General features: G+C 44.2%; 1 protein-coding gene and 1 pseudogene across 1 annotated transcript; both read right to left on the bottom strand.

Moving 5' to 3' along the window:
• Positions 1-41,781: 41,781 nt before the first annotated feature.
• SEC63 (SEC63 homolog, protein translocation regulator) lies at positions 41,782-129,087 on the bottom strand. Its single transcript, NM_001171321.1, is given in 21 exon segments — positions 41,782-41,925; positions 46,867-46,971; positions 54,175-54,273; positions 59,907-60,008; positions 61,681-61,839; positions 64,247-64,420; positions 64,602-64,661; positions 66,838-66,920; positions 70,347-70,494; positions 72,362-72,516; positions 73,202-73,294; positions 75,724-75,856; positions 75,938-76,032; positions 78,186-78,294; positions 79,627-79,677; positions 80,726-80,784; positions 81,332-81,393; positions 86,579-86,691; positions 89,376-89,490; positions 94,930-95,029; positions 128,964-129,087. Coding segments are annotated over 21 exon segments (2,283 nt in total).
• A 5,638-nt stretch (positions 129,088-134,725) lies between these two features.
• Positions 134,726-135,927, bottom strand: LOC127493163 (large ribosomal subunit protein eL29-like; annotated as a pseudogene).
• Between the last annotated feature and the right edge of the window lie 8,252 nt (positions 135,928-144,179).

The raw sequence follows: 144,179 nt of genomic DNA, 5'->3' as shown, positions 1-144,179 counted from the left end.
ACACCGCGCTCAGTCCCTCCCCAACCCTCCAACCCTCGCGCAGTGGGCGGAGCTTCAGCAGGAGCAGAGCATGAAGCGGCATCATGAGGACACACAGAATTTCATTACACGAAGAAGGCAGGGCAAAGAATTCCAGGGCACAGGAAGAGAACGTGAAAAACCACAGACGCCGGCGCCAGCCTTGTAGCACAGCGTCTAAGCTGCCACCTGATTCCCCAGCATCCCATATGAGCTCCCGCTGGAGCCCCACTTCTGATCCAGCTCCCTGCCAATGTGCCCGGGAGAGCAGCAGTTGATGGCCTAAGTCCTTGGGACCTGGCCTCAGCCTGGTCCAGCCCCGGCTGTTGAGACCATTGGAGGAGAGAGCCAGTGGATGTAATCTCTCCTCTCTCTCTCTCTCTCTCTCTCTCTCTCTCTCTCTAACTCTGCCTTTAAAATAAATAAATCTTTAAGAACAAAAACCACATAGGATTTGAGAATATATGAGGAGGCCAGTGCTGTGGTGTAGTGGGTAAAGCTGCCTGCAATGCCGGCATCCCACATGGCCACCAATTCAAGTCCCAGCTGCTCCATTTCCAATCCAGCTCTCTGCTATGGCCTGGGAAAGCAGTAGAGGATGGCCCAAGTCCTTGGGCCCCTGCACCCACATGGGAGACCCAGAAGGAGCTCCTGGCTCCTGGTGCCTGGTTTCGGATCAGCACAGCTCTAGGCATTGCAGCCATCTGGAGAGTGAACCAGCAGATGGAAGACCTCTCTCTCTCTCTCTCTCTCTCTGTGCCTCTGCCCCTCTGTAACTCTGCCTTCAAATAAATGAATAAATCTGTAATGAGAGAGAGAGAGAGAGAACGAGGAAGGGCAAAAGGCTCATGCAGCCTTTTCATTTCTGTGTCTGTATTTGCCCTGTAATATGGGTAATGCATTAGTACAGTTGGAGGTGTAAGTCTATGAATACTACTCAATAATTATTCCTAATTAAACAATTTCAGAAGCTATGGATGTATGTTGAGGTGATATCACAGGGAACATGGTTAAAACATTTAGTAACCATTAATGTAAAGAATGGCATGTAGGGGTCAGTGCCATGGCATAGAGGGTAAAGCCACCGTCTGCAGCACTGGCATCCAATATGGGTGACAATTCAAGTCCAGACTACTCCACTTCCCATCCAGCTCCCTGCTAATGCACCTGGGAAAGCAGCAGAAGATAGCCCATGTGCTTGGGCCCCTGCACCCACGTGGGAGACCCGGAAGAAGCTCCTGGATCCTGGCTTCGGATCAGCCCAGCTCCAGCCATTGTGGCCATTGGGGAGTGAACCAGTGGCTGGAAGACCACTCTCTCATACACACACACACTCTCAGTCTCTACCTCTCTGTCTCTCTCTCTCTGTCTCTCTCTCTCTCTCTCTGTGTCTCTCTCTCTCTCTGTCTCTACCTCTCTCTGTAACTGCATCTTTCAAATAAATAAAAAATAAATCTTAAAAAAAAAAAAAAAAAACAGAAGAGGCTGAGGTACTTGGGATGCAAGTGCAGAGGCAAGGCCGCATGAGGGTGTGGTGGCCACCTGCCGGCCGGGCAGAGGGCCCTCAGGAGCATCCGACCCTGCCAACATCTGCCATCATGGACTCCTGGCCTCCAGAAATGGGGGAGAAGGAATTTCTGTTGTGTCAGGCACTCAGTATCTGCCGGTTTCCCATGGTAGCCCCAGCAGGCTCGCGCCAGCCACATGCATACCTCTGCTCCATGAACCCAGGAAACAGACCACTGCCAGCTTTATCCTCTGCATGTGTAACCAAAATCAACACCACTGTAGGTTTGAGAACCTGTTTGCTCTCTTTATTGAACTCTGTATTTCTCGCATTACTTATGATTCAACCTCCCCCACTCCTGTCTTGTCTTCCCCGGGACAGAAGCTGCCTTCCCTGACAGTGACGGCTGAGTGAGGGCAATAGCAGGTGACACTGGTTTACAGCACTTCGTGCAAGCTGAGGGTGGCCCTGGACAGCACAATCAAAAGCAATCAGCCTAGAGGCTGCTGCTGGGGCATAATAGGCTAAGCTTCCGCCTGCGGCACTGGCATCCCATATGGGCACCGGTTCAAGTCCCAGCTGCTCCTCTTCTGATCCAGCTCTCTGCTATGGCCTGGGAAAGCAGTAGAGGGTGGCCCAAGTCCTTGAACCCTTGCACCTGCATGGGAGACCCTCAAGAAGCTCCTGGCTCCTGGCTTCAGATCAGATCAGCTCTGGCCATTGTGGCCATTTGGGGAGTGAACCAGCAGATGGAAGACCTCTCTCTGTGTCTCTCCCTCTTGCTATCTGCAACTCTGCCTCTCAAATAAACAAGTAAATCTTAAAAAAAAAAAAAAAAAAAAAAAAAAAAAAAAAAAAAAAAAAAGGCAATCAGCCTAAAGAGAAAGCCGTGTCTCCTTCAGTCCCACCCGGGTGCCCAGCACTGAGCTTCTCAGCTGCAATACACTTTGTATCAAAGAAGCCAAGGAGGTAAAACTGCTGACCGACAGACTTGGTCCTGCTTTTGGGAGCTGTTTGGACACAAATTCACAGTAGGTGGGTGAAGTTAATCATGCCAGACAAGTGGACCCCGGAACAGGACAATGACCGTGTCCAGCTTCCTTCATGGCCAGGAGAGATGGACCTGCCCTAGCTCCCATGATGTCACGTCTTACCCATCACGTCTGAGCTACTGAGCAATCTCTCCTGTTGAGCCAGACTTGATATTACATAGTGAGAAGGGGATTCCAGCACCACTGACTCCCCGGGAAGTCATCCTCTCACTAGGGCGGGAGTGGGCAAGCTTCTTCCCGCCAACGGCCATTTAGCTATAACATCATTTGTGGCTCATACAAAATTATCAACTTAGCAATCAGCCTCCTATAGACAGATTTATTGAATTTTTGAGTCCTGCCTGTGATTGCCTTTGGCGGGACCAGATCAGGTGATTTGGCGAGCCTTATACCAGCCATGGCCTGGACACTCCCCACCCCTGCACTAGGGGATGGAGCTTGCTGTGACACACAACACTCTGTGCAGGAGCCACAGAGAGCCTGCCCTACAGGCACTATGCAGCACTGTGCGCTGTGAATGCTGGGAAAGTCCCAGTCCTGAGACAGCAGCCGTAAATCTCAAACATCCCCAGGGTCATTAAGGGACAGTCTCTAAAAGCCACACTGCACACAGAGCAGAAGCTTTCCAGAGGACTGCAGTCCCTGTGGATGAACTGGGCCATTCAGCTCAGCTTGGGGTTTCAGCTCCAAACCCTAGTGATCAGAGACAGGGGCAGCACTTAGCACACTTCAGATCCCTAGCGTACACCTTCTGCAACAGCTGCCATTCTGAACGTCTCCCCTGTGGTTAAGTGTATGGTTCGCCTTGACTGGCCCACAGGGTGCAGATATTTGGTCAAACACTGTTTTGGGTGTGTCTGGGAGGATGTTGGTAGGTGAGACAGATCTTTGCATTTATAGATCCAGTAAACTAGATCACCCTCTCTACATTGGGTGGACATTATCCACTCCGTGGAAGGCCTAAGAACAAAAAGGCTTGCCCTTCTGCGAATAGGAGGGAACCCCTCCAGCTCCGGTGCCTTGCAGCTGAGATGTTGACTTTATTTCTTCCTGACTTCCACTTGAACTCAAACATCAGCTCTTTTGGGTCTCGAGCTTGTTGACCTTGGGGCTTGGAATGGCACTCCAGGGTCTCCCAGGTCTCCAGGTTGTGGATCCAGGGGTTTCTTGGCTTCCACAATCACAAGGGCCGGCGTGTGGTACTAGTTTTCTTCTCACACGAACATGGACGTTCACGGAAAATGGAGTTGAAAAATTGGTTTATTTTGGTGCAAGACTAGTTTAAAGTCCATGCATACAAGGAGTCCTCAAAGAGTTCATGGGTGATGCATGGGTCTCCAGGGCCTGGCCATGCAGCTGTGGCCACCTCAGCCCTTTTTCCTCGTACCTTGGAGCTCCAAAGGTGACAGTTCCAGGGACCCAGGTAGAGCTTGCAGGCACCTTATGTCAGTCCTGGAATGTCACCTCCGTCAGCTCCATGAGCGGAGCAAGTCACCGAGGATAGCCCAGAGTCAAGTGGAGGGGGATTAGACCTCACAGCTAAGTGGAAGGAGCGTCAGATAATTTGGGACCACCTTTATACCTCCATCCCACCTTTACATTCTGAACAAAGAGAAAGTCCTCAGACATGGGACTTGTGCACCATGGATAGAAGTACACCACAGGGGCTGGCACTGTGGCACAGCAGCCCTGGCCTGAAGCGTCGGCATGCCATATGGGCGCCAGTTCTAGTCCCTGCTGCTCCTCTTCTGATCCAGCTCTCTGCTATGGCCTGGGAAAGCAGTAGAAGATGGCCCAAGTCCTTGGGCCCCTGCACCCACGTGGGAGACCCAGAAGAAGCTCCTTGCTCCTGGCTTAGGATTGGCGCAGCTCCGGCCATTGCAGCCACTTGGGGAGTGAACCAGCAGATGGAAGACCTTTCTCTCTGTCTCTCCCTCTCACTGTCTGTAACTCTCTCTCTCAAATAAATAAATAAAATCTAAAAAAATAAAAAGAAGTACGCCACGTATCCACAATGAACACAGGAGCAAAGGCATAGATTCCGAAGTCCGAGACACCTGACCTTGAACCCCCGCTATACTACTCAGGCTGGGTGGCCTTGGGCCAGTTGTTTGAACTCATTGAATCTCTAGATTTTGGTCTGTGACATGACACACCGACGGTGCCAGGGCTAACGTGTGTATGCCTGGTACAATGCCTGCACCATCGTGGTCTCTCAGTAACTATTAATATTTTAAGCCAACCCACAGAATAGGAAGGAACTTAAAGAAGCTCATGGAAAATGCACATTAAGAAAATAACATGCATAGATTTCAGAAATGTTTACACCAAAATAAACTTATCTTTTTGTCACTCCCCCTCTTCGTGGAGGAACGACACTAGACCCTGCGCTGTTCTTTTGTCTGCTCGGCCCTTCCCGGGTTTGCTGCTGGTCCTTCCTGGGTTGGCTGCCGACCCCTCCACCTCCGTGGAGGGGCGGTGCCCCCTGCCACTTTCCCCACATCCACAGGGGAGCGGCACACCGCCGGCCAGCTCTCTCGGGGGCTGCTCAGATGTTATCCGGATGTTCCCCTTAGATGTTCCTGGTGCATGTTGTCTCTCTCCTCCTTTATAGTCCTCTTCCACCAATCCCAACTCTGCTACCCACACGCCAAGTACGCTGCTCTCTTCCAATCAGGAGCAGGATCAGCTCCTGCAGGTCATCACTCAAGTTGGCGAGAGGCAGCTGCGTAGAAGTTGTTTACTCCCTTCTCAGCGCCATATTGTGGGAGAGCAGATGCATAGAATAAGTCTTAATTCCAGTAACTTAGTCTAGTCCGAGTTGCTCCCCACATCTTTTAATTCCACTTTTCCACAAAGTTTTTGAAGTACCCTTATAATAGGAATTTCATAGAGGTATTTAAAAATATTTCCTTCGAGAGGCAGAGAGGGGAAGAGAAAGTGACAGAGATTTCCCCATCTACTGATTCAGCCCTCAAATGCCTAAAATAGCCGGGACTGGGCCAGACTAAGGTTGAGAGCCGGGAATTCAATCCAGGCAGGAACCCAGATCCTTGAGCCATCACCACTCCTCCAGAGTCTGCACGGACAAGGAGCTGGAGGCAGGAACCAGAGCCGGGTGTCGCACCCAGGTGCTTCGAGGTGGGACATGATGGCTTAACAACTAAGCTAAATCTGTTCCTACAAAGATCTCTTTTTTTTTTTTTTTTGACAGGCAGAGTGGACAGTGAGAGAGAGAGACAGAGAGAGAAAGGTCTTCCTTTTTGCCGTTGGTTCACCCTCCAATGGCCGCCGCTGCAGCCGGCGCACCGCGCTGATCCTGGCAGGAGCCAGGAGCCAGGTGCTTTTCCTGGTCTCCCATGGGGTGCAGGGCCCAAGCACCTGGGCCATCCTCCACTGCACTCCCTGGCCATAGCAGAGAGCTGGCCTGGAAGAGGGGCAACCGGGACAGAATCCGGCGCCCCAACCGGGACTCGAACCCGGTGTGCCGGCGCCGCAAGGTGGAGGATTAGCCTATTGAGCCACGGCGCCGGCTCCAAAGATCTCTTTTTCAAGACTGATTTATTTGAAAGGCAGAGTGAGAGAGAGAGAGAGAAATGGTTCACTCCCCAAATGCCCACAACAGCCAGACCTGTTGTCTCCCACACGGGTGGCAGGGAGCCAGCACTTGAGCCATCATCTGTAGCATTCCCAGGTACCTTAGTGGGAAGGTGGATAAGAAGCAGGGTAGTTGGGACTTGAAACACACTCCATCATGGGATCTGGGTGTCCCAAGCCATGGTTCAACCTGCTGAGCACAATGTTGGCCCCTACAAGGGTATTTTTTCCCAAGATTTATTTATTTATTTGAAAGTCAGAGTTACAGAGAGATAAAAATCTTCCATCTGCTGGTTCACTCCCCGGATGGTTGCAACAACCAGGGCTGGGTCAGGCTGAGGCCGGAGCCAGGAGCTTCACCTGGGTCTCCCATGTGGGTGTCAGTGCCCCCCCCCCAAGTACTTGGGCTGTCTTCCACTGCTTTTCTCAGGCCATTAGCAGGGAGCCGGATCAGAAGAAGAGCAGCAAGGACATGAACTGGCACCCTTTCGGGAAGCTGGCGTAGCAGGCAGCAGCTTTATCAGCAATGCCAGCCCCTACAAAGCTATTTTTAATGCAGCATTTATTATAAAAACCAGGCACAATGTGAAGGAGACCTGGACAAGATAGAGAGGGTCTTTTTACTTGGTGTAAGCTGTATTTCTTCCTCCCTCCTTCCCTCCCTTCTTTCTTTCTTTCTTTCTCTCTCTCTCTTTCTCTCTCTCTCTTTCTCTCTTTCTTTCTCTCTCTCTCTTTCTTTCTTTCTCTCTCTTTCTCTTTCTTTCTCTCTCTCTTTCTTTCTTCTCTCTCTCTTTTTCTTTCTTTCTTTCTCTTTCTTTCTCTCTTTCTCTTTCTCTCTTTCTTTCTCTCTCCCTCCCTCCCTTCCTTCCTTCCTTCAGAAAATTCACTAGCAAGCATCTACCCAGAATATCAAGAATGCTCTAAAATCCCTCGCAAGGTCTTCAAGGAGGCTCTGTGTAGTAATCACTGATGCAAAACAGCGCCATCGTTTTTTCCAAGCCCTAAGTAAGCGAGTGTCTGGGGGAGGCGGGCGAGAGGCAAGGAATGGCGGGTCCCGCAGGCGCTCAGCGGCGGGGAGAGCAGCCTCTGCAGGGGGTGTTTGGGACACGTGCGGTGGCGGTTTCCTCTGGCACACTGTTGGGCAGAGTGAGCTGCTGGCACTCAGGATGCTGGAGGTCCTGCAACAGCTTGGGGAGGGAGGTGCGGGGATCCCCACACAGTGAAGCGCCACCTTGCGGTAGAGGAAGTCCTGGCTTTTCTGAGCCAGGAAATAACGGCACTTCATGTATAAACACCGAATTTCCCGCCCACGCTCCAACCTACACACTTTCTCCCGGAACGCAATCAGCGGAGAAATCGAGGGCAGCATATGGCTCTCCTTCGTTCAGAATTCCAAGAGCATCTATCGTGTGACCCGTTTTAGGTTGTCGGGGCGGGGCGTGGGGCCCGCACGGAGCTTCTGGGAGCAGGTGTCGGGGCCCGATCACCCACTCTGCCACCTGCGTGCGCTGCCAGTCCTTATGAATTCCTTTGCCTTCATTCCTCTTTCTGTCTCGGTTACAACATTTTGTGAACTTGGCTTAAATGACAGGTGGCAGTGGGTTATGGTATCTGAGAAGTTCAGGATTATAAACAGGAAACTGAAAATTACTTGTAATAAAAATGAGGGCTGAGAAGGCACTGCTTTAAAAAGAAGTTTGCCGTGGATCAAAAACGCCTTCCCAAGTGGCAACACAGGGCAGTCATGTCCTTTCGGGAACCTGCTGGGCCTGGAACAGCCCAGCCGGGACGAGCAGGAGCAGCCAGCTGTGGACAATGAAAGAGCTCTTTGTCCTGCTTCATTCTCAAACTGGAGAAGAAAACACTTGGCAGACTTCCTACGGCCACGTGGCCCGCGGCAAGTTAGCTAATGCAAACCTCAGTTTGCCCATCTGGGGGATGGAGATAAAAACAATCCCCCCCACATTCATTTCCTGTATGGATCACACAAGATAAATCAGACTGAGCGTGTTTAGTCTGCATCCCTGAGTCTATGTCCAGCAGTGGACATCCCTTCCCCCAGGAGGGGAGGAGCTCCAGCCGGCTCAGGGACGCCACGATACTGGCCCTGGGTCACTCTGGTAGTCATCAGTGGCTTTCCATGCAGCTCCGTTTAGATGCGTTCTGTCAGCTCTGAGAACCAAAGCAAGCCCTTGGAAGAGGAAGCAGTTACCGGAGAAGGAAATTAGGGGGAGTTCTGGGGGTGGGGGGCAGATGCGGGAATGCATTGCTTACAGCTAGAGCTTGCTCTCCGTGGCAAGGCAAAGGCCGGAGCTCTCTGGGGAGGCTCTGAGCCCTGCCCTGGGAGGGGGACCTTCGCACCAAGCCAGGGGGCAAGTCTGGGATCTACTTAGAGGCCTCTTCTTCAGTTCTTTCTTCAAATGTCAGAGGGTTATTCAACCCTCAAGTTCATTAATTTGCTCGTTTTAACCTTCAGCTTCCAGAGGCGTGAGCCGGCTGGAAAATGGTCAGGGACTGAGTGGATTCCTGTTCCCAGTGTCCATTCTCCTCACTAAGGCCCAAGCTTGTATTCTTGGAGGTGAGAAAGGAGATTCCTAGAAACCAGCGGTCGGTGCGCACAGGGAGGTCGCGGGCAATCTGCAGTGGGTGGCCCAGGTCTCCCCCCGTCACAGGCCGCAGTGGCAACGGCATACACCAATCTGGCTTCAATTAACCAGTGACCACAAGTTTCTCACAACTGAAAAATACAGAAATCTATTCTTAGAGTGCAGCTCTTTACTGGCCAATAACCCCATGCCTTAGCATTTTTGAGTTGTTCTCTTTGGAATAAACAGCATGTCTCATAGCTAATTGTCTGATAAAGTCACCTAATTTCCCATCAGTGATGGCACCACACCCAGAGAACTGTGAAGGAAAGAGATCAGAGATCAACCTCTGTGTTTTTTGTTTTGTTTTGTTTTGTTTTTGAAGGCCACAGAGGATGATTCTTGTCCTGCACTAGCTCAGAAATGGTTAGGCCCAAAGGTATTGTTTGTGATATGTGACCGCCAAATCCTCTCTCCAAAACCATAAGCCTCGCAGGCGCTGTGGTGTATTGGGCAGAGCGGCATCCCATATGGCAGCCGGTTCTAGTCCTGGCTGCTCCTCTTCCAATCCAGCTCTCTGCTATGGCCTGGGAAAGCAGTAGAAGATGGCACAAGTCCTTGGGCCCTGGCACCCGCATAGGAGACCCAGAAGAAGCTCTTGGTTCCTGGCTTCAGATTGGCACAGCTCCTGCCGTTGTGGCCAATTGGGGAGTGAACCAGCGGATGGAAGACCTCTCTCCTGCTCCCTCTGTCTACTTCTCCTTCTCTCTGTGTAACTCTGATTTTCAAATAAATAAATAAATCTTAAAAAAAAAAAAAAAAAAAAAAAAAAAAAAACAGGATCAAAAGCTGAGGCCAGCCTCAGGCTGACCTGCAGGGCATCCAAGGCCTCAGCCTTGGCCTCCCTTGAGTGTTGCCTGGGCCTGGTGAGAGTGCTCAGAGGCTGGCTTAGGAATCCAGGCAGCAAAATATACTCCTGAGTGTCCAATTCTGGTCTGCTCATCAGAGCGATGATGTCCCAGGGAGACCTGTGGACAAGAGAGCAAGGGAAAAGAGGAAACCAAGTGTCTCAGCTGAGAGCCAGCTCTTACAAACCCCTTCCAGAGTGGCACCCGGGGATGTGAGAGGGGAGCAGCAGCCGAGGCCTCCTGGGAAGGGAAAGGCGAGGCTCCATCCTCTGGGCTGTGTCCAGAGCTCCTCCGTTCTGGTCCATGTTCCCCGGGCTGGGCTTGGGTTACTCTTGCCTTTCCCCAGCCCAGTGTCGGTCCCCGAGTTCAGCATCCACGTTCATGCAATGCTGCATATTTCCTTAGGTTACCTCCAAGCGGTGCTGCTCAAAGAACCAGGGCTTTTGCTGAATAACCATCAGCAGAGGGAAAGGGGAGAAAAGGGCAAAGGCTTTTGCATCCAAATATTCAGCTCCCAAAAGTTGAGTCACTCTGATGGGGCGCAGTGGACAGCAGCGCCAGCTCTCCAGCCCTGGCACTGACACCGTTGTCCCTGGCACCATCGTTTCCTCCTGACGGCCGGCTCCACTCCTCCTCTCTGCCCGTGTGCCTAGTGGAGACAAACCGCCACCCCACCGCCCGCCCTCCAGAGCCTGAGGCAGCCTGGGAGCCAGGAAGGACTCACCATTTCTGAAAATCTGCAATGGTGGGCCCACCCAAGTGCCATCGATCCAACCCATAAATGCACCTGCCAGAAGCAGAAACGCACATCTGCCTCCCCACGAGCAACAGGGTAAGCAGCACGGGTCCAAGCGGCTGCGAGAATAAAAAGGACCTTGTGCGGCTTCACATCATCGGACTCTCTGCAAAACACAGCCTGCACCACGGGTGCAGCCGCAGGAACCCCAGCGAGGCCCGCAGTGAGGCCCTCGCGGTGCGCTCCCATGACCACAGACGGAGAACTGTCATGCTGTCCTAAACAGTTGCCTGTGCAGTGATCATCAGAGAGGCAAGAGGCATTTATGCCCTCGGGGTAGCAAACGGTCCCTGGAGATGGCGAAGGTTGATTGACTCCAAATGCATCAGAGCTGCCGGCTGCTGCTCCTCACCACGGCATCCCCTACCCCTGGCCAAAAGGCAGAGACCTCCACCCCTGGCCAAAAGGCAGAACTGCCGCTTCACCCGGCAGGGTGCCTTGTCCCCTGGGTTCCTCCCTGGCCAAGGCTCCTGGCTGAGAGAAGCAGGACTCCAGCAATGCTAACATCTGAAGAACCAGGGGTCTGGCTTCTGAACAGGGGATGGCACCCGTGACCAGGACCACGGGTCACCTTCCAGCTGCTCTGACCAAATAGCGGTGTCCCTGGTGAGGCTGCCCCTTAGTGTCATCCGCCAGTGACCAGCAGTAAGACTGGAAAGAGTGTGTGTGTGTGTGTGTGTGTGTGTGTGAGAGAGAGAGAGAGAGAGAGGGAGAGGACGACAGATTCAAATGCAATCCGACTATTCTGAGCCAATCTTTGGATCTCCGAAGTTTTCACCACAACCTGGGTGATCCTACTTGTCTTTGAACCACATGAGGAAATATCACAATAGATTTTTGAATTAAAATCCAGCAGGTTTTTGCCAAAAGACTGATTGTTCACGATTGGCTGTATGCCGGAGAACTCACTACTAGGCTGTGGACCGCCGGGACTGAAGGAATTGCTAATTCCAGAGAAGAGCTAATTATCGCCTATTGATAAAGGGGTAATCTTTAAAGCTTGTGATGTGGCTTTCGTGACTCGTTAATTAAAATTTAAAGTCATTTACTAGACACCCTGGCGGCTTCAGGCGCATTAAATCTGTACCAAGCTGGTTGACTTTTCTCCCAGGGGCTATTTTCAGTCCCCTCATTTCTCCTCTTTTGAAGGCAGTAAAAGCAGGAAAAAATAAATATGCAAATCCCAAACTAACCTTCTGGGACATCACAGGATTAAGAAATAAGATGTCCAAGGAGGTGCATTTTTTCAAAGCTCTGGCTTAGAAATGCCAAGTTTGATAACTAAAGAGAGATGTGTGCTTACACAAGGGAACTGCTCTCATAAGCCCCATCCCCGACCGGTGAGGGCGGGTTTCACTGACAAACAGATCAGAAGGTCTCCCTCCCTCCCCTTCCCCTGCTCTTCCACTCCACCACCAAAGCCTGGGAGTCAAGGGAAGAATGCAAGGGAGGTCCTCAGAATGCTAAAACCCCCAGCCCAGAAGGCAATGTCCCCCAGGGCAACCCTCAGGACAAGTGCATGGAGTGAGCACACACACACACACACATACACATCACCACCACCACCCCTCACCCCCCTCCCAGCGTTGGGGGGGTGGGGTGGTACTGAGCCCTCCAGGGCACTGACCTAGGGTGAAATCCATCTTTGGGAGTCTAACATGCTCTCAGGTATGAGTCATAGGGATGAGTGTGTGTGTGTGTGTGTGTGTGTAACAGAAAGAGAGAACTTGTCCTCCAGCCACACAAAACTATAAACCTGACACTCCTTCAGCTCCCCAAATCCCTCTGTGATTTCAGGGAACCACACTTACCACTTCTCAAACTTGTTGAAGTATTCAAGACTGAAAATCGAGATGAAAAAGACATCAAAAGCACCACATTATGAGAGGTTCAAGGCAATCTGTGATGCTTCCCGTGGTTTAGAGTTTAAAATTTAAAAAAAAAAAAAGTTCTATCTTTGGACTTCGGGCGTTGATTGAATGCCAACTCTTGTTTACTATTAGGCTTTGGCTTGTGTCACTCGGCACCTGATCTGCTCGGTGTACCTGCTGCTGGAGGCAGCCCGAGACCTCCGGCCCTGGCCCCAGGAACCAGAAAGTGAGCGTGCTTCTGCTGGTTTCCCTTTCCTCAAAACACACCACGCAAAGCTGCTGACCCTGTTTCTCAGGAGTTTTCTTGTCTTTCTATCACCCTTCATTAGCATTTATGGGTTTACTTTTTTTTTGCAACAAATACAAGTCATTGTGATGGCACAGGGAAGAAAATTAAACATGCTTTAAACATACAGGATCTGGTTAGGGGATGGATTTACACTTTTCTTATAATTCCACAAATCAAGGAGACAGTTAAGTATACCAAAATATTCTCGAACTCTTCTGCAGGCACAATTGAAAGAGCTACAGAAAATGCATTCATATTTTAAAAGATATCTGTCACAGATGTTCAAAAGTAAAGCCTTGGAAGCCACCCAATGACTTCCCCACACCTTCTTTGAGTTCTGATAACATTCAGCCAGCGCCAGGGCTCCGGTTGCCACCCTGTTTTCCAGGCTGGTTCCACCAACCAACACAGAAAGAGCCCCACACAAATATTGCCCCCTAGACAGCTTAGCATTCCCTGAATTTCCTAGGGTTATTTTTGCATTTTCACTCCAGATAGTCTATTTTGTTTAAAAGTCTTCGGTGGGGGGGAGGGGAAACATGTCACACACCCTTCAAAATCGGACCCTTGGGTTCGAAGGAAAGAAACCACAGAGTCGACACACAAAGCCTCGGCTCCAGGCACCACACCAAAGCCGCCTTCCTATTGTCTGCCCCTCCCAGGAGCCATCGGAGAACCTGCAGATGCCAGCGCAAGACACCTGTCACCCAGCGTCGCGTCACCATCGCACATACTGGGAAGAACTTCCACCTAAGCACATCAACTACCAGCCAGGAGCAGCCTGCACCTCACCCCCATGCACGGGTCCCATCCCTCCAACCTCCTTCAGCGACCCGGAGAGAGCCCTTTCCGCCAGCAGGGGAACACGGGCAAGGTGGCCCGGAGGGAGCGCACTGTGCATTTGAACTTTGGAAAATTTCTCCTGACACCCGGTGGTCACCTGTTTCATTTCCCTCAAAACTAAAACCAGCAACTCGCCATTATTGCTATTCTCATCTATGCCTGCTGAATTAGGGAAAATCCATCTCCAAAACACACTCCCCCTGAGATTTTCAAAATAATATTAAATTAAAAAAACACTTCTACCTACCTCCCGATTTTAACCAAATGCTAAGTAAATTTTTTATCCAAAACATACTGAAATTTTTTGCACAAAGCAAAGCAAAATTATTTGTGGAGAAAACAAAACCGAACAGCTATTTGAGTTTCTAACTGGGAAAAAAAATGCAGAGCCAAAAAGTAGTGACTGGGCATATATCCCAAATTTATAAACTCTGGAGTTTGATGCTACATGTTCCCTTCTGAGATCCAGTTAAGAAGTTTATGGCTGCATTTTTTGCACAGGAAGAATTCAAAGTTTACCTGCTGGGCTCAGTGTTTTAGCAGAGACACTTAGTTAGGCATGCAACCCTGCAAAACGGAAACAGGTAGCTGCCCACCACGCTGCCGGTTACGTGAGAGGGAGCCTCGTCAGCAGCACGCCCTCCAGCTGAGCCTCTGCCTTACCTACAGCGTGTTCACCCGAGCCCTGATCTGCTTGTCTACGAGGCCAGGAGTGTTGAGTCAGAAGACAGATGACTTTCAGCACATGCAAACCGAATATTGCAAAAGCGATCTTCCGCCTGTGTGTGAGTAGCTCGCAGTCAGTCTCCAGCAGCCTTGCTCTCTGCCTGCAAACATCTCATTAGACCAACGCATTCAGCACAGGCAGAAAACTCCATTTACCATAGCCACAGCAATGAATTTCCATGACGCTGACAGCTTCAACCACATCATGTCCGGAAAAGCAGCCAACCACTGGCTTTTAAAGAACACACATATTTTACATGCAGAAAGCGGTGCGCGCATGTGTGTGTGTGTGTGTGTGTGTGTGAGATTTCCTTCCTCTTAACATCCAAACTAAGAGTGATGTGCACAACAGCTTTTTGTCAACACGAGCTACAAGGTAGTAACACTTCTGCTTCTTTGGTACTTACGGCCTTGTCATAACCTGAGTCATGTCACAGTTGTCAGAAGGGGTGTTTCCCACATTTCAGTTTTCATTGCCCCTTCTCTGTTGCCATAGAAACCAGACTGTGACATCATCCTTTTTTTTTTAAAGCCTTCTGGCTTTTTTTTTTTTTTTTTTTTTGGACAGGCAGAATTAGAGAGAGAGAGAGACAGAGAGAAAGGTCTTCCTTCCATTGGTTCACCCCCCAGATGGCTGCCATGGCTGGCGCGTTGTGCCGATCCGAAGCCAGGAGCCAGATGCGTCCTCCTGGTCTCCCATGTGGGTGCAGGGCCCAAACACTTGGGCCATCTTCCACTGTCCTTCCGGGCCACAGCAGAGAGCTGTACTGGAAGAGGAGCAACTGGGACAGAACTGGCGCCCCAACCAGGACTAGAACCCAGGGTGCCGGCGCCGCAGGCGGAGGATTAGCCTACTGAGCCGCGGCACCAGCCAACATCATCTCTTTGTCCCAGTCCTGCAGCAGTGTGGGCCAACACTGGGCTTCTAAGATACTGGTGAGCTGGCAGAGTGAAGGTTTTGACTTCGGACAATTTACACAGTCAGAAATATTCCAAAGCAGCCTGTTTGGGAGAGCCGGGTGTGGGCCAGAGGAGTGTGCCCACCGGAGGGCACGCCCCACGGTTGTGCATATGAACTCTGCAGCTGCCTGCGGCACATGTGGACGGTGCGTTAAACACTGGGCCCCGCCTCTGGGTCTGCATGTGCACGTGTGAGTGCCTCATTTTCTCTACACTCCTGCACAGGTGGAGGGTCCACATGGGGTGGTGTGGTCCTCACACAGGAACTGGGCGACTACTCACTCTCTACGCCCCACTGCCTCCTCCTCTCTGTTTGTAAAGTGGAGCGAGGATCCCCGTTGCCCGTTTCATTCACTCTGGGGTGTTGGAGTGGCTCCAAGTATTTCCTACAGGTGAAGCATCCAATCTACAGACTGCGAGGGAGCCGTAACAGAGCCAGCCAGAATGAAACATCAGGGAGGACTCACCAAGGCGTGGGCCACAGCTCGCCCAGTTACGGAGAGTAGAGAACCACGCAGTTATAACTGCACCGTCTTCTGGATACTTGTACAGAAGCACAGCAGAAAGAAATAAGACATCTCTCTCCTTGAATGATGAAGGTAGGAAAAATTTGATTTTCTAAGTCAACGCGTTGTACTTCTTGAGCAAGAAGTAATTCACTCTTTTGCTCACTTAATCTTTGAATTTAGTTGTTTCATTTTATGTGAGGGCAAGCAGGTTTGGTGGTTTTTCATTTTAGTCGTTTCGTAGAAGTTGACTTCATTAAAGAGTGGGGGGAGGAAGGAGGAGGGGGAGGAAGAGGAGGAAAAGATGAAGATTTCAGTTTGGCCAGCATCTCTGTCCCAGCCACGCACACACAGCTCCACGCTGCAGCAGCTGCAAAGCACCTGGAACGGGCTGAGACACAGATACGTCTTCACTGTGGAACATTTCTTCAGGGGCCGACATGGTGGCGCAGTAGGTTAAGCCACGCCTTGTGATGCCAGCATCCCATGTTAGAGCACTGGTTCGAATCTTGGCTGCTCCGCTTCCAATCCAGCTCCCTGCTGATGCACCTGGGAGAGCAGCAGAGGATGGCCTGAGTGCTTGGGCCCCGGCCCCCCATGTGAGAGACCCAGATGGAGTTCCAGGCTCCTGGCTTCAAGGAATCTCGCCCACTTCTGGCCATTTCAGGCATTATAGGTATGAACCGGCAGATGGAAGATTTCTCTCTCTCTCTCTCTCTCTCTCTCTCTCGCTCTCTCTCTCTCTTTCTCTGTGTTGTATATGTGTATCCTCTTCTTTCTGTTACTCTTCCTTTCAAGTAAATAAATAACAAATCTTTTAAAAAAAACTTTTCTCAGATAAATAAAATTAATCTTTATTCAATAATCAAAAATACTCCTAAAATCCTGTACAAGAAGAAAAAAGCATGGTGGAATCTACCCAAAGGAAAGGCCTGTCCGCGAAGACTTGATTCTTATCCTCAGGGCCCGTGCTTCCTTGCCTCCTCCAAGATGCACTGTTTTTTTTTTTTTTAATTTAATATTTTATTCCCATTTTATTTTAAAGAAAAAAAAGATAGACACACACACACACACACACAGATCTTCATCTGCCGGTTCACTCCCCAAATGCCCACAACAGCCAGGGCTCGGCCAGGTAGAAGCCAGGAGCTAGGAATGCCACTGGGGTCTCCCACCAGTAGCAGCAGGAACTCCACCACTCAAGCGTTCACCTGCTGCCTCCCAGGGCACACTATAGCAGGAAGCCAGAACTGGGAGCAGAGGTGGGACTCAAGGCCAGGCACTCTGATCTGGGCTACGGGCATCCGCAGCAGCATCGGAACTGCTACGTCCAATGCCAGGCCCCCAAGAGGGGCTGTTGTGTGTCTTGTCCTTAAGTCCGGTGTGGCTGGTCAGGCCTTGTCATCTCTCAGGCCACATTGGCAAGGATACCAACCGTTGAAATTAGCTAGAGCTGGCTTGCTTTAACAATGCACATAGACGTAACTGACTGGGCTTTCTTTATGCAACCAGGACTGTAGACCTTAAGACATTACATCAATGTTTTTAAAAAACCTATATGTTTTTAATTCCAAGAGAAGTGTAAGCCAAACAAGTAGGAGAAAAGAAATTTGGCGGGATGCTGGTATCAGCTAAGAAGGCTGCCGCGAGGGAAGAGGCCCTTTTCCCAGCAATGTCCCTGGGGCTGGGATACTCCAGTCCTGCAATCGGGATGCTTGGGCTGAGCCGCGTTGTTCATTTTCATTTCTCTCTGGGATCACAAGCAGCAAGTGCCACTCTTCCCACGCACCTGCTGTCTAGCAAGAGGAGCAGGTTAACGTCCTCAAATGCAAAGCCCCTTACAGAGGTCTCCTGCCAGCTGCTGGGGAAGCAGACACATCTCACATGGCCCTGGTCCCCGAAAGCTGTGTCCTCCAGCACATGCATCGAGTGGAGGGGACTCCGTCTTGAACTGGGAGGTCATTGGCACTGCAAGACCCTCATTCAAATGAGAAGAGCTGCTGTTTGCTGAAGAATTGCTGTGGAAGAAGCACCCTCCATACAGCAACCCATTTATAGCAACCCTATGGAGTATACATTAAACCATTCCCATTCTACAGACAGACAGACTGAGACTTAGGGATGTGAAGGAACTGATCCAAGGTCACACAGCTCACAGTGGTAAATGCAGGATGGACCTGAAGTCTGGCCCTAGAGACACCTGCGTCAATCATTCCAACACGTGGCTCCCTGGCACTGCCCCTTGTTCCAACTCCGCCATTAATCCAATGGCACTGATCAAATCGCTGCCTCTCTGGAAGAGAAGGGATAGGTAGGGACGGTGCCATGGCTCACTTGGTTAATCCTCTACCTGCGGTGCTGGCATCCTATATGGGCGCTGGGTTCTAGTCCTGGTTGCTCCTCTTCCAGTCCAGCTCTCTGCTGTGGCCCGGGAGTGCAGTGGAGGATGGCCCAAGTGCTTGGGCCCTGCACCTGCATGGGAGACCAAGAGGAGGCACCTGGCTCCTGGCTTCGGATTGGCGCAGCGCCGTCCATAGCAGCCTCTTGGGGAATGAACCAATGGAAAGAAGACCTTTCTCTATCTCTCTCTCTTTCACACTGTCTATAACTCTACCTGTCAAATAAAAAAAAAGAGAGAGAGAGAGAGAGAGAGAAAGGATAGGCACAGGGGACAGGTCATCTTTATGGCACGCTACAGTCCTACATGGCACCAAACAGACCACTGCTCTGGGTTGTAGGACTGCTCAGTGTGGTCACGGTGACTAGGAAGCAGCAAGCGCCCCTCGCCTTCCACAGGCTGGGACTTGGTAAAGCAGCATTCTGGGCTGTTGAGCTGGGGCATAGGCAGGGAGCCAAGAGCATGGCAAAAGAACTGAAAGTAAAGCCAAGATTCTGTCCCGACAAAGGGGCGAGACCAGCCGCCCATGCTCAGGCAGCCCCACAACTCCGCCCCCACATCAGTCCATGTGTGCCTCAGGTGCGCCTGAAAGTTTGAGAATCTTCGGGACTATGGAAGGCACTAGGGTGATAATTACCAAACGAGAAGGTGGGGTGGCAAATGGCTAACCTGATGAGCCCGTCAGCATAGGGTGGAATTCAAATCTAGTTCCTCCGTCTGTCACTTCAGCCCAAAGCTGATTCACACAGGTGTCTTCCTAAAGTAATAGAGAAACTGTTCTTTGCAGTGAAGAAAAATGAGACCCAACCTACTTATTCAATAAGGAGAGATTACGTAAATAAACATCATGTGAGGGCAGCGCTGTGGCATAGTGGGCTAAGCCTATGCCTGGGGCGACCGCATCCCATATCAGTGCTGGTTCAAATCCCGGCTGCTCCTCTCTTCCAATCCAGTTCTCTGTGATGGCCTGGGAAAGCAGTAGAAAATGGCCCAAGTGCTAGGGCCCCTGTACCCACATGGGAGACCTGGAAGAAGCTCCTGGCTCCTGGCTTCAGATCTACCCCAACTCTGGCCATTGCAGCCGTTTGGGAAAGTGAACCAGTGGATGGAAGACCTCTCTCTGTCTCTACCTCTCTCTCTCTCTCTCTGTAACTCTACCTCTTAAATAAATAAACAAATATTTTTTGACAGGCAGAGTTAGACAGTGAGAGAGAGAGACAGACAGAGACAGAGAGAAAGGTCTTCCCTCCATTGGTTCACCCCCCAAATGGCTGCCATGGCCGGCACGCTGTGCCGATGCGAAGCCTGGAGCCAGGTGCTTCCTCCTGGTCTCCCATGCGGGTGCAGGGCCCAAGCACTTGGGCCATCCTCCACTGTCCTCCCAGGCCACAGCAGAGAGCTGGACTGGAAGAGGAGCAACCAGGACAGAATCTGGCACCCCAACCGGGACTAGAACCCGGAGTGCCAATGCCACAGGTGGAGAATTAGCCTAGTGAGCCACGGAACTGGCCCAAATAAATATTTTTTAAAAATAAATAAATACATCATGTGTCCACACCAAAGAATATACAATGCCAGGACCAGAAAGGATGTCATAGAAGAACATGAAATAACATGAAAAAAATCTCACTATGTGGTTGCTAAAAAATTGTGGGTTACAAAGCAATACATGGGATAGAATCTTAAGTTGAAAAAAAATAATGATTTGCAGAATACAGAAGGTTGTTAATAGTAATGGTTCCTTAATGATAAGATTATAAGTGATTTTCATCTTTTTTCTTTTTTATATTTTCTACAAAGGAATGCTCACTTTTTTGTGACAATAAAAAGTTGCATGGAATAATCTATTGGGTTAGTAATGGAGTTTTTCCTTGTCATATCAGCAAACATATTTGCTTATAATCCTCATAAATCTTCAAACTCAAATTCAATCATTGTGTCAAGTCCTGGCTGCCCCACTTCTGATCTAGCTCCTTGCTAATGCACCTGATAAAGCAGTGGAGGATAGGCCAAGTGCTTAGGCCCCTGCACCCATGTGGGAGACCTGGAGGAAGCACCTGGCTCCCAGCTTCAGTCTGGCTCAGCCCTGGCCTTTGCAGCCATTTGGAGAGTGAACCAGCAGATAAAAGATCTCTCTGTGCCTCTCCCTCTCTCTCTGCAACCCTGCCTTTCTTTCTTTTTTAAGATTCATTTGTTTATTATTTGAAAGGCAGAGTTATAGAAAGGCACAGAGAGAGAAAGAGAGAGAGGTCTTCCATCTGCTGGTTCACTCCCCAAATGACCACAATAGCCAGAGCTGTGCCTATCCAAAACCAGGAGCCAGGAGCTTCTTGCGGGTCTCCCACATGGGTGCAGGGGCCCAAGGACTTGACATCTTCTACTGCTTTCCCAGACCATAGCAGGGAGCTGGATCAGAAGGGGAGCAGCCGGGACTTGAACCGTCACCCATAGAGGGTATCAGCACTGCAGGTGGCGGCTTTACCCCCTATGCCACAGTGCCAGCACCAGACTTTCAAATAAATAAAATAAATCTTTAAAAAATAAAATTAAAAATTAAACATAACTATTGTAATAACAATGGTCATAGGTTACACGGCCACTGCGTTATCTTGTGCTCCGTATTTGAAGCCCACTGTCAACTCACTGCTCAGCCCGCTGTCCTCCACTCAGGACCACAGCATCACAAGTATCTCCAGGTCCTACGCAGGGTGCTCAGCACTGCTACTGAAAACTCGGGGCAGACTCCTAGTCCCCCCACCCAAGAGATCTTTCTTGGTGGGGTCCTCTCAGAGCTGACAATATTCCATCCCAGTTTTAGCGAAGCCGCCGACCAAGCACACGGGAGTTGGTGATGGATTGAGTCCCAGCCAAGGCAAAGACGGATCACCCACATTCTCCTGGGCCCAGAACGTGGCTCCTCTCAGGCCGGGTCTTACTTCTTTGCTGCTCCAAGCCTGTGGCCCTGGCTGATACCTCGAGATTGTCTTGGTGGACACTGTGGTCTCAAGGTGTGGCAGTCTCCATGGAAGCACAGGCCAGAGTTGTCCACCCAAGGGCGGTGCCTGGGTTTAGGGTCAGTACGATGAGGGCGTGTGGCCGATGGCCAGGAGAAGGGAAAGGGACGTCAGGAACTGTGCCAGGGTCTGCATCAGGCTCTGTCCCCCATCCCCACCCCAGTCCCCGCCTCTCGCAGGAAGAGCAGGGTCTGCAGCCCAGAAAGGCCCCCTGTGGCGGGGAGACCCTCTGCCCCTACCAACGAGGGCTGGCCAGATCTCCCATGAAGCCAGTCCCTCCGAGGTTCTGGGAGCTTCGAGACCCGAGTCTAGCAGTCAAGCAAGCCCTGGGCTTTGGAGGAAAGAACCATTTCTGAAGCACCACTGGACGGCTCCTCTCCCCGGGGAGGTTGTGGGTTACATGGTGTCCACGGAGAAAACGTGATGGCGGAGGCCTACCTCCCTGGTGCCACACAACGTGGCCTGCTTTGGAGACCTTAGGACCCACGCAGAGTCCTTAGGAATATCAGAGGGACTTGCCACTTACAAGGGATTGAGTCCTTGTCCCAATTTTTTTAAGTAAGAGAAATACCGGTCCCACGGGTGTGTCCCACAGGACACTGGGCAGGAAATGGTTACCAAGACGGAAGCTCCTGGTCCAGGGTCGTGTCCAGGTGATGCCCAACAATTCCTCATCCACCTGCACCCCAACCAGAAAGCAAATCTCCCTTCAAAATAGCAAAGTACGGATGTTCTCATAAAAACGAGCAAATGTGAAAGCATGAAACCCCTCAGAAGGGAAGTTGCTGTCGCAGCAGGTGTAGCTAAAAGCCAAGTTTAAAATGATTGGTGGCTTCTTTGAAAATATGTGAAGAAAGCTGATGGCTTGGGGACAGGGGAACTGTCACAAAGTTGTACATCAGCTTTCCTGAAATAAAACAGAGAAGCTGGATTTTTCAAGAACTCTCGGTGTTTTATAAGGGGGATTTACGATAGATGACAAATGAAACATACATACATACATGCATGCATGCATACATGGTTGACTGATAGATAGTAGGTAGATAGAGTAAAAAACCCAAGTAGAAATAAATTCGTTCCTGGCTCAGATTCTAGAAACAAACAGGACAGCTAGCCACACTTGAATTTCAGGTAAGCAAGAAATATATGGGATATACTAAAAAATAATGTACTGTTTATCTGAAATTCGAATTAAGCCCTGCATCCTTTTGTGTGTGTGCTAAACGTGCCAAGCCATCAACAGCTCGGCCGGGACGCTGGATCCGGTGGCCAAACAAGGATGAAATTCGTGTTGTAGACCCCTGGTGCAGCCAGAGGCCCCCGGGAAGCCACACGTGTGCCCTGGCGAGGAGTTCAGGGCCTGGAGACAGCGTGGGGCGTCCCTGGGGGCACCTGAGGAGAAGCAGCTCGGTCCTGGGGTGGCCCCGGGGTACACTGCTGGGACTTGGGGTCAGGGACACGCGGATGCCCCAGGCTACCCTGAACTGCGGGGCGGTTGAGAGGGAAGGAGGAGACCGGTATCTTCACCGACAAAGTAATTACACAGCTGTGAGTGCCCCCATAGCCCCTACCCTGTCACCCTGCTCTGGTTCAGTGTGCCCAGGTGAGAGCCCAGCTACTCCTGGGAGCATCTTTGCCAGCTGGCTTCCGCAGGTATCAAGTCGCCGGATGCTTGGCTGGCCCTACCATTTGGCCACCGTGTGTATTGGGGAAAATCCCATCTTTCTAAATGTGAGATTTGTAAGAAAACTGCACGTCAACATCTTCCTCATTCAACAGTAATAATGGAACGTTCCAGGTCTTCGGGCTTGGCTTGCACTGATTCCCACGATGAGTGCATCCACTTTCCCCATCCCACAGTGCAGTGGGAACCTTCTCTCGCCCAGGCAACAACCCAGAGGAAGGTGCTTTGAGTGACAGCCAAGGGCAAGAGGTTCCTGATGTGTCCCACCCTCTCCCTCCCCACCCTAAGCAGAGACTGTGACAGCCAGCGCTTCTATGCCTGACAGTTGATTTTAGGGGTCAGTTTGGCTGAATAATGCTGGTTAAATACAGCACCCAGGGTTTTGGTGGTAATTTGAAGAGATGAACAGGGTTTTAACCAATAGACTTGGAGCAAAGCAGGTTCCCTCGGTGATGGGAGTGGAGCTCGTCTAATCTGTTGCAGGCCTTTAAAAATGGACCTTCTTGGGGCCGGTGCTGTGGTACAGCAGGTTAAAGCCCCAGCCTGCAGTGCCGGCACCCCATATGAGCACCGGTTTGAGTTCCGGCTGCTCCACTTCCGATTCAACTCTCTGCTATGGCCTGGGAAAGCAGTAGAAAATGGCCCAAGTCCGTGGGCCCCTGCACCCATGTGGGAGACCTGGAAGAAGCTCCTGGCTCCTGGCTTTGGATTGTCACAGCTCTGGCCATTGCAGTCATCTGAGGAGTGAACCAGCGGATGGAAGACCTCTCTCTCTGTCTCTACCTCTCTCTACCTCTCTCTGTAACTCTGTCTTTCAAATAAATAAATAAATAAACTTCCCCAAGTCAGAGGGGATTCTTCCCCTAGATCACCTCCTTTTCTTTACAGAAATTTATTTACTTACTTGAAAGGCAGAGTGACAGAGAGAGGGAAAGACAGAGATCTTCTGTGTGTTGGTTCACTCCCCAAATGGCTGCAATAGCCAGGTGTGGCCCAGCCTGGAATCAGGAGCCCAGAACTCGCCATCCAGGTTGCCCCTGTGAGTAGCAGGGTCCCGAGCACTTGGGCCATCCTCTGCTGCTTTCCCAGGTGCATTAGCAGGGAGCTGGGGAGTAGCCAGTACTGCCGGGACTCAAACCAGTGCTCTGACCTGGGATACTCGCATGGCAAGCAGGGGCTTAACCCACTGAGCGCCAAAGCCTGCCCCAATGCACCTTCTGACTGCATACCGCAGCCCTGGCTCTCTGGTTTGCTGGCCTTCATAATCGGTGAGTCAGTGCCTTAAAATAAACTGGCTTCTCAATAGCTAGATCTCTATAGAGATCCATATATCCACCCATCCGTCTAGAGGGATTCACACACACACACACACACACACACACACACACACACACACACTTGATCATGGATACACATCTACACGGCTGATTTTGTGTGCTTGCGGCCTGGCATGCGGTTCAGCCCAGCTCCACTCCCTCTCACCACCTCCCGAACATGACTCCAGCAACCCTGTGTCGTGTTTTCTCTTGGTCTTGTCTGTTTTTGCCCCTGCAGTAGGCGATTTCCTTTTGCATAAAACATACTGCTGTTTCTCTCATCTTAAAAACCTACATCGATCCCGCCCCTCTTGCAGCTGGTACTCTCGAGTTTTTTTTATCTGTTTGCAATAAAATTCCTCTGAAGAGTCATCTGTCTCCAAGTTCTCGCTGCCACTCTGTTCACCTTTCTACTGTGAGACGTAGCGTGCGTAGAGAAAAAAGGGAGAAGACAGGAGCAGGCAGCTGGGATTTCTCTAGAACAAACAGCCTTGCAGCCAGCAGTCAGGTCAGGAACACGTGGGCATGAGCTCAGACGCCCTCCCCTCCCGATTCCCAGCCCGTCTGCTCCCGGGGGTCTGCACTGGACTCACTTCCTGGGTTTGTTTTGTTTGAACTTCTTAGGCGCGAAGCCCCCCAGCACTGTCCTTTAGTTTTACTTGATATTTGAATGTCAAATAATGAAATAAAACAATACGTCTTTTTCTGTGGTTGGCTTCTTTCGCCCAATACAGTCATGTGTCACTTGACAATGATTTTCCTTTAGTGGAAAGAGCATGTTCTAAAATAACATTTAGAAATATAGTGAAGGGAACCAGCATTGTGGTATAGTGAGTAAAGCCACCACCCACAGTGCCGGCATCACATATGGGCGCTGGTTCGAGTCCTGGCTGCTCCACTTCTGATCCAGCTCTCTGCTATGGCTTGGGAAAGCAATAGAAGGTGACCCAAGTCCTTGATCCCTGTACCCACATGGGAGATCCAGAGGAACTCCTGGCTCCTGGCTTTGAATGGGTGTAGCTCCAGCCATTGCATTCAACTGGGGAGTGAACCAGCAGATGGAAGACCTCTCTCTCTTTGTCTCTCTGCCTCTGCCTCTCTGTAACACTGCCTTTCAAATAAATAAATCTTTTTTAAAAAGTACAGTGAATACACCAGTAGCGTAGTTGTCTATCATCTAGCAGTTGCATCGTCCACAGTGGCATGTGGACTAACAGCACACTGGGTCAGCTCACACCAGCATCACCAAGCACACATGAGAAATGCATTGTGCTGGGACCATACGACAGCTACCACCATGAGGTCCCAAGGCGATAAGGATGCTGCAGCCTGTGGTAGCCCTGTGGGGCCACTGGGGCATGTGTAGCTGTGGTTTATCGAAACGCCATGGACCATATTGTGTCGGTGAAATCCACCCATGTTAACTGCATTTCCCTTATTTTTGTTACTCTCTAGGAATCCCATTGTATTATTTATCTAGTGCTGTGTAACAAGCGACCCTAAAACTGAGTGGCTGACAACATTTATTACATCACCCTTGTTCCAAGAGTGAGGGGGCTGAGGATGGCTTAGCCGGGTGTTCTGGTTTGGGGCCTCTCAGCAGTTGTAGGCACATGGTTGCCTGAGCCTGTAAACCTCCTAAGACTTAACCAGGCCTTAGGGCTCCATCTCCAGGGGTCAGTGTTGTGGCTCAGTAGGATAAGCCACTTCTTGGGTGCCCATTCCCGTATTGGGATCCAGCTCCCTGCTAACGCAGCCCAGGAAGACAGCAGATGATGGCTCAAGTGCTTGGGTGCCTGTCACTCACGTGGGAGACCTGGACGGACATCCTAGCTCCTGGCTCCAGCCTGACCCAAACTTGGCTGTTGCAAGGCATTTGGGGAGTGAACCAGAGGATGGAAGATTCCCCTACCCACCCACCCACGCCTGCTGTCCCCATTGCTCTTTCAAGTAAATGAAAACAATTTTTTTTTTTTTTTAAAGAAAGAGACCCACCTCCAAACTCACTCCCATGGTTGCTCATAGTAGACTTCAATGCTTCCACATGTCCTTTCTGTAGAGTGGCTCAGGACACAGATCACCCAGAGCAAATAAGCCAAGAGACCCAGCCTGGGAGAGAGGGTGCACCCAAGATGGATGCTGCAGTGTCACTTCTAGCCTAACTCAGATGTGGCAAGCCACCACGCCATGCCCATGGCACCGATCCCACAGAGCAACCATGGCCCGTGTGGGCGGGGACCACACAAGGATGGAAGCGCCAGGGGACAGGGACCAGGGGCCACTGCCTTGGAGGCTACCACCACCTCTGTTCTACACACAGAGACATGTGTCTAGCTGTTCTCCTATTGAGGCTGTTTCTAGTTTGGAACTGTCAGGAACAGAGCTCCTGGGAACCCCCTTCTGCGTCTCTCCTGGTGCTGTGTACACACGGTTCTGTGAGGTGAGGACACACTAGAGCGTCCCCGCCTGTGCCTGTCTCAGCCTTCCTACCCTATAGCAAGCTGCTTTACCAAGCGCTCGACACAGTCACACTCCCCAGGTGCACACAGAGCCCCAGTTCCTCCAGCACGACCTGATCTGCTGAGTTCTTTAACTGCAGCGATTCTGGTGGGGCGTGTAGCGGTATCTCACCCTGGTTTTGACGTACATCTCCCTGGTGGGTACAGAGTTTGAACGGTAGTTCGTGTCTGTGTTGGCCACTGGGATATCCTGTTTGGTGAGGGGCTGTAGATGTGGAGAGAAGACCCTTGGATCTTCCTCAAGGAAGGGCTTGCTGCCTAGCTGTGGGGGCTGCGGGCCTCCTGGGTCCAAGGTCACGTGCTTCCCCGGGGGGCGTCCAGGCACACGGGGACTGGAGGTGCAGCTGTTTCAGCCTGACCCGGGCCAGGCGAACCAGCAGCTTCCACAGCTGAGCTCTGGCCACGGCTCGAGCAGACCTGGGGTGCCATCCAGCTCCTTCCTCTGCCTGCGCGGCTGCCTCCCCCTGTTGCTCGCTCTCCGCATTGTGCACCCAGACTGCCTTCCTAGGTTTGCTTCCCAAGCGCCCCGGCCCAGACAGAAGTGCCTTTTTCAAGTCTGCTGCACATTTTCCTCTTGAATGTTCTGCAGTTTTTTTTTTTTTCTTACCAATTTGTAGCTTTTTTGTTCAGTATGGACATGAGTTCTTTGTCAATTCCGTGGGTGGTAAATGTTTTCTCCCGCTCTGTGACTTGCCTTTGAAAAGTCTTTGTTATGTCTTTGAACAACAGAAGGTCTTCATTTCCATATAATTCAATTTATCGATTTTTTTTTTCCTTTTTTAGAAATATTCTTTGTGTCCTGTGTAAGAAATCTTTTCCTACCCTAAGGTCAGGAATATATTCCCCTATATTATAAAATAAAAGCTTTATTGTTTTGCCTTTTCAAATTTAGATTTATAGGCCACCTGGAATTAATTGTTTTTAAGGCACAGCATGGAGGCCAAATACCTTCCCCCCCCCCAAATGGCTGTTTTCTTGTCCCATATTTTGGGAATGCCTGCCTTTCCCCCCAGGGCTGCAGTGTCAACTTGTCACATACATCAAGTGGGTCCTCCCGCACATCGGGCCTGCCTCTGGACCCTGCTTCTGCATCATTGGCCTCTCTGCTTTTGTCCCAGGCCACAGTCTAACTCTCATTCTCTTTTTTCCCAAGGTTTTTTGTTTGTTTGTTTTTGTTTTATTGTGGAAAAGTAACCATAACCTAAAATTTGGCATCTTTGCCATTTTTAATGGTGGTACTGACCACGGTCATAACGCCGTGCAGCCGTCACCCGGTTTCCAGAACACTCTTTTCATCTTGCAGAGCTGAGACGCCCATCAAGCAGTGACACCAACCCCCTCCTCGCAGCCCTGGCCACCATCAATCTGCTTTCCATCTCTAGGAGTTTGACTTCTCTAAGCACTTTATATAGGTGGAATCACAAAATATTAGTCTTTTTTAATCAGCTTATTTCACTTGGCATAATGTTCTCAGGGTTCATCTATACCACCATCCTTTTCTTTTTTAAAAAAGAAAAAAACGATTTATTTACTTATTTTGAGAGTTACAGAGAGAGAGGAGCAGAAACAGAGGGAGAGATCTTTCATCTGCGGGTTCATTTCCCTAGATGGCTGCAACAGTCAGCGCTGGGCCAAGCCGAAGCCAGGAGCAAGGAGCTTCATCTGGGTCTCCCACATGGGTGCAGGGGCCCAAACACTTGGGTGACCTTCCACTGTTTTTCCTAGGCCATTAGCAGGGAGCTGGATGGGAAGTGGAGCAGCCAGGGCACGAACCAGTGGCCAATATGGGATGCCGGCACTGCATGTGGCAGCTTTGCCTGCTACACCACAACGTCAGGTCCCCATTTCTTTCCTTTTGAAGGCTGCATTAGTCTGTTTCTGTTACTATAACACAATACCCAAAGCTAGGTACTCTATGAAGAAAAGAGAGTTATTTAGTTCACAGTTGGGGAGTTGAAAGTCAGAACAACATGGCACGGGCTCTGGTAAGGGTGCCCTGGCTGCATCACATGACGGTGAAAAGCATCATGGTGGGAGCAGGAAGGGAGAGCCCATGTGTGAGATGGGAAGGCAGACCGAGAAGAGGGGCCGGGTGTGCTCCTTCTCTGAGAGACTTCTCTGAAGAACTAACGCAGAGACCCAAGAGCAAGAGCGCTACCTCCATCCCTCCTGAGAGCAGCGGCTCCAACTGCCCTCCCGCCAGGCCCCACCTCTTAAAGGTCCTACCCTCTCTAGCCGGCGCCGCAAGGTGGAGGATTAGCCTAGTGAGCCGCGGCGCCGGCACACCGGGTTCTAGTCCCGGTCGGGGCGCCGGATTCTGTCCCGGTTGCCCCTCTTCCAGGCCAGCTCTCTACTGTGGCCAGGGAGTGCAGTGGAGGATGGCCCAAGTGCTTGGGCCCTGCACCCTAGGGAGACCAGGAGAAGCACCTGGCTCCTGGCTTCAGATCAGCACGGCGGCCATTGGAGGGTGAACCAACGGCAAAGGAAGACCTTTCTCTCTGTCTCTCTCACTCACTGTCCACTCTGCCTGTCAAAAATAAATAAATAAATAAAGGTCCTACCGTCTCTTAACATCACCACATTAGAGACCCAGCTTGAAGCACATGATCCCTTGGGTGATAAACCGCATCCAAACCACTTAGCAAAGGCTGAATACTGTTCTATATATTGCATTCATCCATCAGTGGCCACCTGGGTTGCTTCTACATTACAGCTGTTGTGAATAATGGTGCTAAAAATACGGGCATACAAGTTTCTCTCTGAGACCCAACTTTCAGTTTTTTCAACGACACACCCAGTAGGAGAAATTCCTGGATCATATGGTAACTTTATTATGAGGAACACCCTATAGTGTTTCTTTAGCACCTGTATCATTTTGTGTTCCCACCAACAACAGCACACAAGAGTTCCAATTACTCTATATTTTTGTCAATACCTGTTATTTTGTTTTTTATAACAATCATCCTATTGGGTATGGTATGATATCTTATTGTAGCTTTAATTTGAATTTCTATAGTTATTAGTGATATTGAGATATTTTCATATGCCTGTTGGCCTTTTGTCTATCTTTGGGACAATGTATATCAAGTCCTTTGTGCATTCTTTAATAATTTTTTTTAGAATTCTGTATATATTCTGGATATCAATTCCTTATCAGATACATTATTTGCAAATATTTTCTCCCATTCTATGGGTTGCCTTAAAATTTAACAGTTTTTTTTTTTAACAGGCAGAGTTAGTGAGAGAGAGAGAGAGAAAGGTCTTCCTTCTGTTGGTTCACCCCCAAAATGGCCGCTATGGCCAATGCGCTGCGCAGATCCGAAGCCAGGAGCCAGGTGCTTCCTTATCAGTTTTTAATATTTTGCCACATTCACTTTTTATGTGGTTGTTAGTGTCTTTTGATGAACCCAGTGCTGTAATTTTTATGAAGTCCAACTTACCCATTGTTTTCTTTTGTTGCCTATGCTGTTAGTGTTGTTTCCAATAAATAACTGCCAACTGTGTTTTTTTCTAAGAGTTTTGTAGTTTTCAGTACCACATTTAGATCTTTGATGCATTTGAGCTCATTTTTGCATAAGGTGTTAAGCAAGGGCCCCCTCCCCTTCATTCTTTTGCATGTGAGTATTCGGCTTTCCCTGCACCTTGCATTGAAAGGCTACTTTCTCCACTGAATGGTTGCAAAGATCATTGGACCTTAACAAAGATCATTGGACCACACATGCGAGGGGTTATTTCTGGGCTCTCTACTCAGTTCCATTGGTCTATATGTCTGTCTTTATGCCAGCCCCTCACCGTTTTTAATTACTGTTGCTTTGTAGTATTCTGAAACCAGGGAGTGTGGGTTCTCCAGCTTTTTTTTTTTTAGATTATTTTGCTTATTAGGGTTCCTTTGAAATTTCATATGAATTTTAAGATGGGTTTTTCTAGTCCTGCAAAAATAATTTTTGGAATTTTGATAGGGATTGGAAGGAAGCTATAGGTAGCATTGGGTAGTATTGACATGTTAATAATTTTAAACAGGGGAGCCAGTGCTGTGGCATAGTGGATAAAAGCTGCCACCTGCAGTGCCAGCATCCCATATGGGTGCCGGTTCGATACCCAGCTGCTCCACTTCCAATCCAGCTCTCTGCTGTGGCCTGGGAAAGCAGAAGAAGATGGCCCAAGTCCTTGGGCTCCTGCACCCACATGGGAGACCTGGAAGCAGCTCTTGGCTCCTGGCTTCAGATTGGTGCAGCTCCAGCCGTTGAGGTCATCTGGGGAGTGACCCAGCAGATGGAAGACCTCTCTCTCTCTCTCTCTCTCTCTCTCTCCTTCTCTCTGTGTAACTCTGACTTTCAAATAAATAAATATTTTTAAAAATAATAATTTTAAACAAGGGATATATTTCCATTTATTTGTGTCTCCATCAATTTCTTTCAGTAACATTTTATATTATTTATTGTACACATCATTCATTTCCTTGGTCAAATTGACTCCTAAGTATTTTATTGTTTTTGATGCTATTGTAAATGGAATTGTTTTGTCACTTTCTTCTTAGATTGTTCACCATTAGTGTATAGAACTGCAACTGATTTTTGTGGATTAACTTCGTATCCTGCTACTTTACGGAAATCATTTATTACCCCTAGTAGGTTTTCTTTTGTGGAATCTTTAGGAATTTCTGAGGTAAGCTCATACTGTCTGCAAACAGTGGTAATCTCCTTCTTCCTTCCCAGCCTGGATGCTCTTCATTTCCTTTTTTTTTTTTTCCTAATTGCTCTGGCCAGAACCTCCAGAACCTTATGGAACAGAGGAGGTGACGGCGAGCATCACTGACTGCCCCCAATCTTATAGGAAAAGCTTTCAGTCTTCAGCTGCTGAGTACTGCGTGCACGGTGGGTTTTTCACATGGTCTCTGCTAGTCCCTCCCCCCTTTAAAAAAAAAAAGATTTATTTATTTATTTGAAAGACAGAGTTACAGAGAGGCAGAGAGAGAGAGAGAGAGAGAGGTCTTCCATCCACTGGTTCACTCCCCAAATGACCACAATGGCCGGAGCTGCGCCAACCCAAAGCCAGGAGCCAGGAGCTTCTTCCAAGTCTCTCAAGTGGGTGCAGGGGTTCAAAGACTTGGACCATCTTCTGCTGCTTTCCCAGGCCATAGCAGAGAGCTGGATGGGAAGTGGAGTAGCTAGAACTCAAACCAGCGCCCATTTGGGATGCTGGCACTGTGAGTGGCAGCTTTATCCACTATGCCACAGTGCTGGCCTGCTTCTTGTTTTTAATAGAGAAATATACAGTAACATAACATTATCCATCTTCATTCCACTACGCAATAGAATTCCAGAACTTCCTATCCAGCTGAAACCTAGTCACGTTTTCCAATCTCTCTTGCTCCACTTTCTTCTCCAGCCTCTTGTAACCACAATTATATATTTTTAAAGAATTCACTTATTTTGTTTGAAAAGTAGAGTTACAGAGAGAGAGGGAAAAAGAGAGAGTGCGCTTCCATCCGCTGGTTTACTCTCCAAATGGCCGCAATGGCCAGAGCTGGGCTAGGCTGAAACCAGAAGCCAGAAGCTTCATCCAGGTCTCCCATGTGGGTGGAGGGGCCCACACATTTGGACCACCTTCCGCTGCTTTCCCAGGCCATTAGCAGGGAGCTGGATGGGAAGCAGAGCAGCTGAGAGTCAAACTGGCACCCACATGGGATGCCAGCATTACAGGAGCCGGTTTAACCCAGTACGCCACAATGCCGGCCCCTGTATTTTTTTTTTTTAAGATTTATTTTATTTATTTTAAAGACAGAGTTACAGAGAGAGGTAGAGATATAGAGATAGGTCTTCCACTTGCCGGTTCACTCCCCAGATGGCTCCAATGGCCGGAGCTGTGACAATCCAAAGCCAGGAGCCAGGAGCTTCCTCTGGGTCTCCTACATGGGTGCAGGGGCCCAAGGACTTGAGCCACCTTCTACTGCTATCCCAGGCCACAGCAGAGAGCTGGAATGGAAGAGGAACAACTGAGACTAGAACCGCACCCATATGGGATGCCGGCGCTTTAGGCCAGGGCGTTAACCCGCTGCACCACAGTGCTGGCCCGGCCTCTGTATTTTTAAACTCTAAGAGATCACCTCCTGTTTTAATTTTTAAAATTCTACATATGAGTGAGGTTGTGTGATACTTGTCTTTCTGTGACTGGTCTATCTCACTTAACATGACCCCAGTTCCTCCCACGGTGTTGCACATGACATTGAATGGCATTCTATGGTATGTGTGTACTACACTGTCTTTATCCACTCATCAATTGATGGCTGAGATTGTCTCCATATCCTGTCCGCTATGAAACAGTGAACAGTGCTGAAAGTAACCTGGGAGTGCAGAGGTCTCTTCAACAGGTTGATTTCCTTTCCCAGATGTGTATCCAGGAGTGGGGTTTCCGGATCACATGGCAATCCTAGTTCAGTTTTTAAGAAACACCCATACTGTTTTCCACAATGGCTGTACTAATGTGCATGCCCACCAAGAGGGTGCACAACCTTGTCACCATGTGTCACCTTCTGCATTTTCGACAACAGCCAATCTTACTGGAGGGAGGTAGCACCTCATTGTGATTATGACCCTCATTTCCCTGACAACTGGTGACTTGGAGCATCTTTTCACGTACTGCCTGGCCATCTGTATGTCTTCAAGAAATGTCTGTTCAGATCAATCGCCCATTTAAAAATTTTTTTTGCTATTGAGTTCTTATTTATTCTAGATTTTAACCCCTTGACAGATGCACAGCTTGCAAATATTTTCTCCCCTTCTGTAGGGTGTCTCTCCGCTCCGCTGATGTTTCCTTCGCTGTGCAGCTCTTTGGTTGGATGAAATCCCCTTTGTCTATTCTTGCTTTTGTTTTCTGTGCCCTTGGGGCCTGATTCAGAAAACCCTTGTCCATTCCAGTGTTCTAAAATGTTTTTGTTATGGTGTCTTCCTAATAATCTCATGGTTATAGGTCTTTTGTAATTGGTGAGAGACAGGGGTCTGGTTTCATTCTTGTACATGTGTATATCCAATTTTCCAAGCACCATTTTTTTTTAAAAAGATTTAGTTATTTACTTGAAAGTCAGAGAGTTACACAGAGAGAGAAGGAGAGGCAGAGAGAGAGATAGAGAGAGATCTTCCATCTGCTGGTTTACTCCCCAGAGCCGCAAGGGGCAGAGCTGCGCTTATCTGAAGCCAGGAGCCAGGAGCCTCCTCCGGGTCTCCCACGCAAGTGCAGGGGCCCAAGGACTTGGGCCATCCTCTATTGCTTTCTTCCCAGGCCACAGCAGAGGGCTGGATTGGAAGTGGAGCAGCCAGGTCTTGAACCAGTGCCCATATGAGATGCCGGCACTGCAGGTGGCGGCTTTACCCACTACACCAGCGCCGGCCCCCCAAGCACCGTTTATTAAAAAGACTGTCCTCCCTCCAGTGCATGCTCTTAGCACCCTTGTCAAGGCTCAGTTGGTTGTGGACATGCGGGTTTACTACTCGGCTTGCAAGAACCTGAGTGACTTCCTGCTTCACCACGCTCCTTACATAAGAAAAAAAAAATCAAAACAAAACCACAACAGCTGGAGGACTCCTTCTACGACACAAGCCAGATCTTTCACTCGTCTGCTCAAAACCCTGCAGTGCTTGGCCGACGCCATGGCTCACTAGGCTAATCCTCTGCCTGCGGCACTGGCACTCCGGGTTCTAGTCCCAGTTGGGGAGCCAGATTCTGTCCTGGTTGCCCCTCTTCCAGGCCAGCTCTCTGCTGTGGCCCAGGAAGGCAGTGGAAGATGGCCCAAGTGCTTGGGCCCTGCACCCCATGGGAGACCAGGAGAAGCACCTGGCTCCTGGCTTTGGGTTGGCTCAGTGCGCCGGCTGTAGTGGCCATTTGGGGAGTGAACCAATGGAAAGGAAGACCTTTCTCTCTGTCTCTCTCTCACTTTCTAACTCTGCCTGTCAAAAAAACAAACAAACAAAAATAAACAACAACAACAAAAAAACCTACAGTGCCTCTCACCTTACTCCCACTGGAAGTCAAACTCCTTCCAACAACCTGCAAGACCCTGCCCGTGGGACTGCCATTCTCTCTCTCAGCTCCTGTCCCATTGCTGCCCTCTCACTTGTCTCGCCTCAGTCGCTGGCTTCTGGAACATTCGTCCCTCAAACATCCATGCGGTTAACTTCACTCCTTCAAGTCCTGGCTCAGATGTCAGCTTCCGCATCAGTTCTGTCCTGGCCACTAAACGCAGGGCCTGCCCCTCTTCCTTCTTCTAGTCCCTCTCCACCATGTCCACCATGCACTCAGCCCCTTCAGCTGCGACACTTCAATGGCTTCTGCATCCCACCTGGTGCTCTCTCCTCCCCCACTCCCAGACTGCTTGGCAAGGCTCTTTACCTGTGTTTTCTCCTGGTTCGTTCTTTCCATCCGAGCACTTAGAATGGCAGACAATAGTCACAGCTGGTTTCGTCCCCTGCCCCTGCCTAGATGCCCAGGCGCCTGGACCGTGGCCATGTGCAGAGCTGTGCACCGCAGCTTCCTGTAGGAACTCTGCTACAGAAAGACATTCACGGGTGGGGCACTTGGGAGAGCCCCGTTCCAGGCCCGGCTCCGGCACTACCAGCGCGTCTCCCGGTCCGTGTCACTGCTGTCTCTGGGCTTGCATTTGCTGGCTGGTGGAATGCTGACATCTCATCCGTCCCGTCTGTAGGACTTGTGGGAAGGCCAAATGAGATGATGTCTTTGAGGATGCCTTGCAGAGTCTGGAGGGGCAAACGCAAGCCAGTATCACCGTGCTGTGGCGTGCAGCCTTCTCTGCTGTTCCCAGGACAGGATGTCAGGTTTGGGGACCCTGTATTCAGGCTGTGCACTGCACAAAGGATGAGTGCGAGAGCAGGCCTCCCAGGTACCCCACACTGATGCTGCCTTCCCCCGCCGAGAACGCACCCCATGGAGGTACCTCCAAGACTAAAATCCCCGGGATTCTGTTTCCAGGCCTACGTTCCAGCTAGAATGGGGTCTGGGGGCAGAGACTTGGTTCCATCAGGTTCTAAGTCCCCTAAATGAATGCAAACAAAACTGTAGCTCTCACACTGAGTGGAAGATGGCTTTTTTTTTTTAAATTTTTTTCTCACCCTAAAAATTGTTCAACACCTTGAAACATTCAAACTTTGACTCAAAACTCTGATTCCGTATTAGCAAGTCCAGGGAGACAGCCCGGCATTGGGTCAGCAGGCCTGAAGGAGGTGGGGGTCTCAACCCTCCAGCCGCATCCCCCTTCGAATTAACCCTTGTCGTTTCCATGACAATAGACCCAGGCGGGGTTTTGTGCGCAGGAGTGGGTGGCTGGGACCCCTGAGCTGGCGGGGCAGACACCAGGGACTCCTGGCTCCTCTCAACTGAGGCGCCCCTCCTGCTACCCGGCCCCTCCCCATCATTTTGGAAGAGGAACAGCATTGCTTCTGGAGCAATCTGGGAAGTGACATAGAAGACAGCCAGTGCCTGGAGTCCCAAGAAGGTGGCAGATTCCAGGAAGATGAAACAAAACAAACCAACCAACCAACGGGAGAGAACTTGGGTGCAATTATAAGGCTAGGAGCCCAATTTAGGGAACACAGATGCAGATGAGGAATACAAATGACCGATTTCAAAGATGAGAACTTTTCTCTCACAGAGCTGCGGCCACAAACGCCCATCAGCCAATGGGATGGCCCTCCCCGCACACCAGCCAGCTTGCTCAAAGACTTCTCATGGTTCAATCTCCCCTCACAGGAAGGCAGGGTACCAGGGAGTCTGCTCAGTCATTTCAGCCAATGAAAGTCGAAGGACTCCCCAGGCATGGGGACATTCCGACACGACTGGAAACTATTATACAAGGAACCAGCCTCCCTAGAAGGCAAATATTCCACTTACCCTGAAGGGAAGGGCACAGGTGTTGTTTGGGGAAGGGTGCAGGAGGTCAGAATTGAAATGGATGCTGGCTCCAAGAGGCTTCGTGCCATTTTGTTAGACAATGCCTTTTCCAGGATCTCAATGGGCTGGGTTTAACTTGGAAATCCTGGTTTTTTTGTTTGTTTGTTTGTTTTTGGTGCTTATGTAATATAAAACTATGAGTCCTTTTTTTTTTTTTTTTTTAAAACAAAAATTATGGGGGCTGATGCTGTGGCACAGCGAGTTAAAGCCCTGGCCAGCAGTGCCAGCATCCCATATGGGTGCCAGTTTGAACCCTGGCTGTTCCACTTCCAATCCAGTTCCCTGCTAATGTGCCTGGGAAAGCAGTGGAAGATGGCCCAAGCATTTGGGCCCTTGTACCCACATGGGAGACCCAGAGGAAGCTCCTGGCTCCTGGCTTCAGACCAGCTCAACTCTGGCCATTATGGCCATTTGGGGAGTGAACCAGTGGATGGAAGACCTCTCCTTGTCTCTACCTCTCTCTGTAACTCTTTCAAATAAATAAATAAATCTTTTTAAAAAATTATTTACAAGGCAGAGACAGAGAGAATTCTCTGACCTTCTAGTTCACTCTTCAAATGCCCACAACAGTGGCGGGGTGGGAGCACAAAGCAGGAGCCAGGAATTCAATCCAGGTCCCACTGGACGGCAGGAACCCAAATACCCAAGCCATCGCCACTGTCTCCCAGGGACTGGGACAGTAGGAAGTTGGGGTCAGGAGCAGGAGCAGGTCCTTGAGCCCAGGCTCTCTCCTGGGAGACGCAGGCATCCTAACTAGTGTCTTCACCTCAGGCCCAAACCTCCACCCCCGCAAAGCCACCTCTGATGACTTTGGTGCCATTTGCAAGCACACATTCTTCTCAAGGACGAGGTCCTCATTTTCACTAAATACAACTCATTCCCTTAGAAGCATTATGGGCCTCTTTGGAAGAGGCCCTGTGTGTATTGAAGCCTGACTTTCCACAAGTCTTGCCCTTCTCTGCACCCCCGCACCCAGAGGTCCACCTGCTTCTGGCCCAGACTGCAAGGATGCTTGTATGGCAAACCGCCTTGGGGACAGGGCAGCCCCTCCCAGGAAGAGCACGAGCTGTTGGCCCCTCGGATAACACAGATCGCACAGGCTGGCCTGCACACCCTTCCACAGATTCAGTTTCAACCATGCTCTGAGCCTGATGGAACTCGAGGGACAGGAGGAGCAGGCGAGGACACGCTGTGCCGCTGACCTGACACCGTGCAGGTGTTAACACGCATGTGCAGCGAAAATCTCACACCCCTCCATGCTGCCACCAACCACCAAGCAAGAACTTTAAATTGTATAGAGGAAAAAAACAGTCTGTGTCCTACCCAGCCACCCGCCTGTCCAGTACACAATCTAGAATTCTGGCACCGTGAATCAGCCCTGGAGCCTGCTGCACAGGGGCTTAGTGCTTCCAGCCAGAAAACCTACACGTGAATTGATGTATTAAAGAGTGTAGGTAAGGCAAGACATAGCTTAAGAGGATATGCAAAGGTGCAGATGGAAACAAATTGCGAGGCATTGCTTTAACCCTGGTTCTCAGTTCCACAGAAAGCCCTGTTACAGAAAACTATAGCCCTATCGCCCTCTACTGGAACCAAGCTGGAAACGACAGGGAACTAGTCCAGCTGTTTACACATCTGTCCAACTGAACATCCTCGTGCTGCCACACCCACCTCCTTAATTTGCAGGGACCAGGAACAGAGCCTCTGCCTCCCTCAGTACTTCTGCCCCACTTCCGTTCCACAGGCCACCTCTGCTTGGACCCCTCCCCCACCAAGCCTCCTGGGCTCCAGGTCACAATGCGGCTGCCTACTCCTCAGCCCCAGGGCATCACCCCTGGTCACTACCACAAAGCAGTGAGGTCCACCTTTTGATCACGCACCCGAATCAGAAAAAAATATATCTAATGCACCAATAAATGTATTATTTATTTATAAATTACAGAAGTGTACAATTGTACAATATATTATGTACATTATAAAACACACAAAAATAGAAATTTAAAAGGATGAAGATTAAATACAAATAATCACTTTTAACATTTCTCAATGGACCGGTCATCTGTATACTTCTGGGATGTACACACCCCCACTTGAAACCACAGCCCTAAAGCATAACAATGATTGATGTTATTTGGGTTCTTAGCTCAGGTTACAGAAAAATGTACAAGATTACATTTGTTTTTCATTTTTAGGTTTTGCAAAATAGCCCTAGCTTTAGGTTTAGATGTGTGAAGAGGCTTGGTGCTAACTTCTTGAGACACAGCTGGACTGACCATCCCAGAGCTGGTAAAATGTCCCAGTACAGCTCACTGTTCTACTTTAAGGCAGACTAAATAGGGGATTTCATGGAGCTGAGTCAGAGGGAGGGAGAATGCTTTAAACAAGCCTTTAAAAACAAAGGATGGGAATTAGTGTATTTTTAAAAAGTCAAAACTTAAATAGCTAGCCCCTAACCTTTCCTCTACCTACAGTGGAAAGACATTTAAAAAAAATAAAGGCATTCCAAACAATGGCTACTAGCCAAGGCAAACGGATAAACACGGACTGCCACACGTGCCTGGCTCAATCCCAGAGTTCTGAACTCAAACTTTTTGATTTTTACAGCCCCAGTATCCCACCCCAAGTCAGGCGCACAGCAGTTAATGGGCAACCTCTCAGAAAGGACGGAAGGTGCTGAGTCACAATGACCCAGGAACTGTCACTGAAGAACAGTCCAGAATATGGCTTTGATCGGCTGAAGCAAGTACTGAGGGAATGTTGTAGTCAGGAGCAGTGGGCTCCCAGCGCCTCCTTCCACTCCAGTGCTGGCCTTGGGCCCTCCTGCAGGGGCCAGTGAGGCTGGCCGGCTCCGCCTTCCCCACCCCCAGGGCAAGGGGTGAACCGGGCACAAGCTATGGCTCTGCAGAGTCTGTAGACAGCTTAGTCAGTGTGCTCAATTCTTTAAAATAGTCACAAAACTCTAAGACAAAATGGAAAAGGGCTAACAAGCATCTGCTTAACTTTTAAGATTGAGATAGGCACACGGAAAACACCACAGGGCCCTAGATGGCTTTTCAAGGCTCCTTGGAGAAGGCTCTATCTTCATAGGTACTTTCTCAATTTTAAGAGGTAAAAATTTAGTTTAAATAACTTTCATGAAAGAACCCACCTCACTTCACATACTGTGTGTCTTTCTATCCACATGCCCACCTATTGTGCTGACAAAACAGTCACCATTTTGTCAGAGCAATGAAACTTGACTTGGTAAGTTTCCACCAGGTTAAATGCAGAGCAAGGCAAGTTATGGATGAGGACGTGGAGTGCATCGGGCTGCTGGGGAGATCCCGCAGCGCAAAGCCCAGCCTGACTCCCACCCAAGGCAGTCGGGAGAGCAGCGCCACGTGGTGGGGAAAGGGAGCCGACTGGTGGCCCTCACCACTGCCTTCAGCACCCTGCAGTTACTAGTTATGAAACTGTCCTCTCCAGAGTCTTAAAACCAGGAAGAACTTTGCGGAGCCTCGTTAAGGCAAAAGAGCCACTAGAAAAGAAACCTCCTGTAGAAAGTATCTTCAAGGGAACCAGAAAAAGCGCTCACTCTGTTGTTCTATCTGCTCCCCTTCCTGGGGGAGGCCACACGGCGCTTCCCCTGGCTCTCCTCTCCCTGCACACACAGGCTCACTCCCTGTCACCACGCCTGGAGGACCAGCAGCTGCTTCAAGACACTGGAGCCTCACTGTAAAACCTGATTTGAAAAGTGACCGTCTCAAATGATTTTACAGTCCTGCCAGTCCATGAAGGGTCTCTCCCAACTGGTGATCAAAGTTCCAAAGGAAACACATCCTTGACCATCAAATTTAGACCCAAAAGAGCCATTTGTGGGTTGTTGTTGTTGTTGTTGTTGTTTTGGTAATTTTCAAATTTTATTTCCAAAGACTGCAGTAACAGAATACCAGTGGTGACTGTGCATGGCAAGTAGCAAGCTCTGATGTAAACGAGGTAAACAAGAGACATGCTAATACGCTGACAGGGCTTTGGCCTGTGGAGGCTTCAGAGCAGAGGATGCTTACAATCTGGCCCGTGTCGTACTCCGGGCTTGGGCTCCCTCCAGGTCTGGTGGTGAAAACACTCATTGTGCCTGGGCGATACGCCATGTACACACTATGCTGCGTGTACTGCAGGAGGGGAACGCCTCATTCGTAGGTTTTCCTACAGCATACAGAAACAGTAGTTGCTTCAGCAGCAATGTGCAATATTACTCAATTTTTAGTTGAAAAACAGAAGAACGGATTACTGTAGTTATGTCCTTTCTCTGAGAATAAAGACACACACCATTACAAACATAAAACGAGTCAAACTTCTATTTTATTGACAGGAGTCCAAAATGAATACAAAAAATGCCTCCTTTGCATGTTATATTTTTTCCCTTAAAAGGCTTCTGATAGGTAGATTAAAAGCCAAGAATGTAGTTCAGCTTTTATAGTAAACCTTTTACATAAGCCACCAACATCAGAGAACATATGGTCCCACAGCACTTTCAGACTGACAGCGTATCAAAATAATTAGATCCTGCACTGATCTGCGAAGACAGAGATTTTAAAATGTTTTTAAACCATTTTCATCATCTGTCTGTTAACTCTGGCAATTAAGAAAAGGAAAAACCCTCAATGTAGCCCTCTGTAGTATGTGGAATGTGAGAGAATGCCAACTTGCAACCCAGATAGGTGAAAATAAAAGATTTAAAGCTATGTATGGAGCTGTTATAAACAGTCTTATCACCTGTAGAATGTCAATAAAGGAACAGAGCTTATCAAGAGATTAAAAACTCGAGATGTTACTTAAAACATACTTGTGTTGTTTATCACGCTTTGTTTACTAAAACTAAAGCTGAACAAATGAAAGTTGCTCATTTATAGATTGTTTTTCATGTACCTTTACTTTTACTGGGACCATAAACCGATCAGATAATACACAGCCCACACTTCTGGACAGTCACAATAACCGAGGATTTATTATCATTTGCAGATGTAGTAAATGCACCATCCCAGATTTGAAAGGCTTTAATAAACCTTCAGCTTTTCTCAGATTGTACCAAGGCATCACCAACTGCCTAGTTATTTTATGCACCCATCTCCAGTAAAGAAAATAACGCTCCCTCGACGTCAGTTCTGCACTGCTTCTGGTTTATTATACACTTTCAAAACAGCAAAAACTTTGCAAGTATATGCGAATGCTGTGGTCCATTCATAGCACTGCTTAGTCATCATCTTCCTCTTCTTCCTCTTCTTCCTCAAAGCTATCTTCAAAGCCCTCGCTGTCCTCCTGGTCTTCATCTCCCTCTATTGCTGTATCCCACTGCGGATGATTTTCTGGCACAGGCTTAGCCTCATGAACTTCCAACTATAAAGAATTAAATGCACATGTCAGAAATTTGTGGAAGAATAAGAGAAGAAATTCTGGTTAAAAAAAGCTTTTCTTTGATTATAGCAATCACAAATAAATAGATTTCCAGGGATATAAATAAATTTAACACATTTGTTTAGAATAGATATTTCATCCCTAAATTTACTAACATGTAAATATACTTCAATTTCTAACACTGGAAAAAAAATTTCTAACACAGTTTGGTATTTTAATTTTATACAAATTATACTATTTTCGAAACTATTTCTGTGGCACAAAAGATTAATAATTGCAATTTCGGGGTAAGAATGCTAAGCAATATCTTAATAGAAGTTTTCTGCTAAAGAAGAAAAACTCATGTGATTTTCACACATTTGCAGCCTTCAGATTAGTAAGTAAAATTCTGTAGCCAGGGCTGGTTTGGCATAGCAGGTAAAGTCACCACCTGGGACAACAGCATCTCATACGGGTGTCAGTTTGTGTCCAGATTGCTATGTTGTTGTTGTTGTTGTCAGGCAGAGTTAGACAGTGAGAGAGAGAGACAGAGAGACAGAGACAGAGTTATAGACAGTGACAGAGAGAGACAGAGAGAAAGGTCTTCCTTCCATTGGTTCACTCCCCTAATGGCTGCTACGGCCAGAGCTGCACTGATCCAAAGCCAGGAGCTGGGTACTTCCTCCTGGTCTCCCATGCTGGTGCAGGGACCCAAGCACTTGGGCCATCCTCCACTGCCCTCCTGGGCCACAGCAGAGTGCTGGACTGGAAGAGGAGCAACCAGGACTAGTACCCGGCGCCCCAGCTGGGACTAGAACCCGGGGTGCCAGCGCTGCAGGTAGAGGATTAGCCAAGTGAGCCACGGCGTCGGCCCTGCTATGTTTCTGATCCAGCTTCCTGCTAACGGCCTGGGAAAAGCAGCAGAGGATGACCCAAGTGTTGGGGCCACTGCCACCCAAGTGGGAGTCCTGGATAAAGGTCCTGGCTTCTGGGTTCAGCCAAGCCCAGCCCTAGCCATTGTAGCCATCTGGGGAGTGAAACAGTGGATGGAAGATCTCTGTCTCCCCCTTTCTCTAACTCTTTCAAAATAAATAAATAAATCTTCGTTGTGGTACAATGGGTTTAGCCACTGCCTGCAATGCTGAAATACCATATAGAAGCACTGGTTTGAGTCCTGGCTGCTAACTTCTGATCCAGCTCCCTGTTAATGTACCTGAGAAAGCAGAGCAGATGGCCCACGTGCTTGGGCCCCTGTACCCATATAGGAATCCCAGATGAAACTCCTGGCTTCAGCTAGGCCCAGCTCCAGCTACTGCAGCCATTTGGGGAGTAAACTCGCAGATGGCAGATCTCTCTTGGGGCTAGGCACTGTGGCATTGTGGGTAAAGCCGCTGCCTAGAGTGCTGGCAGCCAATATGGGCACCTGCTTGAATCCCAGCTGCTCCACTTCTGATCCAGCTCTCTGCTATGGCCTGGGAAAGCAGAAAATGGCCCAAGTGCTTGGGCCCCTGCACTCACGTGGGAGACCAAGAAGAAGCTTCTGGCTCCTGGCTCTGGACCAGCCCAGCTCCAGACCAGCCCAGCTCTGGCTGTTGTGGCCAACTAGGGAGTGAATCAGCAGATGGAAGACCCAACACCGCAACACCCCCCCACCTTTCTTTCTGCCTCTGTCTGTGCCTTTCAAATAAATAAATAAATCTTAAAAAACAAAACAAAAAACTCTCCTCCTGCCTCTCTGCCTTTGAAATAAATATATCTTTTTAAAAAAATTAGTTTCAGAAACTAATAATTACAACAGAATCTGTGGTAAAATACCTATGATTTTGGGGCTGGCTTGTGGTGTGGCAGGGCTAAGCTGCTACCTGTGACACTGGCATGCCATGTGAGCACCAGTTCAATTCCCAACTGCTCTGCTTCAGATCCAGCCAGCTCCCTGCTAATGCACCTGAGAAAGCAGAGTAAGATGGCCCAGCTATGTGGGTTCCTGACACCCATGCAAGAGACCTAGATGGAGTTTCTGGCTGGCTCCGAGCTTCAGCTTGGCCCAGCCATAGCCACTGTAGCCATTTGGGTAGTGAACCAGTGGATAGAAGATCCATCTTTCTCTCTCTGCCTTTCAAATAAATGAATAAATATATATTTTATTAAAAAAAAAAAACAAAGCAAAACAAAAAAACAGAACTTATCTGCTGAGGTGCTGTAGTTATAGCATATTACAGCACATTTAAAATGTAATGATAAAGTAATCTAATTTATTATATGAAGGGAGTTGTCAAAAGATTCACAGAAAAAAATGTGTACTAGGGGGCCGGCATCGTGGCACAGTGGATTAAGCCACCACCTGAGATACCAGCAGTCCACATGGGCACCGGGGCTCAAGTCCCAGCTGCCTCACTTCCAATACAGCTCCCTGCCAAGGCAGCTGGGAAAGCAGTGGAACATGGTTCAAGTTCTTGGGCCGCTGCTGCCCATGTGGAAGAGAAGGATGGCAGATCTTTCTTTGTCTCCCTCTAACTCTGCCTTTCAAACAAATAAATCTTGAAAAAAATAAAAAGAAAATGCATATTTCATAAATTTATACTGATTTTTAAAAAAAGGTTTGAACACAATCTAGTTTGAGGAACCAAGAAGGAAAAGACACCATTTGTCTAGCAGCCCTACCAAAACAACATGAATTCTACTAAAACTGAAGCAAAAGTAAATGTAAAATGTATGGTCAAGTTTGGGTAGGAGAATGGTGAAATCACTGATGCTTTACAAAGTTTATGGGGACAATACCCCAAATAAAGGAGCAGTTTACAAGTGAGTAACTGGTTTTAAGAAGGGACTAGGGGACGGTGCAGTGGGCACAGTATGTTAATCCTCTGCCTGCGGCACTGGCATCACGTTAATCCTCTGCCTGTGGCACCGGCATCCCATATGGACGCTAGTTCCAGTACCGGCTGCTCCACTTCCAATCCAACTCTCTGCTATGACCTGGGAAAGCAATAGAAGATGGCCCAGGTCCTTAAGCCCCTGCACCCACATGGGAGACCGGGAAGAAGCACCTGGCTCCTGGCTTTGGATCAGTGCAGCTCCGGCTGTTGCAGCCATTTGGGGAGTGAACCAATGGAAGGAAGACCTTTTCGTCTCTCCCCCTCACTGTCTGTAACTCTAGCTCTCAAATAAAATCTTTAAAAAAAAAAAAAAAGGAATGTTGAAGATGAGGCCCACAGCAGCAGACCATCCACATCAATTTGCAAGGAAAAAATTAATCTTGTTTGTGCCCCAACTGAACATGAAAAGTACAATTAACAGCACAAGCAAATGGCCAACACCATAGATGTGTCAAGTGGTTCCACTTATACAATTCTGACAAAAAAATTAAAGTACAGCAAACTTTCTGTTCTATGGAGGTCAAAACTGTGACACATAGATCAGCCACAAGTAAGGGCAGTGAAAATCAAGATCCTGAAATATTTCTTCAAAGAATTTATCAAGAGATGAAGCCTGCCTTTACAACTACAACGCTGAAAAGAAAGAACAATCAAAGCAACGGTTACCAAGAAGTGAAAGTGGTCCAGTTAACGCAAGTCCAGGTCAAGTCAAGGACAGAGGTCATGGCAATAGTTTTTTGGACTACTCAAGACATTTTGCTTGTTGACTTTCCAGGGGGCCAAAGAATAACAAATCATGAGTGTTTTGAGAAACATTCAGGCCGGCGCCGCAGCTCAATAGGCTAATCCTCCACCTAGCGGCGCCGGCACACGGGGTTCTAGTCCCGGTCGGAGTGCCGGATTCTTTCCCGGTTGCCCCTCTTCCAGGCCAGCTCTCTGCTGTGGCCAGGGAGTGCAGTGGAGGATGGCCCAAGTGCTTGGGCCCTGCACCCCATGGGAGACCATGAGAGGCACCTGGCTCCTGGCTTTGGATCAGCGCGGTGCGCCGGCTGCAGTGCGCCAGCCGCGGCGGCCATTTGAGGGTGAACCAACGGCAAAAGGAAGACCTTTCTCTCTGTCTCTCTCTCTCACTATCCACTCTGCCTGTCCAAAAAAAAAAAAAAAAAAAAAAAAAAAAAAAAGAAAAGAAAAGAAAGAAAGAAAAAAAAAAAGAAAAGAAACATTCAGCAGAAAAGCATCCAGTCACCAGAGTTCTTCTCCACCATGACAATGCTCCTGGCTCATTTCTCTCATCCAAAGGACAATTTTTGATGGAAATCAATCATTAGGCAGAAACCTTATAGTACTGATTTGGCTATTTATGACTTCTTTTTGTTTCCTAATTAAAAAAAAACATCTTCAGGGGTTGGTATTCTGTTGCAGAATATTGCTGCCACCTGCAAAGCCAGCATCTCATATAGGAACTGGCTCAAGCTACAGCTGCTCTACTTCTGATCCAGCGTCATGCTAACGCACCTGGAAAGCAGCAGATGGTCCACTCATATGGGATACCCAGAAAAAGCTCCTGTCTCCCAGCTTTGGCCTGGCCTGTACCAGCCATTGCAGCCATGTGGGGAGCGAGTGAACCAGAAGATGGAAGATATCTCTCTCTAACTCTGCCTTTCAAATAAATAAATCGTTAAAAAAAGAAATCTTTAAAAGGCACCCATTTTTCTTCAGTTAATAATGTAAGAAAGCTGATAATGTTATGGTTAAGACATCAGGACCCTCAGTTCTGTAGGGATGGACTAAATGGCAGACACCAACGCTTAACAAAAGTGTCTTGAACTTAACGGTGCTTATGTTGAGGAAATAAAATTCCTGTTTTTAATTTTTATTATTTAATTCCACTTTCCATAAACCTTTGAAGTCCCTCCCAACTCCTTCTTTATAATCAAGCAACAACTTAAGTTTATTATTGAAAGAGTACAAGATGACCCATCCCATTACTCTATTTCCAAACCTCAAATGCTTCCCTAGTATATTAAACACTTAAACAAACAATTTATCAAAGAATCACTACTCTTACCTTCAATGGTTTAATCTGATCCAAACCCATATAGGAATCTGATCTCAGAAACACTGTATATTGATAATTTCCAGGCTTGCCAGGTGCAGGAAACTTCAGTTCTACCTAAAAGATAAAAATCAGTGCTTAAAAATCTGTATTTGGAAGAGGAAACAAAAGTTCACTCTTAAAATTCTTAGATTACTGACACTAAATATTTCCTACTATTTAGTAGCCAAAGCTTACTCAGATAATACAGGAAGCCCTAACAAATGTTACCAAAGTCCTACCACCACCACCACCACCACCACCACCACCACCAAAAAAAAAAAAAGGCGAAATACTGACATTAATAACAGACTTCAATAGGAGGTAGAATATTCTTAGGAAATTTCCTTATTTCTATGATAAATGGTTATGCCTTAAAAGGTCAAGAAAGTTTGTTTACTATCAAATCATAAACTCCAAATTCAAAGAGTAAAAATCTCTTAAAAGTTTTTTGATTTTGGCCGGCGCCGTGGCTCAATAGGCTAATCCTCCACCTTGCGGCGCCGGCACACCGGGTTCTAGTCCCGGTCAGGGCGCCGGATTCTGTCCCGGTTGCCCCTCTTCCAGGCCAGCTCTCTGCTATGGCCAGGGAGTGCAGTGGAGGATGGCCCAAGTGCTTGGGCCCTGCACCCCATGGGAGACCAGGAAAAGCACCTGGCTCCTGGCTCCTGCCATCGGATCAGTGCGGTGCGCCGGCTGCAGCGGCGGCCATTGGAGGGTGAACCAACGGCAAAAGGAAGACCTTTCTCTCTCTGTCTCTCTATCTCACTGTCCACTCTGCCTGTCAAAAAAAAAAAAAAAAAAAAAAAGTTTTTTGATTTTGAACCAGAATTGAGCTATAGTGAGTTTAAGCCACCATCTCTAACACCAGCATCCTATATTGGATTCCTGGTTCCAATTCAGCCACGTGGCTTCTAATCCAGTTTCCTGCTATTGCACCTCGGAAAGCAGCAGATGATGGCCCAAGCACTTGGGCCCCTGCCACCCGCATGAGAGACCAAGATGGAATTCCAGGCTCCTGTCTTTGGCCTAGCCCAGACATGGCCATTGCAACCATTTGGGGACTGAACCAGTAAACAGATCTTTCTTTCTCTCTCTCTCTTTCTCTCTTCCTTTCCCCTCCCCCTCCCTCTGCCAATCGGCCTGTTAAGTAAATCAATCCATCTTTGGGGGGAAAAAATATAAATAAATCTGGGGGAAAAAAAGTTTTGACTCTACTTGGATGAAGAAAGACTACATTTTTAAAAATGACACTTGGATCCTCTGGTGATCTGCCTCTCATCTTCAAATGACAAATTTCTGTAGCTCAGATTATACATTAAAATTATCCCATAAAAATAGAAAAAGTCATGAGAACTTTTTCTAAAGATTTATTTATTTATTTGAAAGTCAGAGCTACACAGAGAGAAGGAGAAGCAGAGAGAGAGAGAGAGAGAGAGAGAGAGAGAGAGAGGTCTTCCATCGGTTGGTTCACTCCCCAAATAGCCACAATGGCCAGAGCTGTGCTGATCTGAAGCCAGGAGCATCTTATCAGTCTCCCACGCAGGTACAGGGGCCCAAGGCCTTGTGCCACCTTCTACTGCTTTCCCAGGCCACAGCAAGAGAGCTAGATCGAAGGTGGAGCAGCCAGAACTCAAACTGGTGCCCATATGGGATGCCGGCGCTGCAGGCAGTGGCTCTACCTGCTATGCCACAGCGCTGGACCCAGAGAAATCTTTTTCTTAAAAAAATTAATTTCAGCTTGACCTTTCTAATTATAACACAAATGTAAAATGTATAAAAAGAAGTTTTCAGCTGGTGCCACAGCTCACTTGGCTAATCCTCCACCTGTGGTGCCAGCACCCCGGGTTCTAGTCCTGGTTACTCCTCTTCCAGTCCAGCTCTCTACTGTGGCCTGGGAAGGCAGTGGAGGATGGCCCAAGTGCTTGGGTCCCTGCACCCGCATGGGAGACCAAGAGGAAGCACCTGGCTCCTGATCGGCGCAGCGCGCCAGCCGAGTGGCCATTTGGGGGGGTGAACCAACGGAAAAAGGAAGACCTTTCTCTCTAACTCTGTCCAAAAAAAAAAAAAAAAAAAAAAGTTTTCCTGCAGTGGGCATCTGTAGCTTTCAACACCAGCCTATTCCAGAGTGCTTGGAACCACACCCCACCTCCACTTCCAACCTAACTTCCAGTTAACTTGCTGGGAGGCAGAAGATGATGGTCCAAATACTGAGGTTCCTGCCACCTATGTGGGAGAGCCAAATAGAGTTCTGGACTCCTGGCTTTAGCCTGCCTCAGCCCTGGCTATTGTAGGAATTTGGGGAGTGAACCAGTGGATAAAAGATCTCTCTCTCATTCTCTGTCAGTCGGCTTTCAAGTAAGAAGTAAGTAAATAAATATTTAAAAAATGCTTTTTCTGGGGCAGGCGCTGTGTGGCATAGCAGGTTAACACCCTGGCCTAAAGCGCCGGCATCCCACATGGGAGCCAGTTCTAGTCCTCGCTGCTCCTCTTCCGATCCAGCTCTCTGCTATGGCCTGGAAAAGCAGTAGAAGATGGCCCAAGTCCTTGGGCCCCTGCACCCATTTGGGAGACCCAGAGGAAGCTCCTGGCTCTTGGCTTCAGTTCGGCGCAGCTCCAGCCTTTACGGCCAATTGGGGAGTGAACCAACAGATGAAAAACCTCTTGCTCTCTGCCTCTCCTTCTCTCTCTGTGTAACTCTGACTTTCAAATAAATTAAATTTAAAAAAAAAAAAAAATCCTAGGAAACCTTTATTAACGTCATTTTATGTGTATAAACATGTGAGCTCCTGGCTCCTGGCTTCAGATCAGTACAGCTCTGGCTGTTGCGGCCAACTGGGGAGTGAACCATCAGATGGAAGACCTCTCTCTCTCTCTCTGCCTCTCCTTTCTCTGTGTAACTCTGACTTTCAAATAAATAAATAAATATTAAAAAAAAAAATGCTTTTTCTAAACTACATACAGGCGCTGGCACTGTGACACAGCAAGTTAAAACCCCAGCTTGCAGTGCCAGCATCCCACATGGGCGCTGGTTCGTGTCTCGGCTTTCCTCTTCTGATCCAGCTCTCTGCTGTGGCCTGGGAAAGCAGTTAGAAGATGGCCCAAGTGTTTGGGCCCCTGCACCCACGTGGGATACCAGGCCTCTGGGTCAGATTAGCTCAGCTCTGGCTGTTGCAGTCATTTGGGGAGTGAACCAGCAGATGGAAGAACCTCTCTGGCTTTACTTCTCTCTGTAACTCTTTCAAATAAATAAAACTTAAAAAAAAAAACACACACACACAAAGACATTAAAAAAATAAACCACATACAACAAATGTTAGGGTACTTCAAAAACGTTCATGGAAAAATGGAACCAAAAGCTAACTGGTATAATAGATTTTGAAATTTATACATAATTCTTTCCTAATATGCATCTTACATGAACTTTTTGAAGACTTCATAAGAAAATGAAAACATATTATGAATGTTTATATTTCTATTTGATAAATAAATACATAATAGTAAAAACAGAAACTGAGGGGAAATATTTACAACATACCACAAACTGATCATCTTTGGATGCGTATTTTTTTAAATTAAAATATGTTTCTTTTTTCCCTATTATTATAAATTGTACATATTTATGAGATACAGTATGATACTTTAATACATGCATTAAATGTATGATGATAAAATCAGGTTAGCATTTCCATCTCCTTAAGTATTTTTTGTAATATGTTATCGTATCAAAAAATGTATGAGCCAATTACCTAACATTTAAAAACTAAATCTGCAAAACAATAAAAAAGACCAACAAAAATAAACAATGGTTACATACATTCTCCCACCCACACCACATAAGAATTAAGACTCAAACACACAAAGCCTATTCAGTTTTGCTCCAACAGGAAACAGAAAACAAAACTACACTGAATATAATGGGCAGAGTAAATACTGATCTAGACAAGAATCATCAAAGTGTGTCAAAATGAGTGTATTAAAGACTGCTGGAGAACAGCATGTTCACACAGGACCCAAACATCATCCCATGGATTAGAGGCAGAAACACCTTTACAATAGAAAAAAAAGCCTTAACTAAATGACTAACTGTGGTATCACCAATGTGGGGCAAACTGACACTGTCTAAGAAATGCATCACCAATGTAGTATGCTTGCCAACATGAATTCAACAATGAGTAAGCAAGAAGACAAATTTATATTTTACAAAATATCACTAGTCTCTTAAAACTGTCAGTATCATGAAAGGAAAAAAGAGGAGCAGGTGTAAGGCCTAGTAGTTAAGATGCTGGTTGGGATGCTTGCACTCCCCATCAGAGTGCCTGGGCTCAAGTCTGGGATCCTCTTCAGATTCCAGCTTCCTGGTAATGTGCACCCTGGGAGGTGGCAGGTGATGGCTGCCATCACCTGCCACCACTTGTGTTCCTGCTACCCACATGGGAGATCCAAATTGAATTGTTGGCTCCTGGCTTTGGCCTGATCCAGGCCTGGCTGTTTCAGGTATCTGGGAAGTAAACCAGCAGATGGGAGCTTTCTTTCTGTCTCTCTACCTCTCAACTAAATAAAATTTGAAAAATAAAAGATCAAGTAGGCCAAGCATATGGCATAGTGATTAACTCTCTGTGTAGAACACCCACATCCCACAGCAGAGTGCCTGGTCTGAATCCTGGCTCCTCCAATTCCACTTCAGCTTCCTGCTCATGCACCCTAGAAGACACCAAGTAATGGCCCAAGTACTTGGGTCTCTGTCACCCATATGGGAGACCTAGATTGAGTTCAGGTCTCCTGGCTGCAGCCTGGCCAACTCCTGGCCGTTGTAGGCATTTGGAGATTAAACCAGTGGATGGGAGCTGTCTCTCCTTCTCTATTTCTCTTTTAAATAAAGTAAAAATAAGTACGATAGTTAAAAGATCTGATTCCTTCATTAAAAAAAAAAGAAAGGACAAGAAGTGTTCTAAAGTGGCATGACAACCAAATAAAAAGTGCTATCCACAATGGATTCTGAATTAAAAATCAAAACACTGTAATAAACATTCGTGGAGGCCGGTGCTGCGGCTCAGTAGGCTAATCCTCCACCTTGCGGCGCCTGCACACCAGGTTCTAGTCCCGGTCGGGGCACCGGATTCTGTCCCGGTTGCCCCTCTTCCAGGCCAGCTCTCTGTTGTGGCCAGGGAGTGCAGTAGAGGATGGCCCAAGTGCTTGGGCCCTGCACCCCATGGGAGACCAGAATAAGCACCTGGCTCCGGCCTTCGGATAGGCGCAGTGCGCCGGCCACAGTGCACCGGCCGCAGCATGCCGGCCACAGCGGCCATTGGAGGGTGAACCATCGGCAAAGGGAGACTTTTCTCTCTGTCTCTCTCTCTCACTGTCCACTCTGCCTGTCAAAAAATAAAAATAAAAATAAAATAATAAAATAAACATTCGTGGAATATCTGAGGAAATTTGAATACTGAACAATAATACCATATCAGTGTTAAATTTCCTGAGGACAACAATGGTACTGTGCTTATGAAGAAAAAGGTCTTTGCTCTTTGGAGATACATGTCCAGATTATGCACGTGAAAGAAAAGGTAAGATGGAAGACAGAATGTGTGCTATTGTTTGATTACACTGAGATAGAATCACGTATATTTACTTGCAATTTATATACAATATCACATGAAGGATACATAAAAATCTGACAACAACATTGGCAATCTCCACAAAGAGGAAAGGTGACTAGGACCCAGGGATGTAAGATGTCTCACTGTATGTAATTCTACACGCTCTAAAATTTTTAGGTGAATGCATTGTTTTTAAAACAGGTAAGGGGCCGGTGCTGTGGCGTAGTGGGTTAAGCCGCATCCTATAATGCTGGCATCCCCTATGTGTGCTGGTTTGAGCTCAGCTGCTCCACTTCCAATCCAGCTCTCTGCTACGGCCTGGGAAAGCAGTGGAAGACAGCCCAAGTCCTTGGGCCCCTGCACCTGCATGGGAGACTGGGAAGATGCTCCTGGCTCCTGGCTTCGGATTGGTGCAGCTCTGGCCATTGTGGCCATTTGAGGACTGAACCAGCGAATGAAAGATCTCTCTCTCTCTCTGCCTCTCCTTCTCTCTCTGTGTAACTCTGACTTTCAAATAAATAAATAAATAAATCTTAAAAAAAAAAAAAAAAAAAAACAGGCAAAATGTAAATAAAAAAATTGCTCTGTTGAAGAAATATCTGAAGTTGGCTCTAACTTTAGGTGTTAAATAAAAAACACTAAGCTACTTCACATGTTATCAATGGGTTATACAAGTTAAAAAAAAATTTTTTTAACCAAAAATCAGTCTCATACAAATATCACGAAAGTCAAGAGCCTCACCCTGCATCAGTGAAGATCCTGGGAGGCAGTGACAATGGCCCAAATGACTGGGTTCCTGCCACCCACGTGGCGGACCTGGACTGAGTTCCTACCGCTGAGTTTCAGTACTTGCCAAGGGCCATTTTGGACATTTGGGGAGTAAACCAGTGGATGAGAGTACTCTCTCTGCTTCTCAAAAAAATAAAATAAAATTTTTTTTAGAAAAAGAAAAAAAGCCTTGCTCTTGTCCACCAATCCAGGCAGACGGAACTGTCTTCCTAGAAGAAGTAGCACATAGGGGCCAGCACTGTGGTGCAGTGGATTAAGCCACCACCAATAATGCCGGTATCCCATGAGCACAGGATCAAGTCTCAGTTGCTCTACTTCCAATCCAGCTCCCTGCTAATGTGCCTGGAAAAGCAGAAGATAGCCAGAGTGCTTGGGCTCCTGATACCCACATGGGAGATTAGGATGGAGTTCCAGGCTTATTTTCAACCTAGCCCAGCCCTGGCCATTGCAGTCATCTGGGGAGTAACAGAAGTAGATGGAAGAGGTGTCTGTCTCTCACCCTTTTTCCCTTTCTATAACTCTGCCTTTCAAATAAGTAAATAAATCTTAATAAATCTTAAAAAATCTTAAAAGAGAGAGAAGGTAGCACATTAAAAAAGATGAAGAAAACATAATGCATTTCCCAGGGATAAAATATGTTCATCACAATGCTACTTTAGTGATATCATAACAGTGAACAATGACTCACAAATAAAAAATTCCACTCTACAATATCAATTTCTAGTTTTTTTTATTTTTAAGACAAAAGTCTAATACTTCGCATTAATCCAAAGAGGACAAAAATCCCAAGTCTTTATAAAATATAATGAAATTCTGGAGGAGGAAGAAAGGCAGCATGATGGTGAGATATTGCACATTGCTGAAAACTGAAATTTTGTTGTTGGATAATTACCTCTTCTGTATCTTTCAGTGTACACACATGATATGGCATAGATATTAATGTCTGTTCCTTCCTGTCTGCAATATAAAGCCACCACCATTCTTGTTTTTCCTAGAAAGAATAAAACAGAAGAATATGAACAATCAGAAAGAACTGGAGAGAATCAGTAAGGGTTTATCTTCTTTCAGAGATATTATCTTCTTGTTTTGTTCATTTTGTTCATTGTTACATCCCTAGCACTGACACAGTGCCTGGTACAAAACAGATGTTCAATAAACATTTACTGAATGAACAAACTGTTATTAACCATTTGTAAATCTATTGTCCATTCCCCAAAATAATTCTGCCCACAATTTTGGGGGTTTCAATAACCCTACCTAAAGCCCACTGATGTGCCTCCATCTTAAAAACCTTCATTTACCTTAAATGAGAAAAATATTCTAGTGGGTAGACTTTTGGCCTACCAATTAATATGCCATCTAGGAAGCTCACGTCCCATATCTGAGTGCAAGGGTTCAATACCTAGCTCCACTCCTAATTTCCTACTAATGCAGATTCTGGAAGTAAGCAGTGATAACTAAACAAACTGGGTCCCTGCCACCCATGGGGAAACCTGGACTGAGGTGCTAGCTCCTGACTTTTGCCCTAGCTGTGGAAGTCTTTTGGGGAGTGAACTGGTGGATGGGAATGGTCACACTTGTGTGCATAAGCACACACTTGCTCTCTCTAAAATATTAAGTATCATGTAACAAATAATGTTATTGATCTTACTTAGTAATAAATAAGCAAAGCCACAAAGTAGGAGTAGAAGGGATTTGGGTAGCCAAGTCAATAATCAATACATTAAAACACTCTTATGACTCTAACAGAATATCTCATATTCTATGAGTCTTAAAAATTTTCTATTCATTTATTTTCATTTTTATTTGAAAGGCTCTAAGAGACCTTTTATTATACCTTTCATTGTACATTATTTTTAAAAAAAATCTTATTTAAAATATTTTATTTATTTACTTGAGAGGCAGAGTTACAGAGAGAGGCAGACACAGAGAGAAATCTTCCGTCTTCTGGTTCACTCCCCAAATGGTTGCAACAGCAAGAACTGGGATGGTCTGAAGCCAGGAGCCAGGAGCTTCTTCCAGGTCTCCTACAAGAGTGAAGGGGCCCACACACTTTTATCATCTACTGCTGCTTTCCCAGGCCATCAGCAGGGAGCTGATGGAGCAGCCAGGACTCGAACTAGCACCTATATGGGATGCCAGAGCCACAGGCAGATGCTTAACCTACTACACTACAGCGATGGCCCTGAATGTACATTTTAGTAAGTTTGGCATTTCTGGTTGAACTCCAAAAAGATTAAAAGGCTGGGTAAAGAAACTGCTACCAGAATGCACAATAACAGCAGGGATAAATGACAGAACAAGAGACAAAAAACCATTTTAAAAAAATCTTTGAGGAGCTGGCACTGTGGCATAGTGGGTAAAGCCACAGTCTGAAGTGCTGGCATCCCATATGGGTGCTGGTTCATGTTCCGGCTGCTCCACTTCCTATCCAGCTCTCCACTATGGCCTGGGAAAGCAGTGGAAGATGGCCCAAGTCCCTGGGCCCCTGCACCCGTGTGGGAGACCTGGAAGAAGCTCCTGGCTCCTGGCTTCAGATCGGCACAGCTCCGGCAGTTGCAGCATCTGGGGAGCGAACCAGCAGATGGAAGAAGACCTCTCTCTCTCTCTGCCTCTCCTTCTCTCTGTGTGTGTAACTCTGACTTTCAAATAAATACGTAAATCTTAAAGAAAAAAATATCTGAGAAGACCAAGCTGTCAGGAAGCATCAAATCTCAGCAATCAATGTTATATTAAAGCACATACCAATAATGGTTCAGTCATCTGCTCAGTATCATCTATTTATGAACTGCAGAAGGAAGATTTTCTTTTGAAAATGGAAAAATGTTTTGGAGCTAAAAGTGAACTGTATATGGGGCTAGATGCAGCAGGTTAAGCCTCCATGTGTGATATCAGCATCCCTTATGGAGTCCCAGCTGCTCCACTTCTGATGCAGCTCCCTGCTAGTGTACCTGGGAAGGCAGAGGAAGATGGCCCAAGCAGCTGGACTCACGCTACCAAACATGGGAAACCTGGATGGAATTTCAGGCTCCCACCTTCAGCCTGAGCTAGCCTTGGCTATTATGTACATTTGGGGAGTGAATCAACAGATAAAAGATCTCTGTCACTCTTTCAAACAAATAAATAAATCTTAAAAATAAAGAAATAAACTCTTATGATGTCCCAAATATTCATTTAACCAAATAGCATGAGACTATTCTGAACTCTGAATTATCTAAAACAGTTTAAAAAAGCTTCATAGAAACAGTTTCATTGGGAAAATGTCTTACAATTTTTAAACAAAAATCACAGCACTTTCTATTTCAATGAGATTTAAAATTCAGTTATCTTTTGAATACCACACTAAGTATACATTAAGTATCTAGAAAGCTTTTGATACAAAGCACTGTAACATGAATAAGCCTAATAAATAAATTATAAGTACATGATGCTGTGTGTAGCACTGAACAAGAAATTTGAATTTTGTTTAATCCAAAGGTTAGGACTACCACGACAGAGGTATTTGTATACATGTTTGTCTATGTATGTTTTGCATATACAAAATATACAATGGACTCAAATTAGAGTATTAATTAACCTGAGTTTTGTGGGCCAGAGTTTCTGTTGCAACTAACCTGCTACTGTAGCATTAAGAGTAAGTGACTATGTTTGTTTTGTTTTCTCTTCTTAAATATTTATTTTATTTGGGAGCTGGTGTTGAAGGTTAAGCTTTGGCCTGCAATGTTGGCCACGCAGACACTGGGGTTTGAGACCCAGCTGGCTCCACTTCTGATCCAGCCCCCTGCTAATGTTCCTGGGAAAACAACAGAAGATGGCTTAAGTGCTTGGGCCCCTGCACCCCTATGGGAGACCTGGAAGAAGCTCCTAGCTTCAGCCTGACCTAGTCCCAGCCATTGCAGTCATTTGGGGAGTGAATCAGTGAATGGAAGATCAATTGATCTCTCTGTAATTCTAGCTTTCAAATAAATAAAAAATAAATCTTAAAAAAAATTTATTTATGTGAAAGGAAGAGTGATGAGAGAGAGAGACAGGAGAGAAAAAAGAGACAGAGATTGAGATAGTGAGACAGATAGAGAGAGAGAGAGAGAGATGGAGAGAGATCTTCTATCCACTGATTCATTCCCCAACTGCCAGGGCTGGGCCAGGCCGAAGCCAGTAGCCTGGAATTCCATCTAGGTCTCCTATATGGGTGGCAGGTCTTCCCAGGCATATCTGCAGGAAGCTGGAATGGAATCAGAGAAGTCTCAGACTTGAACCAGCACTCTTATATGTATGGAGGGCTAGCATTGCAAGTGGCAGCTTAACCCACTGAGCCACACAGCTGATCCCATGGCTATGTTCTTACGAAACTTTACTGATAATAAAGCTTCATTCACAGAAATTGGTAGAGTGCCAGATTTGACCAGCAGGATGTATTTTGCCAGTAGCTGTTTTAAAGCTGTTCAGACCTGGGTTCTTTCACCTCTCTAGCACTTTCCTTGTCTGTAAATGATGGGTGCCTGCCTCGGGTATGTTGTGAAGATGAACTGAGATAATGTGAGTTATTAATACATGTTAGAATGCCCGGCACATTAAGCACAATAAATGATAGTTATGATTATTACTGAAATGAAGTATAACAATAAATCTCTTTTAATTGATTCTGACATTTGTCAGAAATATCATTATCACAACATGTATAAAGTATAAGCACAGGGATATGCTCAAGAATGCGCAGTTCCTCTTTACCTCCCCACTTACAGAATGCTTTTCCTTCCATTCTCCAGGCAGCTTGATTATAATGATACTCACTCAAGAACATTTACAAGGAGCTAGTGAGTATCCATCAATGGTACATCAGTGCCTAGACTCTGATGCACACGCTAAAAATGAAAATAGCTGTTCCATGAGCTATCTGCACTTTAAATAGTTTTTTTTGGTATGTGAAATTTCCAGTAATTCTTAACATAGTAAACATAATAGTTCTGATAATATGTAAGTTAATTATCAATTCTAAGTAGGTTCATTAGATAAGTACCAAAATCTAAGACAGAAAGATGTTAAAAAGATGCTTTGTGTTATGTGACAAACGACACTTTGAAATGTTTATTATGCACACGTAGAATGAATTAGAAAAAAGGCATTTTCACTAATCAAATGGTCTAAGGGAATGAATGAATGTTCCATTTACTAATTAAGCATGGTCTAAAATGCAACACCATCACATGGGTACAAATTATTCAGCTTAAGCATCCCAGGGCACTTTCAAAGCCAATCAATGAGTAGGATTTATCTGCTGGATTTGGGATTGTGTGGTGTTGGCAGACTTCATCCGCAATGGGCAGAATGCCCCTAACAGATGGGCTCAAGCTCAGGACAAGACAGAAGATCAGCCTGTGCATGAGATGGAACCCTGGGCAGACTTCTCTCCAGGTCAAAACAAAAGTCTGTGCAAAGTCTATCTCAGCGCCAGGAGAGCCAAATTATGTAGGAATTTGCCTTAAACGGCCTGCTGCAGCTCTGGATTCACACTCTTGAGCAGAAAGCAGATCTATACATGCACTCTCTGGCCCGACATGACTGGGGAGCAGAGGGTTCAGGGGCAAACTGGGAGGCAGCCTGTGGAAGAGTTCCCGTGCTGGGGGTAATCAGTTCTTGATCTCTGCTCCACACACAGGATCCCCTCAAAATCAAAATGTCAAGAGAATCCCAAAGTACTCTGAAAGACAACACAGGCTACCAAGATCAAGAGTTGAGCAGGCCACAACCATGACGTAAACAAGGACAAAGGAGCAAGCAGCACTATAATTGCTATAATTGGGGCTCAGTCATGCTCAGCTCTTCCTGTACTTTATTCAGGGCCAAGAACACAGCTGGTCACATAGCCATGGGCTCTCCCATTCCACAGTATTAGACTGGCTCTAATACTGTGGCTCAGAGCAAGTCCAGTGGCTCTAGGTGGCCTGTGTAGTACCCTTAAAGAGAGTAATTAAAGTTTTTTTTTTTAATCACAGAAAAGATAAGCATAGGGAACCAAATAAATAATTTAAAATTTATTAACAATTTCTCTTTTAAACAACGCATTCACCAAATGTTACTCACACTGTAATTTACTCTTTAGAAATGCAGCCTATCTAGAAGAGACACATTTAGCACATTCTGAGCTCATACATCCCACAGGGGTGAAAGTCATATGAGAAAAGTCTGAGAAGAAAGTGAATGAATGGCCGGCGCCGTGGCTCCATAGGCTAATCCTCCGCCTTGCGGCGCCGGCGCACCGGGTTCTAGTCCCGGTCGGGGCGCTGGATTCTGTCCCGGTTGCCCCTCTTCCAGGCCAGCTCTCTGCTGTGGCCAGGGAGTGCAGTGGAGGATGGCCCAAGTGCTTTGGCCCTGCACCCGCATGGGAGACCAGGAAAAAGCACCTGGCTCCTGCCTTCGGATCAGCGCGATGCGCCGGCCGCAGTGGCCATTGGAGGGTGAACCAATGGCAAAAGAAAGACCTTTCTCTCTGTCTCTCTCTCTTTCACTGTCCACTCTGCCTGTCAAAAAAAAAAAAAAAAAAAAAAAGAAAAGAAAAAAGAAAAAAAGAAAGAAAGAAAGAAGGAAAGTGAATGAAGGAAAACAGTAGGCCTGTGTTCAACTCACCTCAGGAAAGTAAAGACTGTACACAGGATGGGTTATCTTTGATTTAGTTTCCAGGAGAGCTCTCTCTTTTCGCTGTATACTTTGTTGTAGTTCTTGCCACTCCTAGTAAAGGACAAATTAAAGTATGTGAAATGTTTTTGATCTTTTTGAAGTGTTTATAGCTGTACTCCTGACAATGCTAATTAACTACTTAGAACAAGTGCATTTTCACAAATCTGATCATCCCTCCACTCAAACTTCCAGCACCTCTTTCTATACATAAATGAAATCAGCCCCTTTGGCTCATGCCACACCACAGCTACTCCAGTCTCCCGTTATTGCTTTCCTTCTTGCAGCTTCACTCTAGTCATTTCAACCACCTCCAGTTTCTGAACTTCCCAAATGATCTCCCTCCTCCTAGACCCCACTTGGGTTTTTGTTCTTCCCTTTCTCTGTCTAGCAAATTCCTACTCAGTATTGTTCTAGAACCAGCTACCGGCTGAAGTAGGGGTGCCTGAGAAGAGCCCAGAGTCTTCCTGTACCTCAGGCTGAAATACGGGTGCCTGAGGAGAGCCCACAGTGTCCCTTCGCCTCGGGCTGAGCTGCTGCTGCCCTACTTCATGCTGCCACTGCACTAGGCTCTGCCCCCTCCACTCGTTTACATATCAGTCAGGGGCAGAAACTGTTTCCTATCTGGCTGCATTCCTTGTCATCTAAGACAGTACTTTGTGATGTGATAATGAGTAGTTATTTATTGATTAAAGGAATATATTTTGGTTATGTGAAGAAATGAGTGTCAAAACCCCTAAGAATCACTTCTATTAACCCTAATATACTAAGAAAGGATATGTCAACTCTTTCCCAAAGTGAGGCTAGGGAACAATGACAGATCTTAATTTCCTAGCAATCAATTTAATTCTCAAAAAATGAAAACAATAAAGGCCCAGCAATTGGTAACAACAGTTACTCCTATTTGTTTCTCACCATTCCCAAGGCTGGGAGGGTTCCTTTGTTACATTTTGACCCTTTAATCTTCTTTCTGCCCTCTCCTTCTGCCCCAGAGGGCTATTCCCTTCTTCTCTCCCAACCCACATGGGCTGTTTTTAGATCAGTGGCCCAGTCAAAAAGAACACCACCACCAAGTGGAGGACATCATCATAGCTCACACTTCATCTACAGTGAGCCTCCAGGGACCCTTGTTTGCCCACCGAACATTTTCTTCTCTATGGTCAGCCCATAGATCATATGCCACTTAATGCCATGAGATCTTTTCCTATACTCTAGATTCCTAACCATCTTAATCAATACCTTTCATGTCTTTTCAACCCCACAAAATCAGGTGTCACTCTATAATGCTAGCTTTCCCTTATCTAACCTTTCACTATCAGGGCCCACAGGAATGTTTCTTTACTTGAAACTCACAAAAGCCTCTGTCACCTGTTTCACAGTCCACTGTCCCTTACTCATACGTCCACAGACATCTACAATGCTGAAAACTCCCTTTAGAGATCAAACTGACTTCACCTCAAAGCAAAGTCATACTTCATCCAGCAATGTAAGATTTAAGAAAATTAGGATTTCCTATTTTTCTTAGAAATAATTTTTACTCATAAGCTCTGTTTATGAATAAAAAATTCTTACAAAAACTCCTTACAAAGTAATGAAATTATGAAATATATGGGTATTACATAAGACAAGTAAACAGATACGTAAGCAAGCAAATAAATGAGGAATAAGAAACCCAAAGCAGTTGTCAGAGGTATAATTTCAATCACTTTAAACCTCTAAGTCGTACCGCTTCATCATCTTTGTTTTGTTTTTCATCTTGTTCTCTGTCAGAGTCTCTGTCACTCCCATCATCTTTTTCGCTCTGGGAATCTCTATTGGTTTCCTCTTCTTCAGAATCACTGCCTTTGTCTGATACTTCTTCTTCATCTTCTTTTACCACAGCTTCCTAAAAGCAAAAAGCAAGCACTAAAAGTTCTAAATACCGCAATGAGTATATATTATTGTGAATCCTGAATCTAACTTACTTTGACATAACCAGCCCAAGATTATAATTTCATTATTCATGTAAAATTTTTAAAAATTATAAATATTCTTATTTATAAAAAATGTGAGCGCTAGATTGCAGACTTTAACATTTGGCTTATCTATCAGTAGTTGTACTCATTCGGTATAGTATGTAAAATAAAAATATTCCATTTATATTTGCAAGGTATACTACTACCACAATGGTGAAGATGACTCAGCTTTAAAAAAAAATCAACAATTATACAAAATACTTTGAGAAAAATGAGCAGTTTACAGCAAAGTACTGCTTTGGGAGTTGAGATCACTTTCTATAAACTGACAGGGTTGTAATGCAGAAAGGAAACTCAATATCCCAGGCAAAATACCCACTAGTTCATTTCAAGAAGAAAAAAGACAGCAAATTAAAGAAAGAAGTAAACAGTATAGAAGAGAAAGCAGATATACAAGAGAACCCCCTCCCAACAAAGCCCAAAATTGGTTCTTAGAAAAGATTAGTAAAATTGATAAACCTCTAGGCAGCAAAGCTGGAGAGAGAAAAAAAAGACAGAATACAAACTACCAACATAATTAATAAAAGAGACGTAACTAGATTTGACAGACTTTAAAAATAACTTTGGGGTAGGTGTTTGTCACAGATGTTAAGTTGCCACCTGGGACATATGCATCCCATGTTAGTGTCTAGGTTCAAGTCCCAGCTCTCCTTTTGATTCCAACTTCCTGCTAATGCATAACCAGTGAGGCAGCAGGTGATGGCCCAAGTATTTGGCTCCCTGCCACCTATGCAAAGACCTAGCCTGAGTTCCTAGTTCCTGGCTTTGGCCTGGCCCAGCCCTGGCTGTTGTGGGCATTTAGAGAATGAAATGGCAGATGGAGCATCTGTGTGTGTATGTGTGTATGTGTGTGTGCTTTTCACATAAATAAAAATTGTAAAAATAAAAAATAATTTCATGTCAATACATTTAATAACTTAGAGGAAACAAATTCCTTGAAAAACAAAACTAAAAAAAACCTAAGACCTATAAAAGAAAACAGCAGAATATATGTTAAAGAAACATATTCTATAACTAAACCACATCTATTACCAGATGGCTTCCCTAGAAAATTCTTCCAAAGAAGAAACTAACAAATCCAAGCTTACATAAAACTTTCCCAGGTAAAAGAGAATATTTCCTAATTTGTTTAATGAGGTTAATAAAAATCAAATAAAAACCTGACAAGGATATTACAAAAAGGGAGCAATAAAACAGTATTATCGCATAAATGCACACAAAAGAATCAAAACAAAATACCACCAAATCCAAATAAATATGAAAAAGGATCCCATGTTATAGAGATCTGTTTAAAAAATGCAAGAATGGCATAAATTTTTTTAATCCATCAATATAGTTCACCACATTAACAAAAGGAGAAAATCAAAAATTCAGTATCTGAAGTTGGGAAATAGAAAGGAATAAATATTTCCTTAAGCTGATTTTAAAATACTACAAAAATCCTCTATCGTTGTACTTTTTGGTGAAATATTGTTTACTTTCTTTCTGAGATCAAAATGAAGACAAAGGGTCCATCATTATTACTTTTTTTAAAAAAAGATTTACTTACTTGTTTGAAAAGTCAGAGCTACAGAGAAAGGTAGAGACAGAGAGACAGAGAGAGAGAGAGAGAGAGAGAGACCTTCCATCTGCTGGTTCACTCATTTCCTAGATGGTCACAAGGGCCAGGGTTGGGCCAGGAGCTTCATGCAGGTATCCCACGGTGGTGGCAGGGGCCCAAATAGTTAGACCATCTTTCGCTGCTTTCCAAAACCATTGGCAGAGAGCTGGATCGGCAGTGGAGCAGCCAGGACTTGAACTAGCATCTGTATGGGATGCCAGTATGGCATATACAGGTAGGTGGGAGGCTTTACAGGCTTCACAACAAAACCTACCCCAAAGCCTCGATATTAACATGTCAATTCTCCCCAAAATGAACTACATCAATGTTATACCAATCTGAATTCCAGCAGCTTTTTAAAGTAGAAATTGTCAAACTTATTTTAAGTATTTAGCTGGAAATCCAAAGGACAAGTTAAGACAAATTTGAATTAGTAAAATAAGAGGTAGAAGACTTATACTGGGGTCAGTGCTGTTGTGTAAACAATAAAGCATGGGTCTCTGCCACTCACAAGGGAAGCCTGGATTGAGTCATGTGCTCTCAGCTTTGACCTGGCCCACTCCTGGTAGTGAAGGCATTTGGGGAATGAACCCGCACATAGATGGGAGCTGGTTCTAGTCCTGTCTCTTCCTGCATTTCCAAATAAATAAATGAATTAACAAAGTTAATAAACTTACACTTCCAACAACTCCATTTGCCTGCTTTTGTTTCTGTTGTTTTGTCTGTGGTAATGGCACAGGCGTAGGTTTTTTTTTTAAAGGCTTCTTTTTTTTTGATTTAGCAGTTTTCTTAGGTCCTTTACTCTTCTGTTGCCATCCTCCTTTTGTTCTGTTCTTATTAATATCACCCTGCTGTAAATCACAACACACAACACACTCAGTGACTTGCAGCAACAGGTTCACCTGGAACTCACAATAAATTTTAGATGGAAAGGACTGAATTACTCTCCAACAGTTACAGAAGTCAATCAGAGAAGCAAATAAAAGCTTTCTTTCACTAGGAAAGAGAAGCGCAGAAAGCTCAAGTTTTTACCGCATCTTCTGCTGGCTGTTCCTCTGCAGCGCAGATTGACTGTTCCTTTTCAAATACTTCCTAGGGATAGCAAGACAAAACGTAAAATCTGTAAACCGACATTTAACATAAACAAACAACCTTTAAAATACATAATCAGTAAGTTTCATTCAACTGGCTACAGTGGGGGATGGAGGGGCTAAGCAGTTACTAACTGAGAAATGTGTACATTTGTACATAGCTATCTTCTGATCTTCAGTATATTTTGAAAAGCATAGTCTGCTTCAGAAATAAAGTGACTCAAGATATGTAAATTTATTATAAAGCTAAAAATATTTCATAGTTTAAAATTTTACTATAATTCTAACAGGAGTCAAATTTGAGTGTTTTAATGTCATGAGAATTTAAAGACATCAAATTATTTTCTCACATTCAAACCTCATTATAGTGACACTGCTCTCAGTTCTGTGACTAAGAAATGGATCACCAATAAAATCCACATATTCCAGAATATATTTATCTGCTGCATCATCAGTTTAGAATCAGTACAGAAGTTATAAATTTAAGATTTAAATCTCATAAAGAACCCAGTAACAAGCTATACTAGAAGATGACAAAGATGTAGGCTGTGTTTTATAAACCCCCTATAGTTATTAAAGCTAACCTTATGATCTATACAAGTGTACTGCAAAAAAGTTCATGGGAAATGGAATTAAAAGAAAAGTTTAAAGGTAGGTGTTTGGTACAATGCTTGGCATGCCTGCATCCCTTATTGGAGTGCGTTGTTGGAGTCCCCAGCTCTGCAACTGATCCAGCGTCCCACTAATGTGTACCCAGGGAGCCAGCAGGTGATGATGGCTCAAGTACTTGGAATATTGCTACCTATGTTGGAGACCCAAGCTGAATTCCAGGCTCTGGACTTCAGCCTGGCCCAGGCTGGGAAGATCTCTTGCTCTATGTCTGTCTGTCTCTCTCTCTCTCTGTATATGTTATTTATATATATATAAAACATAAAGCTTTCCAAATAAATTGAGGCCAGTATTGTGGCACAACAGGTTAGGTTGCTGCTTGGGACACCAGCCTTCCATATTGGAGTGCTGGTTCTAGTCCCTGCTTCCCATCCAGCTTCCTGCTAATGTACATAGGAAGCAGCAAATGCTGACTCTAGTACCTAAGACATTCATTGTTACTCAAATGGGAGACACAGAGGAAGTTGCTGGCTCCTGGCTTCAGTTTGGCCCAACCACAGATGCTGTAACCATTTGGGGAGTGAACCAGTATATCAAAAATCTGTCACTCTGTCTTTCAAATAAATAAATTTTAAAGAAGGGGAGAGGAGGAAAAAATTTTTAAAGCAATGTACCTGATTACCCAACCTGAAGGACAGGTTATACATGAATGGGAATATAAATACTCAATTATTTTCCTTATTCCAAGGCAATTTTGCTTTTTCCACTAAGTTACAATTTTACTGGCTGACTTGGAAGGTAATATATATGTATGTAATAGAAATAAAAACAAGATGCATAACATGTAACAAAAAAATTAGAGAAGCATTAATGTCAAAATGTCCAGATAAAAAATATGAACATGCAGACAGCCATGAAAGGACATACATAACAGTGTGAGTTATGGTCACCTGGTACTGGCAAGGGGTTTAATCAAGGGATCCATAATAAAAACACCACTGAATTCTGCAGGCATACATGCACTAGCAGACACGCAGGGATGGGCTGTAAAACTAATCGTCTCAAAGCCGTAGGTAAATTTAATTTCTTTGCATACTTTTCTGCATTGCTTGATTTTTACCAGACAGCAAGAATTTTTCACACCAGAAAAAGTTATTTTCATTGTAATTTTTAAATGTTTTAAATTTTATGAAAGTAAATCCTCTAAGGAATTGATTGAAAATGAGTAGCTGATAAAATTCTTAATGATCAGTAATGAGCCTCTGTGTAGTACAACTTAACAACCAATATCCACATTACTTTGTTATTAATATAACGTTTTATTGATAATTAATCTACCACATGAAGAATTAATCTATTTTCTAGGCTTTTTTGCTGCATATGAAAACTATGCCTTACAAAAATTAATTTAGAATTCAAATAACAGCTAACAGAACTTGCAAAATTAAATTTAAAAAATTAAAACTGCTACTACAAGTCTCAACCTTGAGAAGTTACTTAAAATGAGAAAAATATAAAAATCTTGATCTCTTACTCTTGAACCATAAAAATACAAACAGATTACTTACTGCCATTGTTTGCCTTGTCAACTTAACCAACACGGTAACTAAGGATCCTACTGTGATATTGTTGCTATCTTCATCATCCAATACTGTAAGATGGAAAGAAAATAAAAGAGAACAAATTAAAGTTGTATGTCAACACAAACAGCAAAATTTTACTTACCCAAATCAATGTGGTACTACCATATTTTGAATATATTATATTTTAAACTTATTAAAGAATAATTTAGACTACTCTGTATGTGACTCCAATAAATACCTACAAACTGACTCATTTAATCCTTACAATAAGCTCTCCAAAGTAATACTATTATTTCCACTTCAAAGAAGAAAATGAAGTTCAGAAACTGGCATTGATGTCTTGAATCCAGGTCTTTGAAATCACAATATAATATGAGGACTACCAGAACACAGTTCTCTTATAGTGATATAAAAACAGGGCTCACTCTATTAAATTGAACAAAGCTTATACTCACAAAATTTTATCTGTATGAGCAACCCCTGAATAACATAATGAATTAAAGCTAGTGTCCTAAACCTATTAATGATCTGTTCCTGATTCTATCCTCTTGCTAACACATAACCTGGGAGGCAGCAGGTGGTGGCTCAAGTATCTGGGTCCATGCTACCCGCACAGGAGACCTAGACTGAGTTCCTGGTTACCAGCTTCAGCCTGGCTCAGCCTTAGCCATTCTAGCCATCTGTGGAGTGAAACAACAGATTGGAGCTCTCTCTTCTCTCTCTCAAACAAATAAAACTAACAATAATAAAAAGTTACTTTAAAAATATTTTTCCAAGGAGCTAGTGTTGTGGAGTGGTAGGTTAGGCCATTGTTTACAACACTAGTATCCCACATCAGAATGCTGGTTCTGGTCCTGGCGGTTCCACTTCCAATGCAGCTTTCTGCTAATAAGCCTGGGAAGGCAGCAGAAGATGGTCCAGGTACTTGGGCTCCTGCCACCCATGTAGGAGACCTGGATGGAGTTCCTGGCTCCTCACTTCAGCCTGACCCAGACCTGGCTGTTGTGGCCATCTGGAGAGTGAACTAGTGGCCAGAAGATGGATAATCTCTCCATCTCTCTCTCCTCCACAACCCCCACCCTGTCACTCTGCCTTTCAGATAAATGAATATTTAAAATAAACTTATTTTCTACAATAAATATTACTAAATAAAATTTTGCAATTATTTAATTTTTAAAACTATATTTGTCTCATATTGACCAAATCTAAAAAAATAAAAATAAAAATAACATAATTTTTCAAACATATCTTCCATTTCCACTGAATTAACTCACTTTTTCTACAGCTTTTATCTTGAAGTGATTTCCTCACTACTTATTTTTGCTTACAGTTCTGGGAATTTAGATTTGGTACACTCCATCCTAGTCTTTTCTGACATACCAACAGTTGGGAAGCAAAGGGTCCCAACAATCTTTAACTGCGAACTCCTCACTGGCTCTGAATATGATCACTGAGTGTCAAAAGGGTACAGTATTCTTCTCCACTCTGGAAGTCTCCATTACCAAAAATCAAATCCAGGACACACATTCATCTACACTTTTCATTTTATAAAGAGGTATGTGCATGAGCAAAACATGGGAAGTGACTACTATATCAATGTCTACTGCCATTTGATAGTTTAAAATGAAGAAAAAGATTACAGGAGATTCTATACAGCCTCCAGCAACGTGGGGGAAGGAAACCCACCATCTTCAGTATTGTATTACCTATGTCCCTTTTTCTTGCTTCCACTCTTCTTTCATTAACTATAAGTTACAATAAATATACAAAGTCATAAACTCTCTATATAAGATGCTATGGAGGGGAATTTGTGGCCATGTTTCCTGGTGAGAATGAATATTTTCATTTCTTATATGAAAATATCTTCTAACAGTATTTTCTAAGTATGTACTTTCAAAAATTTTTGATTATATCAAAGAGTACCTCTAAGTCCCAAACCAGATTTTTATTTGAATAGTTCCTGGTTAAGTAAGTGCAGTCCTAAATATACCTTTTATATTACAGTTTTTAAAGCCTGAAAACTCCAGGACCCAAAAGGAAACCTCAACATCCCACCAAAGCAGTCCAAATTTTAACAGGGATCTGATACTCTAGCCAAAGCAAAGCCAGACTGAATAGTCTGCCTTTATTTCCCAATATTTGGGAGCCATTTACTTCTTCCCAATTCCTTTTAAAATGCAAAGTCAATAAGGCAGAGATTGTGTTATCACTGTTTCCCAAGCACCAGGAAGAACACACAGCATTCAACATTTGTTGCATCAATACATGGCACAACACCTGTGTCACTCACTTAACACTTTAACAATGTTTTTAACAATGTTAAAGCTCAGAACAGTATCAGAATGAAGGAATGGAGCAGGTGATGACTAACACTGTCATTACTCTACAATATTATTTTCCAGCTATCATAACTCATGCGGTGGGGTGACTTTGTGGTATAGTAGTTTAAGCATCCGCCTGTGGCGCAGGCATCTCATATGGGCACTGGTTCAAGTCCCGGCTGCTCCACTTCTGATCCAGCTCCCTGCTGATGCCTTGGGAAAGCAGCAGAAGATGGTCCAAGTGCTTGGGCCCCTGTACCCACATGGGAGACCCAGAAGAAGCTCCCTGGCTCCTGGCTTCGGATACACTTAGCTCTGGCCACTGTAGCCATTTGGAATGAACCAGCATATGGAAAACTCTCTCTCTCCCTCTCTCTGTAACTCTGCCTCTCAAGTAAATAAATAAATCTTAAAAAAAAAAAAAAGAAAAAACTCACAGGGGAATTATATAGTTAAAAAAAAAAAAAAGAATCTATTTTCCTCTCAAAACAGACACAGAGGTAAGATGAGAAAAACACTTGAAATATGGCATAAAACAAGGTAATTTCCAAGGCTTAATTAACATAAACGAGTTGGGTTTGGGTTTTTAAAAATTAATTTTAGGGGGCCAGCACTTTGGTGTAGCGGGTAAGCCACTGCCTGCAGTGCCAGCATCATATGGGTGCCGGTTGGAGTCCCAGCTGCTCCACTTCCTATCCAGCTCTCTGCTATGGCCTGCGAAAGCAGGAGAAGATGGCCCAATTCTTCGGGCCCCTGTTCCACATGGGAGACCAGGAAGAAGTTCCTGGCTCCTGGCTTTGGATTGGCCATCTCTCTCTCTTCCTCTCTCTCTGCTTCTTCTCTGTATAACGCTTTCAAATAAATAAATAAATATTAAAAAAATTTTAGAACATGAAACTTTTTTTATATTAACAATGTGTTTCAGATATCTCTCACTGTCTTATTATACCTGAAAATCTCTTTCATCTTTGGAAAAGTTAAGAAATTCCTGAAAGCTGAAATACAAAATAGAGAGCTCTCAGTCTTAGTCTTATTATGAAGACAATAAAATCAGGATTCTTAGGTAAACAACTGTTAAGTCTAATTACAAGTTATATTTTTATTCAATAAAATGTCTCAGGAACCTTAAGTCAAATCAATGAGAGCCAATGTTCAACACAGAAACCGACTTACCCTGCGATTTTATGTCCATGGTCACATATGGAAAACTCCCAAGGACAGCCATAACTTCTTCATATTTTTCATCTTCAAGGAAGTGTAATAGACTGTGACGATCTGATTCTTTTAAACTCACCAAATCCTGGATGGTTTTAATTTTGTACTGAATAAAAAAAAGAAAATAAATTCCTAATTCATAAAATTTTCATAAAAAGGAAATTATTAGCATGTTGACTTAAGATCCAGCAGCTTTCAGAAAAAAATGTTAAGATATATGCATTTCAAAGCAGGAAATAAAACAAATGGCAAATTCATGGCTTTTCTTTCATGGAGATTTAAATAAGAATTTTTTATTACGCAGTTAACAGTTAACACAGGCTTATGCTTTTTAATCTGAAAAAAAAAAAAAAAAAAAAAAGAAAAAGAAAAAGAAAAAAGAAAGTTAGAGGCCACCAATATAGAATCTTCATCCAAGCAAGAAGTAACACCAACTGGTTAAGCCATTGCTTGAGATGCCAGAATTCCATATTATAGTGCTGAGTTTTGAGTCCTGGCTGCTCAGCTTCTGATCCAGCTTCCTGATAATGCACCTGGGAAGTCAGCAGAAGATTTCTGGGTGGTTCTTACCATTCATGTGGGAGACCCACTGGAGTACCTGGCTTCTAGCTTAAGCCTGGCCCAGCCCTGGCTATTTCAGACATTTGGAAAGTGAACCAGGGGACACTGGTTTGAGTCCTGGCTGCTCCACTTCCGATCCAGCTCTCTGCTATGGCCTGGGAAGGCAGTAGAAGATGGGCCAAGCCCTCGGGCCCCTGTGCCCACGCAGGAGACCCAGAAGAAGCTCCTGGCTCCTGGCTTCAGATCAATGCAGCCAATTGGGGAATGAATCAGCAGGTTGAGGATCTCTCTCTCTCTCTCTCTCCTCTCTAGCTCAGACTTTGAAATAAATAAATCTTAAAAAAAAAAAAAAAGTGAACCAGTGGGCAGATTTCTCTCCCTCTGTATCTCTCCCTCTCTCTATACAGCTTTGCCTTTAAAATATATAAATCTTAAAAAAAAAAAAAGGGGCTGAAAAGTATACAAAACATTTTTAACTGTTACATTATTTTTGGTAATACAACGCTATTTCAAAAAGTTTATGGAAAATGGAATTAGAAGTATGAGTCTATTTTGATGTAAAAACAATTTTGAAACCCATATATAGTTTTTTATAATATATATTTTCCACCTATTAGGAAAAAAACCTTTTTTACCAAAATAAACTCACTTTTAATTTCATTTTCCATGAACTTTCTGAATACTGTGAGGAGTTAGATGGGCAGGTCCCTGTGTTAGGCCAGGTCCCTGTGGAACGAAAAAAGGGAGAGTCTCTTTCAGAGTGGACAAGATGCTTCTGCCAAAAGCTACCTTTAGCAAGATGAAAGTACTGATCCCACCCCTCTGAGTTTCTAGTTTTATCATGAGAATAGAAAGGTGAGGTTACCTGTCTCTCAGCCTTTTGATGGCTTTTTTGTTTTATCACTATCAGGCTAGACAGGATTACAATTCCGGCCCTCTGGAGGGTTTTGTGCCTTCCCTCTGATAGCTGTTATTCCCCTCCCCCAATTGCATTTAAAAGACCCCAGTTTGGCAAGTTTCCTCTTGGAGCCTCCTTCCTTTGTGGTAGGTGATTTCTGACTTAAATAAATTTTGCCTTGCTCACTGTCTTGTCCACATGAAATTGAGACAAGAATGGAGGTTGCCTTCGTAGCCATTTCCCTGTTAACAGTATCTTCATATAAGATAATAAAGTGCTAACTGCTAAAACACACTGACCCACCCAAAACAGTAAAAGTATTTACAATAGTGAAATATTCTAAAATAAGCTACCTAATCAAGAAAATATTAGCAGAACCACAAGAGAAAGTTTTAGAATACTTAAGACATTCTAAATCTAAGAAATTCATGGTAACCATTTTAAATAATTTTTTATTCATGTTACCTTGAAGAAACATGACAAACTGCTAAAAACAAAAGTGGCAGCGAACTACCTTTTTATGATTGGAAACCCGTCTCAGATTGTCTTCTTCAATGTGAGGGAGCTGCAGAAGAGGAGACTTAAACTGCTGCAGGCCTTGAACAGCCATCTGGGAAAGCTTCATGCAGTTTTCTAGGGATGCCAAAGTTGGAGCGCGAAACTCCCTTTCTTAGAAAGAACAGGAAAAAACAAGCAGGGCTGGATTTTTCACTTGTTCAGGAATATACAATCCATCACAAACACAAAATTCACACTAACAGCCTTCATACCTCAAATTTTAAGATCATAATGTTGATTTTTCTTTCAAAGTTAATGAAGAAAATATTTAAAAATCACAAACTTGGTCAAATACACATTATTCAGCAACAACCACTGACTTAATGAAAACGTCTTTGCATTACCCCCCACAGCGGTAAATTATCAGACGCTCATTATTCAGAACACACAGAAAGCATGCGAGCAACGGACATCACCACAGCTGCCTCCTTCTTAAGGGCCTCCCTTTCCATCGCTTTCTACAAATCCCAATTCTCTTCCTTTCTCACACACACACACACACACACACACACACACACAAAATCATGTTGGGGGAATCACTACATCAGTTAAATAATTATTATTTCAAGCCCATTGTTAAAATACAGAATGACCTAACTACAAAAATATTCAGAGAAAGGCAAAAGAAGATTTTAAATCTCTGCAAGTCAAACAATGAAACAATAAAAATCGTGAAAGCTGATTGAACTGGTAGAGAGAATTACCGTAAGTACTCATAAAACATAAAACTATAAAGAGTAATCTGCATATGCTTACAAGAAAGAGAGAAACACAATGAATTACAGTTCCTCCTCACCTTCCCGGCTGCGCGCCATTATTATGAGCTGGCAGATAACATTAACCATTTCTTGAAGTAGAGCGGGGCATTTTTTTAGCATAAATTGCTGATCTGTAAAATAATCAAAAACCTGAAACAAATCATTCTAATTTTATAGTAAAGCATCTTTATCACCTGCAGCCCAAGACTAATACTAAATTGAAGCTGTACCACAAATATTTCACATGACCTCCAAGTTTTACAGGTTGAAAGGAAGTTTCTCCTCAGTATCACTATGTCAAAAACAAGTCAGAAAACCTGGGCTCTTACCAGTCAAAGTACTTTTTCATATTACAGAGTTTAGCTTAATGAATCAATGTTTTTGTTTTTAAAAGGCTCAATAGGCTAATCCTCCGCCTTGTGGCGCCGGCACACCGGGTTCTAGTCCTGGTCGGGGCACCAGATTCTGTCCCGGTTGCCCCTCTTCCAGGCCAGCTCTCTGCTGTGGCCAGGGAGTGCAGTGGAGGATGGCCCAAGTGCTTGGGCCCTGCACCCCATGGGAGACCAGGAGAAGCACATGGCTCCTGGCTTCAGATCAGCGCGATGCGCCAGCCGTGGCAGCCATTGGAGGGTGAACCAACAGCAAAAGGAAGACCTTTCTCTCTGTCTCTCTCTCTCTCACTGTCCACTCTGCCTGTAAAAAAAAAAAAAAAAAAAAAAAGAAAGAAAGAAAGAAAGAAAGAAAGAAAGAAAGAAAGAAAGAAAGAAAGAAAGAAAAAAAAAAGTCTTTAAGTTGGGGCCAGCACTGTGGTGTAGCAGGTAAAGTTGCCATGCAGTGCTGGCATCCCATATGGGCACCAGTTCAAGTCCCAGCTGCTCCACTTCCCATCCAGCTAAGGCCTAGGAAAGCAGTGGAAGATGGGATGGCCCAAGTCCTTGGACCCCTGCACTCATGTGGGAGACCTGGAAGAAGCTCCTGGCTTCAGATTTTTACTTTGTAAAAATTAAGATGACTACATATCTGTACAGAACATTAGCAACAGAATTACTAATTAAATGAATACTTCAACTCCAAAGTTCCCAGACAGTACTCCTACATTCTATCATAAGCATCTATTCTATCACCTATTACTGGGTATCATTTTCCAGAGGCACTTGACCGCATTATTAGCTTAAAGAGAAGGGAAGTGGGAAGATCTCATTGACAAAGAACATTTATTTCCTAATAACTTTCTTTGAAAATTTCAATTGAAATAACATAGATGGGGGCCTGCATCATGGCTCACTTGGCTAATCCTCTGCCTGTGGCGCCGGCACCCCATATGGGTGCCAGGTTCTAGTCCCGGCTGTTCCTCTTCCAGTCCAGTTCTCTGCTGTGGCCCAGGAGGGCAGTGGAGGATGGCCCAAGTGCTTGGGTGCCTGCACCCACATGGGAGACCAGGAGGAAGACCTGGCTCCTAGCTTCGGATCGGCGCAGACGCCGGCCGTAGCGGCCATTTGCGGAGTGAACCAATGGAAGGAAGACCTTTCTCTCTCTCTCTCTCTCTCTCTCTCTCTCTCTCTAACTCTGTCAAATAGAAAAAAAAAAAGAGAGAGAGAGAGAGAAAAAAAAGAAAAGACAAAGTGGAAATAAAAAAAAAAAGAAATAATACAGATGAACAGGTGACAATCAATTTAATGGCATCCATGGAAATAACATTGTCCCAATCTACTACTTTTCATTTACATAGAATAGACAGCTTCAAGTGTTTATGAAACTTTAAATAAAGATCAAACAGATACTATTAGTAACCACTGTTGGAAAGAAGGGGTGGGTAGGGAAGGAGGTGGATGTCAGTGGAAATATTTGCTGCAAAACTTTTTGTCTCTCCAAAATGCTTACAATGTCCCTTTAAAAAAGTCATAAAAAAAAAAGTCATTAGGAACTTTTTCTATAATCCACAATTATCCAAATATTTTTCATAAAGAGCATTCTCTCTGTGAAGTATTAGACTTTTGACATTTGCCAAAACCTCTGACTTATTTAGTCCTTCAAACTCTATGTACAGTAATTATATAGCATATAGATATCTTTTAAAAAGGTCCTTGAGCAATTTTTGAGTAAAAAAGAACAGTGAGAAAAACACTGCACTATTAGGTCTAACGAAATCTGTTCTTCGGTACAATCAAAACCTTGTAGATAAGCCGGCGCCGTGGCTCAATAGGCTAATCCTCCACCTTACAGCGCCGGCACACCGGGTTCTAGTCCCGGTCGGGGCGCCGGATTCTGTCCCGGTTGCCCCTCTTCCAGGCCAGCTCTCTGCTATGGCCAGGGAGTGCAGTGGAGGATGGCCCAGGTGCTTGGGCCCTGCACCCCATGGGAGACCAGGAAAAGCACCTGGCTCCTGGCTCCTGCCATCGGATCAGCGCGGTGCGCCGGCTGCAGCGGCGGCCATTGGAGGGTGAACCAACGGCAAAGGAAGACCTTTCTCTCTCTGTCTCTCTCTCACTGTCCACTCTGCCTGTCCAAAAAAAAAAAAAAAAAAAAAAAAAAACCTTGTAGATATTAAAATTACAAGTACCTTCTTCAAGGGTCTCAGGAATTTTCATTCTAGCAAGATGAGACAGTAAAAGAACTCTGGCCTTCAGGCTATATGGGCAGGTAAGTGGAGGCTCATTTTTCTTCAAATTAATGCTGCCAATTTCTCTGATTAGCTAGAACAAATAAAACAATTATTCAAAAATACATTCTTTAAAGCATTCATTCTGGTGCTTAATTGAAGAGATGATCCTAACCTGTGGTATTAGAATATTATCCGTTGGTCTGCTTGTGGCATCTTTATTATACTGAGGATCAAATTCAGAAGCTCCAGCCAAAACCATGATAAGGCCTAAGGAAATGAAAGAAATTTTTGAAAGTAAATAAATCTGCTTCTCTATTAATTTTCCTCTCAGGAATACTTCATTAATGTTAAAGTGGGACACTTTTCAAATTGTGCACAATGTTAAAAACCATCTGAACTCCACTACTGAAAAGTGATAACTTTTCCCACTAAAAAAAATCTCACTTTTTTAAATGTGCACATCATCTATCCCAAGTGACGTTTATATCAAATTAAGAGAACCAAAGCAATTGATGCATTAAAATCACTAAAAATAGTATCTATTTCTAAACCTCAAGCATGTGTTCCATAGCAATGTTCTACAGAGTATTAGCATTCCATGTGATGTTAACTGTTAGGTTAAAAAAAAAAAAAAAAAAAAGAAGGGGCCCTGTGGCTAAATATGCTTGGAAATAATGGGCTAAAAAGAGTGAAAGGTTTCTTTATTGCATGACTTCTCAGAGCTGAGTAAACTAAACTAAACTAAACTATGCTGTGATTTCCAGAAATTGTACTATAGAAGCCTGAAGGGTTTTGTGGAAATACACACGACTGAAATACACAATTCATAGCCTCAAATACTAGCATTACTTTTGTTAACCATTCTATGGCTCTTCAAGAACTGGCACTGTAGTCATCAATCTCATATTACAGCAGAAAATATATGTAATGGACTCACGAAAGGCAAGACAATAGATGCTGGAATTTGGTCACTTTCTAGCTAAATGATCTCTCTGCCCTTCACTTTCTTCAATGTGCCTGACATACGGCAAGCACAGTGGGAGCTATTACTGTTACTACCCTCAAATTTCAGGAAAATGCTCAAGACAGCTGAATTACCTAAGGATGTAAAGGAATTCACTAGCTTAATGTTTTTCAAAAAGAACTGTGTAAGGCTACAATACACTCTCAGAAATGAAACAGAAATCAAGATTGAGGCAAAAAAAAGATATTAAACATGAAGCATTTTTATAAGGGAGTAAGATTCTGTATTAGTATTTCAATCTTATGTAACAAAGAATAAAATGTATAAAGGAGAGAAATACTTAGAAATAGTTATCTGTTCACACACATTCATAACAATCCTAAGGAGTCATTTTCTCACTACCAAGAAACTCAGTAAAATTGGAAAATCCGAAAAGGTCAGTTTCAATTTTGGAGGAAAGAAAACAAAAACAAAAAAACAGGGACTCTCCCATAGCAGGCAATTAAAAACTTATGTCTTTTTACTTTTAAGGAAGGAGAGAGGGGTATCTGTGATGCTGCAGAAGTCATTCTGAAAGGCAACATTATATGCAAAGATAAATGCTACAAAGTTTGCTTTATGGAATCAAGGAAAAAGATTTAGGGAATTTTTTTTTCATAAAAAGCTTTATAAATAAGACTCTGGGAGTGAAATATTCTGTCAGTTTTCTTTCAATATACCCAAGACCTCAGTTTATTTTTATTGTCTTAACAGTATATTGTATGCAATGGTTTCAAGATCAGAAACTAGTACACCAAGTTCCATCCTGACTCAGTCACTTAGATATCCCTTCAGCACGTTACTTCAGTTTGTCAATTATAAAATGAGCTTTAAAACAGCACATAAAGAGGGCAGGCATTTGGCACAGCAATTAAAAACCTACCTGGGACATGGCATTCCTTATCAGGGTACCTGGGGTCACGCCTAGCTCTGCTTTGGATTCCAGCTTCCTACTAATGTACACTTTGGGAGGCAGCACGCTCAAGTACTTGCTCCTTGCCACCCACACAGGAGACCCAGACTGAATTCCAAGATCCTGGCTTTAGCCTGGCTTAATCCTGGCTGTTGAGGTCTTTGGGGAGTGAACTAGCGGAAGTTCCCTCTCTCTCTTTTTCCCTCCATCTGTTGCTCTGCCTTTCAAATAAATGAATCTTTAAACACACACACACACACACAAAATTTGTATACATAAAATTTTTGATGATATACATAACTGAGTAAATGGGAATAATATAAATAAAAATCAAGAAATGTGATAAATGGTCAGAGCTCTTTGCTTCAGCTTTAGTTACATGAACTGATTGTCTATAAAACTGTAAAATGAAATTCTTCCAGTAGAGTTTAGGAATATATCTCAACTCCACATAAATGACTCAGAAAGTAGTGTGACTAATAGTATAGCTATTTGTTTACTTACGTTTCATATCCATATTTCGGGTTTTATAAACAAAGTATGTATAAATCTGTGTTGTACGTATTAGAATCTGGTCCCCACTATAGCGTATTGAGCGATACCACCAAGAGCCCTAAAACACAAATAAAATTAAACAAGAAATAATGCATGAAAACAACACTGATAGTTTGATGCAAAATATAATAACAGTCAACTTTTCCAAATATTCACAAACCAATAAAAATACTGAGCTTTAGAACAAAACCCTGTTATAGCTTTCAAATTATTTGTTTAGCAAATACTTATAATGCCTGAAGCCAAAATACTATCCTAAGTCACTGCATTTATATGATTAAAGCATATAAGTTTTATGTAAAAACTGAGGATGAAATAGGAATAAAACCACCCACTGCTACAAGCAACAAATTTATTCCTGACACAAAAAAAGTCTTAAACAAATACTGTATAAATATAGGAACAATTTTAGAGTTGACATGATATTTTCATTCACAAGGTTTCAAATAAATGGATTCTCACACAATTCTATGAAGAATGCATGACAGGTTAATTATTAGCCTACAAACGGGACTCAGACAAATTGCAGACTTAGAAAGAACACAATTCACTAAGTAATAAAAGATACAATTCATAAACTTGATGGGATCTCCATATTATGATACTAGGAAGCTATTGTTTAAAATGAAGCTGTTCTGTATGCTGTACCCTCTATTTATTAAGCAGCAAAAAACACACAGAACAACACATCGAGTAAATTAACATCAAAGCATACAAAACCATTTGTGTACAAAAATTAGTAGAAAATATCTAAGAGAAAACACCAAATCTAGCAATGATTATCTCTGATAAAAATGGAACTGAAGAGATGAAGAAGTAAGACTTTCATTCAAGACTTCAAATATATCTGTATTATTTCAGTTCTATGTTTTTGCATTGGGAAGGAATATACATTTAAAGATTCAAGTGATGTCACCTTTAGAAGATCCTATAGTTGCCTAGAAAATTCTTAAATTCAAGGATCAACAGATTGGGGCTGACACTGTGGCGTAGTAGGTTAAGCTGCCATCTGCAGTGCCAGCATCCCATACGGGCACCAGTATCCCATATGGGTGCCAATTAAAGTTTCAATTGCTTCACTTTCAATCCAGCTCCCTGCTAATGAGCCTGGGAAAACAGCAGAAGACGGCACAAGTCCCTGGGCCACTGCACCCATGTGGCAGACCCAAATGAAGTTCCTGGCTCCTGGCTTCGGCCTGGCCCAGCCCTGGCCACTGTGCCCATTTGGGAAGTGAACCAGGAGATGGAAGATCTCTCTCTCTCTGTCTCTCCCTCTTTCTCTGTAATTCTAGCTTTCAAATCAAATAAACAAATCCTTTTTTTTTTTTTTTTTTTTACAAAAAAGGGTCAATGGATTATATTCTAATACAGATTAAAATTTTACACTTACCACAACAACTGGAAGGATAACCATAAACGCCAATCCATATACAAGTAAAACCTAGAATTGAAGCAGAAAAAAGGATGGCCTTCATCAGGTAGATTGTAACAATACTCATGAATACTTATTTCAAGGTTTATAATGGGAAAAGCACTATCAAAAGCACCCTTCGTGTATTATTTCAATCAACCCTTATTATCAGTCTATAATAAAGGCTTCCTTTTGTGAACAGGGTACCTGTTATACATACAGATTGCATAGCCTGTCTGAAGTCACACTGCTCGTAGATAAGTAGTACAGTTCAGATCTACAGCCTATGCTCTTATCCACTATAATAAATTACCACTTAATTTGCTATTTACTGACACAATATAGATAACAACAGCAGAACAATTTTATAAGTTATTTTACCTTCCAGTAAGGTATTTATATATTCAGACTGTGTCAAGTTATTGGCACCTTGGAAATTAATGAGATAAGAAGCCCTTGGCTAAACTGGTTCCTCTGCCCAACTAAGCCACTAAATAATAGTGATCTGTTTGCTAGTAATTTCTATCAATTTTTTTCCCTAGTGTTTAATCTTAAATCTGGCAGTTAACTATTTTTCCCTTCTTTATTGTTCTCACAAAGTAATCCTAAGCATGATAAACACACTTAAATGATAAACACAGCAACTATGTACCTCTCTCTTTCTCTCCTCTGTGTGTAACTGTGACTTTCAAGTAAAAAATAAATCTTTAAAAAAAATTACATTTAAAACACACTCTCCCAAACCAGTAGCCTGATAATGGTAACCAATTCTTTTCTCCATTATGTAAAAACCATCTTCATAATACATAGTTAAAATAAAAACAGTACATCAGTATTTTCTTTGAAATAGCTCTCTTTATAGCAACACAAAAAACAGCACAATAATTTTTGAAATCTATAATTTTTCATAATATTCCTCTTCCAAATCTAGAAGACCCACACCCCCATGCATGGTTTTCAAATTTTTGAAGCAAAATAAACTTACCATTTAATTCTATTTTCCCATGAGTTTTCTGAAATGCTCTTCTATAACAGTACATCAAATACATCATAACATGCCTTATTTAAATGTACTCACCAAAATTGAATTTTTCTGGTCAACTATCCAAGCTGGCAGGGCAATTCCAAAGCTTGTGGCTGAAATAGGAAAAATATCAATTTCTAAGGTCTCTACTTCCACTTATATATTTATTCGTATCTCAAAAACTCTCCTTCCTCCCCAAGAAAACAATAAAAAAAAAAACTTTTAAGAAATATTACATTAAGTGGGTCCCTATAACAAAATAGTTGAGATATGTGCTATTAAAATTTTTAAGGGAAAAAAACCCTTAAGTAGACTAAGTCCTTCGCTCTTTTTCATGTTTTGAGTTTATATTACATACTATTAATATATGATAAAGTGAAGTCAGCAAAGAAAAATGTTTTCTCATTTAATTTTTATCTACTAACCTGAAATGACTAATAATAGTGATTATTCCCTCCAAATCAAAGTTTTATCTTTAAGATTAATCGTAAGAATGAAAAATAAAATTAGAGAGACATCAATTAATATATTTGTTTAACTCCTTGTAGCTATACCTTTCCTATTAAGAAGTTAAAATAATCAAAATATCCCTTTTAATGCACTTAATATTTTCATAATGTATACCATTTGCCAATATTTTAAAATCATCATTTACCACACCTTGCGGCCCATCTGGATTTCCAAATTCTTCCCAATTTTTCCGGGACTCTTCATCTGTTAAACTAGCATTAAAAGAACAGTCACAAAATTAGCCACATCTGAAAAATTAAGTATATATATGACAAACTCCATTAACCAACAAATTCATTTCTTAGAAGACATTAATCCATGGAATCAATACAATTCTCTCTAAAATCAGAAAAAAGAAGGGAAAGGACACATCACGATGCATCATCTAACTACAGAGCCCTGACACAAATTCCTGCTGGGCCCACAAGTACTAAAATTTCTTTCACGCGTATGGGAAACCTGTTGTGAGCATGTGAGAAGCCAGTGGATGGAAGGTTGGGAGAAATCAATTTCGCTTTCTCTGCCTCTCCCTCTCTTTGCCACTTCGCCTTTCAAATAAATAAATACATGTTAAGAAGGAAAAAATTATTGATTCCTTCAAAAACTCCACAAAGTAGTGAAAAGGCAGACCCACAAAAAAACTGACCAAAATTATTTGCATAGTAAGGAAGGCTTTCTTATAGATCATCAATGAAAGATTCTGCTCAAATCTTACTTTAACCATATTTCTACTTCCAGGAACTTAAAAAGCAAGTTTCTATTCTATAAAGTTCCAAGTTCAGAAAGGGGATGCAGAATTACCTTCATAAAATAGCAAAAAATACTCTTACTAGTTTTCAATGATTTGAAAATATTTTTAGGGGCCTATGGCACTGGCATCCCATATGGGCACCAGTTCAAGTCTGTCTGCTCTACTTCTGACCCAGTTCCCTGCTAATGTGCCTGGGTAGGCAATGGAAGATGGCCCAATTCCTTGAGCTCCTGCACCCATGAAGGAGACCCAGAAGAAGCTCCTGGCTCCTGACTTCAGACCAGCCCAGCCTTGGGCATTGTGGCCATTTGGGGAGTGAACCAGTGGATGTTCTCTCTGTCTCTTCCTCTCTCTCTCTCTGTAGCTCTTTCAAATAAATAAATAGATCTTAAAAAAAATATTTTTAAACTTATACATTTGGTCATTTGTGAAAACTACCTTGATGACATCTTTAATACTCAATAAATTGCAACTACTATGTAACTTAATTCCAACTACTATTCAACTTAAGGCCACAGTAAAATACAGAAGCCAATGAAAAGCATTACTAGAGAATTTGCAAGTTAAAAAGTGCTAAGGGAGCCGGTGCTGTGGCATAGCAGGTAAAGAGACCACCCCTGTAGTGCCAGCATTCCATGTGGGCGCTGGTTGGATCCCTGGATGCTCCACTTCCGATCCAGCTCCCTGCTACAGCCTGGGAAAGCAGAAGAAGACAGCCCAGGTGCTTGGGCCCCTACACCCACGTGGCAGATCCAAAAGAAGCTCCTGGTTTTTGATTGGATCAGCTCTGGCCATTGCAGCCATTTGAGGAGTGAGCCAGCAGATGGAAGACCTCTCTCTGCCTCTCTGTAACTCTGCCCTTTCCAAAAAAAAAAAAAAAAAAAAGGAATTTTATTTTTAAAAAAATGCTAAGATTCCTGCTGATGTCGGTATGTTTCTCAAAATATTTTGCCCTGGTTTCCCTGTACAATTTGTCCACTCAACCTAGACCTTTAATGTTTCTCTGAATATTCTGTCTTCTAATGAGATTCTTCCCCAAAAACAGAATCTCTGTCCCTGTCTGCCTTTCTGATAACTGCACAACAAACTGTTCTGTTCTCTACACAGTATCTCTAGATTTTGCAAAACACAGCTCACAACACAAAGTACTGCTGATTTTGCAAACTGTATATACATACATACATTTGATTGCAATCACATTAACTCATTCATTAATCTGACTTTTATAATTGTTATGTGACAGGTATTATGTTGAAGAATCAAATTAAAGAAAGTAGCAACCCTTTTACAAGTAGTTTAAGAAAGCAAATGACTTTTTGTTACTTACTAATGGTTTGGTATGGTATCATTCCTAAGAGTTAAAATACTAAAAAATAATATAATTGCAGTATAGTTCACATATAGCAAGGTTAAACATGATCAGTGGTATTAACAGTATTAATATAATTTCTAAAATTTAAGCGGATATGGTTTCCCAAAAATTATTATATCCCTTAATGTAGAGAAACAGAGAGTAGAGAATGGAGAAATGGGAGGCAAGGCATCATAAATCCTATTGGGAATCTAATTCGATACAGCTAAAGTGTAGCCTAGTAGTTAAGACTCTGGTAATGAAGCCAGCATCCCGTATCAGAGTATCTGGGTTCAACTCCTCCCTCCAGCTTTCTGCTAATGCAGACCATGTGAGGCAGTAGTGATGGCTCAAGTAATTGGACTCCCACCACCCATATGACAGATCTGGATTAAGTTCCTGATTTTGGACCATGCCCAACACTGGAAGGTTTAGGCATTTGCAAAAGCAATCAACAGACTGGAGAAGATGGAAAAGGTTGCTTCTCTCTTGGTCCCCTGCCTGTCTCTCAAATAAACAAATAAATAGAACAGGATGAAATATATGCTCCTTTTGGCCTGGAGAAAAAATATACACATTATAACATACATAAGTTTTGTACTAAATTTCAGAGACCCCAGATTTTAAGGTCTGATCTAGAGAATGCTTTCACTGAACTGTGAATAATACCAAGTTAGCTATGTGATGTTAAGTTACATACTCCTGATGGAAGCACATGAAAACACATGCTTTTTAAAAATTAAAATTCTTTGGCCTGGTGTTGTGGCATAGGGAGCAAAGCTGCCACCTGCAGCGCCAGTATCCAATATGGGAACAGGTTCGTGTCCTGACTGCTCTGCTTCCCTGCTAATGGTCTAAGAAAAGCAGCAGAGGATGATGGCCCAAGTGGTTGGGCCTCTGCACCCTTGTGGGAAACCTGGATGAAGCTCCTAGCTCCTGGTTTTGGCCTGGCACAGCCTGGCCATTGAGGCCATTCTCTTTGTCTGTAACTCTGCCTTTCAAGTAAAATAAAAAAATCTTTTGAAAACAATTAAAATTCTTTAAGCTAGCACCTATTCTTTCCACTTGCTATAAAACAGTTTAAAGACAGGTTTTATACCTGAAAGCCAAACTTAAACTGTATCCGGAAAAATGAACCAGAGAATTAGATGTTCTGACTCCTCTAATTTAGTTATACTCATGCAAGTTACAAGATCTCTAAGATAATTTTACTTCTTTATTGTTCTGATATTGTGTATTTAACACATTTTATAAACAAAATAGTCTATAGCCTTATCATGTAACTGAGTGAAAAATGAAAGCCTTAAAAATGTATTCTTCTTCCACACCTTTTAGAATAGTGACTATACATCATAAACAGTTAAGTACCTGTAACCTGAGAACAAAATAATGAACCTGTTATAATACCTGAATACTAAGGGGGTCAAAAAACTTGCACCAAAAACATTAGAGTTGCTAATTAAATAATCTTGGCTATCTCACACTTTCTAGAAATCCAATTTTCCTTAAATGACTTGAAGAAAATACAAGGATAAATGGGGAAGAGGTTGGCATCATGGCACAATGGGTTAACCAACCACTTGGGACACTAGCATCCCATATTGGAATGCTGGTTTGAATCCCAGCTACTCTGATCCAGCTCCCTGCTAGCAAGCCTAGGAAGCAGGCTCAGATGGAGTTCCTGACACCTGGCTTTAGCCTGGCCCAGCCCTGGCTGTTACTGCATTTGGGGAATCAACAAATGGATAGAAGATATCTCTATCTATCTCCTTCCACCCCCCCACCCTCCAGCCCCGTTACCCTTTCAAATAAATAAATAAATAAATCTTGTAAAAACATTAAAAAAGAAAAAAAGGAGAAAGGGACACCAACTGAAAGACAGCATACGGACATCTGCTATGCGGAAAATGTACACACTTCAGAAGTTCCTGGGTAGCTCTGCTTTATTAAAGTGAATGGTAGGGGCCAAAGTTGTGGCTCTGTAGATGCCAGCAACTCATACGGGTGCCAGTTTGAGTCCCGGATGCACCACTTCCAATCTAGCTCCCTGCTAATGTACCTGAGAAAGCAGCGGAAGATGGCCCAAGGGCTTGGTCCCCTGTCATCATGTGGAAGACCTGGATGAAGCTCCTGGCTCCTGGTTTCAGCTTGGCCCAGCCCTGGCTGTTGCAGCCATTTAGGAAGTAAATCAGCTAATGGGAAGATCTCTCTCTGTCCCTCCTTGTCTCTCTATAACTCTATCTTTCAAATAATAAATCTTCTAAAAAAAAGTGAACGATAATTTATGACAACTACAAAGCCACAAAGAGAGACATGGTGCACAGGGACATAGTCTATACTAATCACAAAAATAAGATAATACTTCCAAAACTTCTGTTAGCCACATGCCACTTTCACAGTTTACTATTAAATCTACTTGTCTTCTACTACTTACTTGTGTTTTTTAAATTAGCTCATAAAATTATATATCAAGTCCTCAAAAATTTTACCCCTAATGCAACGCAAGAGATGAGTAAGGATATCTCTATCCTGAGTCCTGTAGAATCCAGCTAATCTTTTAGATCTATTATAATATTAGCATCCAATAAGTAACTACTTCTAGTTTTATATACTTATATACTCTATTCTTCCCCACACAGTGTGCACATAATGCATTTATGAACACTACATGGATCTTGACAATAACAATACACCTCTCTAGGCAACCAAGGATTTGCAAGTTCTAGAAAGATGATTAAAGAAAAATTCTCTAGGCAATAAAAAGGAGACTGTAAAACTCTGGATCACAAGTACAGTAATTAACACATAGGAACCAGGAATAATTTGTTATAACAAAATTCTAAAATGAAAAAGACTCCAGAACTGAAGCACTTAAAAGTAAAAAGTGAACTTGTGTTTAGTTTAAATGAGAGAAGCTGTATTGCTAAAACAAGAGAAACAGATCTAATTATAAATAGGAACAAAAAAGTCTTCAAATGAGAATAAGGAATGAGTATATCCAATTCTAATCAGGATACTTGGGAAACAATTCTATTAACTCATCATTTACTCTCTGATTTAACCAAGTCCACATGGCAAATGCACTATCTTGACTCTCAACTTTGTTACTTAAAATTAAGGTTTAATTGAATTACTAGATTAGGACTACTGAAGAGTCCCATTTAAAAAGGACTAAGCACACAAGGTCAGCGTTTAATAAATGTATGTGACACCTATTTTACTTACTATTTTATTAAAACAGAAAAAGCTATATTTATCTCTCTTAAAAATGTATAACATGTCATATGGTACTTACGCCGCATAAGCTTTTGCTATCCTCATGAACATAACCTCGTCACCTCCTTTATCTGGATGATATTTAAGTGATAATAAACGGTACTGTTTCTTAATTTCTGCTACTGTTGCTCCCTAAAAGGAAAAGCTTTGTGTTCGTCAAAGTAATCACAGAACTGTAAAGAAGTAAGCTATCCTATTTTAAACTGAAAACACAAACTACTCAATTAATAATCTGAGAAACAATTAAGATTTATCCCACGTATTTTCTCATACATTTTAAAATAAGAATTACACTTACTTTGTCCAGCTTTTATTTTATTGAGCATTTACTGAGTGAAGTGCAGTATACTAGGCACTGATGATTTGAGATTGAAACAATATAATGACACATATAAAGAAAATAAAGAAATACTGATATCTAAATGTCAAAACATGATCACAGCATATAAGACTGGCTCAAAGACACTTTAGATCAAAGGTTAACTTCCTTTATAATCTGAGAAACACCTGGCGGCTTTATCTGCCTGTCAATATATTATCAATATAAAGTACATATTTAATAACCTGGCCTGTGTCTTAATTAACATCAGTTTCTACTAGTAATTAGTTTGTTGCCCCCAAACCTTCCAATCCTGGGAAGTCTCTCTTGATGACCATGGGCATCACACAAGATAAATCAGATGTCATGCAAACCTTTTTTCTGCATGGAAGAAAACTAGATAAATATACTCCTTCAAGGATTCTACTGAACAAGAGACTAAGTAAAAAAATGTGGTTTAGGGGAAAAGTTGAAAACAGTAGTAGATTTAGCTTGGCTACTAAGAAGCTATGGGACTCTACGCAAGATACAAATTTTTCAAGCTTCATTTTTTTCTATCAAAAAAGGCTAGATGGGCTGACGTTGTGTCACAGATAGCTGGGCTGCCACTCGGGACGCCTGTACTCCATGCAAGTCAGGTTCAAGTTCTGGCAGCTCCGCTTCCAATCTCTGCTACTGTGCCCGAGGAAGTGGCAGATGATGGCACAAGTACCTCAGTCCCTGCTACTATGTGGCAGACCAGATGGAGTTCTTGGCTCCTAGTTCCAGAACAGCCCAGCCCAAAATGTTGCAGCTATTTGGTGAGTGAACTAGCAGATGGAGGATCTCTCTCTCACTCTGTCTTTCAAATATATAAACAAATATTTTTTAAAATGTTATCAAAGCATTTTTTTAAAAAAACAAGGCTAGGCCAGCGCCGTGGCTCACTAGGCTAACCCTCCGCCTTGCGGCGCCTGCACACCGGATTCTAGTCCCAGTCGGGGCGCCGGATTCTGTCCCGGTTGCCCCTCTTCCAGGCCAGCTCTCTGCTGTGGCCAGGGAGTGCAGTGGAGGATGGCTCAAGCGCTTGGGCCCTGCACCCCAGGGGAGACCAGGATAAGTACCTGGCTCCTGCCATCGGCAGCGTGGTGCGCCAGCCACGGCGGCCACTGGAGGGTGAACCAATGGCAAAAGGAAGACCTTTCTCTCTGTCTCTCTCTCTCACTGTCCACTCTGCCTGTCAAAAAATAAATAAAATAAAATAAAATAAAACAAGGTTAGATGATCTGCCATTAATTTTAGTTCTAACAGACTCCTGACAGACCCAAAAAATTATTTTCTATTAGGACTCATCAATCAAGGTCAATCAAGAGATCACTTAAGGGGCCATTCAAGGTTAATCTGATCTTCTGTGAGAATGGTAATACTTTCTTTTTCTTTAAAAAAAGAAAGATTTATTGGGGCCAATGCTGTAGTGCAGCGGGGTTAACGCCCTGGCCTGAAGTGCTGGCATCCCATATGGGCGCCAGATCGAGACCCGGCTGCTCCTCTTCCGATCCAGCTCTCTGCTATGGCCTGGGAAAGCAGTGGAAGATGGCCTAAGTCCTTGGGCCCCCGTACCCATGTGGGAGACCCGGAAAAAGCTCCTGGCTCCTAGCTTTGGATCGGCACAGCTCCAGCTATTGCGGCCAATTGGGGAGTGAACCATTGGATGAAGACCTCTCTCTCTCTCTCTCTCTCTCTCTCTTTCTCTTTCTCTCTGTGTAACTCTGACTTTCAAGTAAATACATAAATCTTTAAACAAAAAAAAAAAAATTTATTTATTTGAAAGGCAGAGTTACAGAGAGGCAGAGGCAGAGAGAGAGAGGTCTTGCATCCACTGGTTCACTACCCAGATGGCCAAAACAGCCAGAGCTGCACCAATCTGAAGCCAGGAGGCAGGAGCTTCTTCCAGGTCTCCCACATGGGTACAGGGGCCCAAGGACCTGGGCCATCTTCTACTGCTTTCCCAGGCCATAGCAGATCTGGATCAGAAGTGGAACAGCTGGGACTCGAACCGGTGCCCATATGGGATGCTGACACTGCAGGCAGTGACTTTACCTGCTACGCCACAGTGCCAGCCCAAACAGTTTCTTATAGGACACTGTAACACAGACATAACTGCCTAAGTGTCAATTAACAAGGTCATAAATTTTTACCATTTAACTAATATAAATAGACCTCCTACTTTGATTTTATTTTACATTAAAGCCAATCTTACAGGTGACTTTTAAAAATATGCTCATTACCTTCTCATCTCACCTTCAAATATTCTTAGATTTTACCAACTGCAAACCAGTCCTGAATGTAGCAATCAATAGCAATAGCTTAAATATATAAATATATGCACATTAAAGTGGTAATAAATTAGATGTATCATTTTAAAAAAACAAATTTAGCAAACCAAATTAGACATTACTCAATTTCTTGTAGGATATGGACTATAGATTTTTAACAAGCATTATTGAGAAATACTTACAGGATCCAAATTTAATACTTCATAAGGATTGTATTCTTGATATTCTCGGTCTGTTTTGGAAACTTTGTATGTAAGGAATAAGAACAATGCCCATCCTGCAAGCAGAACTATTTTCCTGTTTAGGAGAAAGAGAAGTGAAATGTAAATAAGCTCATCCGAACGGCTTTCCTTTAAGAGTCACAGGCATTAAGGCATTTTAAGGCATAAGACAATCTAAAGCAATTCCATATCACCATGCTACTAACTAAAATTCTGTAATCACTCAGTTGTAAACTCCTGTTACAGCAAAGACAGTGTCTTTCTCACCTGATTCCCTAGAATATAGTATACTGCTTTGTTTGTAGTAGATTTTCTCAGTTACTACTTGTAGAATTTTAAGTACAGAGGTTAATTCAATTTAATGACTTACTGGATTCATTATAACAAAACACATAAATACTAAGTATTATATATTTAATGTAAAAAAAAAGAATTGCTCTTATCCTAGTAATTATACTCTTAGACAAAAGTAGAAAAATAATTTCTATGAGGGAAAGAGGGAGGAATGGAAGTATGGTTATCTTTTTAGAATTATCTGCGGGGCAATGCTGGCATCCCATATGGGCACTGGTTTGTGTCCCAGCTGCGCCACTTCTGATTCAGCTCCCAGATAATGGCCTGGGAAAAATAGCGGTGAATGGCCTAAGTATTTGGGCCCATGCCACCTACATGGAAGACAAAGAAGAAGCTCCTGGCTTCAGTCTGGCCCAGTCCCGGCCCAATCCAGCCATCTGGAGAGTGAACCAGTGGAGGGAAGATCTCTATCTCGTTCTCTCTCTCTCTCTCTCTCTCTCTGTAACTCCTTCAAATAAACACATAAATCTTAAAAAAAAAAAAAAAAAAAAAACTATGAAATCTGTTCTCTTTATATTAGTAAAAATTATTTTAAAAATTTATCAATTGTATAAACATGAATAAACAGTCTTGGTTACAAAACTTCGGAAAACAACCTAAACATTCATTTATAGAGAACTAAACTATTTATTGGAGACTAATTAAATAAGCCATAACAGAGACATTTTGCAGCCAATACAGATATAATTTTCTGTCTTTTAAATAAATCCTAAATAAATAAAAAAGCTCACAAAAAACAGAATTTCATTTGATTTGATGCAAAAAATTAGAAATCCATACATATAATGACTCTCCAAAAAATTCACACAGAACATGCATTATGAAAAAGTATCCAGGGGCTGGTGCTGTGGCGCAGCAGGTTAATGCCCTGGCCTGAAGCAGTGGCATCCCATATAGGTGCCAGTTCTAGGCCCAGCTGCTCTACTTCCCATCTAGCTCTCTGCTGTGGCCTGGGAAAGCAGTGGAAGACGGCTCAAGTCCTTGGGCCCCTGCACCCACGTGGGAGAAGCAGAAGAAGCTCCTGGCTCCTGGCTTCGATTGGCACAGCTAAAGCTGTTGCGGCCAATTAGAGAGTGAACCATCAGATAGAAGACATCTCTCTTTCTCTCTCTCCTCTAACTCTGACTTTTAAATAAATAAATAAATAAATCTTTAAAAAAAATAAAAACTATCCACAAGGGCTGGTGTTGTAGCACACAGTAGGTTAAGCCACCATCTGCAATGCTGGCATTCCATGTAATCACCAGTTCAAAACCTGGCTGATACACTTCTGAACCAGCTCCCTGCAAATGTGCCTGGGAAAGCAGTGGAAGATGGCCCAAATGCTTGGGCCCCTGCCACCCAAGTGGGAGACCTGGATAGAGTTATGGCCACTTCAGGAGTGAACCAGGAGATCGGAGATTGTACTTTCGATCCAGCTCTCTGCTCGTGTGCCTGGGAAGGTGGCTGAGAGCAGCCCAGGTACTTGGGCCCCTGCACCCATGTGGCAGACCCGAAGGAGGCTCCTGGCTGCTGGCTTCTGCCTGGCCCAGCGCTTGTCATTACAGCCATTTGAGGAGTGAACCAGTGGATGGAGGATTTTTTTTCTCTCTCTCTCCTCCTTTTTCTGTATCTCTGCCTTTCAAATAAATTAATAAATCTTTAAAAAAGAAAAGACAAGTAAAAACTATGCACAGATCTCAAAAATTTTTTGTACCAAAATAAACTTTAATTTAAAATAATAAATTTGTAACTCAAAGTTTACTATAACCCCCAACATGATGAAGATGACTTAAAAATACACTCCATTCCCACACAAATTAGTAACTCCACAATTTGTTGTCAATTTCCCCCAAAGGCTAACAAAGTTCACAGAACTCAAAAAAGTAACTAAAAACCACAAAAGCAATATTTTAGATCAAATGGAAAGAGTACAAACCATGCAGGATATTCTAGACTCTACGTTATATGCTACAGGCATCTGGCTCTTTGAGCCAAGAAATGAGGACAGGGAAAGATCATGAGAGAACTCCCCCACCCCACAGTTGATGAAAACTACCATAGCTACTAAACCATGCTCAAGTCTCCTGAAAGCCAAAGCAAAGGTGAAAAGACATAAATTACATCATGCTGTGTCCAATAAAGCATATTTCGTTCCTAAAAAAAAATTCTCCTGAACGTAGTTTTAGGAACTAACATATGAAGTCTTACATCTTGTTTCTATAAGCATAATTTAAGCATAATGTTCTATAAGTACTTTGGAGGCAACTTCCAGAATTAAATACTTTAGTTTCAGAGATGCTATCAGAAGAGAAACATTACACAATGACGTGCTTAATTTTGAAATAATGCTTCAGGAATGAGTAGCAAAAATGTTTTAATGATTTCTAGCCTTATCTAAATTGTTACCAGTATCTACTCAATTCTCCTTTTCTTAAGTATCCCTTAATTCGCACTTTGATTTAAATAAAGCAATCAATTAATCACTGAAAAGAGCTTGAGTTTTTTTTCCCTTCAAAGTTGAGGTTCAGATACCCACAAAATGCTGAATAAAATCGGAACAAAGATTTGGAGGCCAAAAGAATTTGCCTGGCTGCTCCATGAAAGTTTAATTTAAAACAAGAACCAACATTTATGAACAGCCAAAAGTTTCATATCAATGAAGAATCAACACCAAAGCTAAACATTTCCCTCTTCTTACAAAGGAACTAGCTAAAGTTAAACCTTACAAACAAACAAACAAAAAAACACAGAAAACATATTTAAGACACTAAAGTAACACAGCTATAATTAAAACTATCATCATTATTTAAACCAAGATTTAAAAATAATCAGTTCTGGGCCGGCGCCGCGGCTCACTAGGCTAATCCTCCACCTTGCGGCGCCGGCATACCGGGTTCTAGTCTGGGTTGCCCCTCTTCCAGGCCAGCTCTCTGCTGTGGCCAGGGAGTGCAGTGGAGGATGGCCCAAGTACTTGGGCTCTGCACCCCATGGGAGACCAGGAGAAGTACCTGGCTCCTGCCATCGGATCAGCGCGGTGCGCTGGCCACAGCGCGCCGGCCGCGGCGGCCATTGGAGGGTGAACCAACGGCAAAGGAAGACCTTTCTCTCTGTCTCTCTCTCTCACTGTCCATTCTGCCTGTCAAAAAATAAAAAAAATAAAAATAAAAATAAAAAATCAGTTCTACCTGCTCTTAAAAAAAAAAAAGATTTATTTATTTACTTATTTAAAAGTCAGAGTTACACAGAGAGATAAGAAGAGGCAGAAAGAGAGAGAGAGAAGGGTCTTCCATCCACTGGTTCACTCCCCAATTGGCAACAACAGACGGAGTTGTGCTGATCCGAAGCCAGGAGCCAGGAGCTTCTTCTGGGTCTCCCACATGAGTGCCAGGGCACAAGGACTTGGGCCATCTTCTACTGCTTTCACAGGCCATAGCAGATCGCTGGATTGGAAGCGCAGCAGCTGGGACTCAATTAGTGCCCACATGGGATGCCAAAGCTGCAGGTGACAGCTTTACCAGGTATACCACAGTGCCAGTCCCAGTTTTACCAATTTCTTCTGTTAGGTCTTCCCACTTACTGGATGGACAGATGTAGGCAATAAAGCCCTCCGTGGAGCTGACATTGTGGTGCAACAGGTTAAATCACCACTTGAGATGCCAGCATCCAGTATCAGAGTGCTGGTTCAAGTCCTGGCTGTTCTGCTTCCAATCCAACTTCCTACTAATGCACCTGGGAAAGCAGTGGATAACGGAACAGTTTACTTTGGACTCTGCTACCCACGTAAGAGACAAGGATGGAATTCCAGGCTCATGGTTTCAGCCTGGCCCACACTGGGCTGTAATGACCATATGGGGAATGAACAGTGGACAGAAAATCTATCTTCCTCATTCTTTGTCACTCTGCCTTTTAAATAATTAAATCTTTTAAAAAATAAAATATAGGGGCCGGCACTGTGGCATAGCAGGTAAAGCTGCCACCTGCAGTGCTGGCATTCCATATGGGCGCCAGTTCGAGTCCCAGCTGCTCTACTTCTGATCCAACTCTCTTCTGTGGCCTGGGAAAACTGTAGAAGATGGTCCAAGTCCTTGGGTCCCTGCACCCGCATAGGAGCCATGGAAGAAGCTCCTGGCTCCTGGCTTCGGATCAGCACAGCTCCATCCATTGCAGCCAACTGGGGAGTGAACCAGCAGATGGAAAACCTCTCTCTTCTGCCTCCCCTTCTCTCTCTGTGTAACTCTGACTCTCAAGTAAATAAATAAATCTATTAAAAAATATATATAAAGAAAAGAAAAGCTCTCCAATAACAGAAACTCTTTTACCTCTTATTCATTTAATATCCCTACTACCGCTATTGAAGACTTCAAGGAAAGGTCCAAAGCCTAAGCTCCAAACCAACACATCCCACAACCTGATCGAACAGAAGATGCCAGTAGGCTGTGTAAGCAGACAGATTTGCCAAAGTAAAGATGACCAGGGCCCTTGCTCCACTATCTTCAGCTGTGTGAGCTTGGTCACATTACCTCTTCTTCCTCCCTATCCTCAGTTTGAGGAAAATGTAAGAACATTTACCTTGAATTTCACATGTAATCAAATAATATAACATATGAGGAAACTTCAAAAAAATCATGGAAAATGGAATTAAAAGATAAATTTTTGTCCCAAAAATTTTGAAATCCAGTCATAGAAGGTTTTTTATAGTATGCATTGTCTATGACCTTTTTGAAGACCCTGTCAATGCACAGATTTCAAAATTTTTGGAACCAAAACAAACTTACCACTGAATTCTGTTTTTCCGTGACTTTTTTGAAGCATTCCAGTACAAAGCACCTGGCATATGGTATGTGCCCAACAATCTTTGTCACCAGGAAATGCAAACTGACCATGACATCTCCTAGCTTTTGAAATCTTTTAAAGATGCTGTAGTCTTTAAGGTAAAATTCGAGTCATTTCTCTCTCTGTCCTCCTCTCCCTAGTCAGAAGCACACTCTCCCTTGTCCTTTGGATTTCTAAACCATTCTGTCCAGACAGCTGCGATACTTACTAATTATACCTTACCGAGACCACAGGCTACAGCTTCTTTACACAGTGTCTGATTACATTATACACCACTGTTTAGTGTGATTCCCAGCAAAGAGTATATAAGCACTATGTATTTTTTTAAATTGAAACCATTACTTACTTTACTGTAGGGATAATATTCGGCTGAGGTTTTAATAACCGTAAACGATACCACATACATCTTCCATACACTTTTCTGATATTCTTTAATCGAATTTGCTCTGTCAAGAAAGAAAAATAAGATGGGTTAAAACATTTTCCACATGAAGGTAAAACCAGAGTTAATACCATCCTAACCTTTATTACCATACTAATATTTTACTGGAACATGAAAGTACTGCTTATTCAAATAACCTTTTAAAAATTCACAAGATTCTGCCATTTAGAACAGTCATTTTGAAATACTTTATTCAACTACCAGACAACCATTTTTCATGTGAGAATTAATTAACTTCTTATTGAAAACATAGAAACTGTCCTGAAACCAAAATGTTTATAGTCACAAAATAATTTTTGAGAAGTTCACTACTCCAGTCTTTTCTCTTACAGAAGGAAAAGTATAAAGTAGTCAAAATTGGTTTATCAAAGAAGCTAATTAGAAATTACATTCTTCAAACATGAAAATAATTGCCTAACAAAAGATCCTCAAATCAAAAATCTAATTTAATCTTCTTAACGTATACAACCAACATAATTTGGAGTTTTTTTTTGTTTGGTTTTTTGGTTTTTTTTTTTTTTTTGGACAGGCAGAGTAGACAGTGAGAGAGACAGAGAGAAAGGTCTTCCTTTTGCTGTTGGTTCACCCTCCGATGGCCGCCATGGCCGGCGCACTGCGGCCGGCGCACCGGGCTGATCCGAAGCCAGGAGCCAGGTGCTTCTCCTGGTCTCCCATGGGGTGCAGGGCCCAAGTACTTGGGCCAGCCTCCACTGCACTCCCTGGCCACAGCAGAGAGCTGGCCTGGAAGAGGGGCAACCGGGACAGAATCTGGCGCCCTGACCGGGACTGGAACCTGGTGTGCTGGCGCCTCAAGGTGGAGGATTAGCCTAGTGAGCCGCGGCGCTGGCCATAATTTGGAGATTTAACATAAAAATCAACTTTCAGTAAAAACAATAGCAAAGAGTAAAACTCAAAATCACAAATTCTAAGATGAGCACTGTGGTGCAGTGGTTAAGTAACCACTCGGGCTGGCACCGCGGCTCACTAGGCTAATCCTCCACCTGCGGCACCAGTACTCAGGGTTCTAGTCCTGGTTGGGGCGCCGGATTCTGTTCTGGTTGCTCCTCTTCCAGTCCAGCTCTCTGCTGTGGCCCGGGAGTGCAGTGGAGGATGGCCCAAGTGCTTGGGTCCCTTCACCCACATGGGAGACCAGCAGGAAGCACCTGGCTCCTGGCTTCGGATCGGCGCAGCGGGCACCACAACGCACCAGCCATAGCAGCCACTTGGTGGGTGAACCAATGGAAAAAGGAAGACCTTTCTCTCTGTCTCTCTCTCTCTCACTGTCTAACTCTGCCTGTCAAAAAAAAAAAAAAAAGTAACTACCCACATTCGTTTATCGGACTGCCTGGTTTCAAGTGACAGCTTCTCTTCTGCTTCTGCTTCAGCTTCCTGCTAACACATACCACAGGAGGTAGCCTGAAACAGCTCAAATACTTAGGCCCCCACTCAACCATCAGGAGAGACTCAGATGGAGTTCCAGAATCCTGGCTTTAACCTGCCCAGCCCTAGCTGTTACAGGCATTTGGGAAGTGAATCAACAGATTGAAGATCTCTCTGTCATTCTCTAAATGAAATAAAATTTTTTTAAAAAATCATAAATTCTCATTATTCTATGTTAAACTGTTATCCAGAACCATAAAGTTAAGGCAAATTTATATACAGTTGTGACAAAAACTATTATTTTAGTCAACAAGAAAAAAAATCTGTGAATCAATTAGACATTGAATCAAACCTAAATACCATGTATTGTTTTTGCTAAAGTTATCACAATCACTTGGTTTGAATTATTCTCCCAAGTTTAAAAAATTTGTCAAAAAAATAAAAATCTACTTCTCACAAGATAGTGTAAAAAGGAAAGATGTCCTTGCTCACTGCAAGCCAAATCCAAATCCGAGAGCTCTGAAGTCCCAATCACAGAATAAGTCAGTTCCACATGTCACCCACCCTCCAATGGCCTAAGACATTGCAGCTCAAATATCCTCAGAAGAGCACCCTCTCCAGAAACAAGCTTGATAATGATGCTATCATCAAGATCTCCCTGACAAAAGAGCTAGTTGAAAAGACAATGACACACTTATGTTTATTATGGATGTCTAGATTAAATAGGAGCCAAATTACCACCTCTAATCGGTGTCTTTTAGTATAGAAATACAGATGCAGCTCTATATACACACATATATATTCCAGATCTTGGTTTCTAAATGGTATCTGCCAATAACAGGAACCAGGAATCCCAATCTATTCCCCTAAAATCTTAACTGCAAAGAAGAAAAGAATGACTTTATAGTAAGCAAGCATGACAGGTTGAATAATGGTCCACCCAAGAGGCCCACAGTCTAACACCTAGAACCTATTATTTTAAATGGCAAGGGGACTAAATGTGACTAAATGAAGGATCCTGAAATAAGGAAATTATCCTAATGCGACTAATATAATCATAGCGGTGCTTAGGCAGAAAGGTCAAGGGTCAAAGACAAAGGATATAATGAAACAGATATTGAGGAGATGCTCTGTTTGAAGATGAGAGACATACCACAAGCCAAGGAATACAGGCAATCTTTGGAAGCAGAAAAAAGGAAGCAGATTCTACTGAAAAGCCTCCAGAAGGAACTATCCCCACCAACACTGTGGCTTCCACCCTGTAAAACTGATCTTGAACTTTTGGTTTCCAAAACTGAAAGATTTATTTATTTGAAAGGCAGAGTTAAAGAGAGGCAGAGACAGAGGGATAGAGGGAGAAAGGGAGAGCGAGAGAGAGATATCTTCCATCCACTGGAACTCCCCAAATGGCTGCAATGGCTGGAGCTGAACTGATCAGAAGCCAGAAGCTTCTTCTGAGACTCACACACAGGTGCAGGAGACTAAGGACTTGGGCCTTCTTCTACTGCTTTCCCAGGCCATAACAGAAAGCTGGATCGGAAGTCGAACAGCCAGAACTCGAAATGGCACCCATATGGGATACCGGCACTGCAGGCGGCAGCTTTAGCCTCTATGCTACAGTGCTGGCCCCTGAATTTTTTTTTTTTAAGATTTATTTATTTATTTATTTGGAAGGCAGAACTACAGAGAAGCAGAGGCAGTGAGAGAGAGAGAGAGATTCCATCCTCTGGTTCACTTCCATGATGGCCACAACGGCCAGGAGCTTCTTCAGGTTTCTCACATGAGTGCAGGGGCCCAAGGACTTGGGACATCTTCTACTGCTTTCTCAGGCCATAGCAGAGAGCTGGATCAGAAGTGAAGCAGCCGGGACTCAAACTGGCACCCATATGGGATGCCAGCTCTGCAAGTGGCAGCTTTACCTGCTATGCCATAGCACTGGCCCCAAATCTGTTGTTTTAAGTCACTAAATTTGTAGTATTTGTTGTAACAACAAAATGAAACTAATACTAACTAATCTGACAGTTACCACCTTAATCATGTGTTCAAGGAACATCACCAAAGAACAAACTGAAATCATAGTAGAATGCAAAGAGAACACCACACACTCAGTTTTATGATACTAATGCCTAAGAAACAAAATCTGAATCTAATGACAACCTAAATTACAGTTCATTCTACTAAATAATTGGCCTGTAACATTTAAAGTCAAGAAAGACTGAAAAACTATTTTAGATTGAAGGAAAGTAAAGAAACATGCCAACTAAATATGATACGTGATTCAGAACTGATCTTTTGTTATAAAGGACATCATTGAGACAAGAGACAAAGCCAGAATGGGGTCTAACAATGAGATCACAGAAATATTAAATTTTCTAACTTTCATAAGGTTATATTATGAATACTTTTCCAAATACCACTTGCAATTTAATCTGTATTTCACTTAATTAAACCTTTACAGCCTACCATTTTCAAGAATAAAATCAAAGTTTGATAAGGTTTTATGTGAATAATGGTGATGTCTCCTTATGTACCAGACAGCTTGATCTATTTAAAGAAATGTTCTTGTAACATCCTTGGCCAAGAGAAGTATATGTGCTTTTCAGCACCCACAGTCTTACACAGTATGTACCTGCACCGTGTATGCCACACTCTTAACCTAAAAATGAAATCTTAACCTTTTAGCAGAATATTTAAGTCACTCACTAAGTATCACAGGGTATGTTTTGCATATTAACACAGTGGCATTTATACGTCCAATACAACTAAATATTCATTGCACATGGCATGCATTCCAAATCTCTGTACCCTGACCTCAAGTCAAAGTAACTATCACAAATCCTTCCAGATAAATTTTTAATAAGACTTTTAGTATAGCAGTAAGTTCATTTATAAAATTTTTTTGGTTTATAGAATTACTGGTTTCATGGCTACTAAAAATCGTTTGGAATATCATTAACTGACAATGTAGTTTTTAAAGAAATGTTCCAGGGGCCAGCATTGTGGTATAGTGGGTAAAGCTAACACCTGCAGTGCCAGCACCCCATATGGGTGCCAGTTTGAGTCCCAGCTGCTTCACTTCTCATCCAGCTCCCTGCTAATGCACCTGACAAAGCAGTGGAACATGGCCCAAGTACTTGGGGTCCTGCACCCACATGGGAGATCCCCCAGACACTCCTGGCTTCAGCCTGGCCAAGCCCTGGCTGTTGCAGCCATTTGGGGAGTGATGGAAGATCTCTGTCTCTTCTCTTTGTAACTCTTGCTTTCAAATAAATAAATCTTTAACAAAAAAAAAAAAAAAAAAAAAAAAAAGAAGAAGAAGAAAGAAAAGAAAAAAGAAAGAAAGAAAAGAAACAAAACGGAAAGAAAAGAAAAGAAAAGAAAAGAAAAGAAAAGAAAAGAAAAGAAAAGAAAAGAAAAGAAAAGAAAGCAGGGAGGGAGAGAGGGAAGGAGGGAAGAGGGCAGGTGCTGTGACACATCAAGTTAACACCCTGGCGAAGCGCCCGCATCCCATATGGGTACCAGTTTGAGTCTTGGCTGCTCCTCTTCCGATCCAACTCTCTGCTATGGCCTGGGAAAGCAGTAGAAGATGGCCCAAGTCCTTGGCCCCTGCACCCACATGGGAGACCCGGAAGAAGCTCCTGGCTCCTGGCTTCGGATCAGCACAGCTCCAGAGTTGCAGCCAATTGGAGAGTGAACCATCAGATAGAAGACCCCCCCCCCCGTCCTCTTCTCTCTGTGTAACTCTGACTTTCAAATAAATAAATAAAACTTTTAAAAAAATTTTATAAAGAAAGAAAAGTATACAGAAAACAGAGAATTCCAAGGTCATAAATCAGTTTTGTAATTTAAAAACAAACAGCACAGTGGATCCTGACTGTTGTCAAGATCTGGCCGTTATAAAGTTGTTGGGACAGTCCAGGTTTGGCATGAGGTTATTAAGATTGTGCTTCACAAGCTATATGGTGCCTTTGCTGAAACAGTTACATGGTCCTTTGCAAGGACAATCTGCCAGTCTGTAGTATAACTGAATGAACTCTTAGCAACATATCCAGAGAACCCATAAGAGCTGGAAGAATGTCAGCCAAATCTGACATCTTCGTACTTGCTTGTCTGTTTACCAGAAGAGAAAAATCATGTATCTTCTTGTAGACTTCCAATTTTTCATCAAAAGTTTGAAACCCACTGAGGATGTCATGTCATTTCTGACCAAAAAAAAAACCTGACATTTTAAAATAAAATAGTTCCATTGCTCTTAAATGTTTCACACAAAATTTTAAAAGCCATCACAATTTCAAACCCACCATCATCCATTAACAAAAATTCAGAAATAAGCCTGTAATTCTGCCTCTCCCATATAATTTTATTCTGATGGAATATATTTCTATCCTGGTACAACATCTCTTTTACTACTAAAACATATTCATTAAATTTATTATTTTGGGGGCAGACATTCAACCTAGCAGTTAAGACATGGGTTAAGACGTCCATGGCTGGCTGGCACCGCGGCTCACTAGGCTAATCCTCCGCCTGCGGCGCCAGCACCCCAGGTTCCAGTCCCAGTTGGGGTGCCGGATTCTGTCCCAGTTGCTCCTCTTCCAGTCCAGCTCTCTGCTGTGGCCCAGGAAGGCAGCGGAGGATGGCCCAAGTGCTTGGGTCCCTGCACCCACATGGGAGACCAGGAGAAAGTACCTGGCTCCTGGCTTCAGATCGGCGCAGCGTGCCAGCCATAGAGGCCAGAACGAACGGAAGGAAGACCTTTCTCTCTGTCTCTCTCTGTCTAATTCTGCCTGTCAAAAAAAAAAAAAAAAAAAAATGTCCATGGCTTACATCTGAATATCTGAATCACACCTGGCTTTGGCTCCTGAGTCCAGCTTCCTGCCAATTACTTAGGTTGAGTTCCTGGCTTTCAGCTTTGCCTAGGCCCAGACCCAGCCCACTGCAAGCATCTGAAGACTTAACAAGTAAATGAGAACTCTGATTCATTCTCTCTCTCTCTCTCTCTCACACACACACACACACACACACACACACTCATAAATAAAAATTGAAAACATATTTTGATTCCCTATGACTATAAAATATTCTCCACATACTTATTAATTTATTTAAAAGAATGTATGTGACAGAGAGAGGTCCATCTACTGGTTCATTCTCCAAATGGCCACAACAGCCAGGGCTGAGCCAGGCTGAAGTCAGGAGCCAGAAGCCTGAGCCGCCTATGTGGGTGGCATAGACTGACAAAGTCATCATCTGCTGTTCCCCAGGCACATTAGCAAGGAGCTGGATCAGAAGCAGAGTGGCTGGGACTCTAACTGGTACTCAAATATGAGATAGAGGTGTCCCAAGCAGCACTTGACCCTTTGTACCACAACACTTGCCCCTCCCCTCCCATACTTTGTTTCAAAATTAGTCACACAATCATACACTGAAAGAACATTACAATGAACAATATTCTTCACTCGAATTCACCAATTACTAACAGGTTGTCACTCGGCTTTCTCTCAATTTCCTTTTTCCCCTTTCCTCTCATTTTCATCTGAACTATTTTACACTAAGCTGCAGACATCAATATGATTTACTTCTAAATGTTCTGGGCACGTATCACCCAAGAATATCAGTAACCAAGTCTATCATACTCAACTTTAGCACCCATAAATTCTTTTACACTGATAATATATTTTCTGGGTGGTATCAAAACAACATAAATATAAACAAATTATTAAAATAAATTTAAACTATGTGTATGTTTTCACTTTTAAGACATTTGCAAATACTCCACATATCCAAAAGAGATCAAAAACTAAATATGGGGCCATCGCTGTGGCATAGTGGGTAAAACCACCACCTGCAATGCCGGAACCCCATATGGGTGCCAGTTCAAGACTCAGCTGCTCCACTTCCAATCCAGCTCTCTGCTATGGCCTGGGAAAGCAGTAGGAGATGGCCCAAGTCCTTGGGCCCCTGCACCCACGTGGGAGACCCGGAGTAAGCCCCTGCACCTGTGTGGGAGACCCAGAGGAAGCTCCTGGCTCCAGAAAGGCTCAGCTCCAGTCATTGTGGCCATCTGGGGAGTGAGCCAGAGGATGGAAGACCTTCTCTCTCTGCTTCTGCCACTCTATAACTCTACCTTTCAAATAAATAAATATTTTATTAAAAAACTTTAAATACTCAAACTTACTTTTTAATATCTTTATTTTCATTTTACTTAAAAGGCAGAGAGAGAGATACAGAGAGAGATCTTCCACCCACTGGTTCACTCCCCAAATGCTTACAACAGCCAGGGCTGGACCAGGCCAAAGCCAAGAGCCTACTATGTTCTGGGATGTACATTACCAAGGGGTGGGACTGAAGTAGCTATGATCAGGACTTGAACCAGGGAACCCAATATGGGATGAAGGCATCCACACCAAACACATACCCCAAAATATACATTTTTAATTAAAAGGACAGAGGTAAGACTGGTGTTGTAGTGCATCAGGTTAAGCTATAGCTTGGGACACCAGCATCCCATACTGGAGTGGTAGTTCAAGTCTCATCTGCTTCGCTGCTGATACATCTCTCTGCTAATATGCCTAGGAAGACAGTACAAAATGGCCCAAGTACTTGGGCCCGTCACCTATGCAGGAGACCACGACTGAATTCTTGGCTCCTGGCTTCAGCATGGCCCACACCTGGTTACTGCAGCCAGGGAGTGAAGCAGATGGAACATCCTCTCTTTCTCTTTCTCTTTCTCTCTCTCTCTCTCTCTCTCTCTCTCTCTAACTCAGCCTTTCAAATAAAGAATCTTAAATAATAATAATAATAATAACAAAAAATACAGAGGTGGGTGCTTAGCATATTGGTTAGAGCCACTTGGCACGTTGTGAGCTCCACCTCCGCTCCCCATTCCAGTTTCCTACTGATGTGCACCCTTGGAGGCAGCAGGTGATGAGTCAAAGCTGGGGTACTAAAAACCACAAGGGAGACCCAGACTGAGTTCCTGGTTCCTGTTTTGACTTGGCCCAGCTGTGGCTGTTGTAGGCATGTGTCGAAGACAGGAGATAAATTTTAAGATATTTTTAATGAAATAAAAAGTACACTTTTGTGAATATGGAACAACACTTGGTAAAACAGCTTTTTCTTACTTCAAGTATATCTTGTCAAAAAAAAAATGAAGGTGAGATTAACTATTCAACTCACAAAAAATATATACTGCAGAAATCCAATTGGCAAAGGAGTGCTCACTGTTCAATCAATCAACGAAATCAAAATATCATGAAAAGTCTGACTTCATTTTTCACTAACAATAAATACATCAATATAGATTTTGTTTTTTTTAAGGATTACAAAAACCAATGAGAAATTTCAGAACATGCCTGTATAAAGGTTACTAAAACTAATAAAGCCAAATAACAGATACATAATTTATTTCACTGTAAACTATTTTTTAAGACTTACTTTATTTGAAAGGCAAAGTGACAGAGAGATGAAGAGGCAGAGACAGAAAAAGATCTTCCATTCGATGGTTCACTCCCAAATGGCTGCTGAAGCCAGGAGTCTAGAACTCCATTCAGATCCCCAACGTGGGTGGCAAGGACCCAAGTACTTCGATCATCTTCTTTCCACTTTCTTCTCAGGCACATTAGTAGGAAACTGTATCAGAGGAGACTTGAACCATTGTGAAGGGACTTGAACCACTGTTCCAATATGGGATGCTGGCATGGCAAGCAATAGCTTAACTCACCATGCCACAACACTGGCCCCTCAATATAAACTATTAAAAGAAAATGATGTACAACTTCTATTCCCAAAATGTAAAGATTCTTAAATCCCTAAGGACCTAAGAAAATAGTAACAAAAATCAGAAAATCATATGCAATAGTCCCAAAAGTCTAAAAGATATACATGAACTTTCTAGCTACACAAAGTTCCTCTGAATCTAGTCAAGATGCCAGGTACTTTACAAACAGCATGGAATGAGGTAGGCATTGTGGCATAGCTGGTAAAGACACCATCTGTGACACTGGCATCTCTTAAAGGTGCCAGTTTGTGTCCTGACTATACCACTTTGATCCAACTCCCTGTTAATGGCCTGGGAAAAGCAATGGAGAATGGCCCAGTGCTTAGGCCCCTGCTACTCATGTGGGAAGACCTGGAAGAAGCTCCCTGGCAAATTGTGGCCATCTAGAAAGTGAACCATCAGATGGAAGATCTCTCTTTCTCTTTTTCTCCCATTCTCCAACTCTGCCTTTCAAATAAATAAATAAACCTTAAAAAATAAAAAAGTCATGGAAATTACATATTGTGAAAAAAACTATGCATGGATTTAAAAAAAAAATTTTAAGATTTATTTATTTATTTGAAGTCAATTAGAGAGAGAGGAGAGATAGAGAGAGAGATCTTCCATCCACTGGTTCACTCCCCAAATGGCCTCAATGGCCGGGGCTGGGCTAAGCCAAAGCCAGGAGCCAGAGCTTCATCCGGGTCTCCCAAGTGTAGACAGGGGTCCTAGCACTTGGGCCATCTTCCATTGTTTTCCCAGGCACATTAGCAGAGAGCTGGATTGGAAGAGCAACTGTCAGGACTTGAATTGGTGACCATAGAGATGCCGGTACTGGCAGATGGTAGCTTAACCCACTGCACCACAGTGCTGGCCTTTCAAAAAAATTTTGTGCCAAATAAACTTATCTTTCAATTTTATTTTTCATAAACTCTTTCAAGTACATGCATATTATATTCCTATGGTAAAACTGGCTCACTTATTTGGACAATTTTTGTAGCTTTATTAATGTTTTTAAAAACAAGAAAAACACTAATAGTAGTTTGTTTCCTAGAATGTTTCAAAATACGAAAGGCGTATGATAATTTCAAAGTACAATCTTGAGAACTGCCACTCTAGAATACCAAAAATAAAAGTGACACAGTCATCCTAATCACAAAGGAGTAGCAGAAATTAAAGGTTCTGTTACATCATCAACATGAATCTGACACTTAGCCAATTAAGAACCAGTTGGACTTGGAAGAGACAGAGGCTTCACACACACATTGTTCAGCATTCCCACCACACAGCACACAGTCGGATTATCTAAATTGGAAGATTTAAGGAAATTTGCATTCATCTGCCACCTATACTCTGTGCATACTCTAGCAAAAGAGTATGTCTCAAAAGACAACTGAAAAGTTTCTTGAACTTAAAAAAAAAAAAAAAATTAGAGCAGAACTATCCCACAACCAAAGTTCACAGCCCTCGAGAATGCCTAGGCAGTATAAGTGCCAACAAAAACAAACCAAGTGGTTTAAACACATCAAGGGCTATTCAGTCTTCCAAAGCTGGTACTTGACTGGACAGAAGCACAAAATTACATTGTATGCTTACCTACCACAATGTTTTTCCGTTTATGGTACTAAAACAAGTACTATACAGCAGAATTTTTCAACCTGGCCCCCACTGATAGTTTGGAATACCTGTATTACATAGTTTGTTGTGGAGGGCTGCTCTGTACATTACAGGAAGTAGAGGAGCAAGATGGTCTCTATCCACTAGGTGCCAAAAACCACCTTCTCAGTGGAGACAATGAAATACACTGCTGGGACCGGCGCTGTGGCACAGTAGGTTAATCCTCCACCTGTGGCGCTGGCATCCCATTTGGGCACTGGTTCTAGTCCCGGCTGCTCATCTTCCAATCCAGCTCTCTGCTGTAGCCTGGGAAGGCAGATGGCCCAAGTCCTTGGGCCCCTGCACCTGCATGGGAAACCAGGAAGAAACACCTGGCTCCTAGCTTCGAATCGGCACAGTTCCGGCCGTTGTGGCCATCTGCGGAGTGAACCAATGGAAGGAAGACCTTTCTCTCTATCTCTCCCTCTCATTGTCTGTAACTCTACCTCTCAAATAAATAAATAAAAAATCTTTAAAAAAAAAAAAAAAAACCAGCAAAAGCAAACGAGCAGATGGAAAACCTTTCTCTGTCTCCTCTCTGTGTGTAACTCTGCCTCTCAACTAAATAAATAAAATCTTTAAAAAGAAAAAAAAAAGAAAATAGCTCTGTGATGACAAAGATACTGAGGTCAAATACATGAGGAATTTGAAAATAACTGTTTCCTGAAATGTAAGGGATTAAAATTGTACTTTTAAAGTACAGTTGTAGGGAGCCAGCACTGTAGCACAGTGAGTTAAAGCAGTGCAGGCATCCCATATGGGTGCCGGTTTGAGTCCTGGCAGCTCCATTTCCAATCCAGCTCCCTGCTAATGCACCTGGGAAAGCAGAAGATGGCCCAAGTCCTTGGATGGAGTTCCAGGCTCCTGGCCTAGGACTGGTCCAGCCACACTCACAACAGCCATTTGGGGAGTTAATCAGCAGATGGAAGACCTCTCTCTTTCTCTCTCTCTGCCTCTCCTTCTCGCTCTGTGTAACTCTAACTTTCAAATAAATAAATAAATCTTTAAAAAAAAAAAAAAAAAGATAGCTGCGGGCACCTTCAGTCAAGGTCTTCAAGAATTTCCATAGTGTTGATAGCTGGTGCTTCCTTCTATTTCAGCAGTTAGCTAAGTGATAGTTTGTCATAGAGCAGAACAGGATATACAAAACCCAGCATAAGCATAGTATGTTATAATGTACCAGTGTCTAAACTGAGAAATGATAACATGAGGCTGAAGCTTGTGTGAAGATGGCATTAGCTGGGGCGGATATTTGACACAGCAGTTAAGATACCACTTAGTATGCCTGTATTCCGTAACAAAGAGCCTGCCTATGAGTACCAGCTCCATTCCCAATTCCAGCTTCCTGGTGATGGAGTTGGGTACCTGCCATCCAAGTGGGAGATCCAGACTGAGTTTCCAGCTCCCAGATTCAGCACTAGCTTAGGCCCCAGTGGGGACACTGCAGGCATTTGGAGAACAAATCAGTAGATGGAGGTTTGCCAGGAAAAAAAAAAAAAAAAAAAATCTCTTTCTGTCTTCCAAATAAATTTTTTAAAATTTTTTAAAGATGACATTAGCTGAAATTTTCAAAGTCCTAAACATCTGTCTTTTCAGAAACTCACTGTAAATATCACTCAGTGAAGGGCTAGCCTTGTGATGAAGCAGGTAAAGCTACCTGCTGCTATACCAGCAATCCCACACGGGTGCAGATTTGTGTCCCAATTGTTCCACTTCTGATCCAGCTCCCAGCTAATGGCCTGAGAAAAGCAGGGGAGGATGGCCCAAGTGTTTGGGTTCCTGCCACCCAGGTGGAGACCCAGATGAAGTTCTTGGCTCCAGGTTTCAGCCTAGCCCAGAGCAGCCAATTGCAGCAATCTGGAAGAGTGACTTAGCAAATGAAAGCTCTCTTTCTCCCTCTTTCTGTCTCTCCTTATCTATCTATTTATCTATCTTCATATATATATATATATATATATATATCCCTCTATATATATCCCTATACATATATATAACTGTGACTAAATATTATATCATATTACACCTACCATCCTATAATTAGACATATAAATTATTACTAACTTTTTATTGTTAAAAAACAAAAAAGAGTATCTTTGGTTCTGTATTTAGAACACTATATCCCTTATAACTCAGTACCAGAGGTGGAATTTCTAGGTTTAAGAATTCCAACATTTTTAGTGCTCCTTTCTTATATTTTTAAAAAGATTTTATTTATTTATCTGAGAGGCAGAGTTACAGACAGTGAGAGGGAGAGACAGAGAGAAGTCTTCCATCTGCTGGTTCACACCCTAGATGGCCGCAATGGTCAGAGCTACGCAGATCAGAAGCCAGGAGCCAGGAGCTTCTTCTGGGTCTCCTATGCAGGTGCAGGGGCACAAGGACTTGGGCCCTCTTCTACTGCTTTCCCAGGACATAGCAGAGAGCTGGATAAGAGGAGGAGTAGCCGGGATTAGAACCAGCACCCATATGAGATGCCTGCACTGCAGGCAACAGCTTTACCCACAGCGCTGACCCCAGCGCTCCTTTCTTATTCCTCATCACTGTGTCAGTCATCCCTCAGTAACCAGTACTAAAATCTGTAGAAGCTCAAGTCCTCTATATAAAATGATACAATATTTACATATAACCTAAAAACACCTGCATGCAAACTTTATTTAAAAAAAAGATTTATGGGGCCAGCACTGTGGCATAGCAGGTAAAGCCATCGTCATACGGTCGCCGATTCTAGTCCCAGTTGCTCCACTTCTGATCCAGCTCTCTGCTATGGCCTAGGAAAGCAGTGGAGGATGGCCCAAGTGCCTGGGCCCCGGCACCTGTGTGGGAGAACCGGAAGAAGCTCCTGGCTCCTGGCTTTGGACCAGCGCAGCTCCAGCTGTTGTGGTCAGGGGGGAGTGAACCAGTGGACGGAAGACCCGTCCCCTCACCTCTCTGTAACTCTTCCTTTCAAATAAATAAATAAATCTTTAAAATATATTTATTTATTTATTTATTTGGAAGGCAGAGTTACAGAGAAAGAGAGGGAGAGACAGAGAGAGAAAGAGATCTTCTACCCATTTGGGATGCCTGCATTGCAGACAGTGGCTTAACCTGCTACACCACAATACAGAGCCTCTGCTACACCACAATACTGACCCTCTCACGTATACTTTAAACCATCCTTAGATTACTTATAATACCTGATACAATGTAAATGCTATATAAATAGTTGTTATACTGTGTTGTTTAGGGAATAATGACAATCAAAAAGTCTGTACACAATTTCTGTTTATCTATTTTCAGCCTGCAGTTGGCTGACTCTAGATGCAGTCACAGAGGGCTAACTGCACATGCTCTGCAGTTTGTACATACGACACCACCATTCTTCAGCAGGAATATTAAAGTCAATTTTGACTCCTCTGCACTCAGGCTATTAAGGGGAAAATTGTATCTCAACCATAAACAACTGCCCCGCCTGGAATATCATAGTCACTATTTGTAAATATTTGTAGAGAATGATAGACTCCTTTATTTAACATATATTTGGTACCTACTATGTATCAGACTTTTCTGGAACTGAGAGCACAGCAGAAAACAAAAGAAAAACCCCTACTCTCATAGACCATAAAGTATTCCAGTAGATAATAAATTAAATGAGTAAATTGCATAAAAATTTCACATTTTTAACATGATGTTTAAGGACGGCATCACTGAGAGACTGTATTTGGACAAAGACAATGGAGATGAAGGAGGAGGTAATTTGGCTATCTGGAGGAAAACCACTCCAGGCAAAGGTGAGACAGGATAGAAACAGCACTTAATTCACAAAATCAGAATTCTGCCAACCCAACCATGTATCCATTTGCCCAACTGCATCCATGGGCTGCCTCACCCAACACCCAGCCAATTGGGAATAAGAAGCTCCTAAGCCTTAAAAGTAAGGCCACCTCTGCCCTGACAGAGATCTTCCCTACTTGCACACACGCCCAGGAGAGTCCAATGTAACTGACATGTGACCTTCCTGGGGCGGCAATAGTGAGCGACACTGCCATTTTGGTCATGTCATGTGCAAGAGGTACAACAGGACCTGCACAAACCACTGGGCAAATGGCAAACTGTGCCCAGGGGGTAAGTCAAAAACATAGAGGATGCTGCCTCAACCTCCCCAACCCAATAAAAACCCTGCCCAGCTCTCTTTGAAGAGCGAGTGTGTCAAAGAACCTTGGGTGGATAACAACAGGAGAAACAACACTGAGGGTCTGAGGGAAGGCATGTACCTCTATTACCTCTACTTAGTTAACTCCAGCAGAGGCTGCTGTGGCTGGAGTAGGAAAAACAGAGACTGGTTTAAAAAAAAAAAAAAAAAAAAAAAAGGAGATCAAAGATAAACACCCTAAAGATCTGAGCTTCTATTTGGATTGAGATAGAGAGTCTCAAGGGATTCTAAGAGCTGGTTCCTGTCTAAAAAGGATCACTCTAGTAGCATTTCAAGAAAAGAAACAATGAGCAAGGGTAACAAGAAGACTAGTTAGGAAACATGACTTCAGTCAATAAACCAGATAGTAACTGGTATTGGAGTGATGAGAAACAGACCAGATGTAGCATGCTTTTCTAGGATTTATTAGTTTATGTACAAGGCAGAGTGACTGGGAGGGAGATAGAGATCTTCCATCTGCTGATTCACTCCCCGGATGACTACACAGCCAGCACTGGGCCAGACTGAGGCCAACAGCCAAGAACCCCATCCTGGTCTCCCGTGTAGGTGAGAGACCAAGTACCTGGGCCATCGTCCACTATCAGGCACATTAGCAGGAAGCTGGATCACACAGAAGTTGAGTGCCTGATATGGAATGCCTTGGATATGGGATGCCAGTGTCATAAGTAGTGACTTAACCCACTGTGCAAATACCAGCTGCTGAATATAGTATTTTAAAGGTAAAGTCAACAGGACATGCTAACAGTCTGTAAGAAAAGTATGAGTCAAGAAAAATTCCAAGGGGCTGGCACTGTGGTGCAGCGGGTTAAAGCCTTGGCCTGAAGCGCTGGCCTTCCATGTGGGTGCCAGTTCTAGTCCTGGCTGCTCCTCCTTGGATCCAGCTCTCTGCTATGACCTGAAAAAGCAGTAGAAGATGGCACAAGTCCTTGGGCTCCTGCACCCACGTGGGAGACCCAGAAGAAGCTCCTGGCTCCTGCCTTCGGATCGGCACAGCTCTGACCGTTGTGGCCATTTGGGGAGGGAACCAGTGGATGGAAGACCTCACTCTCTGTCTCTACCTCTCTTTGTAACTCTTTCAAATAAAATAAAATAAATCTTCAAAAGAAAAAAAAAAAAAAAAGAAAAAAGAAAGGAAAACTCCAAGGCTTTTTGCCTGAAAAGCCAAACAGAGTTGTTACTAAGCTGTACTCTTTTGGTCAGGATTAGGGGGTGAAAGGAAAGAAATGTCAATTTTGTGCCTATCAAGATTAAGACCAGATATCCAAATGCAAATGTGGATTAGGCACCAATACACAAGCCATAGTTCAAGGAAGGAGGTCTAGACTGGAAATAGAAATTTCGAAGTCCTCAACATATAAGTGGTCTTCAAAAAGTTCCAAGAAAATGCACATTATGAAAAAATCACATCAATTTCGAATATTCTTGCACTAAAATAAACATCTTTGAATTCCATTTTTCCAATCTTTTAAGTACCCTCAGAGACAACAGCTAAAAGCTTTTAGACTGGAATGATCACCAAAGCAGTTAAGTGTAGATGGAAGTCAAGAATTCAATCTTGAAGAATTCTAATATTATGAGGCCCTCACTACTATGCTCAGTAAGTTACCCCATATTCTATCTATACATCTATGGCAAGCTGATTTCAGACAAAAATACAAAGCCACTACATGGGGAAAGAACATTCTTCAGTAGTGCTGGTTTGCAAACCGAAAACAATGAATTTGGACCCCTCCCTCATTGTATCTTATACAAAAATTAGCTCAAAGTAGATCAAATACCTAAATATAATAGTTAAAATCATAAATCTCTTAGAACACACCATGAAGGTAAATTTCCATTTACTTAGAGTTGGCAACAGATTCAGAGATATGACACCAAAAGCATAAGCAACCAAAGAAAGATAAATTGAATTTCAGCAGTATCAAATACTTTTGGCTTTTAGTTCAAAGGACATTATCAAGAAAGTAAAAAGGCAATTCATAGAATGGGAGAAAATATTTGCAAATCATATATCTAGTAAGGGATTCGTAGCAAGAATACATAAAGAATTCCTATAAGTCAGCAAGAAAAAGATAAACCACCCAATCAAAAAACGGGCAAATGGAGTAGATGTTTGCTCTAGAAGTTAAGATGCCAATTAAGACATCTCAGCCATAGTAGAATGCCTGAATTCAATTCTCAGCTCTGGTTCCTGATTCCAACTTCCTGGAAGACAGATCACAGCTCAAGAAGTTGGTTTCCTACCACCCACCTGGGAGACCTGAATTGAGTTCCTGGTTCCTAGATTTAGCCTGGCCCACTTCTGGCCACTATGGGCATTTTGGGAGCTAACTAAGGGGAGCTCTGTCTGTCTCTGTCTCTGCCACTCAAATACATTTAAAAAGAATTTTAAAAAATTTAAAAACAGACAACAGCTGGCGCCGCGGCTCACTAGGCTAATCCTCCACCTTGCAGCGCCGGCACACCAGGTTCTAGTCCCAGTCGGGGCACCGAATTCTGTCCCAGTTGCCCCTCTTCCAGGCCAGCTCTCTGCTGTGGCCCGAGAGTGCAGTAGAGGATGGCCCAAGTGCTTGGGCCCTGCACCCCATGGGAGACCAGGAGAAGTACCTGGCTCCTGCCATCGGATCAGCGTGGTGCGCCGGACGCAGCGGCCATTGGAGGGTGAACCAGCGGCAAAGGAGGACCTTTCTCTCTGTCTCTCTCACTGTCCACTCTGCCTGTCAAAAAATAAATAAATAAATAAATAAAAATAAATAAATAAAACAGACAACAGATTTGAATAAAAATTTCCCCCAAGAACTTCAACAAACGGTCAATAACCACAAACCATAATGAAACCATTTCAAATCTAGTAGTAAAGTTACAATTTTTTATGGAAAATATTGACGATATGTGGAAATTGGAACCCTCACACACTGATGCTAAGAGAGTAAAAGGCGCAGCCACTGTGGGAAATAGTTTGGGAGTTCCTCAAAAAGCTAAACAGAATTACCATGAGACCCAACAATTCCACTCCTAAAAACATACTCAAAAGAACTGCCATGAAGAATTCAAACAGATACTGTATGCTAATGTTCACTGCAGCATTATTCAAAACAGCTGAAGGGCAACAGCCCAGTTTTCAACAGATAAACAAAATGTGATGGATCCAACAATGGAATATTACTGGGCCATAAAAAGAATAAAGTCTTGATACATGCTACAATATGACTGAACACTGAAATTATGCTAAGTGAAATGTCAAACACAAAAGAAAAAATTCAAGATTCTTAGAAACAAAAGGTTTTCTGTGGTTTAACTCTGCTTTTTTGGCCTTTCTCACATTTTTTTCACCCTATGAACCCTGGCTCCAACTGACCCAATCAATGCTTTGAACATATTACATGCTTCCTAGTCTCTACACTTCCACTCAGGCTCTTTGCACTATCCTCTGTCCTCCACCCCCACAATTCCACTCATTAAAATCTTTCCTCATCCTAGCCGGCGCCACGGCTCACTAGGCTAATCCTCCGCCTAGCGGCGCCGGCACACCGGGTTCTAGTCCCGGTCGGGGCACCGGATTCTGTCCCGGTTGCCCCTCTTCCAGGCCAGCTCTCTGCTGTGGCCAGGGAGTGCAGTGGAGGATGGCCCAGGTGCTTGGGCCCTGCACCCCATGGGAGACCAGGAAAAGCACCTGGCTCCTGGCTCCTGCCATCGGATCAGCGCGGTGCGCCGGCCGCGGCGGCCATTGGAGGGTGAACCAACGGCAAAAAGGAAGACCTTTCTCTCTGTCTCTCTCTCTCACTGTCCACTCTGCCTGTCAAAAAAAAAAAAAAAATCTTTCCTCATCCTAAAGCCTAAATCCACTTATACTACAAAACCTTTCCTAATGTCTAGATCCCCATTATTATCCCAATTAGGTACAAATATTTATCCAACTAATTTCCACAGCACTTGTTTTTACTTCTTTTGCATGTTTTTTTTACTGATTCTGGATATAATTCATGAATTTGTCTAATCCTAATCCTCCATACCCCACCCACATTACAAACTATCAAAACAAGACTATATTTTTTTTAATATTTATTTATTTATTTGAAAGTCAGAGTTAGTGAGAGAGAAGGAGAGGCAGAAAGAGGAAGATAGAAGTGTTCCATCCACTGGTTCACTCCCCAGTTGGCTGCAACTGCAGGAGCTGCACCGATCCGAAGCCAGGTCTCCCAAACGGTTGCAGGGGCCAAAGGAACCAAGCCATCTTCCATTGCTTTCCCAGGCCACAGTAGATAGCTGGATCATAAGTGGAGCAGCCAGGTCTCGAACCGGCACCCACATGGGATGTCGGCACTGCTTAACCCACTACACCATAGCGCTGGCCCCAGCTATATTTACATTGCATTCATCTTTGTATCACCTGCTGTACCCAGTACAGTGAATGCTAAGTACCAGATTTAACTATACAAACAAAATCTAAAGCTGAAGAGATTTATAATAGACACAAGAAAACTCCTTCATCCTTACTGACACACAATTCCAAGATGTAAGAAACATCTTTTTAAGAGAATTAACTAACTAGACCTTTCAAGAATGCAGTGGTGGGGCTGGTGTTGTAGCACAGGGAGTTAAGTGGCCACTTATGATGCCGACATCCAATATGACTGCTGGTTTGAGCACTGACTGCTCTCCATTTCCAATCCAACTCCCTGTTAATGCACCAGAGAAGGCAGCAGAGGATGGCCCTTGCACCCTCATGGGGGACCCAGATGGAGTTCTGAACTCCTGGCTTTGGCCTGGCCCAGTCTAGTTCTGGCATTGCAGACATTTGGGGGTGAACCACAAATGGAAAATCTCTTTCTCTGTTTCTCTAACTCTGCCTTTCAAATAAACAAATCTTTGGAGAAAAAAAACAAATGCAATGATGACATGGTATAACAACATTTCTCATCAATAAAATCTGGTAATAAGAAACATTTCTAAAAGGAAATCCAAGAATATGGATATATTTGTAACGACCTTTGTGTCTGAATAAAAGGCATGACTAAAGGAATAAACACCTGAGGGACTGGCGCCGTGGCTTGGTTGGTTAATCCTCCGCCTGTGGCACTGGCATCCCATATGGGCGCAGGGTTCTAGTTCCGGTTGCTCCTCTTCCAGTCTCTGCTGTGGCCTAGGAAGGCAGAGGAGGATGGCCCAAGTGCTTGGGCCCCTGCACCCGTGTGGGAGACCAGGAAGAAGTACCCAGCTCCTGGCTTTGGATTGGCGCGGCACCATCCGTAGCAGCTATTTGGAGAGTGAACCAATGGAAGGAAGACCTTTCTCTGTCTCACTCTCTGTCTATAACCCTACCTGTCAAATAAAAAAAAGTAATAAACACCTGAAAAAATGAAAATAAACCTTTTTTATTTCTTAGGTTCTCCTAAGACCAAGCAGCTAGCAACAAGACCTTCAAATAAAATCATATTTACATAATATAGTTACTAATCCTTGTTTGTCACCACACCTATAAATTCTAAATGTAGTACTATTATTCTTTCTGCCACCAAGTTCCCAGCTGGTTTCCTCTGTGTGGGCTAAGTGGGAATGGGTTTTTTTAAGATAATAACTCAAACTTTTCTTAATCTCTAATATCACTTCAAGAACTAAAGTCTTAGCAAGACCATGCACTCCTACAAGTGAACATTCATAAAAATACACTACTTGGAACACAAAGCTGAAACTCATTTTTTCAAACAATTCTTTTTTTATGTAATTTGGGTTACACTTTTTTTTTTAAAAAAGATTTATTTGAAAAGCAGAGAGAGAGAGACAAAGGGGAAGAGACACAGAAAGATCAACCTTCTACCTTCTGGTTTACTCCCCAAATGGTCACAAGAGCCAGGGGTAGACCAGGTAGAAACCAGGAGCCAGGAACTCCATCCCAATCTCCTATATGGGTGGCAGGGGCCCAAGTTCATGGATCATCTTCCCCTGCCTTCCCAGGCACATTGGCAGGAAGCTGGAATGGAAGCAGAGCAACTGGGACTCAAACCAGTGCTCAGGGATGTGTCCCAAAAACTGGCTTAACCTGCTCAACTACAATGCCAGTCTCCTACTCAGTAAGAGATGAGATAATCAATCATATTATTAAAGCATAAATAAATAAATAAAAGTCATCCTCCATCCTTAATCCCAAAACTGTTCAATTACCAAATAGCTTTTAAGGGGTAGAAATAAGTAAAGGGGCCGGTTTGTGTTGCAACAGATCAAACCACCAACAGCAACGCTGGCATCCTAGTTGTTCTGCTTCTAGTCCAGCTCCCTGTTAATGCACCTGGGAAGGCAGAAGATGGCCCAAGTATTTGAGCCCCTGCCATACATTTGGGAGACTGAGATGGAGTTTCAGGTTCCTGCCATGGCCTGGCCCAGCCCTGGCCATTGCTCTTCAGGCTGCCTGCACTTATGTCTGAGTGTGTATTACCCTTCTGCCTTTCAATAAATCCTGCTCTTCTATTCACCTCTACCTACATCTCCCAGTTTATTCTTACACTTGAGAAGACAAGAACCTGGACTAAGTCTAGCTGGGGGTCTTTCCCAGTCCAACCAAGGTTCTCCATCCCCACAATATAGTTTGGGAATCTCCATTCCCATCAGAAAAGGATATAAACATGTAATTTGGGGCCAATGTTGTGGCAAAGTGGATTAGCTGTCAACCTGTAACACCAGTATCCCATATGAGCACCAGTTCAAGTCCAGCTCCTCCACTTCCCATCCAGCTCCCTCATGCACCTGGGAAAGCAGAAGATGGCCAGAGTACTTACTTGGGCCCTGGATACCCACATGGGAGACCTGGGTAGAGTTCTAGGCTCCTGGTTTTGGTTGGCCCAGCCACAGCCTTTATGACTATTTGAGGAGTGAACCAATACATGAAAGATCTGTTTCTGTTTCTGTCCCTCTGTTCCTTCCTCTCTCTCTCTGAAACTCTCTCACATAAATAATCTTTTTTAAAAAAAAAAGCATAACATATCTAGTGAGCAAACATATGGAGAAATAATAGTAATAAAAGAAATGTAAAAAAAAAGAACAAAGCACCAAAAAAAGATGAAAATGAATGACAATTTAAAATCTGCACTCTACTCTCTCACTCGCCCTGCCCCAGTACTTATATTCCACAGAGAGCCCAAACTATCTTATAATTTTCCTTCTAATCTGAACCTCCCTCTACAATCTAATGTCTCAACAGAACAAGCCTCTGAAATGGATTCCCCTACATTTAGTTTCTCCCTACCCAGCCTGCACACAGAACTCCACAAAAGAAAAGCTGACTAAATATCCTACTTAGAAACCTGCATTGTTTACTAAATGACTTTTATGATGAAGTATAAGCTTCTTTAAACAGCTGACTTAGTCCTAAGGGTCAATCCCATTCACATCTTTACCATTTACTACATTTCACGCTTTTGCACAAGCTTTCACCTACTTCTAGAAGGGTCTTCTCCCGCTTACCTTTAAAATCTACCTTAAATCACCTCATTTACATGAACACTTTCCCAAATAAACAGAATCACTTACTCCCATAGCACTTTCCACTTGCCATTTTAAATTATTATACTGTTATATTTATTTAATTACAGGAGTCAGAACACAGTGGTGGCTAACAAGAGAAGTTTTGACGTAAGACAGATCTAAGTTCAATGTGGTGGAATGAGAAGGCCATGCCAAGATGGCCACTGGCAACAGAGTCTGCCTGGCAACAGGCTGTTTTTGGATGGTTTCAAAAACCACATGACGGCTGAGTCTGCCTGGCAAGAGGCTGTGAATGGATGGCTTCAGAAACTGCCTGGCAACAGGGTGTGATTTGTTAGGGCATAGACCGCCCCTTGACCAGATTGGCTGCCTTGGCTATATAAGCTGTTGCAGCAACTGAAATAAATGAGTCTGCAGGCTGCTTGCCTCAGGCCTGCTTTCACCCGACTCCCTCCCGAGGTCTGTGTGGTGACTCCAGGCCTCTTGCCCCGACCATGCTCCTCCTCCCAGAAACGAATCCACTGCAACAGTCCAACAACCAGTCTTCCCCAACAGCGATACTGCTTTACGTAAATGGATTACCTCCTCTAGAGCTCAACTTTCTCAAAACTAGAATTGAGATAATACAGGAAGCCAGCTCAAGTGCTGTTATGAGTAGAATGATCTCTCCCCACCTCAAGGTTAGTGAGCATCCAATAAACGGCAGTTGAGCTGAGACTCAGCCTGGAAGGGGAGGAAGAGCCTTCCCCCACAAGAGACTAGGTCTAGTCATCCCAGAAGAAGGTGGAATAGGGAACACAGGAATCTGTCCTATGTAACTGCTATAGAACTCAGGAATCTATTGTTTTAAATATCCATTTATTTATTTGAAAGAGACAGCACACATGCACTTCCATCCATGGGTTCATTCTTCAAATGACCACCACATCAAGGCCAAAGCCAGGAGCCAGGAACTTGCCCCAGGACTTCCAGGTGGGTGGAGGGCCTCAAGCACTTGGGCCATCTTCTGCTGCTTTCCCAGGTGCATTAGCAGGGAGCTGGATCCCAGAACTCAAAACCAACACTCATAATAGATGCCTAGTACCACAGACAGTAGCTTAACCCACTGCATCACAATGCTGGCATCCAACTCTGAAGTCTACTGAAGGCTTTTAACTTTCAAAGGAAAGGCTTGACATAAGTTGTGATTTATTTCTGTTGGTTTCTGCTCTTAGCACAGTACCTCTTGCCATTCCCAGCTTTCTGGCAGGAAGCTGGGCAGATATTCCTGGAGCAGCTTACAACAGCAAGTGCGGGCAAAAAGGACCTTATTTTCAAAATATTAAGGATCTGTGCTCTTGGGGCTGGAGCCGTGGCTCACTTGGTTAATCCTCCACCTGTGGCGCCAGCATCCCATATGGGCACAAAGTTCTAGTCCCAGTTGCTCCTCTTCCAGTCCAGCTCTCTGTTGTGGCCCAGTAGGGCACTGTAGGATGGCCCAGGTGCTTGGGCCCCTGCACCTGCACAGGAGACCAAGAAGAAGCACCTGGCTCCTGGCTTTGGATTGGCGCAGCGCCGGCTGTAGCAGCCATTTGGGGAGTGAACCAACAGAAGGAAGACCTTTCTCTCTGTTTCTCTCTCTATCTATAACTCTACCTGTCAAATAAAAAAAATAAAAATAATTTTAAAAAAGGATTTGTGCTCTGATCACAAAAAGATACAGAGGCACGTGGTCATTTTGACTGTCCTCCTCCAGCCACGTGACTTCCAAGGAATTTAAAAGGTGGCACCTTTACCTCTGTCCCTTTACTATTCTCTTTTTCCCTTTCGGGAGCTACACATTAAAGAGTAGGGCATTCAAAACCAACCACATATATTGGGGGGAATAAGGAAATGAATGCATATACAAAGGGAAAGGCTCACATTCAGAAAAGAACTGAGACCTTTTAAAAAAAGATTTATGCATTTGAAAGGCAGAATGACAGAGGTGTTTTTGTCTTTTTTTATAATTTATTTGACAGGCAGAGATACAGAGAGAGAGGAAGAGATAGAGAGATCTTCCACCTGCTGGTTCACTCCTCAAATGACCACAACAGGAGTCAGGAGCTTCTTTTGGGTCTCCCACATGGGTGGCAGGAGCCCAAGCATTTGGGCCGTCCTTTGTTGATTTCCTAGACACATTGGCAGGGAGCTGGATCAGAAGTGGAGCAGCCAGGACTCGAACTGGTGCCCATATGGGATGCCAACATAGCAGACGGCAGATTAACCCACCACAGGGAGAGCAAGGGAGGGAAGGATGAAAGGAGGGAGGAAAAGAGCGAGAGCAAGAGCGAGAGATCTTCCACTGGAACTCCATCTGGGTCTCCCATACTGCTGCAGGGGCCTAGGTATTTGGGCCATCTTACACCACTTTCTCAGGTACAATAGCAGGAAGCTGGATTGAAAGTATAGCAGCCAGGACTGGAACTGCCAATCATACGGGATGCTGGCATCACAAGTGGCAGTTTAACATGCTGCACCACAATGCCAGGCCCAAGACTTGAGACCTTAAGCTTACATCTCAAGCTGATCCTATGAACAGACAAGGCCTACAATTAAATACAATAACAAAAAAAGCAAAGGCTGGAGAAGATTCCCAGAGTTATCACATTATTAGATTCAAAAGTCCAGTTTTCAATAACCATAAAATCATAAGGCATACAAAGAAGTAGTTAACTATGGTGTCTGGTGCTGTGGTGCAGTGGGTGAAGCTGCCTAAGGTGCCAGCATCCTATGTGGGTGCTGGTTCAAGTCCTGGCTGCTCCACTTCAGATCTACCTCCCTGATAGTGTGCCTGGGAAAGCAGCAGAGGATGGCCCGAGTGCTTGGGCCCCTGTACCCACGTGAGAGACTTGGAGGAAGCTCCAGGCTCCTGGCTTCGGAACAGCCGAAATCCGACCACTGTGGCCATTTGGGCAGTGGAACAGCAGATGGAGGATCTCTTTCTCTCTCTGTGACTCTGCCTTTCAAATAAATAAATAAATCTGCTTTTAAAAATTAACTATGGTCCATTCAAGAAAAAAACACATCAACAGAAATAAATCTGGGGCCAGCATTGTTTTGTAGTGAAGTTAAGCTGCCACTTGCATCACATACTGGTACCGGTTCGTGTCCCATTTCCAATCCAGCTCCCTGCTAATGGCTTGAGGAAAGCAGTAGAGGACGGCCCAAGCATTTAGGCCCCTGCCACCCATGTGGGAGACACAGATGAAGCTCCTGGCTTTGGCTTGGCCCAGCCCTGGACATTGCAGCAATCTTGGGAGTGAATCAGCAGATGGAGGATAGCTCTTTCATTTTAGCGCTCTCTCTCTCTAACTTTCAAAATAAATAAATCTTAAAAATTATAAACTCAAATCAGCAGATCTACCAAAGACTTTAAGAAAAGATGTACAAAGAATAAAGGAAGTCATGAAAAATGTCAAGAAAATTACATATGAGCAAAATGTTAATTTCAATAGTGAAAAAATCTAAAAAGAAACCAAAAGGAAATTCTGGAGCTGAAAAGCAAATAACTAAAATGAAAACTTCACAAGAGGGATACAAAGGCATTTGAGTAGGCAGAAGAAAAAGGTAAGTGAAGGGACAGGGTTGTGGCGCAACAGTTTAAGCCACTGCCTGCATTGCTGGACCCCATATTGGAGCACTGGTTCAAGTGCCAGCTGCTCCGCTTCCAATCTAGTTCCCGGCTAAGGCGCCTCTAAGGCAGCAGAAGATGGCCCAAGTACTAGGACCCCTGCCACCCACATGGGAGATCCAGATGAAGCTCTCGGCTCCTGGCTTCTGCCAGGTACAGTCTTGGCTCTTATGGCCATTTGGAGAGTGAACCAGTGGATAGAAAATGTCTGTCTGTCTGTTTCTCTCTCTGCATTTCAAATACATAAATAAATCTTGAAAAAAAATTAATAGAAGCAAAATTGTTATAGTAAGTAAAATTCACCAAAACAAATAAATTAAATAAGACTTTCTTAATAGACGAAAGAAACTACAAGAGAAATCAGAAAATTTTCAGAGAAGAATGAAAACCAGAACACTACATACCAAAATTTATGGGACATGACAAAGTCAGTGCTAAGGGAGAAATTCATAGCTATAAAAACACATTCGCCAATTGTTAAATCAACAACAGGAGTCACTGGGTACATGCTCCCCACGTATTATCTCTGTCCTTAATGTGTTTTACTATGAAACTTAAAGACAACACTACTAGTCGAACAATACCCTATACCTTGTGTGGTTGTGTGAGGGCAGCCTGCTGAAATCCTTGCTTAGTATATACTAAGATGATCTTCTGTATATGAAGGTAATTGAAAATGAAACTCGATGAAGGGCGGGATGGGAGAGGGAGAGGGAGAGGGAGAGGGGAGGCACGCGGGAGGGAGGGAGTTTCGGGGGGGGGAGCCACAACAATACAAAAGTTGCACTTTGTAAATTCACATTTATTAAATAAAAAAAATCATTCATTAAAATCATTCCCACAGCTCGCACTGCGGCCCAGCAGGTTAAAGCCCCAGCCTGCTCCACTTCCGATCCAGCTACATGTTAATGCACTTGGGAAAGCAGCAGAGGATGGCCCAGGTTTTTGGGCCCCTGCATTCACGTGGGAGACCAGAAGTAAGCTCCTGGCTTCAGATAAGCTCAGCTCTGGTCATTGCAGCCATCTGGGAAGTGAGCCAGCAAATAGAAGACCTCTTTCTCTCTCTCCTTCCCTTTCTCTCTTTCTCTGTCTACCTCTTTCTGTAACTTTCAAATAAATAAAACAGATCTTTAAAAAAATTCTTTTATTCCCCACAGGAATAAAAAAGGGATGCACACACCAAAATGTTAACTGTCTTGTATTGATTTGGGCAAAAGCATTATAAGCAGTTTTCATTCTGTGCTTTTCTGCATTAAGTATATGCAATTTAAGAAAAAAATTACACTCAAAAATCTGATCCATTATCAGAGTGCCTACAATCAAGTCCAGACTTCAATTTCAGGCTAATGTGTACCCTGAGAGGCAGCCTATGGTGGCTCAAGTACTTGAGTCCCTGGTACTCATGTGGAAGACCTGAATTGAGTTTCAGATTGCTTCCTTGAGCCTGGCCACAGTCCTGGCTGTTGGTGGTTGCAGAGTAAACCAAAGAATTGAAGATCAGTGTGTCTTTCTGTCTCTCTCTTTTGCTCTCACTTTCTCATTCTGCCTTTCAAATAAATAAACTTAAAAAAAAAAAAAAAAGCGGTGCCAGCTGTGGCACAGCAGGTTAACACCCTGGCCTGAGGAGCCAGCATCCTTCGTGGGCACCGGTTTGAGACCCAGTTGTTCCACTTCCGATCAGGCTCTCTGCTGTGGCCTGGGAGAGCAGTGGAGGATGGCCCAAGTGCTTGGGCCCCTGCACCCACATGGGAGACCCAGAGGAAGCTCCTGGCTCCTGGCTTCAGATCGGCACAGCTCCAGCCATTGCGGCCAGTTGGGGACTGAACCAGCGGATGGAGGACCTCTCTCTCTGCCTCTCCTCTCTCTCTGTGTAACTCTGACTTTCAAATAACAATAAATAAATCTTTTAAAAAAAACTAAGGTAAAATAGTTGTCACTCTTAACATATATATAAAAGTGACCCATCACCTAAAAGCAGCATCTAGCATAAAAGTAATACTCTATAAACAATTGTAAATGAAGGAACGCCTACAGTGCAATCAGCCAGCATGTCTTCATGCATTTCTTCCTCTGCTTCTTACAATCACTTCTTGAGTAGGTATTATTACCCTTAGAAAATGAGGCTGAAAGTTCAGAGATAACTAAATGAGGACTAATATGGGACTCAAAAAACAAAATTTCTACCTTTTCAAATTAAAGGTTTTCTTATTACTATACGATTAAGCACCAAAAGCGGGCTCCCGCTCACACTCCCAAGCCACAAAGCCAATTCACTTATGAACTGTTTGAGAGCAAACAAGTAATGAATAAATGTATTTTTTAAGTTTCATTATCCTCGCTACAACAACAACAAAAAAACAAATGTGCTTTAGTAGCAAACCAAATTATCTGAGAAAGTCCATGCAACCAGAAGATAACAGCATTGCTATATGTCAGACACTGTTCTAAACATTCTACATCTCATTTAATCCTTTTTTCAATCCTCACTTTAATATGAAACAGATTACTGTCTCTAATTAACAGAAGAGTACACTGAAATGTACAAAAATCAACTAACTTTCCTAAAATGAGAGTAAGTAAGTGACAGAGCAATGCTTCAAAACCAACCAGTGTTGAAAAAGTAAAAAAGGGAGTAAGGCCAAATTTTCAAAAAGTAAGATGGAGGCAAAGGCAAGGGCAAGGAGTCAAAAAATAAACAAAACCCAGGAAAATGTCATGATTTATTTTACCTCAATTCAAAAAACCTATAATCTTTAACCTATGGAATGAAAAGCATTTTTTGATTATCTGAAATTCTATGAATTCTATGAACAAGCAATCAGTTATTTTCTCTTGCCAAATACACCAATGCGAATCTGGTATAAACAACTGAGAACAATGTTTAAAATGTAATAGACAAAATTATGTACTTATAACAATAATGGTCAGATTGAAATTACATATAAACATTAAGAACACTTGTAAAAAGTACTATGCAAGAGAACTGTTAACACTGTCAAGACAGAACAAAGCGGACAGCCATATAAGGTCACAGGACAATATTAAAAGCAACATCAAAGTTAGGTAGTGGCTAAGGTAACTAGGTGAAATTATTTCAGAATTTAAGGATACCCAAAATACCTAAGGCTCCAATCACAGCAAAATGTTAAATACTTTGGAAGCCATTAATAGGTGACTTTGATACATTAGTTGTGAACCTGTATTATTAAAGTTGTTTTTTCAAAAACATTTGGTTTCCAACTATTATAACTTTACAGTGCTGTTCTATAATAAGCATTTTTTAGCTTTGTAAAACAAAAAAGCTAAGACTTTAGTTTTTTTGGATTTTTTTCCTAAGCAAAAAGAACATATCAAAACAAACTTACTACCCTCCAAAAGGACAACTATAGCAAAAGACTATCCTAAGGAAATTCTCTTCTAAACATCACTTCTCAAACACAACTACAACTTAGGATCATACAAGGACCATTTAAAATATGAATACGCAGCACCTACTCCAGATCAATTAAATCAGAATAACTGAAGATGGGCAGGAGTGTTTTTAAAAGCTCCCCAGGTGACACTAACAAAGAGACTGAGAACCATCATTCTTGGGAAACTGAAACCCTTCATATTATTATTTCTTCATATAAAATTTTTGTCTGTAACTGTCTAAAAAGTATTTTGTGATTTCATTCACCCAATTTGCAAACACCCAAGAGTGCAGGGCCCTTCATGACTAAAAGGGATATTATCACAAGTCAAACAACAGCCCAGCAAGTCAAACAAAAATCAAAGCAAAAGGATTCCATTAATAATGCTTTAGACAACAGCGTCAGTTCAATTCACATGTCAAATATGCAATCACTAACCAAGCTAAATCTACTTTCCAAATGCTAGTTCTTACAATCTTTGAAATGGCAATATGCCTCCTGGTGCACTTAAGAACCCAACAATTCCAAGAGTCATCCTGAAACAACCGCCAACTGTGACATTCAAAGTCCCTCATGTCATTTAAAAAAAAAAAAAAAAAAAAAAAAAACTTAAAGATTGCTTAAACCAAACTTTAAGGTTGTGTGACTGGAGCCGGTGCCGTGGCTCACTTGGTTAATCCTCCACCTGTGGTGCCGGCATCCCATATGGGCGCCGGGTTTTAGTCTCGGCTGCTCCTCTTCCAGTCCAGCTCTCTGCTGTGGCCCGGGAGTGCAGTGGAGGATGGCCCAAGTCCTTGGGCCCTGCACCCGCATGGGAGACCAGGAGGAAGCACCTGGTTCCTGGCTTCGGATAGGCACAGTGCCGACCATAGCAGCCATTTGGGGAGTGAACCAACGAAAGGAAGACCTTTCTCTCTGTCTCTCCCTCTCACTATCTATAACTCTACCTGTCAAATAAAAAAAAAAAATTAAAAAAAAAGGTTGTGTGACTGTCAGCAAAGAAAATCTTTTCATACTTTCATGCAGAAAATATCCCTGAAAACTCAAGACTGTCAGAAGAACTCTGAAATTCAAACTCATGCCTTTATTTTTTATTCAGCAATGTAAGAACTTCACAGGAATACTAGATAATCTTTAAAAGCAAATATTAAAATATGTTACGGTGTTACTCAGAAACCCTACTAAAAGTCCACAGCCTCTATTCAGAAACTTGAGGGCAGACTTCTGGATTTCAGAAAAATTAACAGTGTTTATACCCCAGCATGGCCTGGAAGGTCTCAAAAAGCACAAACAAGGCCCGCCGTGGCTCACCAGGCTAATCCTCCGCCTGTGGAGTCGGCACCCCAGTTCTAGTCCCGGTTGGGGCGCCGGATTCTGTCCCGGTTGCTCCTCTTCCAGTCCAGCTCTCTACTGTGGCCTGGGAGGGCAGTGGAGGATGGCCCAAGTGCTTGGGCCCTGCACCCGCATGGGAGACCAGGAGGAAGCACCTGGCTCCTGGCTTCAGATCGGCGCAGCGTGCCAGCCGTGGCGGCCATTTGGGGGGTGAACCAACGGAAGGCAGACCTTTCTCTCTGTCTCTCTCTCTCCCTAACTCTGTCAAATTAAAAAAATAAAAAATAAAAAAGCGCCAATAACCAAATACATTAATATTCTAAAAGCAAAACATGACTTTTTTAAGTAAGATGAATAAAGATTAAGCAGGGGCCAGCATGTGGAACAGCGGGTTAAGTAGCCACCTGCAGTGCTGGCATCCCATATGGGTGCCTGTTTGAGTCCACGCTGTTCCACTTCCAATCTAGCTCCCCGTTAATGTGCCTGGGAAAACAGTGGAAGATGGCCCAAATACTTGGGCCCATGGCACCCAAGACAGAGACCCCTGATGAATCTCCTGGCTCCCGGCCTCTGGCTTCCACCTAGCCCAACCCTGACCATAGCAGCTAGCCATTTGGGGACTGAACCAGTGGATGGGATGGCAGATCTCTAACTCTGCCTTTCAAATAAAATTAATCCCCCCCCCCAAAAAAAAGATTAAGTAACCTCCATCAGTAAAGTCAACAAATTATTTTGTTGCAAACATCTGAAAAAACTTTTACAAAGTTTTGTATGAACCTGTAATTCAAGATTTCTGCTTGATATTCAAGATACTGTAACTAGGCTTGGGAGTGGGGAGTATTCACTATGATGAAAACATCCTTTTAATTCCATTGTAATTTTAAAGAAACAAATTATTATGGTAAATCCATGATAAAAGTCCAAGTGGTGCCCAGCAATTTTCATCATGATCAGAAGAGTATATAAGTGTCCACATTAATTTTAATAATGAAATTTGGGGCAAGACCAAACGAGCGCATCAACACGTGCATACGTTTACTAAGGCAAATGGAGGTACAGAAGGGGCAAATCAACATCCATGGTTCACCCAGTTTTCTACCCAGCGGTATGCCGACACAGAGCTTTGCAGCTAAGCAGACCAATGTTCTAATCCAGACTCCACCACATAGTAAGGTTACTTAGGCCCCCCAACCTCCAGTTTCCTCATCTGTAAAACTGGGTTAATCATTGTAGCTATATCTCACTACATTTTTTAAAGGATTAAATAAAGTAACATTTGAAGTTCATGACTTACAAGCCGTCAATTCCCTCCACCTAAACTGCCACCATCTGTCTAAAACCACCTATGCATTAAAGGGGTTCAAGAACGACTTGCCTGTGTCATCAAATTTTATACGGTAAAAGTCACTATGAAAAAGGCTTTCAAATTTCAGAAATTCAGTTAGTGGTGACTAATTTCTGAAATCAGAGCAGCTTCTCCAACCACACTGTAACAAAACCTACCTATCCTGCTGATACTCTTTTGTCTTCTACACAGCCAACTGCATGTACAAATGGGTGACAAGTAAAAACACCATACCCAGAAGTGGGCCCTTCTACCTTGAAGTACCAGACTGGTCAAGGTTTTACAGATAAACCATTACAATACTTAGAATTAATCACTTAGAGACATCCATTGTCCAAAGAACCCACACAATCCAAATGCACCTAGGAAAAAACAAGACAACAGTCCAAAATCCACATTTGGTAAACTACCCACTGAATGACAAAACTCAACACTGGTAACTATGGCAGAGTCTTGCATTGCCTATTTAAACTGTCAAACGTTCCAAAACATGGAGTCCTTTGTTGCTCTTTACCCTAAACGCACAGTGTTTTGGTTCTATTATGCATAACTTTAGAATTTTACAGGGCTTTAAATCAGTCTTAATGTACAACAAGCTCTGAGTTGATCCAATGTTTTCCTATTAGCAATTTCCCCAAAGTACAATAAGTAACCTAGACAACCTAGACTTCCACCACACCCGACTTAAGATATTTAAGTTAGCATACCTCTTGTAACAAGAAAGCTCTCTCTAAATGTTAATATTAAAATCCAAGTAGTCACTGCTAACGCTACCATAAATAACCCACGCAGACTCCTGCTGTTCCATCGACTTTAAGAACATCATCTGTCAACATGTCCTCGCAGAGGACAACAAATGGAATCGAAACATTACTCGAACAGAAAAATGACTTTTAAAGAACCTCTATTATTCTGTGTTCTAATACGATAGCGTTCGTCGCGAAAAGATTCAGAACTAAAAGCAAACGGATCTGGCACTGCACAACTACCTACGACTTACAGGAGTCTTAATCCCACACACTTGCACTTTTTCCGTCATAAACAGGAAACTCCAAAGAAAAGAAGAGACACAAACGCCTTTTTTTTTTTTTTTTTTTTTTTTTGGCTAGGAGGAATAATAAAGGCATCGCTTCCAACCCCCACAGTCTGAGTGAATAAAAGAAAAAGCCACGGGAGGAAGTGACGGGGGTGGGCGGCTGGTGAGCTCAGTTGAGACTCCTAAACATGCCACCCAGCTCGCAGGGTGCCTCGAAACATCTGTACCGTCAGCTGCGGCAGGCGAACGGGGGAGGGTGCGGGCTCGGAGTTGTGTGCCTGCACGCCTGGCTTCCTCCTTCGCCAACTCCTCGCACCTCCCCATCCCATCCCATCCCGCTCCCTTCACGAAAAAAAAGCAAGCGAGCCCATAAAAGCAGAGGCAAGAACACAAAGAGGCAGGAAGCGGCTGCAACCAGCGTCCAGAACAATGGAGAGAGGGTGCGAGGCGAACTCTCGAGGAGGACAATGAAGAGGGGTGGGAAGGCACCGAGGCCAGCGCCGCCGAGCCCGGGTCCTGCCGGCGGCGGACGCCTGGACGCCGAGGCCGGACCGCGCGGCCCGTGTCACCCCAGACGCGGAGGGCTGGGCTGGGCCGGGCCGGGCCCGGCCGGGGCAGGCAGGCGGGAGCGGCGGGGCCCAGAGGGGGCGGCGGGGCCTGCGCGGAACCGCAGGCAGGCGCCGGCAGCACTCACCGGCATTCTGGTCTCGGGGCCAGAGGTAGTAGGTGGCTGGGATCACGATGAGCCCCACGAAGGAGGTGAGGAAGTAGAAGAAGGTGTTCCCGCTGTCATCGTACTGGAACTGCTGCCCCGCCATGGCACTCCCTCCTCCTGGCTCTTCTCACCACCACCGCCGCCGCCGCCGCCGCCGCCGCCGCCACGACCCAGCTCGGCGCTCCGACTCCCGGCGCTCCGGCCCCGTGTGGCGCAGCTCGGACGCCGCCGCCGCCGCCGCCGCCGCCGCCGCCGCCGCCGCCGCCACCGCCTCTCCTCCCCGCCCCCACGCTACTCTCACGGACACGCCGTCGCCGCTGCTGCCGTCGCCAGCTCTCGCGAGAGGAGCTAGTTCCCGCCCCGTTCTGCTTTTCCCTCCTCCGGGCCTGTCACCCAAACGCTCACTAAGAGAGACGTGGCGCGCGCAGCGGTGGAACTCTGCGAGGGCCTCCCTTAGCCACGCCCCCAAGCCCTTGTAGGCCCGCCCTGAGGCCCCGCCCCTAGCCCAGAAGACCGCCCCTTTCTCCGCCGCTTCCTTTCCCAGCGCCCGGCGCCGGAGCCCGGATTCCTGCACGTGGGGTCCCCGCGAAGGCTTCCCGGCGGAGCGAGCGGGCACGGGCGATCCCCCAGGAGCAGAGCGAGGCTTCCTCGCCTCCCGCTCTGGGTCGTCCCTACCCGTGCCGGCCTCTCGCTTTTCAGTTGCCCTGGTGGTTGTGATCCCCTCCTGCAGCCCCCACAAGTTGGAAACAAGTGTTTCCCAGGAGAGGGGGCTGGAGGAGGGAGTTGCTGCTGTGGGTTTTTTGCAAGATAATGTTTGCTATTAAAAGACCACTGCCTACGCCACGCCCCCTTGCAGACGCGCCCCAGCGCGGCTGACAACTGTAGTTTCCAGCTCAGGAGCGCTCTCCACCGCCCAGGCGCTAGGCTGGGACCTTTACTGCTTTCTATCTCTTACGCCTCAGTAAAACCCGCTGGGACTAAGCCAAGCATCGCTGCCCCTAACAGATGAGGAAAACTGATGCCCGCAGAGATTTGCCCAAGGTCAACGCAGAAGGCACAGAAGGTCTGGGGATTCCAACCCAGATGGCTCTGACGCCACAAAGCCGGTGCCCTTGAGCTCCGCGTCGCGTGCCCCTGCAGGCTGCGGGCCGGGGGCAGCCGGGGCCGGGGGCGCTCTGGGGAGCCCGGGGGGCGGTGCCGGCGTGGCTGGGGGCGGGGCGAGGACCCTCTCTCTGCAACCCCTCGCCTCGCCCGCCCTTCTAGGGGGGCCTGAAGGGTGGTGGTCAGGATTCCAGGAAATCGTTGTGAAAACGCCTTTCAAAGGAAAACGACGTAACCTGGAAGACCCCACGCCAGGCCGCATTTCTGAAGCCTCCCTTGAGGGGCGAAGTGGCTTTCCGTGTGCCCGGTGTCGGTGGCCCGTCCTCTGTCCAGGACCAGTGTGGTGACCAAGGCTGTTCTTCCTAACATTCCGTTCGCCTGCCTTCTGTCGTCCCTTTCACACTTCCCACCCACCCGCTTGGAGGGAACATTTCTCCAAGTCGTTTTCCCTGCGTTCCCTTTGCTGTGGGAAGTTTCCGAGGACTCCACTGGAGGGGGACAGTGACCAAGGACACCGTGACCAGCAAGCTGGGCTGCCAAGCCAGCGCAGCCTTGCGGCCGCCGGGCACCAACATATCGACGTGCCCGGCATGAGCAATTCTTGACCAGCTCGGCTCCACTCAAGCGAGTGGGACCCTGAAGTTCCTTTTGTTTGTGTTCAACCTGTTGTTAAGACTGCCCAGGTTTTAATAATGTTGAACTGGTTCTAATTATGTTCTACTCCGCTTTTGCGTAAAGATAATAGGTGGGTTTTATAACCTTGTGGCAATATCCATTATCGATGACAAACACTCCGCTTCTGGCTTCCCTCATCTACTTGGTGCAGTCTGCCGATCATGCATGAGAGTGGCTTCAACCAAGCTTAACCACGGAACAATTTGAACAAATCACATTAGTTTGCTAAACTCATGAACAATCTAAAATAAGATTTTTTTTCAAAGCATATTGCAGATTTGAAAATGGATCTTCTGTATTCAAAAGTATAAATACCTTTTATCCTCAAAGTTAACATAACTGAGCATAGGTAAACTCTGACCACTCAAGTATTCTCCAAACCTAAATCATACCTTGAATTAATTTCATCACAATCTCTGATTCAATTTCTTATTCATGATGTTTTTAACCTAACAAACTTTTTCCTTGAATAGAGTTTTTAGGGAAATAGTTCATAATAGTAAATGGATATGAAGAAAGCAGAACTACAAACATATTTCATCCTAGTCTAACACCACATATTAAAGGGTATTTTAGTCTCATCTGCATTTGTTTCTGTAAATATGTATTTTAATCCATTTCGTTGTAATTGCTGAGTAGATATTTCCTGTCCAGTATAGAAAGCCTGATCCTTTTTAGATTCTTCTTAACTCATTTTTTCCCTGAGTGAAATTTTCCTTCATTGTTGTATTCTTTATATTACTGGTATTGGTTTACATTTATACACTTGTTTAGCTATAATCAAAATTATTCATTTTTCTATTTAATGGAATTAGTTGCTACACAGAGACTGAAAGGAACCGAATTATTAAATAGGTACACGCAATGATTTCCAGTGATCCCCTTCCCTCATGTTCCCGTGGACTGCAACCTTTACTACCAATGCCTAGAAAATGACATTTAATGCTAAGCCCCTCTTACCTTGTTTCAGAGTCAGGATTTTCTTCCCTTAAGAGGATAAGTGTTGGGGCCGGTGCTGTGGCACAGCAGGTTAAAGCCCCAGCCTACAGCGCTAGCATCCCATATGGGCGCCAGTTCGAGTCCCGGCTGCTCCTCTTCTGATACAGCTCTCTCCTATGGCCTGGGAAAGCAGTAGAAGATGGCCCAAGTCCTTGGGCCCCTGCACCCGCGTGGGAGACCGGGAAGAAGCTCTGGCTCCTGGCTTCCAAGCTCAGCTCCAGCTATTGTGGCCATTTGGGGAGTGAACCACCAGGATGAAAAACCTCTCCCTCCTGCTCTACCTCTCTCGGTAACTCTGTCTTTCAAATAAATAAAATAATTTAAAAAAAAAAGAGGATGTGTTTTCTGATACAAATTAACCAATTGGTTTTTGTACATAATAACAATGAAATGTCCCATCATAATGACATTAGTAACATCAACAAAGTAACACTTGTGCAACACTTATGATGTACAAAAATCTTTTACATCATTAACCCAATTGAAATTTCAAGTCATGACCCATGTGCTGGGAAAATGGTTCCAAATGATTACAACCCTTTCCTCTGCTAACCCAAGGATCTTGGGACCCAGTGAAACCACAGCATCATATCTGGAAAGTAAAGGGAGCCAGGAGCTGGAAATCAGTGAGACTATACTCAACTCTGAAATCACGAAAACAATTTTAAAAGAGAAACTCAGAGCTATAGTTTTAGCATTGGGAGCAGCTTAATATTTTGACTCCTCTTTTCTAAAGCATGTTGGACTTGTTGATACTGTTTGTTCTTTTCTGTCCCTCCTTTCGTGATTACAAAGCTGAGAATTTGTTGTCCACAATGAATTATAAAACTCAGATTATTCCTTTATGAATTAATTTTATGCCTTACCAACTGTTACGGTTTGAATGTGTTCATTGGAAAATTCAGGTACTAAAGTGTAATTGCCAATGTTATAGCATTAAAAGGTGGGGCCTGGGACCCATGCTTGTGGCACAGCAGGTTAAGCTGACACTTTGACACCAGTACCAACACAGGTGCTATTTCAAGTCCTGGTTGCTCTATTTCTGCTCCAATTCTTTACTAATGAGCCTTGGAAAGCAGCAGAGGATGGCCCAAGTCCTCAGGTCCCTGCCACCCACGTGGGAGACCTGGGTGAAACTCCTGGCTCCTACCTTCCAACTTCTGCTGAGTAGATCCTCCCCTCTGGAGGCTGCAGCAGCAAGGCTCCGTCTTGGAAGTGAGATCATGCCCATCACTGGGTGCCAAGCCTGCCCTGGCCTTGATCTTGTACTTCCCAGCCTCTAGAACTGTGAGAAATGTTTCTACTCCTTATAAATTCCCCAGTTGCAGGTAGTTGGTCATAGTAGCACAAATGGACTAACAAACCAACATAAGCAAAAACGATCCACAGGGACTGGTGCTGTGGCTTAGCAGGTAAAGCCACCGCCTAAGTGCAGCATCCCATATGGGCACCAGTTCAAATCCTGGTGGCTCCACATCTCATCCGGCTCCCTTCTAATGTGCCTGGGAAAACAGAGGAAGATGGTCCAAGTCCTTGGGCCCTGCGCTCTTGTGAGAGGCCTGGATGAAGCTCCTGGCTCCTGACTTTGGTCTGGTCCAGTCCCAGCCATTGCAGCCGTTTTGGGAGTGAACCAGCGCCAGCGGGTGAAAGACCTCTCTCTCTCTCTCTCTCTCTCTCTCTGCCTCTATAACTTTGCATTTCAAACAAATAATAAATATATTTTAAAAAAAAGATTGATAGTTTACATTAAGCCATTAGACTAGCACTTAATGGAATTTCCCAACCAAACAGAGATATAACTTGGTGGGGCCGGCACTGTGGTATAGCAGGTAAAGCTACTGCCTGCAGTGCCAGCATCCCATATGGGTGCCGGTTCTAGTCCCAGCTGCTCCACTTCTGATCCAGCTCTCTACTGTGGCCTGGGAAAGCAGTGGAAGATGGCCCCAGTCCTTGGGCCCCTGCACTCACGTGGGGAGACCTGGAAGAAGCTCCTGGCTCCTGGCTTCAGATCGGCGCAGCTCCAGCTGTTGCAGCCATCTGGGGAGTGAACCAGCCGATGGAAGACCTCTTTCTCTCTCTCTCTCTCTCTCTCTCTGTGTGTGTGTGTGTGTGTGTGTGTGTCCTTCTCTCTCTGTGGAACTCTTTCAAGTAAAGAAATATTTTTTAAAAAGTAAATATAATAGGAATGGTGTCATAGAGGCATTCACTATGGGCAGTTTCACAGGTGTATATTCAAGTAATAAGAAAAATTTTCAGTAGAGATTAAAATTAAAACTCCAGAAAAAAACAATCATCTTGTTGAAAAGCAAATGTTGTGGGTCCTGAAGCATAAAAAAGTTGGGGGAGAACAGATATTATGGTTCCGTGGGGTAAGCCATTGCTTGGGACCTACAAATCCCGTATCAGAGTGGCTGGGTTCAAGTTCTGCCACCACTTCTGATCCAGCTTCTTGTTAATGCACACCCTGGGAAGCAGCAGATGAGGGTTCAGATATTTGGGTCTTTGCCAACCATGTGGGAAACTCAGATGGATTTCCTAGCTCCTGGCTCTGACCTGTCCCAGCCCTGGCTCTTGCATACACCTAGGGAATAAACCTGTAGATAGAAAATCAATCTCTCTCTCTCTCTCTCTCTTACTCTCTTCTTTCCCTCTCTGTTGTTCCTCTTTTAAAATAAAAACAAATTAAATGGAGGCAGGGACCTCATTATGAAAAAATACTGGATTATAAATATAAAGCATGAACAAAGTTAATATCTATTTGTAATATAACCACTATGGCTTTGTGTTCCACAAACAGAAATATTCTGACACATTCTAGTCGGTGTGATTTCCATCAGAAATTTTTCTTTTTCCTTGACTCAGGTTTATTTATACAAACAGCACAGGAAGGCACAAGCCCCAGGCACACACAGCCCAGGGGTCACACCCGTCCTTCTGTCCTTTGTATTGGCAGACAAAGGCACTTACTATGGAGCCTTTGCAGGGGGCTGGGAACCTTTGGAGGGAGCCTGAGCTGGAACTGGAGCTGCAGGAGCAGGTGCAGCCTGGGCCTGAGCCTTGGGCTTGCTTTGGGCCTGGACTCTGGGTTTGGTCTGGGCCTGGGCCTTGGACTTGGTTTCAGCATGGGCCTTATCTTTGTCTTTCATTTGAGGTTCAGTCTTGACCTTTGCCTTGGTCTTTGGCTGGGACAGCCTGAGATCCCTGGCAATGTGGGCAAAGCACACTTCTCAAACTTGGGGTGGGCGATGTAGGCAACTCAATCCGGCTTGTGGCTGACACCCTTTGGGATCGTGGGCTTAGCTTCCTTAGGCTTGACCAGGGCCTTGATAGCTTCAGCAGGTGCACTCACAGCCTTGGCGGTGTTGTCCTGCTTCTTCTTCAGGCCCTTCTTGTTGCGCTTCTTGGAAAAACTCATGGTCCTCAGGAATTTGGGGTCCACCCCTTTAAGAAATCTTTGTGATCAGGGTTTCTTTTTATTTTTTTATAAGCTTCAATCCTTTTTTTAAAAAAATATTTATTTGAAAGTCAGAGTTACTGAGAGGTCTTCCCTCCTCTGGTTCACTCCCCAGATGGCCCCAATGGCTGGAACTGTGCCGATCTGAAGCCAGGAGCCAGGAGCTTCTTCCAGGTCTTCCATGTGGGTGCAGGGGCCCAAGGACTTGAGCCATCTTCTACTGCTTTCCCAGGCCATAGCAGAGAGCTGGATAGGAAGTGGAGCAGCCGGGACTAGAACTGGCGCCCACCTGGGATGCCGGAGCTTCAGGCCCGGGTGTTAACCTGCTGCGCCACAGCGCTGGCCCCTTTGTGATCAGGGTTTCTTGATGCCATTTCTGTGCCATTTGTGGGACTGGTTGTAGGTGGTGTGAGTCTTGGACTTGACCACGTCTGCGTGGTAACTTGCAACTGCTGAAGTGCCTGGGACCAGCATCAACTTTTTTTTTTTTTTTTTTTTGGACAGGCAGAATTAGACAGTGAGAGAGAGAGACAGAGAGAGAAAGAAAGGTCTTCCTTCCATTGGTTCATCCCCCAAATGGCTGCTACTGCTGGCGCACTGCGCCAATCTGAAGCCAGGAGCCAGGTGCTTCCTCTTGGTCTCCCATGTGGGTGCAGGGCCCAAGGACTTGGGCCATCCTCCACTGCACTCCTGGGCCACAGCAGAGAGCTGGCCTGGAAGAGAGGCAACCGGGACAGAATCCAGAGCCCTAACCGGGACTAGAACCCGGTGTGCCGGCACCACAGGTGGAGGATTAGCCTAGTGAGCCACAGCGCCGGTTAGCATCAGAATTTTTTTAACATGAAACATTTATTATTGTATTCACTGTATATGTGGTCCATTACTACCAATATTTTCCTTGTTTTTGTTACTGTTTTTAAAGATTTATTTATTTTTACTTAAAGGCAGTTACAGAAAGACAGAGAGAGAGAGAGAGATCTTACATCCACTGGTTCACTCCGCAAATGGCCCCAATGGCCAGGGATGGTGCAAGTGGAAGCCAGGAGCCCAGAACTTCATCTGGGTCTCCTATGTGGGTGGCAGGGGCTCAAACTCTCAGGCCATCTTCTGCTGGCATATCAGCAGGGAGCTGGATCAGAAGCGGAGCAGCCCAGACTCGAGCCTCTGTTTTGATACAGGATGCTGGCATCGCAGGTGGCAGCTCAACCCGCTGCACCACAAAGTTTACCCTGAGATTTTTCCTTTCTGATGAAGCTCAACCAGGAGATCCAAATCAATCCTCTGCTTACAATTTTAGAATCTGGTAAGTGGAAGAATTTTCCAGGGAGTAGTTTTTTGACCCCACACATTTCAAATGATGTTTCTCCTCCGATACCTACATGCCTCAGGTGCCAGGCCCCATGGATTGTATTCATATCATGAATCAAGGCATAGCACTCTTTCATGTTACAAGGGTGAGTGAGTTTGTCCCATAGATGGAAGGAGTCTCCTGGAGGTGATGGATAACTATACATAGACTAGGTATCCCCCAGAGCTCCGGACGACCGTACAGGGTTCCCAGCTCTCCCACCTACATCAGATTAGCCCCTCTCCAAGTACTCCCACTGAAGCTGTTTGAATACTAGCCAAGAAGCTTCAGCACCAGCAGGCATGTCCAGTCCACCAAAAGCAGACTGGTATGGGCCATCCCTGCCAACACTAACTAATTAGACAGGATGAGGGTACCCTTGACCTATAGAGCAACTATATTCAGCCTTCATTTTAATTTCTGATTCACTGGACAAGTTGGCATGAGACCAAAAGTGTCAAGTAAATGAATAAACTTGCCCTGCAGGTTAAGTTGTTTTGATAGGTAGAAAGGCAGTAGCCAGAACTATACGACAATAGAACTCTGACCCACAGCCCTCCCAGGAACCAATCCAGGAAGCCAACTCACAACGTCTGCAGCAACTGGCCTAAAACACGAGGACTTAGTCAATGACCATCAACCTCCCAATTTTTTAGCCCCACTTTCAAATCAGGATCAACCTGCCAAATACATTCTCGAAGCTAATCACATCAGATGGCCTGCTTCTAATTAGCCTCCCTCCAGCTTCTCCAGGCCAAAAGCCTACATCCCAGCATAGCTGAAGTTTTCCCATTTTTCACTCCAAAGCTTCCTTGCTCCCCTTCCTGGCTTTGAGTCTCTGCCAAACACAAATGATGGTGGTAGAATCCTTTGCTCTATAGCAAGCTCTGAATAAATAGTGTCTTTTCTCATTTGGGTGGTCTTCATTTATTTCTTCGGCAGGTAAATACTAAATGAATGACTTGTAATAGTCAAGTATGGTATTATACGTACATTGGTAGTCTTAGCCTAGATGTCTCAATGATCTGCCAAGTGTTGATTACTTTCTCTAAAACGCAGACACTCAGGGAAAAAAATCAGACAACAACCAGCCTGAGACTCACTCCCACTGCCAAAATCCAATTCAGGTCCATAGAAACAAAACAAGCCTTTTTAGAACCTACGGAACAGGAGTCAGTGTGCACTTGCTCCCTATGTAGAATCTCTGTCCTTAATGTGTTGTACTATGAGAATTAACAGTAAAACTAGTCTTCAAACAGTACTTTATACTTTGTGTGTCTGTGTGGGTACAAACTGTTGAAATCTTTACTTAAGTATAGATTTGGCCTTCTGTATATAAAGATAATCAAAAATGAATCTTAATGAAGAAAGTGGGACGGGAGAGAGAGTAGGAGGTGGGATGGTTTGGGGGTAGGAGGGTGGTTACGGAGGGAAGAACCGCTATAATCCAAAAGTTGTACTTATTAAATTTATATTTATTAAGTAAAAGCTTTTTATAAAAAAAAGAGCCTAAGGAATGTTCTTCCTTAATTTGACCCTTCTCAATGGCCTTGTGAATGCATATGGATGTGACATTCCCGGCTCCCATGGAGAGCCAGCAACCACTAAACTCCATATCATACACAGCCACACTCTTTGATCTTTGTATTCAAAAGATATATTTATGTTATGACTCAGTGTATTATTGACAAATGTTATTAAAGAATACTCAACTTTCACCAGGTACAATGCCCTGTGATATTTTTCTCTTATTATATATATTTATATTAAGTATAAATAAATTATATATATTAACATATAAGGTGCTTTATGAAAGAAATACTCAGCCACAGTCCAGAAGCTTTTAAAATGTGCATGGGGTGCTCAATTATAAAATACAGATAAGGTCACCTTAGACAGTAAGTGTTTTTGGACATTCTTTGGATTATCAAGTAAAGAGTTTCTCATTTAAAGAACTGGGTCCGGTGCTGTGGTACAGCGGGTTAAAGCCCCGGCCTGCAGAGCCAGCATCACATAGGGGCACTGGTTCAAGTCCCAGTTGCTCCACTTCTAATGCAGCTCTCTGCTATGGCCTGGGAAAACAGTGGAAGATGGCCCAAGTGCTTGGGGCTATGCACAAGCGTGGGAGATGTGGAAGAAGCACCTGGCTCCTGGCTTCGGATCAGCTCAGCTCTGGCCATTGCAGTCTTCTGGGGAGTGAACCAGCAGATGGAGAGAACTTTCGCTCGCTCGCTCTGTCTCTCTCTATAACTCTGTCTTTCAAATAAATAAAAATAAATCTTTTTAAAAAAATAAAGAATTCCTCTTGTACAACAATTCTCAAACTTCAGAGTGTGGTTGCATGTGAATCTCCTGGAAGGTTTGTTAAAACACAGATTGCTGGCCGGCGCCGCGGCTCAATAGTCTAATCCTCTGCCTTGTGGTGCCGGCACACCAGGCTCTAGTCCCAGTCGGGGCGCCAGATTCTGTCCCAGCTGCCCCTCTTCCAGGCCAGCTCTCTGCTGTGGCCCAGGAGTGCAGTGGAGGATGGCCCAAGTGCTTGGGCCCTGCACCCCATGGGAGACCAGGAGAAGCACCTGGCTCCTGGCTTCGGATCAGCGCGGTGGCCATTGGAGGGTGAACCAACGGCAAAGGAAGACCTTTCTCTCTGTCTCTTTCTCTCACTGTCCACTCTGCCTGTAAAAAAAAAAAAAAAAAAAAACACACACACAGATTGCTGGGCTCCAGCCCCAGAGTTTCCAGTTCAGGCCCTCCAGGTCAAAATGTGCATTTCTGGAGTTCCCCTGTGATACTGCTGCTGCTGCTGCAGGTCTGGGAGCTGCACTGCCCTTGTGAGTCATTTTTGCAATTCAAATAATCCTTTTGCACAGTGAACAATTATTTTATCTGTCCGTCCTATGTCAAGTATATGGTACCGGTTGGAGAGGTGTGACTGTAATTTGTGCAGTTTGTGTGGGAGGTCAATGGTAAGTAGTCCAGGGACACAGCCTGCTTTCTAATTCTTTCTCCAGCTGCCTTGGTGTTCCTTTTCTGAATTACTTAACCATTCCTTCATTTACTTAAAGATTGAAACCCTGTGCCAAGAGCCATGCTAGGTTCTAGATTACAGCTGGCCTGAGCATTTAAGAACGTATTTCCCTTCAGAAGGTTGTCAAACTTGCTAAGACCACTTTTCTGCCCTTTCAAAACCATTTAGTTCTTGATGGTGAGGATCTGGTGCCCTTCCAGAAAAAGATGACAGAAGCAGACAACTGCTGCAGTTGTTAGGGCTACAAATCTACTGGTCTTAGAAAGCTATATTTCCTTAACCTCCCCCGTGAAAACAGGCGGCCCTGGGTGCTGGCTGAAATGACAACCCCCACGTCCCCGACGATCCTCAGGTCGGGGGATGAGAGCTGCTCATTGTATTTCGAGCAAGCACTTCAGATGAGTCTTAAAACCAAAGCAGTATTGGAAACACTGTTTTAAAGTATTTTTGAATGCAACACAGAACCCAGAATTATGTTAACCAAACAGGGAAAGCACCCACAATAGTTCAGGGGTCCTCAAATATTGCTGTGTGTGAGAAGCAGTTGGAGAACTTAAATAATTTCCAATGCATAGGTTACTCCAATTGATTTATTTATTCTGAAATAAATTATAGCAGAATCTCCCCCCAGGGGATTCCAATGGGCAGCCAATTTTTAGAACTGACACAATCATTCATGGAAGATAAGCCCTCTTCATGTTGAAGCACCTTTCATAGCCCTCTTCCCATTGTTGCCTCTGCCCTCTCATCACCATGACAACCTACATCCTTTTTGTTTATTTGTTTGTTTTTTAAAGAATTATTTACTTTTTTTTTTTGGACAGGCAGAGTGGACAGTGAGAGAGAGACAGAGAGAAAGGTCTTCCTTTGCCGTTGGTTCACCCTCCAATGGCCGCCGCAGCCGGCGCACTGCAGCCGGCGCGCCGCGCTGATCCGATGGCAGGAGCCAGGAGCCAGGTGCTTTTTCCTGGTCTCCCATGGGGTGCAGGGCCCAAGCACCTGGGCCTTCCTCCACTGCACTCCCTGGCCACAGCAGAGAGCTGGCCTGGAAGAGGGGCAACCAGGACAGAATCCGGCGCCCCAACCGGGACTAGAACCCGGTGTGCTGGTGCCACAGGCGGAGGATTAGCCTAGTGAGCCGCGGCGCCGGCCAGAATTATTTACTTATTTAAAAGGCAGAGTGCCAGAGAGAGAGAGAGAGAGAGGGAGGGAGGGAGAGAGGGAGAAACAGAGATCTTCATCCATTAGTTCACTCCCTAGCTGGCCACAACAGCTGGAACGAGGCCAAACCAAAGCCAGAAGCCAGAACTCTAACCAGGTCTCCCACGTGGCAACAGGGGCCCAAATACTTGGGCACATTAGCCAGCAGCTGGATCAGATGCAAAGCACCTGGGACTCAAACTGGCACTCCAGCGTGGGATGCTGGTATCACAAGCAGAGGCTTGACCTGCTGCGCTATGACACCAGCCCTCTACCTCCTCTTAAAGTGCAGGGGAGTTCTCATCAGGTGATTTTGAGGCCTCTTGATCTACTGAAGCCAGTAACCCCTTAGCCTTTGACAGCGCAGTAAGGGATCAGGAACTACCCCAAAGTTAATGTTTAGTGTCTTCAGATTCTACTCAAAGCTGTAGACCATTGCCTCTCAGGCTTCAATGTGTATATGAATCCCCTGGAGATATTATTGAAATGAAGTCAGGGGTGGGATCTGTGATTTTTGCATTTTTTTAAATAATTCTTTATGTATTTATTTGAGAGCCAGACACATAGAGAGCCACCGCCCACAGGTTCACTCTCCAAATGCTGGGCTAGGCTGAAGCCTGGAGGCAGGAACTGAATCCAGGACTCCTGCTTTGGTGGCAGGAACACAATTACTCGAACCATCACCTGCTGCCTCCCAGGGTCTGCGTCAGCAGGAAGCTGGAGTCAAGAACTGGAACCGGGACTCAGACACAGGCACTCTGATACAGCATGTGGGTGTCTTAACCACTAGGCCAAACCCCTGCCCTGATTTTTATTATTTCTGACAAGCTCCAGGTGATCATGTGGCTGGACCATGAAGTATACTGAGTAACAAAGCTGTGGTCCTCCGTCAAGTCTAATGTCAACAGGTAAAGGTAGCAAGGGTACATAGCAATGGTGACTCACATGTGCATAATGCTCTAAAGCCTGTTGAGGGGCAGGTACTGTGGCATAGCGGGTAAAGCCACCACTGCAATGCCGGCATCTCATATGAATGCTGGTTGTAGTCCTGGCTGCTCCATTTCTGATCCAGCTCTCTGCTTTGGCCTGGGATAGCAGTAGAAGATGGCTCAGGTCCTTGGACCCCTGCACCCATGTGGGAGACCTGGAAGAAGCTCCTGGCTCCTGGTTTCAGATCGGCACATCTATGGGCATTGCAATAGCCATCTGGGGAGCAGATGGAAGACCTCTCTCTGCCTCTCCTTTTCTCTCTGTGTAACTCTGACTTTCAAATAAATAAATAAATCTCAAAAAAAAAAAAAAAAAAGCCTGCAGAACAGCATAAAAGTCAGTACTTGGGGAAACAACAATGGAAAGAACTGTGGACCAAACATATGAGATAGATTTGTGATAGTCAAAGTTAAACTAACTGAAATACATGGCTAGAGGGGAGAGGAAACCAGCATAGCAGAGAGGATAAGAGCACGGGCTTCCAAACCAGGTTAACACCCAAAGCTGGCTCTACTGCTGACCGCCTCCATGACCGCCCTCATCTGTAGAATGGGAATAGCCTCAGTTATTATTGGTAAGTGAGATGTGTGGTCTGTTTTCTGTTCCTGTGAACAGAATACCTGAGACTGGATAATGTATAGAGGTCTATTCCACTCACAGTTCAGGAAGGCGGCTGGCTCCTTGAACCCTTGGCACAAACTGGAGGGCAAGTGGACACAGGCCGAACACAGGGAGGGATCCAAGGGGCCAGGTCTTTGGCAGCTCACGATAGCTAACTCCTGCACAGCAGAGCCCCCATGACCTTAACACCTCTTAAGTTCCACTCAGCCCCTCCATCCTGCTACCTACACAATTGAATTTCAGCATGCAAACCCCATCCAAACCGCAGCATGAGTTAACATATAAAAGGTGCAGCCATTTGGGGAGTGTAAAGCCACCACAAAACACACCAGACACTGGAGTAAGGGAAAGGGTTTATTGGGAGAAACCCAACAGGCCAGAGGGAAGGGGCACAGAAGGAAAAAGAGAGTGTAAGAGAGAGAGAGAGAAAGAGAGAGAGAGCGAGATCAGGAGACGGAGAGAAAGGAAGCCACATGTTCAGGAACAGATCCTTTTAAACCTTTGCTGGGGGGCAGGCAGGGAAGTAGGAGCAGTGAATCCCTTTAGGATGGAGGTGGAGTTGACACCGGTGGTTGGGCCATGTGGCCACCTGGCTTCCAGTAATGGCAGTGGAGGCTAGAGCCTAGGCTGGTGTCCCGGGCATAGATCGCGCCATAGATAAGACTGCGGTCTTTTTTACTAACAGGGAGTGAACTAGCAGATGAAAGACCCCCCTCCCCCCTCCCCCCCTCACCCCACCTCCCGCTTCTGCCTCTCTGTAACTCTGCCTTTCAAATAAATGAATAAATGTTTTTTTAAAAAAAAGCTTGTAGGAAAATGGAATTAAAAGATTAAGTTTATTTGGAGTGTAAAAAAAAAAAAAACCCAAAATCCATGCAAATGAGGGGTCTTTAAAGAGTTTGTTAGGAAAAGAGTTGCAGATTGGTGCCTCCTCACATGGGGAGGAATGTCAGGAAAAGAGTCACAGAATAGGAAAGAGGCAGTGCACAAATCTACAGCCAGACCGAATTTATTCAGAGAAAATAAATCCACAGAGGTGGTGACCAACAGCCAGCGTGGACATGATGGGACCCCCAGGGGCAGGGCCTTTTTATATTTTAGGAGGGCTAGGGATGGGGGCGGGGGTAGGGGGCAGCAGGGAGGGGAATTCCTGGAACTGGGCGAGGCCTTGGGAACCTGGAAACGAATGTGGGGTGGGGTATGAAGGCAATAGGGTGTGAGACCCAGTTGAGTTTCAAGGGCAAGGAATACATTCCAACGTTTATCTCCTTTGGGCCTTGAGGGAGAATGGCTGAGGCTTGTGTCCTTGTTCCATCAGAGTTCATAGCAATGATATAATGAAAACACTATGCATGGATTTCAAAATAATTTTTTTCTCTAAAATAAGCTTATCTTTCAATTTCAGTTTCTCGCAAACTTTTAAAACTACCCTTGTACATCACTTGGCTCATTTCACTCAAACAGCTCCATGAAGTAGGAACTATAAAGGCGCCCTTTTCCCACAGGAGGAAAAGAAGCCTTCGAGAAATGAGGAAACGTGCCCAGGCTCAGGCGGAGGGAGAGTGAGCCGCAGGGGCAGGTGTGCATCCAGGCAGGTGGACTCTGGGACAGAGATGTCAGACTTCCTGTCCTCTCACAGCCTGCTCCCTGCTCCAGAGATGCCTCTTATCCACCTGCTGGCTTCCCAAGGGCGTCTGCCAATCAGACACACCTGCATGTTTGAACGCCAACTGTGGACAGGGCTCAAGTATTTTATCCAGAGGCCTCAACTCTGGTACA

The sequence above is a fragment of the Oryctolagus cuniculus genome, chromosome 5, assembly GCF_964237555.1.
Source record: "Oryctolagus cuniculus chromosome 5, mOryCun1.1, whole genome shotgun sequence".
Taxonomy (NCBI): domain Eukaryota; kingdom Metazoa; phylum Chordata; class Mammalia; order Lagomorpha; family Leporidae; genus Oryctolagus; species Oryctolagus cuniculus.
Note: the sequence above shows the minus strand (reverse complement) of the source record. Positions and strands in the feature narration are given on the sequence as shown.